This window comes from Xenopus laevis, chromosome 8L (assembly GCF_017654675.1).
Source record: "Xenopus laevis strain J_2021 chromosome 8L, Xenopus_laevis_v10.1, whole genome shotgun sequence".
Taxonomy (NCBI): Eukaryota; Metazoa; Chordata; class Amphibia; order Anura; family Pipidae; genus Xenopus; species Xenopus laevis.
In genome coordinates, this window is record NC_054385.1 from 48,035,092 (window position 1) to 48,179,270 (window position 144,179).

General features: G+C 36.9%; 1 protein-coding gene and 1 long non-coding RNA gene across 2 annotated transcripts; one reads left to right on the forward strand and one right to left on the reverse strand.

Moving 5' to 3' along the window:
• Nucleotides 1-43,246: 43,246 nt before the first annotated feature.
• LOC121397028 lies at nucleotides 43,247-96,533 on the reverse strand. Its single transcript, XR_005963363.1, has 3 exons — nucleotides 96,460-96,533; nucleotides 47,649-47,753; nucleotides 43,247-43,948 (listed from the first exon to the last, which is right to left on the reverse strand). It is a non-coding gene; the product is annotated as an uncharacterized LOC121397028 (long non-coding RNA).
• Nucleotides 96,534-96,812: 279 nt separating this feature from the next.
• Nucleotides 96,813-100,218, forward strand: slitrk2.L (SLIT and NTRK like family member 2 L homeolog). The gene is made up of 2 exons (XM_018229896.2): nucleotides 96,813-96,954; nucleotides 97,168-100,218. The coding sequence occupies exon 2, from the start codon at nucleotides 97,211-97,213 to the stop codon at nucleotides 99,758-99,760; it is 2,550 nt and encodes an 849-aa protein (XP_018085385.1). The 5' UTR covers nucleotides 96,813-96,954; nucleotides 97,168-97,210; the 3' UTR covers nucleotides 99,761-100,218.
• Nucleotides 100,219-144,179: the final 43,961 nt, after the last annotated feature.

Below are 144,179 nucleotides of genomic sequence, written 5' to 3' on the forward strand. Positions count from 1 at the left end.
TTTTGAATTTTTCTGTGAAGCAAAATGGCACAGATTCGCCCATCACTGCTTGTAATCATAATATGTACTATAAATGATGAATTTTTGCAATATCCCCCCCTCCTCGCATTGTGTTTCTCAGAGTGGGATATCCCTTCCCATCTTTATTCTGAGAGATCCAGCCTCTCTGTGATGCTCTTTTTTATGCCATTTGTGTTACTAAACTGTTGCCAATTGGTGAGATGATCCACCATATTTTTTAGCTTTATAGAACTTTTTCATCTTTTGCTGCCCCTGTCCCAACTTTTCCATAACATTTTGCTGGCTAGTAATGAGCAAAACTTTTCACCAGGCAACAATTTGTGCCAAGGACACAAGGACATGGACATAAACATTTCTGCTGAGAAAAAAACAACAGCAAAAGTCACTAAATAACAGCCATGGACTTCAGTGCATTTTGCATGAAAAAATGCGCCAAAAATGCCCATTGACCTCAAAGCACTTCAAACTTTTTTGCTGTTTCAGTTTTACTGTGAAGCAAAATGGGACAGATTTGCAAATCACAGATTATTGGCTTCAAATTCTAAATGAGCATATATTTTGCAGAAAACAATAACATTTCTCAGATTCTACATATTATATGTTGCCTTTATACTATTTGCAATTAAAAATAGGGTTTTTTTATTTCAATTTTACACAGTGTCACAACAGTTTTGGAAATTGAGTTATACAAAGAGTTAGTAAACCCTGATTACCAATACTAAATGAGCCATCTTCCTGTACTAGGATTTCTATCTAATTTATCAACAAGATTACTATGCAATTCTTGGCTCGCCAGTACTGTGTACTGGAAGATTTTCATGCATTTAGGTGATCATAGACCCTAAAGTGAGGGGAAAAGTTTTAGTAAGGAAAAGAGTACTTGTTTAAGAATCCTTCAATGATGTTTCTAGACTATAGCTCTTAGCATATTTTACCCATGACAGCACAGTATGTTGGAGTATTCAAGGAGTTGTTGCCTATAAACATCTGAATAATCACTGGTTGGCCAACACTGTTATGGAAGTTTTTTTTCCCCTTTATAAAAGGATTCTCACATTGACAATTGCATATTCCAAGGGAAAAAAGACATTATTAAAATGTTGCCATTGCAATTCTCAGCTTTCCAGAATAGTTGGCCAACTTAATTACACATATAAAAGGAATTCTCCAGTGACAATATTACCTTGATATTGATCTTGCTGTTATGAGAGCTAGAAAGATAGCTATAATTTTAACTTTGATGCTATTAAACTGCAATCAAATATTATAATAATAATAATATTGTTTAAGTATTTAGTGCTAGAAATATGTGTTTAATATCTCCAAAAATAACAAAAATGAAGAAAGTCCAAAAAGGTGATTGTACTTCACCCTAAAGCTGGTCAGTCTAGCTAAATGGCTCTTTACAAAGCTAAAAAAAAAGCTATAAGGTATTTTTAGTAGTTTTTACTGATGGGTGAATTTGTTGATTAAATAAAAATAAAATCATGACTGCTAGAAATAGCTGCATAAAAAGTTATCTATAGTAATTATCCAGAATGGGACATGGGGCTTCTTGGATAAGGGGCTATTACCTAATTTGGATCACCATACCTTAAATCTAAATAATTTGAAACTTAAATACACCTAAAAGGATTGTTTTGCTTCCAATATGGATTCATGCAGCGTAGTTACCATCAAGTACAAGCCAACATTTTATTATTATAGGGGAAAAAAAGAAATCATTTTTGTAGAATCTGTTGCCTTGGATTTAAAAATAATAATGTCTTTACTATAAAATTATTAACAGAAAATGGAACTTTGCAGACCAGTGTTCACAAAAATAAACCTTCTGGATAATTTATGAAAGATACTTGCCAAAGCTTAACCATATTTTTATCATTCTAAAGGGTGCTAGCAACTTGTTTTGCATATTAAAATAAAGAACTGACAGTCCTATTTAATTCCAAAATAGAGAGAAATTATATTTCTTCTTTCTCAGAAACAAGTTACATTTGGAAAAGACATTAACTGTGCCTAATATAAACAAACAGTATAACTGGAAATATAAAAAGTTTTCTGCATTGGAAAAAGCTGTGTGATTTTGGTTGATCTAGGGATCGGTGAATTTTTTTTGCCTTGTTTCGCCGCGGAAATTACGCCCATATACTTGTATGGCATTGTGCTACAAAAAAAAAAGACGCGCGTCATAGACTTTAATGGGCGTCGGCATCATTTCACCGGCGGCGAATTTTTGGCGAAACGAAACCGGTCAAATTCGCCCATCCCTATTGATCTGCAGTAGTTTTAGACAGGAAACCATGTAAAGGGTAGTCCAGGGTTATATAAAATGTAGGGTGTTTATTTGTCTGTTAGCTGCTTTTCCTTTTTTCAGAGTGATACCCTGCAAAAGTCCTTACATTTTTTTGGGGGGTAACCGGTTTCCCCCGTACATTTTTTAACATATGAAACATTAACTATACAGTAGGCTCATGTGTAGGGCATTATAACAACGCTATTGTCTTTAATACGGTTCCCTGGACATGTGTAATTAACAGTGGAAATGTAATGTATTTGCTGCAACATATAACATAAAGATGTCCATTCAACTTTAAATTTCCTGCCGTATGCAAATTAACCTGAGCCCAAGACCTCTAGCAAATTTGCACTAGGCAGAAATGAACAGTAGCGCATTTGAATTGCTTGCATTGGCGAAGTAATGCTAGTGAAAAGTCCCCAGCGTTCGGCGCCCATGATGAAACTCTGCATTTTAGTGAATTAGCGTTGTCTGAGCGAATTTTCGCCTGTCGAAGTGTGTTGATGGGTGCAAAGTGGTCTCTGGTGACTGTTAATGAATCTGTCCCGATATTGTAAGAGAACCTCCTCTTCACTATGCTACAACTGCTTTTTCGAAAAAAAAAACTTCTATATTGTCAATTTTGTAGAAATTTACATTACTTCTGGTTGACTGATAATAGTTTCTACTACTACACTAAAACTAACAACTAATAATAAATCAACCATCAACAGATAATATCTGGGTGCTTTGCATCCCACATTAATATGAATAAAACATATATTTATGTACTGTATATGTCCTTATATAAACAGTGGAACTGCTTTGATCCCTTTGGTTGATGTGGAAGGAGAGTGGACTAAAAATGGTGGACTAAAAATTTTGGCAAGTACATTGCTGGTAAATTTCAATAGCAGACCAGGCTTTGGCTGGTGTTTTACTGGATAGGCCTTTGATGACCAGATAGGTGGCTGTTGTATCTGTGTAGGTCTGGCTCCATGCTTTTTGATTCTGAAATTTAATCTGAAAGCATTTAATGCAGTTGTAACCCTTTTTTGGTCACCCCCTTGTGCTAAAGGTTATACATCATACCATTTCTTACCAATTACAGGTCCCGAGTCCCCTTTGCTAGGTGAAAGGGTACTGGGAAAACTCTCTTCTGGCAGTGCCTCCACCTAATGGGATCCGGGAATACACCTGCGGGTGGCCCCATTAGGAAAACATACAATATACACACTTGATATCAACTTTATACAAGAAAGTGAAGATTAAAGGGGAAATAAACTGTAAAAGTACACATATGCATTTAAAAGCATGACCTACTACCCTGGTGACCCTGTGCCAGTCCTATCCTGGTATTTCCCTACCAGGCAAAGTCCTGCACTACTCCTTTGGTGCAAAGAGTCTCTGTCCCTTTTCCCAACAAGAGCATAAATTGTCCAGGAAGCGCTACTTTCCCAAGTACCTTTCCCAATGGACAAGGTACTGGCTCCCATGTGGCAGGCACACAAACAGCCGGTGACACAATAGAAACCCCGCTGGATCCTTTCCCTTTCCTCTACTCTCCCCAGGCAGACTCACCCGAGGGTTCACACACAGAGCTGGCAGGCTCACATAGAGCAGAAACAGGCATCCACAATGATGAGATTCTTTATCCAAGAAATGCAGCTTTGATGAATCCATAGCTGAATTGTAACTCCCAGCACCGTCTATAGCACGAGCATTTCCACATCCAGTTTTGGAACTCAGGAGCTTCAGACCCTCCTGATCGAGCTCCCAGGCATGGGGTCTCCTACCCCAGCCTCAGAGGCCTCCTGCCGCTACGTCTTGGCTGCTGAATTCACTCTCTCCTCCAAAAAGTAACATCCAGCAGTAAGACAGCAGAAATCTGTAATGGCTGTCTGAGCACATGGCTCTCCCTTTCATAGTAAAGTGGTGCAGCAGCAACACCTTGTGATATCCTCCGATATCTGCCATGCTGCACCCACATTGCTCTGGTCCCAGCCCCTGGAAAACCCCATAGCTCAGCCACGTGGCTCTCTGTAGGGAATTAACCCTTCGGGTCCCTACACAGTTTTTCTGGTACTAATCCCATATGTAATAAAAGGCACAAAATTTGCCCATTAGCAGTAATATGGTTGCTTTTAAAGTGGCCAATTAATTCTGCCTGCCATCTGGTTGCTATGGGTTGCTGCTCCTGGACAAACTTGCAAAGTGCCATTAATTGCATAACCCCTTAAAAGTTTAACGGGCAATATGTCCTTTATTCTCAGGATTATAATATTGGGAAGCCAAAATGTGTAGTTATCTCTATATGTTATAAACAAGAAGATTATAGAAGACATTATAGCATAACTGGGACAAAAGATGAGATGTTAGTAATAACTGTGTTGCCTATATTTAGGTGTGTATGGGACCACATATGGATAGACGGTGGCTACTGGACAAGTAGTGAGTGTAATAATCTCTCAAAATTGCCCACAGTCTATTTCCCTCTAAAACCATAATGGGATTGCTCTCAAATTACTGTTTGTAAAATCCCTAGGATTCACTTGACAATAGCTAATGTCAAAGAAAGTTTTGCAATGTGTACAATTAAATGTTGCACCCTAACCCTTGTTTGACTCTGGAGAAATCATTTCCAGCATGAACGCAAACACTAATAAGGCTTTTCTATATATTCAATTATATTAATTGGGGAGGGGTGTTTATTGCTGTAATTTCTGTAATCTACTATTTAAATATTGAAGGTTCTGTTCCATTCTTAATAAGTTCCCAAGAGGCTTCTTTTTCCTGAATAAAGTATACAAACAACGGTTCTGATTCATTTGATGACAATTTCTTTCCATGCAGAGAAACTATTTCTTTTCTATATGTCCCTTCTTTCAGCTTACAGAAATGTTCTATTGATGGATGAAAGGAACACATTCTGTCATTCATTCTAATTGCTTTGGGCAATAAAGACACAAAGGTTATTTTCTATGTTAACTGAAAGTATTGTATAATGAATTTGATAACTTGTCCCTCGTTTATGCATTTCAATTATTTTTTTGCCTGATAAAACGCAAGCAGAAAAGTTATCATGCAATTATTAAATTACTCCCATAGTCACCGTTTATCTTGTACATATGCTGTGCTTAATTCAATTTTCTGATATGTTTATTTGTAAAGATGTGTTAAAAAGATGAATTTATATTTCATATTCTATGATTAACGAAAGTGTTTATCTAAAGGCATATTTGAAACTCATTTAATATCTACAGTGTTTAATTTTGGTGCTTAGCTGATTTCAGCTAAGAATAGAAAATATTTTGCAGATTAATATTGCAAGTTCTTCGGCTGTGGCTCTTTGCCAAGAGCTCAACGTTAAGAACAGGCTGATGTTAAAGTTAAAGAAAGCAATGTTGTTGAGCTATTATTATTACATCCTAGTGAACCTGAAACAGAACAGGCCTGATAAATATAAGTAGAAGTGCATGTTTGTTGTGGGAGGCATGGCTGCATGGTGAGGGAGTAGAATGTGACTGACCAAAGCTCCAACTCACTCTAAGGTTTATTGTACAATCTGTCCAACATGGAACCAATAAAACACGTGCACCCACAAGCTTTTCTAAGAATAAGGATCCTGGATTTCACAGTGGCATAAAGTAGTTTTTTTTTTCTGAAAGTGCCAATCTGATGAGTTTCTCCCAACAACACAAAGCTTCCTCCACCCTTTCTTAAGATAACAAACCAAACTGCACAAGATATTTTGGCTGAAAAGGGTGCTGCTTGATTTTAACACATTTACATAAATAACAACCAATATATCTCAACATCATTTAATTTTAGGGCAATGTAAACAATTACATTTACTGTATATAACATCTGATAGCTGCTAAAGACTGCAAACAACTGTACCTGAGAATGAGGGGTCTGCCTGTTGTCCCTCCTAGGAGCTGCTTTCCTCCATAACTCATGCTCCTTCCACCAGTCCCCTTAAATCACTTTCCATCACCTAACCCCTGTTATGCCCTACACTTGATAATACTATCACAGGCTTCCCCCTCCCACTAAGCTAATACTTACCCCCTACACCACTAAGCCCTTGCTCTGGGGAGGGCAGACAGCAGCTCTTCAATGTAAAAGAGAACCCCCCTTCACTTCCTTTCTCCTTTAACCCCTTGTGTTTCCACCCATCCCCACAGCAACCCAGGAAAATTACAACACACATAATCCCTAACACACCCTTCAGTTTTCTACTTCCTCAGTCACTCCTCACTCACATGCCCATATTTGTGGCAAGGCCACAAAGGCCCGAGCCTAGGGCGGCAAAATTTTAGGGGTGGCATGCCGCCCAGCTGCATCTTAATGTGTATTGAGAATGAATAGTTCCCCAGCTCTATGGTGCATGTGCATGCGGTGGTGGGCCTTGGGCCTTGGGATGTCTCTGAGGGGAAATCCAGTTCTGGTCACTCACCACGGCCATTATTAGAAATCCAATATGGTGGAAGCACCTCCTGAAAGCTCCAATCTAAAACCAAATCTGCAGCCAATATGGATTTAACCAAAGTGATTCTCAACACATCACAGGCTATATCGGGCCCTGCCCTTGTCCTCAATGGCTGGCAGTAAGGAAAGTGCTAAGGTTTGTCAAAGCAGTTTAACCCAAAGGGTTAAAAACTTTTTTATGCCTGAAGCCCAGATAGACCGTTAGGTGTTTAAAGTCAAACAAATATTTGAGCATATGAGCATATTGATATTTTGGTCCCACACTGAAGTGGATGAGTTAGCCAGTCACTGAGTTGGCAGGCAGTGGGGTATGGGGTAGTTTAAGGGGCACATTTACAAAGCTCGAGTGAAGGATTCGAATTAAAAAAACTTCGTATTTCGAAGTGTTTTTTGGGCTACTTCGACCATCGAATGGGCTACTTCGACCTTCGACTACTACTTAGACTTCGAATCGAACGATTCGAACTAAAAATCGTTCGACTATTCGACCATTCGATAATCGAAGTACTGTGTCTTTAAGAAAAACTTCGACCCCCTACTTCGGCAGCTAAAAGCTACCGAAGTCAATGTTAGCCTATGGGGAAGGTCCCCATAGGCTTGCCTGCATTTTTTTGATCGAAGGATATTCCTTCGATCGTTGTATTAAAATCCTTCGAATCATTCGATTCGAAGGATTTAATCGTTCGATCGAACGAATAATCCTTCGATCGTTCGATCGTAGGATTAGCGCTAAATCGTTCGACTTCGATATTCGAAGTCGAACGATTTTAGTTCCTAGTCGAATATCGAGGGTTAATTAACCCTCGATATTCGACCCTTAGTAAATCTGCCCCTAACTGTTTATTGAGTTGCCATGTTGTGTTAAATTAACAAATGTGTGGGGAAAATAGGATCCTATTTATGGCATTTAAAATACATCACATATTAACACTATCTGTACTTTAGGAAATTTTAGGATGGGACAAAACCAGATTAATGTGTCCATTTGTCAGAATTATTCGCAAATTTACTGTGAAATTCATGAAAAGGGAAAAAATTTGTGAAACGCATTAAAGTCATTGGGTGCCCAAATAATTTTGACACAAGGCAATTTTTATGCGCAAGACTATTCTGACATGCACCCAAATTTGTTTTTGCATGCCAGCATTTTTATTGCCAAATTATCATTGCAGTTTTTGTGAATTTATTTGCTGGTGGCAAAACGCAGAAATTTGCAGTGTATTCGCGCCTGACAAATTTATTCGCCCATCAATAGTGATGAGTCAATCTGACCCATTTTGCAGAAAATTCATCAAATGCCAAAAAATTTGTCAAACACATTGTCAATGGGTGTTTTTTCTCATGACAATTTTCAAACTGCACAACATTTTTTTTTCTATTCATTAAAGTCAATGGGTGTTTTTCAAATATTTTGCATATCCCTAGTCATAATGTCTATGTTTGCATTGAGCAGTCTAACATCAGGGTCAAGCCAACTGTAGCGCAGTATAAAATCAGGATCTGAGAGAATGGTCAGAAACAGGCATTGGTCAGGACAGGCTTTTATATTAAATCATCTGGATTTGGTTGTTTTTAAATGTCAATATGTATTTATTATATTTATAATGGGGTGTATCTATCAAGTTGGTTGTATTTATTATATTTATAGGTATCATGTTTTTAATAATGGAGCAAACCCCTTAACTGAGCAGGCAGGAAGGGTGAAGTGTTACCTAGACAAGGTCAGGTTAGTCTCTGGGTAGTGTATGTTTGATCTTTGGATTTGATTACATGGTAGGGTTGTGGAATGACTGCTCAAAGCAAACTTAGACATTATGACTAGGGTTATGCAAAATATTTCACTGTGGAAAACACCCATAGACTTTATCAAGCTTTATCAAGCTTGATAAAGGGCCATTGTTTGGCTTGAAACATTGTAACTGTCCTGATCACAAAGCCTAAGAAAAGCAAAATAAAGGCTGTTTAAACAAATATTCCTGTTGGTGCTGTCTGCTACAGTGTGTGTTGATATTCAGAGTCGGTTGGAGTGGACACCGAATGATGTGCACATGATTACTAAATGAGAGATTGGAGTTCCTGGTGAGTGCTGGCTGAATTGTATTTTACAATCTGGTTTTGTCCCATCCTCAAATTTCCTAAAGAGTAAAGATAGTAATTTGAGAGCGATTGATTGTATTATATATATATATATATATATATATATATATATAAATATATATAAAAATATAGAAATATATATATATATATATATATATATATATATATATATATATATATATATATATATATATATATATATATATATACACAGTGTTATTATAGTTATGTTCTGTTTCCAGAATTATCATTTTTTACCATAAAGAGAGTATACACTATTTTATCTAAATGATCATTTATTTTAGATACAAATTCCAAATAGTGAGATAGCAAGAACATTACTTTTATAAATGAGGAATAATTGTTCTGTTTGTTGTAAAATTAAATGTTCCCTCTGATTCACCTGCCCTACACAAACCTGGGCAGATGGTGGCAGTCAGGGTTGCTTTTTTCAGTAAGCAAATTCATTTCTGTGTAGTTGTTCAGTGTTAAAATCTGCTTGCCTTGCTGCAGAATAATATTAAAAAAAACACCAGGGGTTTGCTAGGAATTGTATAGCAGTGCAATTACTACATTGAGATCCAACGCAGAAGCCTGGGCTAAGGTATAAAAGCCTGCAGAAGGATTCTGGAAACAAAGAATGAAACCTTCCCGAGTTTGGTTTTGTAATAGGTTTCTTTAATACCAGATTTCACATGTAAATATACTGTAGGTTCACATATCTTGTTAATTAAGACATTTAAAACTACTAAAAAGAAGTGATGCATAGGGATGGGCCGATGCTTCTATCAGGAGAAAACTGCACTGGTCTTGGGGTTCTTCCAGCGAGCACCATGGAGCGATCTCATTCCTTCTTCTTTCTTCTATTTTCCCAGAGCAGACGCATGCGCAGTAGAACAAAATTACTGGCTTCTTCGTTAAAGTTTAGCTTTTCACACTACTGTGCATGCATACTTGTGTGAGGAAAGAAGAAGTCAGAAGCCATCTCTCCATGGGGCTCACTGGAAGAACCCCAGGCCTTCCCTACTATTTTAAAGTAATACCTCCTGAAAGTCTCCCTTGCATCTGTAGGCCCTTTACTTTGGATTTTGCAATTATATGTACTTGACTGAAGCAGGCAGAACCATGAGGCATATGTGAAATGAGCATGTATGGGCACAAGTACCTTACTTAAGTGCATACAGATGCATGAAATCTTGTTCATAATGTGCTTTGTAAGGGCAGGGCAATTACTAATTTTCTAGAATGATTTTGCTTAAAACACAGTCAAATCAGAAAGCTTAATTGAGCATATTTCTGGGGAAAATAAACCCTGAATCAGAATCTCAATTATGTTAAGTCGTGGAAAAATAACATTGAATTCAACAAAACTTGCATGGTTCCATTTATATTCAATGTCTATAAAAAATTTGGGGGAAAAAATTACTGAGCATGTTGAAAATACACCTGTCATTGTCTTCCACAGAAGCTCATATTATTCATTTGAATTTTCTAGACCTTGCATTTTTTTTCAAAAGCTTGAATTTCATTTGATATGCCCCTTTTTGTCACATATAAATATTGGGTAAAAAGTTGCGGGTAATAGAGTTAAGTGCATGCGAGTGACCGGATATGGCTGCTCGCACCGGGAGCTCCCTTCCAGTTCAGTAGCCTAGCATTGGCTGGGAGTATTTTATTTTAGCCCGCATCTTTGGCTGGGGATAACATTTTTACCCAACAGGTTTCCTTTAAGTGGGTAAGTAGCATTAGGATGGAGTGAACTTATTTTTTTTTTGTTAATTAACATTGCTGGCCAGTAATCTATGTAAATAGCTATCTGTATAATCTATGTATATAGATTGTATAGTTATGTGTTAAAAGTATGGTAGACACAGGAAGTACCATCAAAAGTTGACTGACAGTCAAATGTATTTTAGCCATCACAGGGACATGCCATTGGCCCAATATTATCTAGAGTCACCAAAACAGCCCGGGCACGAGCCGACTGGATTGGTTTTGGTCTGATAAATGCATACATCCCTGGGGGTCGGCGCTCGTCTGCATGTATTAGCTCTAGAATTACCTGTTTAATCCTGCCAGTAAAATATGCTTGTCTCAAAGATGAAGCCATGCACATGTTAAATGCACATGTAAATACGCACGGCCGGTACAGTGAAACTGCGAATGGCTCATTAAATCAGTTATGGTTCCTTTGATCGCTCCATCTGTTACTTGGATAACTGTGGTAATTCTAGAGCTAATACATGCCGACAAGTGCACAAGCCCAGGGATGCGTGTATTTATCTGACCAAAACCAATCTGGCGCCCTGGCCGATTTGGTGACTAGATAACCTCGGGCCAATCGCATGTCCACATGAAGGCAAAGACTCATTCGGAATGTCTGCCTTATCTACTTTCGATGGTACTTTCTGCGCTTACCATACTTTAAACACATAAATATACTGCACAAGCTATATACATACAGTAGATTACTGGCCAGCAAAGTTAATTAACAAAGAAAAACTAAGTTCACTCCATCACAAGGATATTCCTAGAAAGTAATTGCAGATGATATGTTTGATATGGCTTTGGCACAGATGTAAAATTTACAATCAAGATTCTCTGGAAGGAAAAGTAAGCATCACAGTAAGAAACAACTAGTTTTGGTTATTAAGAAATTCCAGACCAGCAGTTTTTACAGTCAATTGTTTCTTTTTAATGTCTGCAAAATTTCTTCAAACACTCATTTACTAATAGCTTCCCTGTTTTTTTTTCTTTTTTCTTTCCCTGTAGACAACAAATTATTTTCAGAATACAATTTATGCAAGAGGAAGTGAGCCTTGTTTTAAAACAGATAAGGAATAAATACTATCAAATTCCCTAACCGGAAGAAAGATTTTTGCTGATTTAAAAGACAAGTCAACCCTAAAATAAAATTTTGCCTAATAAAAGAAAACATATTTCTAAGCAACTTTCCAATATACATTCCCGATTTTCAGTGCTTTTAAAGTTATTTGTAAAAATAATTGATACTGAAAGCAGCATTTGCTTAACTCCGAGTTGTTACTTTTTAAACAATGTTGCAACAGTCTATGGGGCAGATTTACTAACTGGCGAAAATAAGTGACAGAAGATCGAGGAAGATCTATGCACTCCATTGCACTTTGACTGGTCAAAGGTGGCAAAGGCAAGAAAGAGGTAATGTTCAGTAAAATCCACATTTTAGTGAATTTGCAGAGCAAATTGTCACCTGGCGATAGAGTGCAAATGACCGCTAGCGCCTGTCTCTTTCGCTAGCGAATTGGCGCCTGCTAGTGAATTGGCGATGTCCCTGCGGGCTCTAACACTAACGAATTGACGATAGCGTCAGCCACTTTGCCCTTTAGTAAATCTGCCCCTTGGTTCCCCAGCAAAGACAGATCAGCTGACTTGTCTTACATTGTATCAACAGTCTGATCCATCAGGGCAGGGAATAGAAAGGGACAGACAAACACTGCTTTCAATAGCAATACATATACAAATAACTTAAAAACCATAGAAAACTTGTAATGAATGTATTTTGCAAACTTGCTTATAAATTTTTTTTGCCCTTTAAGAAGCATGACCTTCATTTATCATGCTATTCTCCACACATTGATGAGCAATGTAGGAACTGTACAAGACAACTATATGCTTTATGACCATAGAAAGGCACAGAGAGCATGTTAAACAGCTAAATGAGGGTTCTGGAATTCACCCAGGAACTGTGCCTATAAGTTAGTACTGTCACATCAAGCTGAACAGTTCATAGAATCTCTAGATCATAGGCCTAGTAGAGCTCCATCAGTTAATACTAAAGTGCCCAGTAAGGATCTATGGAGTACATGGCATTTAATGATGTGAATCTATGTACCCATGTATCTATTTCAACCCTAAATCTGAATCATTTACCCAATATGAAACATTTAGAATTTCACTTTTTGTTGCTCCCTGACATTTTTAAAAATGCAGTTCCATGTTGTAGCTCCCACCATTTCCAGCTCTAGTCAGGTGATCCCAGTCGTGGCCAATAAAAGGACAGCCATTTTTGGGATTGTTAACCTTGAAAGCAAGTAAATTGCAGGTAAAAGTGTTTAAAATGTGTAGTAGAATTGTTAATGAATCAGATGAAAGTCAGAGTAGGACTGGCCAGACCAGGGATGACTTTGATGTAGTTGGACATCTTAAATATATTACAATATATGGACAAACAATCCATGTTTTGTTTAAATTGTAAGCCATTTTTAAGTAGCTTAAGACACAATGGTCTTGATACAATCCAATGTGATATGATACAGTTCATATGATAAGTTTGCCTTTTCGTATCTCCACAATTAAATTCTAACACAGCATGTTAACCAATATATCTATGCGTGACCTATGTTTTTGCTACCTAACCGGCCATTGAAAGTACCGGGAATGCTTACTTTTGCAATTCAATTCAACCCGAAACTGCTTACCAAGTGAAGTGTTTGTTTAGGGCAGAACTCCACGGCGAGATGAGGACCAATTCGTCGCCAGGCGGTGTGTCAGACTTGCAGAATATAATGGGACTGATCGAGAAAAATCGCAGGAACAAACTACATGCATCCAACTGTTGGATGAAGACGCAGCGTGCGGTGTTCACATCCAACAGTCGGATACATGTAAGTGTGTACCTGCGATTTTTCTAAATCAGTCCCATTATATTCTTATATATATTCTATATTATAGTCCTACACATCTCATTGTGTCATTGCCTGGCGACGAATCGGTCCTCAACATGCAGTGGAGTTCTACCCTTTCAGGCATTTACAGTTATGCTGCTGTTTATTTCATTAACAAAGTACTTTCACATGTTCTAATGTTTAAAAAAAATAGATTGATTCAAAATATATGACATATTTGCCTTATTTTTATTTATTTCATTTTCATTCATGTCTTTTTTTTTTTTAAATAATTGTGTGTATATTTAAACTAGTAAAATATCACTATTTATTTTGGACCCTAGCAACCATCCCGTGTTTGAAACTGCAGAGTTGACTTGGAAAGAGCTTGACATAAAATCCAATTTGTATACAGCTGACAGTAACACTATAATGTTCAACCTCACAATATATTTTGTCTTCTGGGTTACTGGTCACATTCTAAAGCTATCAACACAAACCTTTAAAAAGATATCGATGTGATTAAAATATTAATATCTTATATGTTAACTAAAACATATCCACACAAATCCTAAATTGGCCTTTCAACAATTGTCATCATAAATCATTCTTAATCATTTCCCTTTCAATGGATCAAACTAATCCACCGTGTAAACCATTTCATCATCTCCAATTGTTTGCACATGACTGTTAACCCTTCATCTTTTCAAATGAAAGTGCTAAGTTCATTTTCAATATTGATTTTAAGACCCAAATCTAAAAGAGTTAATGCTAAATTTGGCCAAGGCAAACAGGACTATAAAAACCCTTCTCTCCTTGGTTTCTTGCCTGTATATGATGGGGAATGTTGGTGCCTCTATATGACTAGGATGTGTTTGGAATACTGAGAAGAGAAAACAACATAGAAGAGCAAGGAGACTTCGCTTATGATTGCAGGTTAAAAGGTCAGTTGCTTCCCCTACTGCATTACACCGCTCAGCAGAGGATCTACTAGTAGTTGCTGCAGCACCCCTGCCTGTTGTCCCTAAATGCCCCAAGGCCAGGGGCGTAACTATAGAGGAAGCAGACCCTGCGGTTGCAGGGGGGCCCAGGAGTGTAGAGGGCCCAGTGAGACCCTAATTAATTAGCAATTTTAATATAGCTTGGTAAAATAGGCCAACTTATAAATATTTTGGGGCCCTAAATTGAATTTGCTATGGGGCCCAGTAACAACTAGTTACGCCACTGCCCAAGGCTATATAAAGTCAGGGTCTTGCTTGCTGGCTATGGGGAGGCTGGACTCTTTGATAGATATTGACTTGATAGCCAATGTTTAGTGGATCTCTATGAGATATCTCTATGATATTGCCACAATGGACCATGTTAGGATTCATTATATTCAAAAAATGTTTGACAAAAGGGGAAAAAATGTGTTTACGCCTTTGAGGCACACTTATAGACACAGTGGGGCTCATTTATAAACAGTGGGGAAATTTGCACCTGGGCAGTAACCCATAGCAACCAGTGATTAGCTTTTTTCAAACAGCTGCAGGTTGAGCACTTTAAATCATCTGATTGCCATGGTTTACTGCCCAGGTGCAAATTTCCCCACTGTTTATAAATGAGCCCCACTCAATAACAACATTGACTACACAGAGAAAAAAATCAATGTAATTGAAGCTTTCAAAACAAACATAGCATAGCATAAATGCTTAGCTTAATTTTTTGTTAATTGACCATATTTTTGTGTTGCATCATAGCTACTGCTGTTTTTCCTTACAACTCCTATCTAGCAAGTAGCCCGGGTTTGGAATGGCAGACTAGAATAGTATTAGAAATGGATACAAACATAAACTATTTAGAAACATGAAAAAATAAAGCCTGACACCACAAAAATGTGTGATGGTAGGATCCACGTGGTTCTTAGGTGCCATCTTGTTTCCTAGGGCGCTCGTGTCGCACCTGCGCACCTCTTAAAGGTACAGGCGCGCTGGCGTGATTGCGCCAGCGTGCATTGACGCACAATTTGGCGCAAAATCTGACGGTATTTAAGGCCCATTCTGACCCCCCGTGATAGAACTCTGTTTCTAGTGGTTTCTGAGCCTACTGCGTCTGATCCTGTTATTCTGTTTATCTTGATTATCCGTGTTTGACCCTGCCTGTATCTTGACTACTCTGAACCGTGTATCCTGACCCAGCCTGAACTTTGACCACTCTCTTGCCTGATCCCATCTGTTTGATTACCCGGTTTTGACCCTTGCCTGCCTGATGATTCTTGATATCTGCCTGCCTCGACCCAGCCTATTTGACGATTCTCTTGCCTGCTCCATTTGTACCGTGACCTTCGGCCCAAAAGACTCTGCTAACAGCCGTGCCCCTTTGCCAGCCAGAACATCTCGCCTTGCACCCCTCGTTAAGTCCAAGTGGCACCCAGGTGGCACCCAAGTAAGCTGAGGGGTCTTTCCGAAGCCCAACGGTGGTCACACTACTGGTGAAGCCGAGCCGAGACCAGGGTGCTTGGCACTTGTTCTGTTCAAATGGTTCAAGGGGCGTCTGTCATTGACTTCTACATGACCTCGGTCTTAGTTGGAGTATTTTTAGATTCAAACATGTTGCAGCTTTGGAGCATAATAAATCTTGTAAAAATTGAGTTTTTTTATCACAAAAATTCAAGTTTTTACTGAAACTACCCTCAAAATAATTTTTTGGAAAAACAAAACTCGACTTAACCCTGTAAACCTCATTTTGAAATACAAAACACACATAGGAGTAAGAATTTTGCGTGTTAAATTGTGTTGTGATTTGCAGAAAAAAAGGTTGATAACTATTTCGGCAAACTGGTAGTAAAAAACGCAAACAGCAACAATGCTGTTCCACAAAGTTTACCATTTCTCGCGCTGACTTAATTACATATCACAATGAATTCGATTGGAATAATTTTTCAGAGGTAAACACATCTTTACTTTATTGGACATTTAACACATGGAATTAAATTGAGCCAATTATGTTTCAATGTCCTTAATATGTTGACAATGGGTTGAGTGCAGAGGACCTCTTGTATTTGTCCAATGTACTGAAAAAATGTACTCTATCACCATCTAGAGGCAGGATTAAGCACTAAAAAATGTTGTCTGGAAATGGTGTCTAGGTTTGGCCAATGTTTTTAATAGGACAATTTTATGGAGCGTTTGCAGACCTCTGGAAACCTTACTTCTGTAAAGCTGCCATGTCAATCATATCTTAAGCCTTCTTGGAGTCACTTTTTAAAGTTTTTCAAATGTCACTCAGTAGCATTACACAAACCTAATTAGGTATTTTATTCTTTACTTATTTTTCTGTAGTTGTCCATTCAATGTTTCTTCACAATTTAAACCTTCATGGTAGCAATCTCCTTCTGACTGCATCTTGAACTTTTAACCTTGGTATATACTGTATTATTTTAGCTACAGCGTTCATAGCGATTTCTTTTACTACTATAATGCAGAGAGCAGAACGGTGACAATGGAGCTGGGTGTAGTCAATGCTGAGATCTACTGGTTACCACTTCAAGATATACTTGTAGATACCAAACTACATTTTGGGCACCCTGTTTAATAATACATAAAGTTAGTTAGATGCCCATATTGATCAATTAATATGTTGTACTAAAACACTAGCAACTCTTTAGAGAAATTCCTTGTAGTGTAACTTGTGCTCTTTGGGAGGGGTCGGATCAGGGTTGTAATGATATTCCCTATTCTGAACAAGGGAAGAGCTCCCATAGTTGTTTCTTTTAAAAGTTTACTCTGTGGAGTGACGGATACTGCTAAAATGTCTGAGACAAGAGACCTCAATAAAGAGAATCATGGCCACTAAGGAAGGCCAGACACCTTAGCACAGGTAGCAGAAATGAACTCTCAAACCAAGAGCTTATAGTAGGTAAGACAAGAGCTGTGTATCACATGAAGTAATAGTAGGAGCACACTGGGTAGTTCACAAGAAGACACCAGAGAGTTTATAGGGACCACAAATGGGTAGTGTTAAATCTCTTGCCGGCAAAATGGAGATCCTGATATGATGGAAGAATTACACCTGAGCCAAAGCAGTTAAAATACCTAATTTCCAAAGTGCTACATACCCATTCCTTTATCATCAATATTGAAAATTAAAATGTAAACAAATGCAATATTTCTAGCTTAGCCCATTTGTTTTTTTCTGAAAGGCAACACATTTTACCCATAGTAATCCGAATGAAAATTGCTATGGGTATTGCTAGGTACTAATCAAGATGTCTGATTCAGAATGCAATATATCCCAGTGCAATCTGTTTTGAATTACTGCTGCCCTGCACAATCCAAAAAAATTTATTCAGAGTTAATAACTTCATAATGCACATTTTTTTGCATGCCAAATGGCAGTTTGGGAATATTAAAAGGCAGACGTGCTGTATGTAGAGAACAGATACTCAAATAAAAACAAAAAGAAAACATTTTGGAGGATTATCAAGGAACTGTAAAATAGCTTTGCTAGAACTTTTACAATGTCACAGATCTACAATATTTTAACTATTTCTTAGACAAAAATACGGTTATTTATAGACAAATTTTCACTTCCACTTCCATTTATGATGTTTTATCTCTGTTCCATAGAATGCAAGTCAGATAATGGGCAGATGGCAACTGTAAAGTATAAGCTTTGAAATAATTTTCAGAAATGTTATTTAAATAAATCCCTAACTTTAGCATTGATTTGAAAGTTTAGAGTAAAAAAATATCTGTCACCTATTTTTTTTGTCAGGCTGTAAACTTTTCAAAGCAATATTTTTTTCCGGGGTCAACTTACTGTTAAGGATTGTTTTTTTTGAAATTCACATTAAATTTAGAAAGTTTGTTGTGTTTGCAGAAGCCAAAGTTTCATATAATCTGTAACATCTGTCAATGTTGCAAATATTTTTTGACACTTTTACTATTGTCTACGTTTTGTCGGTAGAAAAACGTACTTTAACAATTTTTAATTTGTCAGAATGTGTCTGATTCTGCAAACATATATAGTTTTCGTTGGTCATTTTAAGATGACCATACATTGGGTGGATCAGTTTGACTATTCTCTACTATACTATACTATACACCATGTCTGGGTTTTCTACTGACTGACCATCCTGCAATCCTGTCAGTTCAAAGATGATTGGCCCTGTTTGACAACATAATCCATGGACACACCATGATTAAGAAGTGAAGAGGCGCTGCAGCAGTTACAAAATCTGCTAGCAAATAATGCAAATTAAAGGGCACCTATCACCCATAGGTGTGGGCTAATAGAGACTGCTCACTGGTTAGGGGAAACAGCTGTTCCCCTCAAAAAAATGTCCTCCCTGAGTGCTAAGCCATCTGCAACGGGAGGAAGCGCCTGCTGTGGGTGGCCATGTTGGGGCACTGAGACTTGCTCATGTGAATCACTAGACAAGGCCATATAGACTCATGTGAATCACTAGACAAGGCCATATAGACTGGGAGCTCCAGTGCAGGTGGAGAAGTGGCTGCAGGGGTGGAAATAAAATAGCTTCTCCGTAAGTGGAGGGTGGATCTATACCTCTGGTGGGGGGAAACATTTTTTGGGTTATAGGTACCCTTTAAGTGAGAAATATGCCTGGCAGTGAAAGGGTTAATAGTTGAGTTGATGGACATTTCTTCTCCACGCTTTTTCTTGCTACAAATACACCAGCTTCAATGGGAGTTTTTCTTAGAATTTTTCCGCCTAAGCCGATTCTTTTTTTTTTTTTTTGGCAAAACACAAAGAGAAATTATAGCACAGATTCACAGAAATGTTCGCCACTTGCAAAGATGCACATTTTTCCATATATCTGTATCAGACAAAAAAAAAAGTGCTTGTCCCTTTTAATTGTTAATGTTTTTAAAATCCAGGGGCTTGCTTGTTAAAATCATGGCACACAACTGCAATTATCCTCCGAAATGATTTAAATATTTGCTTTAATTTAACCAAAATATCTTTTCTGAAAATTATAGGGTCTTACAACAAGTGGAAAGTAATAAGGAACGCTATTTTACTTGTTCACTTGAGGGTAATTGAAGTGTTAATATTGATTTGCGATGACTTTCTTTACATTCAAGTTAAAGTTTCCGCATGTATATACAGCATGTTCCACTGGGCTTGAAAGCACAGTTAATGGTAACATTAAATAACTAAGCAATTGTGTTTACATTTGAAAGTATTCTTGAGAAGGAACAGTTTTCTTCCATTAAAATAAAATTAGTGGGTCCCCTTGACTGGCTGTGTGAATAAATGTAAAGCGTGTGTATGCATTTACATAATTTTCATGGATTTGTTCTCAAAGCAGTGTAATTTGGCTCTTGCAAAGTGAAGAAAAAATGTGTCTTTTATGTAGGGTAAATAACAGTACGAGTTTTACACTTCAGTAAAATAAGAAAACATCAAGCTAACATCTAAAACCTTCACTAGCAGTCGGTGCTACAAGACTTATACCATTCACTGCAGCACAGGGGAAATGGACTGAATCATCTAAAATACATTTCTAAATACAGTATTCTTACACCTGCTTTTGCCATCTCTCATCGTGGGCATAGTTAATTATACTGTCCATTTTATACTATAGGAATTAATACATAAAAAACACTGCATAAAATAAAACCAAATATGTATAGTATGATTTGTCTTCGCAAATCAGTACAGTGAGCAGATGTTATTGTACCTTTCACTAGTTTTTTATACCCATGAAGATATTTATAAAGATGTGTTTATCGCCTTGCTTCTGTTTTTTTTTACATTGTCCATCACCATTTATTTCTATCATCTTTCTATTTGAATTATAATATATATATTATATACAGGACCTGTTATCCAGAATGCTCGGGACCTGGGGATTTCCGGATAATGGATCTTTCCGTAATTTGGGTCTTCATGCCTTAAGTCTTCTAGAAATTCATTTAAACATTAAATAAACCCAATAGGCTGGTTTTTCTTCCAATAAGGATTAATATATCTTAGTTGGGATCAAGTACAAGCTACTGTTTTATTATTACAGAGAAAAAGGAAATCATTTTTAAAAATTTGGATTATTTGGATAAAATGGAGTCTATGGGAGACAGCCATTCCGTAATTCTGAGCTTTCTGGATAATGGGCTTCCGGATAAGGGATCCTATACCTGTATTATATATCATAATATAACTCAGCACACAAGTACTTTGGTGACCTTTATATAAGCAAGCACAAGCACTTTATAAGTTCCTAATTATTTATTGGCAGCAGTGTAAACCTTTTTAAGTGATTCCAGACAGGGTTTTACTTTTCTTTCTTCTTTCTAAACTAATAAAATTCTATTTGAAACCTCTCACATTCATATTCCAATCTCTCCTTCAAATCATTTTCCAGGGTAGAAATTCCAAACTGCAGAGCTTCTGAACAAAATGCTGCAAATGATCTATTTGTCTCATACATCATACTAAAAGTTGATTTTAAGATGAACAACCCCAGCAAAGACATCCCATTAACCTTTACAAATTTCTGGAGTTTAGGAGGAAATCAGAGAACACAGGGACAGCCCAAACACAACCTAGAATAAAATTCCTAGGTAATTATCATAAAATCCAAACAGTGCAATGCTAACTACTGAGCAACTATGTTGCCATTTATCAGTATGTGTTACCTCACTCACTTAAATGGGACCTGTCACCTTAAGAAATAATGCCATACACTATAAAAACAATTTTAATCTTTGTTTAGTCTTGGATTTCAAGGAGGCAGACACCATGTTGTTATCCAAACGATCCAGCCCAATCAATTCCATCCAGGATGCAGAATCCTTACAGCAGGATATTGACAAACTGGCAAACTGGGCAGTTAAGTGGCAAATGAGATTCAATGTTGATAAATGTAAAGTCATACACCTGGGATGTAAAAATATACAAACCACTAATGGGACTGCACTAGGCAAATCCATAATGGAAAAGGACCTTGGAGTCCTTGTAGATAAACATGGCTGTAGCAAACAATGCCAGTCAGCAGCATCAAGGGCAAATACGGTCTTGAGCTGTATTAAAAGGGACATTCATTCACGGCAGAAAGGGGTCATTCTTCCACTGTATAGAGCACTGGTAAGGCCTCCAGAATATGCCGTACAGTTTTGGTCTCCAGTGCTCAAACAGGACATTATTGAATTAGAGAGGGTATAGAGAAGGGGAACTAAGCTGGTAAAAAGTATGGAAAATCTTAGCTATGAGGAAAGACTTGACAAGATTGGGTTGTTCACGCTGGAGAAGAGGCATTTAAGGGGGAATATGATAACTACAGTATGTATAATTATATAAGGGGATTGGAGTCACAGGGCAATAACCTCTCTAATGCTTTATTTACCAGTAAGTCCTTCAAGCTGACACGAGAACACCAATTCCAATTGGAAGAAAGAGGTTATGGAAGATAGCTCATAGTACAAGTTGATCCAGGGACTTGTCCAATTGCCATCTTGGAGTCAGGAAGGACATTTTTCCCCATCTGAGGCAAATTGGTGAGGCTTCAATTGGGTTTTCTTTGCCTTCCTCTGGATCAAGCAGTAGTTAGGCAGGTTTTATACAGTCTTAATTTTGAACTTGGAGACAAAAAGGAACACCAAGAGCCCCAATAGTGTAATATGTTTTTACAGGGAGTAATGGTAGAGTAAACAAGTTAATACTCACAAACCAGGGTTACCGATAGGCAACCACTGTATAGGCAGGTGGGGAGATTATCCTGACACCACTCAGGAATAAAACGTCGCTCTCTGTAGAAGAAGAAAAAGGGGATGATACCCCTCCACTCAGGGTGGACTCGATATAGTAGTAAGACAAAACAGAGGCGCCAAAAGGATAAAAAAATAGCTAAAAGCACTTAAAAAACCCAATGGGTAATTCAGAGGAGGTAGTAATAAACTTACCTCCTCCAAGCAGACACCAACGAAAGTGGTAATTTTCAATAATAGTTTATTCACAAAACAGTATTGTTCTGAATTACCCATTGGGTTTTTAAGTGTTTTTAGCTATTTTTTATCCTTTTGGCGCCTCTGTTTTGTCTTACTATTAATTTTGAACTTGATGCAAAAAAAAAAAATGCATGTCTTTTTTCAAGCTAACCTACTATGTTACTTTGTTATTAAGGCAAGCCTAGCATGATTCCAAAATCTTGTTTAGGCACCGGAATATGGGAACTGATGCCCCATGCACTGGCTACAGAATTAGATCAAGAGGGAGGGGGGATGTGGAGAGAGCAGTGATATTTAGGAAGCTCAGAAGGCAAAGTCAAATAACTTGCCTACCCATCTCTACTCCTAAGGCATAGAGGAATATATGATTGACATCTGAGACTTTTAAATGAGTTTACAGACAGATATGGATGTTTTAATTAAAAAAAAAATAATTATGTTCTATTTACCCTCAACACAAGTTTACTTCTGTGTGATTTAATATTTTTTTCACTGGCTTCAGTAGATTTGAAATTCACTTCCTGTAAAAAAATAAACTGTTGAGTTGTTGCTCTGCTTAGAAAATTAAGTTAGTGAGTATATAAGGGTCAATTGTTGTTCCTCTGGTCAGAACAATGTCCCAAGATTTCCTTAATTACTCAGGAAATTCATTTTACACTGACTGTAGGCGGTTAGCTGGAATGAAGTGACACAATTATTGTGGAATAAAATGTGATGAACTATCTCCTTTGTAGAGCCCATGTAATCCGTGTTCTGTGAGATGTTAGGGACCAAAATAGTGTTGCAAGCATAGATATGTGCATAGATTGCCTCTGTTCATATATAACATTATCACCAGTCTAGGTTTGGAATTAATTTACAGTTCAGAGGAAAATCAGGGAATGTTTCTGGTAGCCTGGAAGCTTCACTTGATACTTGTAAGAGTAGCTGACACACAGCTTTTGCTTTCATTTTCCGCTGGTTAGGCAAATAAGAAACGGTAGCTTGCCTTTACAGATTTAATGGTACAGACTAAAGTGATGTGAGAGAAGATGCATGAGGACGATTGGGAAATGTTATCCTTGCATTGCTATCTGTCTGCAGTTAGTTTTCAGATTCAGACATTTTATCCAGTGCAGACTATGCATTGTGAAATCGGTTTCTAATACATCCCTAATTACTTTCAACTAAATAATTATAGCTAAATAATTACACTTGTTGCTATCAAGGCAACTAAACTGAAATTCATTTTCAAGTTCTTGTGACACAGAAGAGGCAAGTCTGATACAGTACACTTTTAAATGGTAATATAAAAAGTAGCTATAAATCAAGTGTGTTCTGTGTTTTACTTTATATTTCTTTAGTATAATGATACCAAATTGATCCCTTTGATGTCAGGAAAAAAATGGATGCCTTTGATGTCAACTAGTTTGCCTGTGGGGGAAAAATATGCATCTCCAGGCAAGGAAAGTTAACTTGTTTTAGAGTCTTTCCCCTTCCAAAAGAATTATAATGAGCTTATTCTAAGTCCTTGGGATCACAAGTTTACCTCTTGCTCCGAAAATAAATGCACATTCGGCAAACGACATCATGCTGAAACGATCAATTTTTGTGTATTAATGATCAACAAAACCTTGACTTGTGGTCATTAATTCTTCAGAGATTAGAAAGGCAATTAAAACCATCCCCATTCAGATAAAATCCCAGTAGAATTGTGTTAAACAGTCTAGAACTCAGCAAATTACTTATTTTATCTCAGAGAATGTTCTCATACAGAACCATTGAAAGGAGAAGGTAAGCTCTATGTGAAGCAAGGCATTTTAATTCTGTTAGGTGTTAGTTCCTTTTTTGTAGATAACAAAGTGTAAATGATTCTTGACAAAGTGAAAATAAATGCAGTTTGACCTAATCCACAGAGCACAGTAGGCATGATGTTTGCATTTTACATCATAAGTTCTCATGCTGCACCTTCAGCCTAACAATTTTTCCATAAAAATGATGTGATTATATATTAGCTATGGTAGGCATGTAAACATAGGATCAGGAGCACAAAGACAGGGACACCTTGTCTTCAGGCAAAACAAAGGTATATTTTGGCAAACTCTTCCCAACATAAATGTTACAAGGACACAGTTCAATAGTGTTTTAACAACACTCATCCAGGATTTCTCCCCACTATGGAGTTCTCACCATACAGGGTGTTTTCCACACACTGAAATATTTGGGCTTGTCCATGCCTTTCCCCTCCAGGAATAACAATTCACCAGCCTATGGCCTGGCTCACCTTCTGGCTTTCCTCAATCACTATAGACTCTCAGACACCAGGCCAAGTCTCCTTCTGCTCCTGCCCCTCTGGGAGTACCTAACACAGACAGGTAACCTGCTCAGAGAGACCTTCCTCATACTCTCACTAAAATAAATCTTACACCTTCTCCGTCTGCACACACTCAAGGGGAACGAATCCAAAAAAATGGTGCTACAAGTATAAGCTGATGTTGAACCAAAGTAAAAATCTCCCATACCCACTACTAGTGTTTATCTAGAAAACAACTAAACCTACAGTATAAATTAAGGCCCTTTGGTGAAAGTGTGACTGGGGTTTTAATCCAAAAAGTCTAAAATTGCAGAAGCAAACGTGATTGTGCTCCTCCCCTTCTGGGACATGAAAGGTAAGTAAACTATGCCCAACTCTAAAAAATGTTTGGCTACAGATTCAGTTGTCCTATGACCTCTAAAAGCATTGTTGATAGCAGATCTATGGACATTGATTCGAAGCCTCAAAATTAAATCTGTCTTGCCCACATAAGACAGTCCATAAGGACATGTTCTGAGATAGACTACATGTGTCGTGGTACAAGTAACGTGATGATAGATCTTATATCGATGACCTGTCTGTGGATGTACAAACTGGTACCTGGGGTCATATGCCTACAAGACAGACATGATGGACATTTATAACATCCCCATTTGTTAGTTAGCAACCACGATGCTGTCGGACTTTTATCCCTATAACAACTTACTGGGTCACTTACTACTAAAATGTCCCGAAGATTTTGACCCCTCAGAAAAATGAATCATAGGTGGTTTAGGAAATATTCTCCCCAATCAGTCATCAGCTTTTAAATCAAGATGACAAAATCAGAGGGCTTTTGTTATGTTTTCTCATTTGCTGCCCCACCACTCTAGCCCAGGCCTTAGCCAGTGCCAGATCTAACTGGTGTTCTCCATATCCACATTGTAAAAACCTCTCTTTCATCTGCACTAATTGAGACTCACAAATCTCCTTGTTTCAATTATTTCTCAGTACACTACAAAATTGTGACTTTGGAAGGGACCTTTTTAAAGCTGGTTCGTGGCAACTAACTAGGGGCATGTAACAAGTAGTGATGGGCAAATTTGGGGCGTTTCGCTTCGCCAAAAAATTCGCAAATTTCCAGTGATATTTGCGAAGCATTGAAAAATTTGCGAAATGGCGTTGGTATCTCGTTTTTGATGCCGGCATCCATTTTTTGCAAATTTATTCACCGGCCGCAAATCAGGGGAATTTTCAGTGAATTCGCCCATCACTAGATTTAAGTTAAAGTGGACCTGTCACCCAGACACAAAAGTCTGTATAATAAAAGTCCTTTTCAAATTAAACATGAAATCCAATGTCTATTTTTTATTAAAGCATCTGTAGCTGTTGTAAGCTCATTTAAAGATCTCAGCTGTCAATCAAATATTGTCTGCCACTTCTCTATGCCATGGGCAAAGGGGCGGGGCAGACAATTACTTTCACTTTCCATTCAGCACTTCCTACATGTCACTGCTCTCCACACATTCCCCCGTTCTCTTTACCATTTAATTGTGTAGCCAGGGCATGGAGATGGACATCAGGTCCCCCATTCTGGTGCACAAACAAGATTCTGAGATGATGCAAGGCTTGCCTTAATATCAGTGTGCACAAAATGGCTGCTGCCTGCTTGTTATAATTTTGAAATCCCAGACTGAAGGAAACAAGATTCAAATAATTTATATAATGTAATTAAAGTTCATTTTGCTTGACTAATGTGATAAAATAGGATTTTGAATAATTTTTTTGGGTGACGGGTCTCCTTTAATGAGTGGGCCACAAAGACCAATACTTTCTACTAAGGATCTTTCTACAACATTGATCAACCTTGACTCTCTCTATATAAGACCGAATGGCTTCCGGGTAGCAGAGGGCTCCTGCCAAAGCAAAAGGCAGCTGCTAGAGGCAGAAGGGTGAGCCATGACTGGAGTCTTGAACCTTATTCCAGGTTTTGAGAGTCCAGGTGTGACAGTAGGATAGGCAGCAGGCATGCCTGGTGTGCTGGCAACCCAGGTTTTTTTTAATGATGATAACTGTAGGATTTGTAGATAATAATTATTGGTGAAGCTATACTGTAACTGTGAATTATGTTGTCCTGTGCATTGTCGGACTGGCCCACAGGGATACCAGGAAAAGTCTCGGTGGGCCCAGATGTCAGTGGGCCCTCATGCTGCAAAACATTTGGACTATTTCATGGTCATTCCTTATTTCCATGAGAAAAAAAGGCTTAATAGATGGAATAATAGATCATAGTATGTAAAGAAAAGAGACTAGGAGAATAGAGGTTGAGTGAGGAGAGGATGAAAACAGTGAGAGTGGACCCTTAGTCTGAAGCTTTTTGGTGGGCCCCTTGTCTAAGGTTTTTTGGTGGGCCCCTGGTGTCCCAGTCCGACACTGTTCCTGTGTTTATATGCAAGCAAGCATATTCTCCTCTAAGTGTGCAACTGCAAGTCCCCTCTGTATGTGGCAGTGCTGTGTAGCGTAAGGGTTTAGTTCGGCCAGTGGTTACTACTGTAAAAATTATTGGGTACATTGTTACATGTGCCATATTTGCCTTTAATCAAACATGAGTTTTTCTAGGCTTCAATAATTGTGTACTTGAAACCAGATGAACACAGATCATGTGCAATTCTCATTAATAATGATGAGCGAATTTGTCCCGTTTTTTTCACGAATTTCCAGCGAAATTCATGAAACGGGTGAAAAATTTGTGATGTGTGAATTTTTAAACATTGAAACGTCCAAATTGTCACCTAATTTGATGCGAATTTGCGCCGGGCAAATAAGTTCCCCCATCACTACTCACTAAAGGATCTCATTAAATATCCCTCAAGGAAAAATAAAAACCGATAGTCAACCGCTAAAGTTCCTAACAAGTTCTAACTTAATTTGAAGGGGCATCTAAAACTTCCTAAAAAAAAAATCAATGTAAAATGTCTGTTTTCTGCTTATGTCTTACCAGGTGGCACTGGATTCTTCTCTGGAATAAACACTATTACACCTGGGACATTTTGAGGACCACTGCTTTTTTTGTAGTTACTTTCTACTGATCCCTTCCCATCTCAAAGTTGTGTCAAAGCACCCACTATTGGTCTGAATAGATAGTTATATAGATTCTAAACATGAATCTAAATAACTATCTGCATGATTCAAAACCTGAAAGTGAATCATAATAGCTGATAGGAATTACCACTTTAATGACTGATTAATAAAAGGTTGTATACTTTTATGTTATTTTAAACTTAAAATGGTCCAAGGCAAAGAGCCATCGGAGGGAACGAGTGGTCCTTGTGATGTGATCATCATAAGGGCCCCCGACAACAGTTGACACATGAAAATCATATGTTTACTGCTGTTTCTTCTTTCTGATCCCCCCACCACCCCTGTACCTTGGTAGGGATGTAGCGAACGTCGGAAAAAATGTTCGCGAACATGTTCGCGAACGTCCGGACAAAAATGCGAACGGTTCGCGAACGTTGCGAACCCCATAGACTTCAATGGGAAGGCGAATTTTAAAAGCTAGAAAATACATTTCTGGCCAGAAAAATGATTTTAAAGTTGTTTAAAGGGTGCAACGACCTGGACAGTGGCATGCCAGAGGGGGATCAAGGGCAAAAATGTTTCTGAAAAATACATTGTTGACACAGCGCTGCGTTTTGTGCTGTAAAGGGCAGAAATCACACTACGTCACTCAGGTGGTGTTTCTGGACACGGAATGTGAAAAAGCTCACACAGCTAGGTGGCACTTGGTTAAAGACTGGGCAAACAATGCCTGCAAGGTCAACGTATACAGTAGTGGATACGGAATATATTATTGCTGCTTGAAAAACGTCACTCAGGTGGTGTTTACGGACACGGAATTATTATTGTTATTATTTAGACAGAATGTGAACAAGCTCACACAGCTAGGTGGCATTACTAGCCAGCAAAGCTACCTAACCTAAAATGTCCCTCAAATCCCTGCAGACTTCTGTCCCTACAATACAGAGCAGTATCAAGTAGATTACTAGCCAGTAGGGATGGGCGAATTTTTTCGCCTAGTTTCGCCGAAAAAATGACGCCCATAGACTCGTATGGCAGCGTACGTCAAAATAAAAAGACGCGCGTCAAAACAGTTTCGCCGCGCGACAAAATTTTTTTGACGCCCATAGACTTTAATGGGCGTCTGCGACAATTCGCCGGTGGCGAATTTTTGGCGAAGCGAAACGGGTCAAATTCGCCCATCCCTACGCCAGCAAAGTTACTATCAACTGTCCCTCAAATCACTAACAGCTCTCTCCCTACACTAGCTCTTCCAAGCACACACAGGCAGAATGAAAAAACGCTGCAGGGCTTCAGTTTATATATGGAAGGGGAGTGGTCCAGGGGGTGTGGGGGTGGTCCAGGAGGGAGAGCTTCCTGATTGGCTGCCATGTATCTGCTGGTCTGCGGGAGAAATGGCAAAAAAAAGCGCCAGCTAAGGCGAACCCAAATTGGCGAACGTTGCGCAACGTTCGCGAACATTCGGCGGACGCGAACGGTCGATGTTCGCGCGAATTAGTTCGCGGGCGAACAGTCCGCGACATCCCTATACCTTGGTCTGCTGCACCATGGCAGCCCTCCAGCAACTCCAGCCCCATTGTCTGTCTACATACCTTTACCCAGGTTAGTAATGGATTTAGATTTAGACATAAAATAAGAACTATTAATAACATTTAGGATAAATCCTTGATTAAGGTCACATCTTCTGAACAAGTATTTGAGCTTTGGGTGCAATGAATCCCATGATCAGTTCAGTACCAAGTTGCTAGGATTTAGCTGAAAATGTTTTTCTGATTTTTTCAGTAAAAATGTCAGACCAAACTATAATCCATGATTTGACCTTATTTATTATTGAAAACACTCAATAAAATCATTCGGGAAAACCTCAAAAATTTCATTAAATCGCTCAAAATCCCTAATGTTTTCGGATTTTTTGCCAAAACTCAGCTCGGACCATGATATCTTCAAATTTGAAATGGGACCTTTGCCATTGACTTCTACAGGACCCGACTGCTTGGATATGGAGTATTTTCAGATTCTGACTTTTAGCAGCCTTGGTTTATAACAAATCACTAAAAATGTGAGGGTTTTTTCCTCAAAAAATTCGGATTTTATAGTAAACATTTATTTTTCAAGTTTTTGGCATTCATACTTTAATAAATAACCCCCCTAAACAGAACCAAATATAGTCCCACAGGGTGTAATTAATTATGAATTTTCAAGTTTGCATTATTTTAAAATCAAATGTGCCAAACGCCTGCAATATCACCACTTGCTTGAACATAAACTTGCTTTATAGACTTTTATAGAATATTAATAGTAAAGTTTGTTTTTATGTTTGATAAATTGCATAGAATTTACTTTAGAAAAGCTCTTACTAATATATTTGCTATCCCATTTTTTGGCCACTATTTTTTGTATTCAATTGATGGATTTTTTTCCCTAATTTAATATTCAAGTTAGAGTTTAGATTCAGTTCAAATGTTTTATGAAGGATTTGACATATTCTTATGGTTTCCATCATTACCATATGATCAGTTATAATTGTGGAACATGGTGCATTAAATGCTTAACTCTTTGTGCCCACACATGTCAGTGCTGTATAATATATATTATGGACTGGGGCATCCCCAGAACCTTTTGGATCTTTCAGGATTTACAAAACAGGAGCACCAGAGGATGGATGCCAGAAGCAAAGACGTCATGTACTTCAAGCTTTACTTGTAGTCAATTTGAAAGCCAAAATCATAGTCCCTTCACTCTTACTATCAAAAGGGTTAATTGCAATGAAAGCAATCATTGGAACAAAAGCAGGATGATTGAACAGCAGGACTTCATTCCTTGCAAGAGTGCATTTAATGTGCTATTCTACACAACATGTTTTTGGGATGACCCCCTTTTGACATGTTCTAACATGATTTTTGGGCTTAAATGCTTATGGACCTACCCCATAATTACATCATCAATCAGGGTCCCCATGTAGGCATCCACTCCTTGCTTACATCACCAAAATGTGAAAACTACATAACCCATCAGTCCCAGTGGAAAAAGCAAAATATAAACAATACATTAGAGTCCAGTGCAACTTCATAGTATATAGTCCATATTGTTATACCTGTTCTATTGGTAAAGAGGCCTGACCTTATTTAAAACCAGAGATGGTAAAGGATTCCCCATTGAGACTCATCCCTATCAAGACTATTTAAATTATCCTGGAAAATACTTAGAGTTGTAATCTAGCAACATACAGTATGTGTGAAACAATACTGCCTTAAATGACAAGTAAACCTTTTCCACTGGCTGAGCTATTTATGTTTTAATGAACTGTTGATATAATGAAATAATGCTGGTCAGTTCCAAGAACTGTACAGTCAGCAGGCTATAATTTCAGAAGAAAAACAGGGAAGCGTTCTGATATTATCCTGCTCAGGAAGGAGATCAGAAAACTCAGATTCCCTTTCTTACAATATCTCCTTTTGAGCAGAGCAACATCAGAACATTTCTCTGTTTTTCTTCTAACAGATAAAGAAACAATAAAATAGCTCTAAAAATTGAAAACAAATAATTTTTAAAGGCTACACATCCTTTAAAGGGGACATTTAATTTCCATTAGCAGTACTGAAAAACAGCCCTTGATGTCTTAGTTTTAAAGGGTATAATTGATGTAGGATTATCTCACAATAATAATCTTACTTTTTGGTTTTATATTGGCTGTCAAAGGTATTAAATAATGTTTTGTTTTTGTAGGTTAGTGCAGTGTAGAACAGTGGCAAGCAAAAGTTGCATAGTAATTCCAGTATCTCAGATAACAAAAAAATATCTCAAAATTCTCAACTGACAAATCTCTTGCATCTGTAATTGAACTTGATACCTACTAGGGGGAGCAAAAGAGTCAGTTCTAGGGAGGTTAAATGTCCAACATCAAGAATTATTGGCTACATCTGCTGTGTGCGAAGTTTCATGGTCCAACAAGCACCTAATGTGTCAATATCCATTGACATGCTGTGGCCAAACGCCAATGCTGCTTCAAAATAGCATTTGAAAGACAGTGAACTTTGTCTTTTCCGCCCAATCACATAAAACGTCTGTCCTGTAATTATGTCAGGAGATATTGGAATGTATCAAGCCACAGGAAATGAATTGTGTTTTACTACTAGCATTGTATAGCTTTCCAATTTTAAATTGAAAGTCTAGGTTGATACATCTGTCCAGAAAAGCTAATACTCCAATTTGCAGATTTTATTTTCATTGCATTTGAATTTTACTTATTTGTAATGTGATAAGAGCTTTTTTATTCTTAATAAATCATTTCATAAGAACAGACAAAATTTAAAACAATTTATCTTTTATTTTTTGTCTGTTTATTTTCAATGTTTAGATGCGTTCTGTATTTTCATTGTCACTGTTTTCAAAACAGTGTTCTGCTTTTATCTCTAAATGCTTTTTCTTTTGCATCCATTATGGCAAGCACATTGCTATATATAATGTTGATCACCTTCTGGGAGCAAGATGTATAAAAAATATCATTTTTAATCTGGTCCTAGCCCCCTGTTTCACAAGAGATCACACAGAGATTAAAATACTAAGAGGTACAACGTTTGGACCAAAAATTTTGACTTTTCAAAGGATCAGTAACACTAAAATGTGAAAATATTTTATTTACATCTAAAGTGTACATATTAAAAAAGCTTTATTTTTTTGTACTCCTGTACCTTTAAATTAACCATTTGATCTGCTGTTTACTTTTCAACTTCAGCATCTTTCCACACATATCCCAACTAAACTCATTGGAGCAGATCCACTAATGGGTGTATTTTCGCCAGCGTCAGCTTCGCAACACTTTGCCAGGTGCAAATGCGCTAAGTCGCTAAAATGCAAAGTTATGGCGCTGGCGACTTTTTGTTGCATTCATTCATCTGTGAGATCATTTCATACGGAAGATGGTGTAGTGCTTATTTGTGCCTACCGAAAATTCGTTAGTGATCTTGCGCTTAGGTCAATTTGCATACGGTGGGAAATTTAAAGTTGTATGGAGGTCTTTATTATAAATGTTGGTGCAAATGCTTGAAGTTACCACTTTTTAGTACACATGTCCAGGGAACCTTAATAAAGACAAGAGAGTTAATATAATGCCCTACACATGAGCCCAATGTAAAATGAATGTTCCATGTTATAAAATGTGTGGAGAAAACCAGTTACCCAAAAAAAAGTCTAAGTTAGGACTTTTGAAGCCAATCCCACTTTAAAACGAAGAAAAAGTCGCCAGTGTTTTTGAACTTTAATGCATTTTCGGCACACAGAATATGATGTAAGTGACAGAAGATTGAGGAAGATCTAGCTTCTTTTTAACACTTGCCTGGTCTGAGATGGTGAAGTCAACTCTGGTGAAAGAGGTAACATTCAGTAAAATACGCACTTTAGTGAATTTGCGGTGTAACGATTGTTCACCACAGCGAAAAGTCATCTTGCGATAGAGCGTGAATGAACGCTAGCGATGGTCTCGCTCACTAGTGATTTGGCGCCTGCGCCTGTTAGTGGATTGGCGATGTCCCTGCGGGTGGCAACGCTGGTGAAATGCTAGCGTTAGCCACTCCACCCTTTAGTGAATCTGCCCCTAAACTCCATTACTATATGCACTCTTGCTGCAAGAAAGCAGGGCTGATCCTCTAGGAAAACTTTGCAGTAAATGGGAATTGCCAATAAAGATCATCCTATAACTAGACTACGGGACAATGGCTGGATTTTACCCCCTCAATTTGCTATAACTAAGGATAATCTTGTATCTCGACTTTCCACAGCGCATTACTGTATATTGAGTTTGTCTTGTGCCATGCATCATGATTTTACCTTACTAAAATCGGTGAATTTGTGAATTATTTCTAATGTTGTATAATGTACTTGTACGTTGTTTTGAACATTGAACATTTCTGCTATATAAAACTACCTTTATTTAAAAAAAAAATTCCAGCTACAGATGTAGGAACCAAGAACACAGATCCAGATTTAACCAGTTTCTTATTGGAGCATTCCTTTGCTTTTCTTAGAGCTTCCCTGGAGAATGTGCAGTTGAAGTCAGGACCAGATAGGCTTTCACTTCACACACACTGGTTAGTGTCTAGGAGCCAGGAACTGCGTCTGACACAACCAAAGCTGGCAGCTGTCAAACCTGTTCCTCAACTTTGCAGTTCTAACACCAGGGCCTTTTAAGGACAAGCACAGATGCCATGAAGGTAGGGGTGCATCTGTGAGGATGCATCAATTTAGGTAGGGGGTCCCATTCTCTATTAAATAGTTCAGCAGAGTACTTTTACATGCTTTTAATATGGAAACAAACGGCATTTCTGAACAATTCAATGTGGTAGGAGTTTTCCTCATGGTTAGTAACAACACTGCAAATAAAATGCATATGGCAACAATAATAATAATATTATAGACTCATCTAAAATAATTCATCCTGGTATTTCTTCCCATTATTAATATATACCAGCCTGAAAATACTGAGTTTCACTATGCAGAAAATTCTTCATATTAAACACAGCATTCTGTAACCAGTCTGACAGCTGAGATGTGTCAGGTGGTGCCGGAGATTTCATTTATAATTTACCGAATAATATAAATCTGTTGTCAGTTGGCTGTTCATGACACTTTTTGATGCTTGTTAGTAGGCTGGAGCCCCTTATGATGCATGCAGAAGTTCACAAATCCTGCTGTCCACCGGAGACAAATCATTTATTAGTTCACAGTGTCACTTTTGTTTTCTTTACTTTAACCCCGACCACTGAATAATGCATGTTTTGCTTTTGTAAACAAATAAGTACGTCTAGGAGTTCCATGCATGTCACCCAATATGAAAAGTTTGCTCTATCTGCGTTTTGAAAAGAAAATCTTGTATCTGTCAGACTTTTTAATTAATTTGCATTTATTTATTGAAAAATAGATTTTTATTTGAAAATAGATTTTGACTAAGCTTCATGTATACTGTAGGTTCCATCTTTCATTTCAGCTTTTATCCATTCCTAAAACACTTGTCATTCTTATCCTTTGCAAATAGGTTTCGCATTAAAGTAAACTGTAACCTCACACATTTTTTCCTTTTTATGTGTTTCTGCACAACCCTATTTCACCAACATAATATTTAGGATGCATCAATTTATTAATCAACCAGAAAAAAGTCTCCTGTTCTTTAAAAAAAAAATCTAAACTGTGTAAAATGGGTTCTGCGATGTTCAGGTCTGGTAAGTAGGATGTATCACTGGATGGTTAATATGGGGAGTATTGGAATACAGGAAATGAAAACAATATGTGCACTTTTTCACTTACTTAGATGCATTTATAAAAGTGCAATCTTGAGTGTAATTGTCATGATTTTTCCCACAGTGCAGCATTTTTATCCCAGCTATGTGTCGTAACTGTGCTGAACACACTACAATTGGCAAAATGGAAACAACTTCATGTTTGCTTTGTCACAAATTGAGCACAATAGAGCAAATATTTGGCATAATTTCTGGTGTTCAACGTAAGAGAGACATCTGCGTCTGAATCTTTATGCACAAGTGCACTGTGCCTCTGATTCAGGGCATGAAGGGAACCCAGGAGCTATTGGTGCTGAAAATTCCTCTGCAGCAATAGGTACAGCAGCACCCGATTCAGAAAAGAAGGCAGGAAGGACTGAGCACATTTTAACATACGTAAGTACTTTTAATGAAATTGGTTTTACATGCAAAACACTTTCAGGAAAAGCACTAGCTTCAGACTGTGCTTGTGGACCTAAATTAGCCCTCTTGTCTATCTTTTTTACCATGCAGAGTAGCAACAGATAATGTGGGTACCCAAAATGAAAACACATCAACATATGTTTAAAGGATCAGTAACACCAAAAAAATTAAAGTGTTTTAAAGTAATAGGGGCAGTTTTATCAAGGATCAAATTGAAATTGGAATTTTTGAATTTGAATTTCAAGTTTATTTTAGTGTAATTCGACTATGGAATAGTCCAAATTCGATTTGAGTTTAAAAAAAATTTGAAATACAAATTTCAAAATGTATCATGTACTGTCCTTTTAAGAATTCAAATCTGAAATTTGATCTTAATTACTGATTGCAGGTTGATGCTATTCACCCGAATTTAAAATATTCATTTTTTTTTTCTTTCGAATTTCGAGTTTATGGGAGTTTTTGAGAGTTTTTAGAAACTCCCATAAACTCGAAATTCGACCCTTGAAAAATCTGCCCCATAGCATACTGTTAGCATGCACTGGTAAAAAAAAACTGTGTTTTGCTTCAGAAAGACTACTATAGTTTATAGAAACAAGCTGCTGTGTAGCCATGGGGGCAGCCATCCAAGCTGGAAAAAAAGAAGAAAAGGCACAATTGACATAGCACATAACAGAAAAGCCCTGATCAATACAGTGTTGTTTTATCCTTTATCTGCTATGTAACCTGTGTATTGTCTCCTTTTTTTCCCAGGTTGAATGGCTGCCCCCATGGCTACACAGCGGCTTATTTATATAAACTAAAATAGTCTTTCTGAAGCAAGCACACAGCTTTTACAAATGTTGAGCAACACTACATTATATTTGAATTACTTTGTTACAGTTTCAGTTTTTGGTGTTCCTATTCCTTTAAAGCATAAAAGGATATTATTCATCAGACCATATTACTCTTTTCCTCCTTGTGCAAGTTTGAGGGTTTTTTGTTCTGCTGCATAATTTTTTTTATTTTTTTTTTACCTTGGTATCAAGCACTTCAGCAATGGCATTATAACAATAATGAACCTGAATCTGAATGCCAAGGGTTAAAGGAAAGGGAACCTTGACAACACTAGGAAGGAAGGGGGACAAAGGATTAGACTGGGGGTCATAGATGGGAAGGTGTTGGTGTACCATAGGAGCTTACAGCCATAAAGTTGATCCAGATCTGGTCTTGCAGCATGGAGAGTAGCATCACTTCCTTCCACCCAAAAATAGTTTTGTGGTGTGTTGGATGTTATGATCTTTTTCTTGGGTTTAGCCACAGCTAATCACAGGGTGATTGGGGGAATGCTTCTCAGAGTGGGAAGGGGGCTAGTATTATAATCAGGTGATCCCACTGGTGTCTAATAAAAGGGCAGCCAAGTTTGGGAGTTTTACTTTGAAAGCAGCAAGTAAGTTGCATGTAAAACTTTGTCCCTTTTTAAAATGTCTAATGAAGCCATAGAATTCTTAATGAATCAGATGAAAGTTTGACATATTTGGCCAGCTTGAATATATTGCAATATATGGACAAACAATCCCTATTTTGTTTTTAGGGGAAGGCATTTTTAGTAGCTTGAGGCACAAAATGTTTCAATGTCCTTATTATTAATATTTTGATAATGGTTTGAGTGCAGAGGACTCTTGTATTTGTCTATGTGAATTTTGTGGTCACAACCTCATTGCACCCCCGCTTATGTTTTTAAAAATTTGTGGTGAGCAGAACTTTCCCTTGTTTGTTAAGGAGGCTAGTATCCCCTTGAATAATTCAGTAATTAAGTTTAACCCCTTTAATAATTCAGTAATTTTAAGTTCAGTACAACCTCCTTGAGTGAGTGTCCCTGTAGGTAGGGGGTTGGTGTGAGGCCTGCCATGTGTTCACTAGCAACCTGAAGTGCCATTACCTTATTGCAGCTTGGTGGTTGGCATGGCAGGTGGCTCGGTGGTAGATAGCCGTTCACTCAAGTTAGCAACCATTCCTGGTGTGCTAGATATCAATATTATAATATTATTTGTTAGTTTATACTTACATAGTTAAGTTGGGTTGAAAAAGGTCCATCAAGTTCAACCCCTTCAGAGGAATCCCAGCGCACATACCTACACACACCCACTGAAACTTTATATACCAATATCTACAATAATTGTGCATTTTAGTATCACAATAGCCTATGATATTATGCTTGTCCAAGAAATAATCCAAGCCCCTCTTAAAGTTGTTAATAGAATCAGCCATCACAACATCACCCGGCAGTACATTCCACAACCTCACTGACCTCACTGTGAAGAGCCCCTATGTTGCTTCAAATGAAAGTTCTTTTCCTCTAGTCTAAAGGGGAGGCCTCTGGTCTGATGATCCTTTTTATGGTAAAACGAATCTCCCGCTAGCCCTTTAATATACTTAATCCTCTTTTCTTTATCCAGTAAATTGCTAACTTAATAAAGCTCATTCATCAATGATTGTTGGTACGCGTTTTCAACTGTTATTAAAATGGGAGGTGGTTGGTTCGATTTACAGAGATCTAATTGACCGGGTAACTGGTCAATATATGCGTGTAAAATTAAAAAAGGTACACATTTAGTTTAAACTGTGTTGTATACTCAGTTATAGAGTTATTGCTTGTATCCATATTTGTATGGTTGTACCAACTAACTTGTGTGTGTATTTATATTTTGCCTTCCTACCCTTTGTGTTGTAGATAAAGAGCAATTCTGAGAATTTTAAAGATATGTTATTGTTATTTCAATGCATTTAGATACACAGAGCGTATTCCATTCTTTTAGTATAATCTAAGAGCAATTTGTTGTGCAGATGCATGCAATTTCTCTACAGTAATTGCCTCATCCTATGGTAATTTGATTTGAGATACCAATAAGAACCCTTGAAATAACATCAGTCGTTCTGTGATCAAAAAATTGTTTTGACGATATGAGCCTCTATTTTTTTTTTTTCTTGCTTTAGAAAAGATAAGAAATTAAATTAACTTTTAGGTTTATCTACCCTAGGGGAATTAAACATATCTTTCTTGATTTTCTACTTATCAGATTGGGAAGTTAGTACATGCTGTTTTAACTAGTGTATGTGCCTGCTTTCCTAATCTTACATACTTTTTTGCTGCTTTTTTGAACAGCTGTGTAAAATGTTCAACTTTCACCATATAAATGTAGTTATTGTGCACTTTGTTAGGGATCCGTGAACTGTGTTGATACAGCAGTGTCTTCTGTTTGTGCATTGTTCTTATAAATAGTAGGCCATGTAGTTATCCACTATTATTATAAACATATTATTTTGAGCAATCAAAATGAACTATTTTGTATATTATGTGCATTTATTGACCAGAAACACTAACTGAAAAGAAAAAGAGAAGCATAGCAACCATTGATTGCCACAATTAATTATGTATATAAGTGAAACAAAAGTAGAGCAGTATAAGTAACCATGTAGCCGTAGATCCTTTGTTTCTGTATTTTACCATGTCCCTCTAAATAATTCTGTCCCAATAAATATTACTTTCCCTAACTAGGCTATATAATAAAGAGGTAGTGTGCATTATAGTCTGCATATAGTCCAGGCCTCACTAACTACCTCTACGTATTTTCCCTTTATAGTTACACTACTGCTACTAATACACCTATATTATAATATTAAATGATGGAAAATAATAATAAAAAAATTGCTGTTTTAATAGCTTAAAACGGTGTTATTCAATCTGTTGGACATTTGCCCTTTCTGTTCATTCTCAAACTGGTGAAGCAGTAGTTCACAATCAGAGGGGTTGGAAAGCAACCAGATTGCAGCACTTTTCTTCCATTTCTTTTGTTAGGGGAGCTACTGTAGACTGCATTTGAATGTAACACCATCTAAGACTGACCCTGCTGGTATTTTGGTTTTGTTTTTGATGCCTCTTTGACAATTTTTTAGCATCGTATATCTATTTATACAATGGCCAGGTTCTTGTTCTAGCAACCTTTGCCCAGATGTTACAGAATGATGTAACATTATGGATGGATGTAAGTACTAATGCAAGATTAACCAGGAAATTCTTCTTCTTCTTTGCTTGGGGATTAGATGGTGATTAGTAGTGTCCTGTCAGATTCTAAATACAGTCAAGACCAATCAATATACTGAACTCTTAGGGGGTCATTTATAAAGTTTGCGCAGCACCTATTTATTCGCAAATGGTTGTTCTGCACAGGCTTTTTCCTGAACGCTAATATATTGCACTGCTCTGCCCGTCATTTTTTGTGAATTCACATTGTGAACAAATTTTCACAAATGGCTCACAAATGAAATGGGTGTTTGTGTGAGTGCACCCACTTTGCGAGGTGGTTGTGAGCAAAAATAGCGATGACAGTAACTTAAATTCCCCATTTTTTGAAACTGTTTTGCAAATATTTTTACCAAAGTACCAAACTACCAAATACATTAATTCAAACACCATTTGCAATTTTTGACATATTTAAAAAGCACAATTGTGCAATTCTGTATTCAGCTTTATAAATGCACAGGGCAAATATATTTACTGTGTGAACCAATCTGCCCTATGAGAAGTTTATAAATGGGTCCCTTAGTCTTTTTAAGTAAATTCTGCCTGGAAAGACAACATACTGACATGTTTGAGAAAGGGGCCACTAGTAAAACTACAAGATTTTTTCAAGAAAATGATTGTGCTGCTTCCAATCATGATCAATGGTAGTGCACTCACCTGTTAATTTTCAGAATAACAGGAAATGTTGTGACTAAAATTCGTGAATATAAAGCCAAACTAACGTAGCTCCTATGCATAATGAACTGCAATGCATATATTAGATATTCAATAGCTGGTGTTATTTATGCAATAGTAAGAGCTAATATCAGCATGCATTTTAGCTCCCATTTAGGTCAAATGTATGTTCTGGTAGAAATATTGCAAGGGTTTATCCTTTTTAAAGTGGTCACAGATCACAGAAGTCATTATCTTTATAGCACTTTTTAACAGATACCATAACAAATATCTTTGTCTTAATGAAAACATTTTGAATGTATATTTGTGATGGTTAAAATGTACCTTAAGTGTACATTGTCCTTGAGCCACATAAGATATAATTAATGCCTATTGCAGGCTAAATATTCCTGCTTGGTTTTTTAGGGGGTTATTTACTAAACCTCAAATTTTTCTGATCAAGCTTTTTTTTACCAAAAATCTTTTTTTACCAGTCTGCGTTGGTTTTAGCCTGAAAATCCAGCAAAAACTCAAAAAAGTGAGCAATTGGGGAAAATAAACATGAAAAACTCGTAGGATTCGAGATTTTGCTAGATTTTACTGAGTTTTTTCACAATCCGATTAAATCAAGTTTTTTTTATTAATAAATAAGCTAAAATCAGGCATTGGAGTTTGCTCAGTTTTTTTTATTGGGACAATGAGATTAATTCAGATTTTAATAAACAACCTCTGTAATGTTAAAATAATTTTTTAGCAGACTTAAGGCATCCAAATTACCTAAAGATCCCTAATTTGAAAACCTCCAGGTCCCGAGCACTTTGGATAACAGGTCCTATACCTTTATATATAGATATATCTACACACACACATGCATGCATATATATTGACAGAGGACTGGAGGTATTTGAATAACCTCATGTATGCTACCAGACACAGTAGAGGTGGACAGGCTACTCCTTCAGTAGGCCCAGACTTAGGCAATACCAACACAGATATGTGGGCAGTGACAGAGGACACACCTGTTATCAGTCCCAATTACCTACCCTCTGACACCGCACACACCATAAGCTGCCCTTGTGGGGGTCTGCTTCTCCCTGGTGCTGACAATACCTTAAGCTGAGCTAAAATTGGCGGATTGAAAGCCTAACAGGTGGTCCTATCGGTGGTATGCTCTAACGGAGGACTCTTTGTTTATGCTGGGTATTACTCCCTTGTGATTTTTGAGAAAATGAGTGTGATCTTTCCTAAGTCCGGGCCTACTGATGGAGTAACCTGTCCAACTCTACTGTGTCTGGTAGCATACATGAGGTTATTTAAATACCTCCTGTGTCAATATCCAGGCCTTACATTACCTTTGTTTGCTGCAATATGATTATTAAGTGGGCCTCTGAGGGCGTGCCTACACTTGGGTACCCGGTGCTATGACCACTAGGAATCTCTTTTTTCTCTTTTTTCCCCTACTATGATTTCATCAATGTGCCCTTGGGTTGACAGACAACAGTTCTGGTGCCTTCTGTGTGGATATATATATCACTTGGACTTCCACTGAGAAAGGCTCCTGTGAGGGACACGAAACGTTGGATAAATAAACCACTTTTTTTGCTTCACCATCATCTGTTTTTTTGTGAAATTCCTGTGAGTGCCATCACTCTGGATCCTCTAAATTTATTGCATGACTACCCTTTTGAGGTGTGCAACATTTCTACAGCTCTCTCCCACACATACATTGAAAAAATATAAAAACTCCTTGTGGATAGCCTGTAAGCTGGAATTAAACTGAGGACCCTAGCTCTGCAAGGCAGAAGTGCCACCCACTGAGCTGCCAAGCTGCCCACAATTCTATTATTCTACTATTTTCCCATATTTCCTATAAAAGTTCTATTATTTCTGTTATTATTTTGTTCACATATTTTGTACTGTATCTTTAGTTCTTATTAGTAATGTTGAAACATGTCTCTGCTATGTAAATGATAATGAACATAGAAAAAAAAAATAAACATTTTAAAATAGTGTATGCTTTTTTTGGTGTATACACCATGCATTATTAAACAAACACATTAATCTATCTAAACAGAAATAAAATAAATAAAATAATGGATATATTAATGAGGCGGTTTATTATAATATAAAAATACAATAACAAAACAATTATAAACTAATTATCTAACATTAATATTTCATTTAACAAATTTCTGTTTTATTTTAGTAGCCACAGTGAGAAAAATAATAATGCCTCATGAAATTGCTCTTATAAATTAAATTTTTTTAATTGTCAACTTTGAATTGCTTTCATGCACAGTAGCCTCCATACAGATGTATCAACTGGAAAAATAAGTAACAGCTTTTACTGTATGAAAGCAAAACTACTAAAACTTTGAGTCTTTTGATTTCCAACAAACATGACATTTATCCTTGTATTCTGCAGCTTGCTCTACCAATCCTACAGACATAAGTGTTCTGTGAAACAGCCCTAAGGGGTACAATTCTGACTATGAAAAAAAAATTACGAATATTAGTTAAAGCATCGCATCATTTAAAAGTGACCACAAGTTAAAGATTTTACTACAGAGCAGCTGAATGTTATACATAGGGGCACATTTACTATTAGTCGAATATCAAGGGTTAATTAACCCTTGATATTCGACCCTCGAAGTAAAATCCTTCGACTTCGAATATCGTCAAAGGATACCGCAAATGCTTCGATCTAACGATTCGAAGGATTTTAATCCATCGATCGAAGGATTTTCCTTCGATCAAAAAAAGCTTAGAAAGCTTATGGGGACCTTCCCCATAGGCTAACATTGGTGGTCGGTAGGTTTAAGGTGGCGAAGTAGGTGGTCAAAGTTTTTTTTAAAGAGACAGTACTTCGACTATCGAATGGTCAAATAGTCGAACGATTTTTAGTTTGAATCGTTCGATTTGAAGTCGAAGTCGTAGTCGAAGGTCGAAGTAGCCAATTCGATGGTCGAAGTAGCCCAAAAAAACTTCGAAATTCTAAGTATTTTTCATACAGTTTACATTCGGCAGTCGTATATCGAGTGTTAATTAACCCTCGATATTCGACCCTATGTAAATCTGCCCTTTACTCTTTACTATCAAAAATTATCTGGGGTTGGTCTGGGAAATCTAGAATTGAATGAAATCCATTTGCTTGATTTGTGAAATTAATTTATATTTGCAATGTATGGCTTTGTAGAAATTATAGTTGTTTAAAAGCACAAGGCATTATAATGTATTTGATTCTAAATTGATGGGCTCAAGAATGAAGTCTTTCATGTTTTACCAAGCGTGGAATTTACCTATTTGAATTAAAGGTTTGCCAGATGTAACCTCACTTTCTATTCATGTATTTTGATGATATTTTGATTTATTAACTGATTGACAGCAACCTGAGCAGAAACGAAAGGTGAAAATCTCCTGTTTTATGTTTTTGAAGATCGAAAGCTTTGGGGTGCTGAAAATCTGGGCAGTAACACTTACCTCAAAACATAAGGTAGATAATTCTTAGTCTAGCTCTTTGTCAGGATTCATTTTGACTTTAATTAAAAGATAAATGTCAATTGTTCCTTCCTACTTTTCCCTTTGTTTTTTTGTATGGAAATATAGAAAACTTGGGCTGGAAAAAAATTGTTTGCATTTTGCATTAGCTGGTTTCCTGGGGGTTGAATAGAATATTTTAATACTGGATGTGTTTGATTGGAGACAATTGGTTCTGCAGATAGAATAGAAAGAGAAAAGGGGAAACATTGTTTATATTATAGATAAATTATAGCATTTTCAGGCTTAGATTAAATACTCTCAACAATATTTTTTGTGTGAAAAGAGCTCTAAAGTTGTATTCCAGCAAAATAAATGATAGAGGGTCAGACCTTGGCTTTTTTATGACACAGATTATTTTTCATTTACAGCAAATTGCTGTTAATTTACAGAATTTACATGCAAATTATGTCAGTGCATCATAGTTATATGTATACAGAGGGGATTTTTTTTACTTGAAGGATGGCGTCTTTCTTATTAAGTCCTAAACATTGAGTCTGTCATTTAAATATTCACTTGTTTTCTATACCTTTTGTCAGAGTTTGAAACATTCTAAAGAATTCCAGTCTCCAATGCTATTCAACGGAACAGCATGGCACTTTATATATGTTTAAATACAAAGTAAACATTCTGAATTCAGAACACAAAGATCTCTGCTTGAAAATATGCACTGAAAAGATTTAAATCAAAAGAGACCATTGCACATAAAATAAGAGAAATTCAACATTATTTCAAAAATTACATTTAACAATATCGGTATATATTGCATATGAGTGGACATTAAGGATGTGCCTGGGGCTGAAGTGTTGGAATTAGCTTTTATTACTGTGGAAATATAGAAACCACCCCAATGCCTTTGTTCCTACTTTCAAAATCCAAATTTCACCAATTCTCAAATTTTTCAGAGGTTTTGTAATTTTTTCTGCAAAGTAAAAAAGGAGATTGTCATTCATCTCTAGTGGACATTATATTATATACTAATAGTTTAAATATCTGTTTGTATACTCTCCCCCATGTTTGTATGAGTTTGTTTCAGGTACGCCATTTTCCTCCCACACTCTAAAAACATCCAGGCAGGTTAATTGGCTCCTGATAGCATTGCCCATATTGTGTGTGAATGTAATAGGGGTCTTAGATTGTAAACTCCACTCGAGAAGGGACTGGTCTCTGCAAAGCTCTGTATACAGTAAATAAACAAAAATATCTAACTGTGTAAAGTTTTTTTTAGAAAGATCTCCTATCTCCCTACATTTAAGTCAGCACTCCCTATTTGTAATTCAGGCAATGCTATTTCAAATGAAAAAGCCAAAAGTAGTGACTATGATAAGCTATGATAAGGTATTAGTGAAAAATTTCAGAGGGAAAAATTGTGGTTTAGGTAAATAAACCTACTTTATGTGATTCTTTTGAGTCCACTTTTTTGCAATTTTAATGACAAAAAACAGCATCCCTTCGGAATGTATCCGATCAGTTTGTGTGCATTCATATCTATAATTACATAATTTCCGTTGTTATATTTAATTGCATTATTAATTTGATTTGTTCCCAATTGGACCTGCAATGGAAGCAAGTTAGAATTAAACTGGCTTTAGTTTGCTTTAGTTGTGGTGGTTCTCTGTATGCAGTATAAGCAGGTGGTTGGCGGGACAAGTTACAATAGACATTAGTACAGGGCTGTCTTGGGGCAACAGCTCAGCACCTTGTGCCGTATTTTAATCCAATGAAAGGTGCAGAGCCAAGTGCTCTGTTTATGGGCACCAACAGGCACTGATTTGTTTCCCCTCCGTTTTCATTCACTTGTGTCCTAGCAATAATAAATAAACATATTATCCATGCATCAGCATGTACACACAATTGCTTAGAAGGCTGAAAGTAATTTCAAAAATATATTTTGTTATACTATTTCACAATAATTATTTAAGGACACAGAATTTGCTTCTCCTGTAACAGAATGCTTTTGTTTTTGTTGCCTAGGAAACCCCGTTTTACGAAGCTTATTTCTAAGGTAAATTTTTTATCCTAGCTTGGTACTGTATCTTGAGCACAGATGCTTGCATTTGTCACTTCTAGCCTAGATTACAAAATAATTACTCTTGATTGTCTCACAGTTGTTTGAAATAATACAAAATAACACAATGGGGCTCATTTATTAACGCAGCGCAGCGCTAAAAAGAGCGCAGTGGCCAGACATTTGCCCAGCGCATGCGAGTATTTAATAATGTAGTGCACGATACCTTAACAGTGCGATTTGTGCGCTAATGTAGACACAAGACAGGTGCGACGTGTGAAACTGCATATCAGCTGTCGCAGTGCTTATAATAAATTGTGCGCACAGGAAGATACCGCAAAGGTAAGGATTAGTTGTGCTCATGTATGAATGCGCTGCTTTAATTAGTTGCGTCACATATTGCGCATATTGCGTTCACTTAGACGCATCTGCATTTGTTTCTGTGCTAATATTTGTTTGGTTGCAAAGGTGTTTAGCCTACCTGATACCCTTAAAGGAACCTTGGTCAATATAAACATGTTGGGTGGAAGGCGTGGTTAATATGCACTTTACAAGGGTTGTTCATCTTGAATATACTAGCGCAGCTGGGCAGGAATGCGCATTTTGAAGAGCGTTACTATTACGCCACGAAGAGGCAGGCGTAAAAATTGTGGTGCTGTTGCCCGGGTGCAGTTTTGCACATATACAGACGCAAATCTGCGACGGCCGCAGTGCAAGCGCATTGTAGCCACGCCCACAGCCACGCCCCTAACAACCACGGCATCGTTTGCGACATAAATGCCCAATCTTTTGCGCAATGCGCATAAACAAAACCATCGCAAAAGCTCTGTGTTATGCGCAATATCACGCAAATATATTAGCGATCACGCTTGTGATGGCGCAGACAACCTTTTGCGTCCACTTATGCGCTGCGCTGCTTTAATAAATGAGCCCCAATGACTTATTTTCTTCTCCTTTTTAACTTGCAAATTCATTTATTGAATTAGCACATTACCAATAATAAGGGGCACATTTACTTAGGGTCGAATATCGAGGGTTAATTAAGTAAGTAAAATCATTTGATCGAACGATTAAATCCTTTGAATCGAACGATTCGAAGGATTTTAATCCATCGATTGAACGATTTTCCTTCGATGAGAAAATTGTTAGGAAGCCTATTGGGACCTTTCCCAACAACATTGATGTTCGGTAGGTTTTAGGTTTTTAGGTGGCAAAGTACTTGGTCGAAGTTTTTTTTAAAGAGACAGTACTTCGGCTATCGAATGGTCAAATAGTTGAACGAGTTTTAGTTCGAATCGTTCGATTCGAAGTTGAAGTCGTAGTCGAAGGTCGAAGTAGCCAATTCGATGGTCAAAGTAGCCAAAAAAAAACATTCAAAATTCAAAGTATTTTTTCTTCTATTCCTTCACTCAAACTAAGTAAATGTGCCTCTAAGACATGCCTGGTGCACAGCACTGTATCTTAGAGATCAAAATGTTGACACAAATAACAATATTGCTTTAATAACACATCCCTGATGTTGCTTGACTACTTTCCCAGTATAAAGTCTAAAAAAGTCCCAAGGTTTGGATAAGTTCCCCCTCCTTGTCCGGCTTACACTTGCATCTCTTCAAGTAGTTTCCCATTATGTTTTAACCCTTGATAATAATATACAATTTGGAAGGATTTTTAGTTCAGCAACAACTAACTAAAATATGGTTGCTAAATAGTGTATTAACAGAACTGAATACAGTGCATACTATATTTTCTTAAATATAGCAACATATACAGATGCATTTCTTTTCTAGCCTGGGCTCTCCCCTGCAACACTCTTGGAAAAATTCTATCACCAAGTGAGATTTTTGATAAAGAGGAAAAAAATACCCACCTGGCTTTGCTATTGAGGCACCTTCAGATGTGGTGCCACACACTACAAGCTCTGACCCTTCATATACCATAGTGGTTGTTTTGTTTCTTCTGTTACAAAAAAATCCTATGAAATAGAACAACATATCAATTGCAGAACAAAAAATATTATATATCTAATCACATGTAAGGAATATGGTATGCAATACATGGAACAGACTTCATGCAGCTTGAGGGAATGTATCTGTGAACATACAGTATCTCTGATATCCGGAACAAAAAGATCACGAATGTGTATAAACACTTTTTACTTTCAGATATAAATAATATTTTTTTCCAGATTTAAGTAATATAAAGGGTCATGACCCCCTTATAGAGGTGGTGATTTAATGCAAAAAAACACTTGGGTGAGGTATTCTGGATATTCACTCTTGACACCAGGTTACCTAAAGGAATAAATGATGCTATTACTTATGCTATTACTATTAAGATTAGTTCTATTGTATAAAAATGGAAAACAATTTCTCTTCTATTTATCTATTGATTGTTTTTTGAATTTTATATACATTTATATACCATGAGAATTATTAGATACTCCTCTTACATGTCTGACATCATATATGCATGGGACTGCTTCTTTTCTACACATGATTGAATATACATACGATATCTGTTTTTTGAATAGTTAAACAATCTCTTTCATATTTAAACATCTCAACTGTTTTCTGAACTTGACAGTTGGATTTGTTTTATTGTGATTTTTATATTTACCATTTTTATTGGGTACATGGTTCCTTTAAATCCATCATTGGAATTGTCTGTTTTCCCTCCCACTTTTTCCTATTGGTATTTGGTTCATTAAATACTGGTATTGTGTTGCACATGCTTAAGCCTATGATTAAGTGTCAAACAGACACATATGTGTAAGGCTTGAGCTGATTGTTTAATAAAGATCTTTCTATTTTTTAAGAAATCATTTTCAATCTGCTCTGCATATGGTTTACAGAGTGCCGTAAAACTTCCATTTCTTTCTGCTGGGCCCTCCCCTGCCAATAAAAATTCTGGGAATTCTAATGTTTTTGAGGTTGGAAAAAAACCCTCAAACACTCAAATCAAACGTGTGTTTATTTATCAAACGTTATTGCATTGCAATGCAGCACTATTGCGTTGTACTCATCATTGTCAATGACTCTTTCAAGAATTGAAAAAAATGCTTGAATTTTTCCAAGACTGTGAGGCTCATTTATCAACACTGGGCAAATTTGCCCATGGGCAGTTACCTATAGCAACCTATCGGTGATTAGCTTTTTAAAGCCAGCTGCAAGTAAAACAATGAATGCAGCAATTTGATTGGTTGCCATGGGTTACTGCCCAAGGGCAAATTTGCCCTCGATATTCGACCGTCAAAGTAAAATCCTTCGACTTCGAATATCGAAGTCGAAGGATTTACCTCTATTCCTACGATTGAACGATCGAAGGAATAATCATTCGATCGAACAATTAAATCCTTTGAATCGAACGATTCGAAGGATTTTAATCCATCGATCAAAGGATATTCCTTCGATCAGAAAATTGTTAAGAAGCCTATGGGGACCTTCCCCATAGGCTAACATTGCCCTTGGTAGGTTTTAGGTGGCGAACTAGGGGGTCGAAGAATTTTTTAAAGAGTCAGTACTTCGACTATCGAATAGTCGAACGATTTTTAGTTCGAAACGTTTGATTCGAAGTCGAAGGTCGTAGTTGAAGGTCGAAGTAGCCCATTCCATGGTCGAATTCCTTCGCTCGAGCTAAGTAAATGGGCCCCTCAATCAAATTCATGATTTTCAGCACAAAAAACTCAGATTGTGGCAAATACTTGAATTTGAATGTTAACAATGCAGCCCCTTACTGTATTTAAAAGGTATTGAATAATGTGCATGTGAGTTTTTATGGCAGACAGTTTGACACCTGCAAACAAAGAGATCATCTCAGATATCATCTATCATAAAAGTCCCTAGAAGTACACACTCAAAAATGGGTTAAATGTCCATTCTGTAGATCCTTGATAAAGTTAGTGTTCTTCACAAAATTTCCAAAAAGTGACTCAAATTTCTTTTTTAATAGCATTTTATCTCCCATATGTTCATGAGTACAAAACCAAACATTAAACATTTTAAAGGAATAGTTCAGTATAAAAAAAATGGTAAATCAATAGGCTGTGCAAAATAAAAATGTTTTCAATATATAGGTATGGGATGCATTATCAGGAAACCCGTTATCCATAAATTCTGAATTACGACTTGGCTGTCTCCCATAGACTCCATTATAATGAAATAATTCACATTTTTAAAAGTGATTCCCCTTTTCTCTGTAATAATAAAACAGTATATTGTACTTCATCCCAACTAAGATATCATTAATCCTTATTGAAGGGAAATTAAGCCTATTGGGTTTATTTAGGGGCAGATTTATCAAGGGTCGAATTTTGAAGTAATGGGTGTTTTTTTGAATGTTTTTAACATACAGTAGGGTGAATAGGCTGTATCTGAATCATTCGAATCGAAGTTTTAACATATTCAATCAAATTTGAATCTAAGGATTTGCCCCAAAAAACTTTGATTTTTCAAAGTCCATAAAATGACTCCAAACAGGTTCTAGGCAGTCACCCATAGGCTAAAATAGCAATTTGACAGATTTTAGATGGTTAATGGTCAAAGTCGAAGTTTTAAAGAGACAGTACATGATAATTTTCATATTCAAATAGTCAAATTTTTTTCAAATTTGAATCAAATTTTGGCCTATTCAATAGTCAAAATAGCTTGAACTTCAAATTTGCACTTCAGCCCTTGATAAATCTGCCCCTTAAAGTTTAAATGATTTTTTTTGTAGATTTAAGGCACAGAGATCTAAATTACAGAAAGATCCCTAATCTGGAAAACCCCGGGTCACGAGCATTCTAGATAATGGGTCCCATACCTGTAGTCTCCACTGGTTGGTTATCAGGCCAAAGAAGGGCAACCATGTTTGAAAGTTTCAACATTGAAAGCAAGTAAGTTGCAGGTAAAATGTGTAATATGTATAATGAAGCAGTAGAATTCTTAATAAATCAGATGAAAGTTAAGCGTAGGACTGACCAGAACAGTAATGACTTTGACATAGTTGACCAGCTGAAATATATTGCAATATATGGACAAACACTCACTGGTTTGTTTACAGGAGAGGGCATTTATGGTACCTTAAGGCACATAATGTCTCAATATCATGGACAGGCATGGATTTGTGGGGAATTTCTGTGTTTCACCGAAGCAAATAATTTCTATAAATTGCTGCAAAAATTTGCCAACCAAAAATCTGCCGCTTCTTTTTAGTACTGTTGTTTAGCTTTGGAAGCTTTTTACATTTCCCTCAATTTTAATTCATTTTCTGCTCAGTTAAATAGAAGTATAGGTTTTCCTTTAATCATACTTAATCCTTCTAAGTTCAATGCGGATACTTTTATGGCAAGGACCAGCATTCCCTATAAAATGATTAATGTGACTTATTGAGTATCACTCTGATACTCAATAAATCACATTGATCACTTTATAATGTATGCTGGTCAGTCCTTGCTATAAATTCTTATGACAATGCACCCACCTTTTTGATGGTCTGTGGGCTGAAACTGCACAGTATTTACACATACACACACCCACATATATATGTGTACTGTAAAATATAGCGATCATTATGTACAGTGATAATAAAAGCTTGCTTTTCCTCCTTACTCTTGTTTATGTGAAAACATAAATTATCTCCTATATGTTTCAATTTAAAAGAATAAAGGGGAAAAGAAAACTATTTACACATGTAATCAATTAGCCAGCCACAGTAATTTGTTCTAAATCTATCATTTATACAGATGCCGATGAGCACAAAATAAGAACGATGAGCTAGTATCTTTTGCTGATGTTCTAAAGTTAGTCTGTGCAGAGTGAGCTATATCTTGATAGAACGAAATCACCCTATTGACAGATATGTCTTTTTAATGACGTGATTCACTAAAAGAGAGAGTTGGGAGAATAGTATGTAAGATGAAGAAGCTCTTAAATGTGAACTGTATTACCTTATTGATTTTAAATTAGTTCAAATTAGCATATATTGTTCATTAATTTGACTGACAATTATGTGCTGAAGTAAAGCATTTGCCATATGCAATGTATAGCATAGTGCTTTAATGTCCCTTTGAAAATTCAAATTTAAATAAATTCCAGTGTTATCACAGTTAAATTAGCATTAATGTCAAACGTATTGCGTTACAGCTCTGTACTGTAGACCAAATAAGACAAATTGCAGTGATGGGGAGAAACAAATACCTAAATACAATAACAATGGCACTCATTAAGGAGTGGGTGGGGGTTACAGAAACTGTTACAAGCAGCATATTTATTCAGTGACACTATAACTGCATACATTCTGTGGGCTGGAGTAGGGGGAGTAGTTGGGTTGGAACACATTTATTTTAGGGCACAATAATAAAAAAACCCTCACTGGTATGGAGGAAGACAAGAGACTTGTAAAACCCATTATTTTGTGATTTTATATATATATATATATATATATATATATATATATATATATATATATATATATATATATATACAGTATATGAAGTGGTCAACAGTACAGAAAACAAAGAGAAATAGTGAGTGCTTGGACTATCCCACACTGTACAGTTGACCAGCTTCTGGGGCCTTAACATGGCATGTGAGCTTACATATTTTGCCCAAAATGTGATACTAACGCTTCAAATGTTTGTAAAGTGTATTTAAAGGGATTCACTGTGGCTTGATCCAAACTATAGATTTATAATAAATTACTGTAGATGAATGGAGATGTGTCCACCTGAAACATTATTTGTTTTTCAACTTTCCTGCCAAATAAATGGTAAAGCACCAATATAATGCAACATGTGTGTACAGCTTCTATCTTGCTTTCTACTCAAGCCTCTGTGTACATCAGTGTTCTAAGATGTTTTATTTTTGGAGGGAGAGGTTTCTAGCAGGTTGGTCATCTAAAAGTAGAGGAGATTAGGTGGCAGATTTATCAAGGGTCGAATTTCGAAGTGAAAAAAACTTCGAAATTCGACCATCGTATAGGATCGTCCGACATTCGAAGTGAGAGGGTTTTTAAGATCGTACTAGGATCGTACAATCGAACTTCGATCATACTTCGAATCAAACGATTTAATCGTCCGATTTTACAAAAAAATCCTTAAACTTCTCAAAACTTAGCCAAATACTGGCTATAGGTTCTAAGAGGTCCCCATAGGCTAACATAGCAATTCGGCAGGTTTAAGGTGGCGAAGTGTCGAAGTAAAAGTTTTTTTAAAGAGACAGTACTTCGATTATCGAATGGTCGAATAGTCTAAGCATTTTCACTTCGAATCGAAGTCGAATTTGGTCTATTCGATGGTCGAAGTACCCAAAAATTACTTTGAAATTCAAAGTTTTTGAATTCGAATATTCACTTCGAATTCACTTCGACCCTTAGTAAATGTGCCAATAAAGGTATATGAATGAAAGGTCATAATGAGGCCCTGCACTGGGAATTTAAAAAATATGTTGGCAAGGCCTATGGATAGAATGTAAAAAGGTTCAAGAACACTTATGGGTGATAAAAGTAAGTTTTGCAAGCAATGCTAACTTGAAATGGTGAGGGTCATATTGTTCTCCATTACATGGATTAAATATTTATGTGCTCTTTCTGGTTTTGGTTAAGAATGTTGAACTGGACATAAAGGAAAAAAGGACTGATAGAACTGCCACGCTCCATCGATAAGTACCTCTTCTCACTTATTCTAACTTGATACAAACCTCATTTTCATTGCTATTGCCTCTTTTCTTCTTTTTATCTGCTTCTTCTCTTTTTCTTCTACTTCATCTTCTTATCACATCCAAATACTCCAAAAAAATTTAACAAAAATAATAGACCTGTTGTTTTGGTAAAACCAGAAACAGGGCCTACCAATTCCAGCTGCAGAAAGGAAGGTGACGTTTTTGGTTTTTGGGATAAACATTTTAATCACTTGTGTTAACTAGTTCTCCATAGTTTTTAGAAACATAAAAATAAGGGGATATAAAAATAAATATATTGTCTGGTGCATGTTTACAGTGTTCCAATCTACTGACTTCTTTCATTAAAAGTAGCCAGCTGCATCTTTGCAAGTTAATCTTTGGCTGTGTTTATGTAATGGAAATAGGTACAAATGAAGTTGTAATGCTTTTGTTACCAGGAAGCAACTTAGATGGAAGATGAGCAGTTGAATTGATATGTTTGCAATTGTGTTAAACCCATGAAATTGATTGGTCTTGCTGTGATGGCTATTTAGTAGCATACAGCACTTGCAAAGAAAGAGACAAAATAATAAATGATTGGGATAGTACTGAGCAATTATATATACAAGTATGGGAGCTGTTATCCAGAAAGCCCATTACCTGGGGTTTTACAATCTTTCTGTAATTTGGATCACCATACCTTATGTTTACTAAAGAAAGATATAAAAAAATAAATGAAACCCAATGGGAATGTTGCCTGCAAAAAGAACAATACCATAGTTGGAATCAAGTACAAGGTACTGTTATATTATTTTAAATAAAAAGTTAAATTATGTCTATGTCTATGGGAGATGGATAATAGGTTTCCAGATAGATAGATAGATAGATAGATAGATAGATAGATAGATAGATAGATAGATAGATAGATAGATAGATAGATAGATAGATAGATAGATAGATAGATAGATTTATATAATCATTTTTTTAAATTGATTCTTTTGAATTAATCTTAAATTAATCTTAAATAATGCAATAAGAGAATGCAAATGGACAACATTTACATTTAGATACATTTTGCAATGTTTCACCATGAAATATGTGACTCAAGGGACAAACATGGGTTAAACGACCATTATATCATTCTCTTTACATTTCTGTTTTGCTGAGTGGCCTGCAACACTTTATATTGGATTCCAAGGATGTGTTGTTGTGCTCTTCCTTTGTTTTGAGCTTTGAATTGAAAAGAATGCAGAAAGGCGTGAATTGGAGATGTGGTATAGTATTCCAAAACCAATTGTTTATGGTTCAGTGACTCCCACTTATCTACTTCAAGATGTACCATGGTAAACAGAGATTCAGTGTATACTTCAGTGTGTTTTCTCCTTTGTAAATAAACACATGAATATAGAGTGTGAGTGTGTACCTGTGTCAGATAAAGAGAGAAAGAAAGAAAGTAGAAAAGAGAAATATGCATGAGAAAAAAGTAATTGTACACAAATGTTGTGATAGAGTACTGTACAAATGCCTTCTAAAGTTAGTAATGAGAATAATCAAATAAGGAATTTTATTACACAGTTGGACAGGCTCATACAACTTATGAGAAATAGGAGAAAGATAGAAACAATGTTATGCGGGGGTGGGAGGCAATTTGCCAAGTCAGGAGTGTGTTGTGGCAGAGAAGCAGTAGTGAAATGCTTTAGAAAGGGATTCCTAAGGAGGTCTGAGAACACAGTTAATGTGGAATGTGTCCGGATGCAAAGTGGGGGATTGTTCCAGAAGCCAGGCACAATGAGGGAAATGGTTTGATATGTAACTCAGTTCAAGTGGTAAATGGTAAGGACAATGAATCCTCCCACTAAGTACAATTACCAAGAGGGAGTATACCAGGAGAAAAGAAGAAGTATTCAGAGCTTTGAATAATTTGAAAGATGGGAATGTTATGATGAGAAGTTTATATTTTTTGTACTGGCCTGGGAGTCAGGAGAGAGTCTTAATAGAAAAAGGGAGAAAAGGGGTTTAGTGGGTGGCAAGTAGTGATGTGCAAAAGTTTTCGCCAAGTTTCACTGCGACCCATAGACTCCAATACGTGAAAAATGTTGGTGCCCATAGACTTCAGCATTTCACAAATTTTCAGCAAAGTGAAATAGGTCAGATTTGCCCACCCTAGTGGCGAGATAATGTAGTTAGAATTAAATGTGGATGGCTGAGTATCTGACTTATGGCCTAATAGATTTATAAATTACAAGGGGTCATACCTTTTATACTCACCTTCTTTTGTTCTGTTTCGGTAGTAAAAATTGTTGTGGATGTGCACTATAATTTCGCCATGTGTTCTGTATTTGCTGGAAAAAAATGCAGCCTATTGTGCCTGAAAGAAATGCAGACATCCTTATATGTGCTCCTTGCCTTCCACATCAATCAGTGGAACCAGAGCCCACCCCAACAGAGCCCCCCCAACACTCCCTCTCTCCCTCTCGTCTAAACAGCTGGTTAAGAACCATGTTTAGAAGGCATTGTTATTGTGGGAGCCATTTCTTCCTATGAAGAACAGTTGTAGCATAGTGGTAAGGAACTTCGCTAATAAGTTAGGGTGACATATATGCAATTGCAGAAATGAAAACACCTTAAAATTGATACACAGCTTGATAAATACACATATTTATTAAGAAATGTATTAGATACTGATATGTAGAGTATTTAATCACCTTTTTTACACAGATTGATAAATAGATCCCCTGGTGTCTGAGTACTACTCATAGGGTGGCTTTAGATTATTTGGCCTGTGTAATTGGCCAGTATTATTGTCATTTTAATGAATTAATGAAGTGTGTGTCAAGGATTTGGTAGGGGCTGCTGTGGCGGTAGAGGAGGAAGGTGAGTCCTTTAGGCAGCGACTGGCTGTGCCCACGGAACACAAAGGGAAAGGCAGGAACAGGGTGACAAAGCATAGTCATGTCAGAGTGGAACAGGTGCAGAACAGGACGGAGAGGGCGAAGATCAGGACTGGACAGCAAGAAGAGGGCGATGAGTTGGGATAGGAGCAGACTGGGTAGGAACAGGATGGAACACACTAGGTGAGACAGAACTGTGCGGGCATAGAATCAGAACAGGACGGTGCAGGCGTAGAACCAGAACAGGATGATGGGGGCATAGAATCAGAAAAGGACGGTTCGGGCATAGAATCAGATTAGACTCAGGATACGGGAGCAGAAGGAATGGAGCAGAAGGACTGGAGGAGAATGACTGGAGCAGAAGGACTGGAACGGATAGCAGGAGAGGACTGGAGAGAGAGGCAAAGGCAGAGCAAGATACAGAGCCAGATGAGGGAAGAAATAAGACAGGATACGGGTACAAGTCGGAACAGGACAGAAAGCAGGAACAGTCAAGACAAGGTCAGGTCAAGGTCAAGGCAGAATAAGGTTAAGGTAAGGGTGAAAGCAGGACTGAAGCAGAACCAGGAGGGGAAGGCTGACAGGATCAGAATAGGCAAGGTAAGGAGGAAAGGTTTGTGGGATTCGAACGATATAACATCTTACGATTTTTTGGCCAACATCTTTGTCGGTCCCAGTGCAATCTATCTATGTTTGCAGGGCCAAGCAGGCAGCTCCCCTTTGTTTACCTGGCAAATTGGTCTTTTTAGTTGATGGTCAATTCGTATGATCGTTCCGAGAAAATTGTGGTCTCACGATGAGGATCAGATCTTTTAAAAATCTCAACATCTATGGCCAGCTAAAAAACCTGCATTCAGCCCCTGTAACTAAGTTTGACCAAGGCTGACTATGGGAAATCAGAAAAATCATAAACAAACATAAACAAAGTTGTGCTGCAACTAGACTCCTTCTTCAGCAAACAGTGACCATTCACTGCAGAAATTGTAAAAAAGAACCAGTATCTAACTCCAATACAGCACATAAAGAGAGGGTAAGGAGACTTTGGGTTATATTTATCAAATTGTGAAGTTAGAGATCACCGCAGTCTCATCTCAATTCATTCTATAGTATTTCTGAAGGCATATTTATGAAAGGTGAACTTTCATTTTCACCCATTGATAAATACTCCTTGAATGGAGAGTAACAGAATTTCATGCTAGTGGACTGTGGTGATGGTACTCAGGTTCCCTAGCCAAAATTCCCAAGACCAACAGGCTGTTCTTGCATGGTAGAGGACAAATATATTTCTTTCAGAAGAAGTGGAGATGTATGGGGCAGCACAGAACATGGCCCAAAGATGTGCACATCACATACTACAAAACAATATAGGCAACAGACCTAGGCACTGAGACATCCTATACAAAAAATAAACAGCAATGCTACTTTTTCAGTTGCCAAATTTATTCTAAATTGTTCTCTCTGTTCACTAGATGGTTCAAAGTGCATCAGTGCATTGCCTTTTAATATGCTTGGTTGTGTGCTGTAAATACATTCCTTGGTCATATCGCCTTGCACATACTGTATGGTCTATTTCTTATACTATGGTGCAAAGCCCAATATTTGCCCCCTGTAACCCTTACTACAATTCATGGAATTACTGCTTACTGTAAAGAGCAGAGGGTAGCTACAGAACTCGGGCTGTAGTTGTACAAACCTCTGGTCAAGTCAGCCTCAGATTTATTAATGAATCACTGGTAACAAAAGGACTGCATATGGGTTGTACCTGAAATAAAACTCAAGTAGAATTTGTAATCAGTCCTACAACAATCTATTAATATAATGGTGTATTTATGTGGATCCAAGCTAAGCCTGGGTATTTGGAGACCAATTAGAGAAATCTTTGTTTTGAATGCTGGTTGCCCTCATATATGCATCTGAAAGTCAACAGTGACAAAAGCCCTGAAAATCAGCAAATGTCATGGTGAACTGAATCCAGTCGATGCAAGAAGCACAAAAAGATGAGAAAAAAAATTAACACATACTGATTGAACATGCTTCCATAAAGAACTTCAATTTGTGCAAAGACAGCAGTTGAAGCCTGTGTAAGAATTAAGAATATCTATATTACTGTTGTACTTACATTACACAATGTTGTCATTAGGTAGAGTTCATTTTAAGGTATACATTATTGTATCAATCAATTTGTGAATATTTGTAAAAAAACATTAAAGGTAATAAAAGTTAAGAAATTATATTTTATCCTCTACTACTCGCCCTTTAAATCGAATAAAATTTTTAAATGAAAATATCAATCTCTAAAGAACTGCTGCAAGGAAAAGGCTGAAAACTATATTTGTGAATAAAAGCAGAACTATAGCAAATATCCAAAGACTGCAGTCCCTGAAGACTGAACAATAGAAAGCTACATTCCATCAGTATTCAACAGAGATTGCAAAACGTAATATAAAGGATCCAGCATTTCAAAATATTTTGTAGTATAGCAGTGCCCTGAGAGTTTAATATGAAAAAAATAACTAATAGTTTTACTCCAGGGAAACGAAAATAAAGTGCAGAAAAACTTGCCTGGAAAGCTGTATTGGAAATACATTTAAAATGAAAAAAGACTCCACTTTTTGACTTGAGCTCATCAAGGTTGGGCTTATGTACATTAACACTATTGAAAGTTTCAGAAATCAATAAATATATTGATTCACACAAACAGTATCTGACTTATATAAACAACACTCATGTAACCCCCTCTATCACCTTGTTTTTTTCATGAGTTGATGGATTCTGGACTTCACGAGGTAAGGGAGCGGTTTGGACCACTCTATTTGGAAACTGCTCCAGTTCTCCCCCTTCTTAAATTTTCAGTCTCTTCAAGTGAGCTCAGTGTGATTGAGATCTAGACTCACTGCTGGTTAATTAAGAGACCCAGCTTTCTGACACTGGATTCCAGGGACAGCAAAATAACCCCCAAACAAAAGCAAACGTCCTCAATTTTTGAGTGTAGTGCTGGTGTTATTTTCTTTGAAAGTTCTTTCCTCTAAATAAAGATGTAATGATGTACCAAAAACCTCTAATTTTGTTTCCTATGGCCAGAGGACATTATGATTTTAGCTTTTTCAGGTGTTTTTTCACAGTTTCTTTTATGTTGCTTTCTCAGCAGTGAGTTGACCACTGACAAACATGTCTGAAACCTTGTGTCTGAAGGGCAGCTTAAAGCTTTTTGAGAATATTGTGAACAGTGAGTACATGAACATTAATGTCTTTGAAGATTGTAGCCTTGTCTACTAACCTTGTCTGTTATGATACTCAGGAACTGTGCATAGAGAAAAATTGCATTTAGGATGTATTTACAATGGAATGCTATATTCTTCATTGCTTATTTTGCAACCTTTGGCTTACTGTCCTAGATTTAACATTTTCACTCAGTCTACATTAAATTTAACTTGATAACTCTAAATTCGAATAAATGCATCATATGTACTGTACAGTTTGCAACATTTGTAAGCCTGTTACCATGTGTTCTTTCCAATTCTCTAGAAATTTAATTTGAATGCGTTTCTTTAATCACAGTTGGAATTCTTTTTCTACAGTATGTTTTGCCATGCCAATTTCTGACCTATTGATAGCTTTATAAATACACCACAAATGTTGAATATTCTTTCACGTATCACATATTTGTGCAATTAGAAAAACAACCTTGCAGCTAGCCACATAAAATAAAGCGCCTTGAAAATAGTTCAGATTTATTGTACAATGCCAAAGTCACATGAAAAGGTATTTTTGGAAAATAAAAGATTGAATTGACAATTGAAATCAAATTTATAGTTGACAAAAAAAGCTGCTGTAAAGCTTTAACGCTTATAAATTAAGTAAAAATCAATTTGTTATATCAGAAATTGGATGTGTTTTCAAATCATGCACTTGCATAAAATTAAGCTTCAGCCGCAGCATAAGAGAACAATAAAATATGCTGCAGATTTGTTTCTTCTACTTCCTGACAGGAGAACTAAAGGTAATGTGTAAATCATTGTAAATTAGAAATAGGGTCTTGTATTAAGCTGATGAGTTCACATTGTACTTTTCACAGTAAATTTGATTTCTCTACAATGTTCTTTTTATGTTGTATATTTTAGTTGGTTTGCATTAAAAGCATAAATACATGTGCATTGAGGGTCATTTGGTGGGAAAGAACTTGATGGGCCTTTGTCTTTTTTAAAATTAAATATGCAAATATGCAGTTATGTAGTAGTGGAAGTAGTTGAAGTTGACAGTGTCCTCTATCTTCTTGAATAAACAGCTGCAGATCACTGGAAGAAAAGGTCAGTGACCTCCAGTAGCAGATACTGTACATTGAGTAAGTGCTGATTGAAAGAATTTACAGGTACTGTATGGGATCGGTTATCCGAAAAACAATTATGCAGAATGATCCAATGAATGGGAAGGCCATCTTCCCTAGACTCCATTTTAATCAAATAACTGAAATTTCTTTAACTGATTTCTTTTTTCTCTGTAATAATAAAATACTAAGAAAAAAAAATGAATCATTACTGGAGGCAAAACAATTCTATTGGGTTTATATTTAAATATAATTAAATATAATAATTAGTGATGAGTAAAATCTTTTCAAAAATGATTCCCATAGTCTCCAATGGGTGAAAAAAATTTGCAAACATCAAAAAAAAATTGTCACGGGTAAAAAAAAAACGAGCCGTTTCACAAATTTTCAGATGGGTCAGATTTGCTCATCACTAATACCAATAAATATGGATTCAGTGGTAATAGCAGTGTTTCTTATTACAAGGTTATTTGTATGCACTATAATATATTGGAATATGTTATATGTAATATCACATGTCAGAGCAGGGAAAATAGCCGTTAAAACACACATGTATCAGTTTCAGTGCAGTTTTATCTAATGTAGATACATTAATTAATGCCTTAAATATAGGATCAATTGCATTTCACAAAAATGTATCAATATAATTTCTGGTCAATCTTTCTTTCTCTCTGTCTCTCTCTCTCTCTCTCTGCCCGCATTTACATTCTTTATTGTAACATTGTTTCTTTTTAGAGAAAACAGCAGGAGCAGTAATTTGAGGCAGGTTGTTTACCTTTCCAAAATGGTATACCAATAACAGCAATTCACTTTTTTGGCTTTTGCTCCAATTGAGGGCAATGCTAATAACCAAGTTGACATTCTACAGTTTCATGCTGTTTCAAACAATGATACAGATGTGCCTTATTTGAAAACAGAGGAAGAGCACCACAAGGAAGAGTGGGAGGCTATACTTGTTGATTAGGATGATTATGATGAATCACTGCAGCCTGCTGACAGAATTTCCAATACTACAAGTGCCATGGTAACGGAAAAAGTCAACAGTCTGGTTCTGTTATTTTTGGTTCTGTTGTGAGTGCAAGGGTGTTAGAAAACAAGGAATTAATATAGGGGTATTGCGCCTTCGGTGTTTCAGTTGTGTCATGGATATTGGCAGTTACATTTTTCTTTACCTTAAATTAAAGATACGATCTTAAAGAAAATCAGTTATACAGAAGACTCCCCATAACATCGTTTCCTCAAATACTTTATATTAGGGATCACTGAATCATTTATACAGTGTATTTCAATAATTCAATAGTTATTTAAAAATATTTGTTCTACAATTTTACCTTTTTATAAAAGTCTGTAATAGGGTACCCGGGAAGATGCACAGAACCTCATTCTATTTATTTCTTTTACTAGATGGGTCCACTCTTCACACTGACACTCTTTACATGTGCAAACATGGAGCAGCAGGAAAAATATTGTATATATAAAAAAATCACCTTTAATTGTCCATATTAAGATCCATACAGCACAACAGCGATCACTTCTGAATTTGCAAGATGCCACGAAATGCGTCAAGAGTGTTGTTCAATACATTATATGCTGTTGTGTAGGGATGGGCGAATTTGACCCGTTTCATCAAAAATTTGCCGCCGGTGAAATGTCGCCGACATCCATTAATCAAAAAATGTGGTCGCGCAGCGAAATTTTTTTGACGCGCGACTTTTTATTTTGACGCACATCGCCATATAAGTCTATTGGCGTTATTTTTTTTCCGAAACAAGGCGAAAAAATTCGCCCATCCCTACTGTTGTGCTGTATGAAGTAAGTTTCAAAAAAACTTGTATAAAATCCTATCCTATTGGTACAGAACACCAACACAGTACTTTTTAATGCATTTAACACGCAAGGATTTCTGCTGGAGATGCAATGCGTCAATAGGGTCAATATCTCATATTTGGTTTATCTGCCAGAATTAAGTCCTTTTTGGAATAATGTAACATTAATATGTCAGGAAATTGTGGGATGCCAGATAACCCTCAATCCGTCATTAATATTATTATATCATACTAATACACCATAAAAAATATTTAGACACAGCCTCCTCTTAAAACTTTTGTTAGCTGCAAAAATTCTAATTCCAAGGAGGTGAAACTAAAGCCCCAACCATAGAGGAATGGATAACATCCATAAACTAAATCTATCTAATGAAAGAAATTACTTCCTTCCACACAGAATCCTATCAGAGGTCAGTTGGAATATGGCAACCCTGGGTCTCCTACTTTCAATCGCATAACTGATCTTGACCAACAACCTGACCAATAACTGAGTGCTGACTTTTGCTCCCCCTATTTTTTTTTAACTTATTTCTTAGGTGTTGATTTTCCAAAAGCTTGCAGTATAGAATGAAAGCTACCCAGAAGTCACCGCGCTGCTCTCAAGACCAAGACTCTTAACGTTCTGATGCTTGTCCACTGTGTAAAAAAACAAGTGTGCAACTCTTACAAGCATAATACGGTGGGGAAAATTTCGTACATGTGAAACAGAATGGGAAAGATGTTCATGGTGACATGATCCGATCAATGATGGCGGAAACTAATCGAGTTGAAACATACAAGGAATGATTATTCACTGTACACTGTTCACTGTTTTGTTTTGTTTTTTTAAAGTAGGGGAATTTGACTATTGAAATGAGCCACTTTGTAAAAACAGGCTTTCCTTCTCCTTTAAGATGGGCCAAAAGTCAAAGGTGGATGGCAGACAATAAAAATCCAGAAAACAGGCCAAAGGTAGGGTTAGGCAGAAACCATGCAGAGTCATAACAGGCCAAGGTAAAACCAGAAGGTCAGATAATGGGGAACAAAGACAGGGCAGGAAGAGAACTCAGGATCAGGACAAGGAACAGGAACATCAGATGTCTTGGAAAGGCAAATGCGGCAATGTGTGTATGTATTCTATCAAAGGTCTTACCAAGGAGAAATATGAAGATATGAAGTATTTGGTTACTGGCTAGGCTAAAAGCAGACTAAGAAGTTTGGCTATGTAATCCTAAGGTACCATGCATTCTGTACTTTCTCAATCATGTTGGTTTATGGTTGCAAAAAAGTATACATATTAGTCTGTCAGGTGTTTAGCACCAAAACACTCGCATTTTATAAATATGTTTTCTCCAACTGATACATGTTGTCATTATTTTAGTGCTTTCCTAAATTTGGTTCCGTTCTCTGCGGGAGTCAGGAACACTTTTTCCCATTTGTTTATATAAGGACGAGCTGTCTAGAGGGGGTTCTGTTATTTTATTGTCTGGTAATTGTCTCTTTTGTGGAAGGCCCTGTTTGGCTAAAGGTGGCCATACATTCCTTTGGACCGATGCGGCATCTTATCTGCCCATGTGTGGGCTCCGGATGGGTCCTCCCGATCGATATCAGGCCAAAAATCAGCCAGATATTGATCGGTCATGTTTGATTTTTTTTTCGTATGATCCAGGACCGCATTGGCTAGTTGATGCTGTACTGCGACCCTTCGGAGCCCATTCTTAGCATTGTAATCTGATTGTTCGGCCCCAGGGCCAAACGTTCGGAATCATCCGATATCACCCAGCCATTAGTGGGCATATCGGGTTAAGATCAGCTCCTTTGGTGACCTTGCCAAACGAGCGGATCTTATAGTGTATGTCCACCTTAAGGTTTTAATGAATGTAAGAGGAGTGGCTGTTATAGAAGCTACATAGGAACCCTAAGGCAGACTCCTGTTATACACTGCAATATACCAATGTACTCAATTTTTATCATACAAAGTTGCAAAAATGATTATAAGACCTTTTTTCATTAGCATTTGAAAAAGTTATCTAAAATCAATGTCTGAAAGATCACGCAGTTTGTTGGTATTCCTTTCCAGAACTGCCATTTAACACCAGGAAAGCAATGCACTAAAACTGAACTCTACTTCTACAGCAAACTGATTGCCCTTAATTCATTAACATTGCACAGAGATCAATTGGATATTGCCTTTTGTTAAACATGAAATGAAAAGTTGACTCCATAATTACTCCAGTTTAACTTAATTGTTAAGGTCCCACAATAATTTCTTTTCCAATTTGCATGTCCATTAAGATCATAAATTTAATTTAGTGTTGCTCTAAATGACACTTGTATAAACAGCATACTGATACATTTACATAATAAAACTGGTTTTATACATTGTATATTTTGCTAAATTCTACAGAAATGTGAAGAAATAAGCAGCCCTGTAACATAATCCCTGGGGTCTTTCTCAGTCAAGAGTTCACACATAACCATTTATTATCACACTGCAGTGCTGTAATTATACCTTTCAAGATTCACATATTCTTGGACTAAATTTAGAAAAGCTATGTTTTACAAATAGAATTGGTTCTTAGCATAACAGGATATATTATTGCTTAAAACAAAGGTTTTATCAGTTTAAAGAGAAAATTAAACCGACACCCTGTCACCAATATTTTATTACAAGGAAAACGTAAGAATTATATTTCCTTAAGTGACAATAAAATAATGGTGTAGTAGAGTGTTACTATGCAGACACGCATTTTGCTTTCGGTTTTTGAATCCTCTACATGTTGATACATAAATCTTTACCTGAAAAAGTTGCTTTGCTTTGTATTAACCACAGCCAGTGTTCAAAAGTGCTGTATACTCGATGAGTGGGTGACTAGATAGGTGGGTGTCCCCTGGACTGCCCCTACAGGAGGAGTGCTAGAGGGACACTAGGTGCTAAGAAGTCCTGTATGCAATCCCTGCAGCAATATCAGTGACTTGTCTAATATGACTTGTACCATCCATAAAAGGCTATAAACGTCCATCCATAAAGTATCTTCAAGTATCCATAAAGTATTTCCACACATAAAGTATCTTATTTATATAATACACATTCACTCAGTACTTTACATACATTATACATCATTCCCTACCCCAGTAAAACTTAAAATCCAAGGTTCATATCACATCATGTCATGTTCATAGTCTGTGGCCTTTTTCTCCCTCCACCTCCTCAGGGGCCTGTAACCTTATCACTAGGCCTTATGTGTCTCCGTTGGAAAGGTATAAAATTTCTATTTTATCCAACTTTTTCTATCTATTTATCTATTTTATCTTACATTGTAGGCACTTGTTAGTTGAGATCAGACTCCATGGTACATACAGTATGACTAGGCATCAGTGATGGGTGAATCTGACCTTTTTTGCTTCACTAAAAAAATCACAAAACTCGTGAAACACATTGAAGGCAATTAGCAAAATATTTGCTCATCCCTACCTTACCTTTTGCACAATAATTTCAAATAGATCCAAAGCAAAACCTCACTTGTCTGCATCCATTGTGACTTATACAGAAATGAGTCTTCTGCAGTAAATAAAACATATGTATAATCATCACAGGACTCTTGTGCAATGGCTCTTTTGGCGAAAAAATTAGGGTTAATATTCTCAATTTGCATATATAATATAAACAAAATGTATTAAATTTTTCTAAAAATACACACTAAAACGATGTTCTTGAATGTAGGTATCTGCATTGTCATAACATAATCAATGTGCAGTATATAGCTAGCAATTCACTAAGCAAATGTCTATGGCATCATAAAACATGATCAGATCTGAATTTAAATACAACATATAAATGCAAAATGTTTCACATAAATATCAGCAATATGTTTGCATTAGAGAAGAATGGAAACGACCCCAGAGGAGTTACAGTTTTATGAAAAGCAATAAAAATTAAAGGCAGCAGTGAATCAATACAATATAGACCTATTAAATTTAAAGAGAAACTCAATACAAAATATGCTCTGTGCAGATTAAATATTTGCCTTGAAAGAATAAAGATAATATAAACAGACAAGGAAAGAAGTCCATGCACTGCTAAAATATTGGATTATAGATTTAAAAAAAAATAATTGTCAGTGACCGGATGCCGCAAACGTAGACATACATACAGCATGGTGTATTTGTCCTTTAGACTTGCTATTGCGATTAAGGTTTTTTGAATGACTACTACCATTTAATGGTTCCTGGTTCTCTATGTAGGAAGCCTAATTTAATAACAGATGTAAGAATATTGACCAATTTCATTATGTTCATCCACAATTTTATTTTAATTGTTATTAATTTTAATGGAACGTTCATTTATAGAAAGCACAAGCATCCAGTTGTTTTATAGAAACTGTGTTAGTGAAGTAACGTGGTAAATAGGGGATACTTTTCTCTCTTCTTTTAGAATATTGACCAATGAGAAACCTGCTTATCAGTGAAGCACCTTTTTGGCAGAACATTTGATCAAAGCCTCTCATAGTTCATAACATGGTTACAGGTACATGAAATTATTCTGATAATCATAACATCATATATGGTACTAGGACTATCGAGGAGCACCAATTAGCCTTCACCCTACATCTGGTTTAAGGCTAAGCTTTTTTATAGAACAGCAAATATGTATAATTCTCAAATTTCACAGTAAGAATCACTGGAGGAACTCAGTAATTGACCAACCCCATTCCTCTCTGTGGGGACTGTATCCATATTAATACATCTACATACCACAGATATAACTGCATGTTGGGTTCCCCTGAATTATTTTTTAGTGTATTCCCTTGGTTACAGTCCCCAAACTGGAAAATGGGGTCAGTTAACTCCATTTTCCCACTTGGTGTACCACACATAAACTCATAGAAACCGCATAGAATTTCATTTAAAAAGGCCTGTGTGAAATAGCAAACCTAGCCCAGCCAACTGAGCTGCCTTGTGGGTGCTCTATAAACTTCATGTAGTAACAACTGGTAGTTAGTAATGGGCGAATAAATTCGCAGACACACATGTGCACCAAATTTCTACGCTTCGCTGCAAGCTAATTAATTCACAAAACTGCTGCGACAATTTGGCGGCTGAAACTCCACTGCCTCAAAAAAAAAATCTAAATTTACGCTCTTGTCAAAATTGAAGCGTGTTACAATTATTTTGATGCCCATTGACTTCAATGTGTTTTGCAAATTTTTCGCTGTTTCACAATATTTCACAATATTTCACACACAGAATTTTGCCACAGATTCACCCTTCACTACTGGTAGTAATTGAAAATCTGAGGGCCCTTCTTTTAAGCACTTTTAAGTGCCCAATGGTTATGGGTTACCCAGTGACAGTATCTTGATATAAAGTACAGAGGTATTACAGTAGTATTTATTGATAGACAATGAGACAATGAGATGAAAACCGTGTTTAAAACTTTCAACTTAAAGCTATCTAATGTATCAGCCTCTACGACTCTTGCCACTCTTGTGGCTACTTTTGCAAATGACCCCCAATAGCCTTCAGTCCTGTGGAGATACTGATACTCTAAGTTAACATTGTAATTTAATACTGGAATTTGGACATGGCATACTGTAAATTAATCTGTTAACATCTCCCTTGGGTTTACCATTGCATCCCTAATTTCCACATAGGAGTAGAGCAAAATTAATAAGAGGATGGGTAATTCCAATAGATCTCTGAGCTGCTAATTAATCCACCTCTGCTATTATGCTATTATAGGACTATCCTTTAAATAAATAACGTGGACACCACATTTAAAATTGAATTAACTTTATTGTGCTTAAATTATAAATAAACATCTGATGTGCAGTTTTGTTCTTTCATTTGACATACGCTCCATTTGAATCACATGTGCGGCACTTTCTTTAACACATGCTTGACAGCCACAACAATTAAAAATAGCCTGTTAATTTATGCACCCTTTTCTCTTACATGGTATCAGGACTGCTAAGAATAACATTTAATTTATTCATCATTATGAGATAAGCATATGTTTAGCAATGGAATGTTAGAATTCGCTACAAGATGATACCAAGAAGAGTAGAACAAATAGAGTTAGGAGTTGCCAAATAGACGACTGTTTCATGAAGCCATGCAGTGAATATTGTGATTTTTATTATTAAACCAATATTTTTTTTAAATATTTTTTAGCAAAATGAGCAAAGTAATACCCATTTTGCTTTTGCTATATAAAGCACTGAAAAAGAAATGCATGCTCACAAAAGTAGATAGATAAATAAAACTTATTTATTGCTTAAAAAAAAATGACATATTATATTTTTTAATTTAGTCCCAAACATGCCACTCTAGTGGATATAGCACTGGTGATTTTTGCAGACTTGAACCTGTCATTTGATTATTGCGAAACTTTAGTGAATCTGAGGTATTTTCATGTATCTTTCAAGCACCCCATTTCTATATACATCAGATCAGTGATCCCCAACCAGTAGCTCGTGAGTAAAATGTTGCTCTCCAACCCCTTGGATGTTGCTCTCAGTGTTCTCAAAGCAGGTGATTATTTTTGAATTCCTGGCTTGGAGGGAAGTTTTAATTAAAAAAAACTAAGTATATTGCCAAGTAGAGCCTCTTGTAGGCTGCCAGTCCACATAGGGGCTACCAAATAGCCAATCATAGCCCTTATTTGACACCCCAAGGGACTTTTACATGTTTGTGTTGCTCCCCAACTCTTTTTACATTTGAATGTGGCTCACGGGTAAAAAAGGTTGGGGACCCCTGCATTAGAGAGTTAATGCTGCAACTGGATATATAAAGGAGCACACTTTGGATCTGTACAGGTTTTCATTGGCACCTTTACTTATTCTTTAAATCAATAATATTAATGGACGAAGAATGCAGGCATGACAAAGACTAGAGTCATTTAAGCAAACCAATATGCTGCCCATGTATACATTTACAATGAAACAGCTGTGCCACCTCAAAGTTGACTTTTCTCTTCTTTATATGCTCAATTGTAGTGATTCTGTCATGTTTGCCTTCTGTTTTTTCCTTCAAAGTTAATAAACTGAGCAGCAGATAACGGCAAAAACAGTGTTCTCCTCAGGAAATAGTTAGAGAACAGGACATGCAAGGTTATTTGGTGGATTCATTTGTACATTATAGGCATGATAGGGAGTGGTAGTTACTTTATTTATCTTATAGGTTGGATGAATGAAAGATCTACTGTATATGAATCTTAAAGCCAGACAACAAAAGCTTAAAAAGAAAGTAGTTTAGAAATACCATAACATTTTAGATTCTGTACCAGCACAAGGTGACCACAGCCCTTTACGGGTGAAGATTTGTGAAATTAAAGATGCCCCAGTAGCTCCCAATCTTCTTTTCTGCTGATTCACTGCACATGCAACTGTCAGTTACCTGAACATAGGGACCAACAATATACTGTATATACAGTATAGAATATAAAAATCACATTATAAGGCTGATTAGTAGTTAATTCAGATTCACATGGCAGACCAGAAACCAGAATACAATTTGCACCATAATGTAATAATCATCCCTGTAGCATTAGATTCTATGACAGGTAAACCTCATTTTGCAACAACCCTCTGGTGCCTAAAGTTCATTATATAAAATTACTTTTTTACCCATATTTTTTTTGTTTAGTTCTGCTTTAATAAATACATTAGTTGTTGCTAAAATATCTGCAAGTGTGACAGTTACTGACTTGAGGATGAAGAGGGTATGAAAACTGTTTGTTTTGAAGAGTACAGACTCCAGAGTAATACAAGGCAGTGAAACATTAATTAAACAAAGGCAGAGAGAGAAAAGTAATTTTAATTTTATGTCATTGAATGAAATTACTTAAGCAAAGGGTACTTTTATAGCACCATTAAAATAAATATACAAAATTGAGAAGGATACCAAGAGTATTCTAATGAGAGGAGCTATAAGCTGATTCTCTAACTGAGCTCATATCTGGGGAATACATCTGGGCTAGATTTGTGTCAAAGTCGAACACTGTTTAACAACTACCTTAATATGTTACAACAAAAGTATATTGTAGGCAGGATATGATTAGCAGATACTTCTAGCTCAGCTTCTAAAACCACATAAAAATGGAAATATTTGCAGAAAAAAAATGCCCCTTTTTACCCTAGTAGGGTAACAAATATATTGGGGGTGTGTGTACTCACAACTATTTATTATTTATTCACAAACCTTATACTAGATGAACCACATGTACTCTTGTCAACATAGTGAATTAGGGAAACTGTAGTTGTTTCTGCTCTACAAAATATTTTATGCATGTAAATGTACTTAAACAATACTCTACTTCTATGATAAGTAAAGTTGCCTATTGCAGTGGTTGGTACAAGGCAGTGTTGTAAGTTAGTGGTTGGAAACTGGAAAAGTAAATTCTGACATCTGTCAGAAATATGTGAGCAAAAATGAGAGTTTAGTCCTCCATCTGGTTCAACAAGGGTTGCATACATCGTTCATTATGACTGGATGAAAGCATAAAATAGCATGTAAGAAAGAGTTTCATACAGAGCAAAACAATATGCTAAAAGACCAACTGACAAATACTGGTTGCAGACTCATCTTCTGTTGACAGATATTGGCCTGGGTATGTCCCTAGGCAATACCCTCCATACAATATGGTCATCTGCCAAATAATGAAAACAAATTAATGGTTCTTTCAGTATGAGGCCATTTGTAGCTTTATTGTTGCATGTCATATTTACCCTTGCAAACCTTTCTCAAGACAAGGTATAAGGGTCAAAAAAGAAAGTTCAAAAACATTTTTTTAATACAGCAAAACAAACAAGTAATATAGTAGGTCGGTCAGAAGTCTTAAGTAGAACTAGAGAGGTACATTTCCTGAAGAAAATGTGAGTGGTGCTTGCCGTGGCAAAACTCAGGCCCAAATCTGATTGGCTGTTGTTGCCCCGCCCCTTTTTTTCCTAATTGTGAACCACAGTCACTCAGTGACTAACATACCAAAGTTTGGGAATGCTGTCATTTAATGTGTAAAAATGGCAGCATTTCTATTTTTTTCTATTGAAAATCAATGAATGAAATTTGATTGGTTGTTGGTGGCTCCGCCCACTTTTTCTAAACTTGAAGTGGAAACCCCCAGCGACCACATTTGTGATATTCAAGGTCCCTGACATCAATACTGAGAGAATGGCAGCCTTCTTAATTTTTCCCATTAAAACCAATCAAAGAAATCTGATTGGTTGGTTTTGGCTCCACCCACTTTTCTTAATTTTAATCCCAGTCCCCCAGTGACCAACTGTGCCAACTTTGAGGAGGCTGCCATTAACCGTCTAAGAGCGGCAGCAGTTTAAAATTTTCCTATTTAATTGAATGGCTGAAATTTGATTGGCTGTTATAGACTCCGCCCACTTTTTGTAAATTTTGGCTGCAGTCACCCAGTGACCCACGGTGCCAAGTTTGGGAGCTTTGGCTTTATTACTGTGAGAATTACAGCTGTTTACATTTTCTCATTGAAGTCAATAGGGAAAATCTGATTGGTTGTTTGCGGCTCCGCTCACTTTTTTGGGTCCCCAAAATAGGACAGAAAAGTCACAACACCCCATTCCCGAATAAGCTGAACGGTTTGACACCTCATTCATGGGTCTGCGACAAACTAATTATTCGATAAATTCCCCATTATAAGTCAATGGGGCAAATTTGGGGACCTCTCCTGCCCCGGGGGTAAAACTTATACCCTCATGTGGGGTATCATCTGACACAGGTCGCAAACCTCTTCAAATGTGGTAAATTTAACGTTTCTACAAGATTCCCTCTCTGCGCTAGAATCCATCAAAAGTTGGCCTCAATGTTAATCTATGGGACTTTTCGGGGTGGTTAATTGCCCCCGCAAGGGGCAATTAACCACCCACCCCTTAGAAAAGTCATACCATCCCATTCCCGATTAAGCCGCACGATTTGACACCTCATTCATGGGTCTAGGACAAACGGTGCGGGACTAGTTACGCGCCAAACTTTCATACTTCGCAAGCACCACTAATAAGTTTGCAAGATAACAGTAGTGATGCTTTGCTTCGCAAGCACCACTAATTAATTGATTGTTGTGACATTGGATAAACATTGCAATATCATTGGAATTTGGGTCTAAACTGTAGCTGTGTGAAACAGGGATCTGGGAAGAATCTATTTATTTCTGTGTAATGTGCAAGATTAGCTTAACATAGACACCTCATTAAATCACAGGAGATGCTACACTATAATGATGCAATAGCAGATATAATATATGAATGCAGCAACCAGTTCAAAGACAGAGCAAATGATCTTGTGTATTTTATTCACTCCTACAATCTCCAGTAGAAGGAAAATATATAGAACAGTTACTGTATTACATGAGATTCTGATTCACCTGTTTGACCTTGCTATGAAGCTCTGAAATAATTCTAGTAGAGGTATGAGATACGGATTCAGACATTCACATAACATAATACCTTCAAAGACACTAAGTTTAAATCTGTCGTAATACTGGTTACAACTGTAATAATATATTGCTTTGTGTTTATTTTTATTTTACTTAACACATTTAACACACAAAGTAATTATTTTATTTTACAATATCTCTATGTCAGACACGTCTGTAGGTTTTCTACAGAACAGTATGCTTTGTATTTCCTGTTCTTCCAGCTTATTATGAGTTATCTTCCTCTTGATCCAACCCCACATCAGAAACCATGGGCTGGAGAACTCTCTATTAAGCCCAACTTACAAAAATATCTATTCCAACTGCAGCCTTGTATATTATGCTTGTTCAAGCATATTATCTGCCCTCACAACAATACCTCTTACGGGATTCCACAACCTCACTGCCCTCATTGTGAAGAACCACCTTCTCTCTTTTAAATAAAAGTGCAAATTCCTAACATGGGATTTTATATGCACAAGCAAATACTTCCTTGAGAATTCTACAGATATCAACATCTTAATTATGTTACCACACAATCTAGGGCAAGCTTATCAAGACACATGCATATTTGAATATCTTACAGACTCCTTCTGAAAAGGAAAAATCAGCACCCTATATGCAGACCTTCTGCAAGTAGAATCCTCTTCTAAATAAAGGAAATGCATACAAAGTATATTACAAGTGGTACTTCACTCCCAACAACTACACAAATAATTTCATACAGATCAATGCCCCAAAAAATGTGGAGTATATGCTGATGAACTTAATGTGTGGTGGAACTGTCTAATAACCAAGCAGCTATGGGATGATATATTGTCACTCAAGGAGAAGACTCTGACTGCTATTATTTTATTTGACCCCTGGCTAGGCCTCCTACTGCTTAAGCTTAATCAACTCACAAACAGTCAATAGCACTTATTTGTCCTTCTTTGATTGACCACAGGGTTCCTTATAGCCAAAAGATAGATAAGTATGCCCTTACACTACAAGAAGTAATAAAAACAGATTGTGGTGGACAGTTGAAATGGAAAAGCTCAAAACTTTATTGAAAAACAAAATGAAAAAGTTTGAAATGGTTTGGAATATCGCGTATTGGGTCGTAGACAGGGCATGTTACAATTGTTTAAGGTACTATGACAAAGAGAAATACACTCAGCCATCCTCCCCTCCTTCCTTTCCTACACCTTTCCTCTCCAGTTTCCCCCTACCTGGTTATGAAGACAAGAATTGAAAACATTGTTGCAGCATATACCAATATTAACCTTCCACAGACGAATTTAGAAAAAAAAATCCTTAGTATATCACATCGGAATATAGCCTTACTGTGATTTTGTCAAGGCTTAGCAGCTCTTGTGAGGTTAGAATTGGGACCAGGGAGGAAGCTGTTGTACAGAATAGCAGATGAAAGTCCAGTTTGCAGTTCACAAGGGGTTAAACCGATCAAGGTCCAAATCAGGTAAGAAGTCGAGGACAGAGAACAATCAGTGTAGTCGGGAATCAAAGCAAGAAGGTCAGGATCCAGGAATCTGTCAATAAAGAATTATAGCGCACCCAGGAACACTCAGGAGTAGAGCTATATGTTTGCCATTGAATCAGAGTCTCTGGAGTCTTTTAATTTCCTCACCAAAACACTGTGCAATGACATCACATTGCAATCCATTGATGTCACTAAGTGGTCATGGGTGTCTCATGTTATGAGACCATGTTATGATCACTATTCCCTAAATGCTCACCCATGCAAATGCTAGAGATGAATTAGGTATTATTAGTTATTATAAGATACAAAAAAGAGTTTTCTAGTAGGTACCTGAACTACCTGCGATTTAGTATATTTACAAACCTGATCGCTTTTTTCTTACTCCTGTCAATGTCTGGATAGGGCTGTTATGCAATCCTCTAAAAAAGGCAAATTGCTCACATCCACAACAGAGTTTAGCACTTTTGAACTCTTGTTCACAATCTGCACATATATGTTATAATATAAACAGACCTTCCACCTTGCTGTCTATCATTTCCCAGTTACAGAAAATGGTTACACAGAAGCAGCAAAAAATGTTTTTGTTTATGTTTACAACTCCTGTATTTTAACCACTCTTTAAGATCCATTAAAGAGAATTTACTTAAAGAGCAGCTGTTCACCAGAGCAAGTTCCACAGGAGTCCCATGTGTTCTATTTATACTGTCTGATCAAGTGCAAGTAATCAAACCCTACCCACCTCAAAGTGCCTGTTACATATGCTCAATGATATATGCTGGCAGTATTCATTTTGAGGGTCATTTGGGTTCCTGCAGACCACTTCTGGACTGGAAGCATTTTATTCACCACCTTCTCTACATTGGCTCATCTATGCATTTTTCTACCATTTTTTCCATTCAGTTTGACTAATTTTCAGTAAAGTTTTATGATCTAAGTGTTATTGTCTGACCTGGAAATGCAGTGGCCTCACAATCCTGTATTTCCCCAGCTCTCTGTCCAATACTATTGCAATGTTAGTCTGCAGCATAACCAGTCAACTCAGTATTTAGCCCACGTGTGGACATATTTTAGCTGTTTAGCCAGACTCCTTGCTCTGGAACCTAGAGCAAAAGGGTTCCTTTTATTGGACTAACTTTCATGAAACAACCATATTCAAGTTGAGAACATTGTGCATTTCATTGAAATATGTAGTCATAATCTAAAGGGTTCTTTTCTTGTACATATTACATAATTGATTTCACTTTTATAATATATATTTTTGCAGTTAAGTCCCTAAATTTTGTATAATAGGAACAGCAACAGAAAATGTTCAATTGCAACAATGAATACAAGTTCAGACCAAGTCTGGTTTACTTGAATACATATTATTTTAAAGGTTAAACATTATGCAAATCATAAATGGAAAACAACAAGTTTGTAATCATAACGTTTGGATTTTTATAATGAAATCGATCCTTCAAGTATCCATTGAAGAAAACCCTAGGATACTGCTTAAAAGAAAGGAAATTACTTTGAACATGATTTCATTACATCCATCATTATTGTTGTTTTGATTCAAATAGTGTTCATAGGGTGGCGTTAAACTGTTCTTTGACTTTCATTAGATTCATATTTTCCTGATCTGAATAGTTGTGCATTAAAAGCTTCTCTAACATAATGGATGTTTAGAGCATCTAAAGTAGCCAATAATATGTCTCATTTAACAAAAGCACAATTGGAAAGTATACAAATGCATGAAGAACACAATGCAAAGATATCCTTGTATCAGTGCATGTACCTGTATACTTGTGTCAGAATGTCATTTTATTGTACTTTGGTAAATAAGGTGCAATATGCAAGGTACCTGGCATATGGACACAAAGATGTCCTTAAATGAACACTTACCTTCAGGATGGGTTACTTCTAGGGCACTCTTTGCATATTGCACCTGCAAACAAAACATTTGCCTAATGAATTGCATGCTTATGCCATGTTTAACAATGCTTGCACACAAAGTATGCCAGAAAAATGCTAATGCTTCTTAAGCACATTTTAGCAAGGTGGATGCTTATATGCTTCTGCATTGGTATAGTGTTCAATTCAAAGTGTATACTATTATTCTGGAATTCTAGGGCAAATGCTCCATTATGGTTAAAAATATTTTTGCATATTGCACTTGAGTTTGTAAATGAGCCCTAACGTCAGCTATGTCTGATCCCAAAAATGTCAAAGGTGCAGCAGTTTATATCAATTTTGGGATTTTGGGGATTTTTATTCATTAACATATATAGCTATAAGTAATCATAATTCAACTTGTGTCACAACCCCTTATCCTTTTAGATTGCAAGTTTTTTTGTGCATGACCTTCGGTTACCTTGGTTATTGTCCTGTATGTTTAATGTATTCAACCATTTATTGTACACAGTTGTGGAATATGTTATCGTTTTATAAATACATGCTAATAATTAGTGATGGGCGAATTTATTTGCCTGGCGCGAATTCGCAGCGAATTTGCCCGATTCGCCACCAGCGAATAAATTCACGAAACGCCTGCGAAAATTCGCCCAAAAAAATTCGCCAGCGTCAAAATAAATTTTCGCCAAAACAGACGCCGGCTTCAAAAACGAGACGCTGGAACCGTTTTGTGAATTTTTCACCGTTTTGCAAATTTCGTGGGAAATTCGCGAATTTTCCGGCGAATCAAAACGGCGCAAATTCGCCCATCACTACTAATAATAATTATAAGACAAAACATTGTATTATATCCTGGTCAGACTGAAAGTGGATCAGTGGAAAATTAGAGTTAGGAAAGGCCTCATCTGGAGTATGCAGTGCAGTTTTGGGCTCCAGTATTTAAGAGGGATTTAAATGAGCTGGAGAGAGTGCAGAGACGTGCAAATAAACTGGTTAGGGGGATGGAAGACTTAAATTATGAGGGTAAACTGTCAAGATTGGGGTTATTCTGTCTGGCAAAAAAGATGTTTGTGAGTGGACATGATTACACTTTACAAGTACATTTGAGGATATTATAGACACATAGTGGGGGACCTTTTTTCTCATTAAGAGGATCATGGTACCAGAGGCCACCAGTTTAGACTAGAGCAGGGATCCCCAACCTTTTGAACCCATGAGCAACATTCAGAAGTAAAAGGAGTTGGGGAGCAACACAAGCATGAAAAATGTTCTTGGGGTGCCAAATAAGGGCTCTGATTGGCTATTTATAGCCCCTATGTGGATTGTCAACCTACATTGAGGCTCTGTTTGGCAGTACATCTGGTTTTTATACAACCAAAACTTGCCTCGAAGTCTGGAATTCAAAAATAAGCTCCTGCTTTGAGGCCTCTGGGAGCAACATCCAAGGGATTGGAGAGCAACATGTTGCTCACGAGCTACTGGTTGGGGATCACTGGACTAGAGGAACAGAACTTTCATTTGAAGCTGCATAAGTGGTTCTTCATGGTGTGAACAGTCCTGCCAGATGATGAGTGTATAGATACTGTAGGTTGATATTTGGTGTGAGTGTGTGTAAGTATTTGCACTGGGGATAATTTGGAGAGGTTGGACTTTCATCTTTTTTTCAACCCAACTTAACTATATCATATTTAACAACATCCACAGGCTGTAAAGTTAAGCCTGAATTTACTTACTAAGCAGTATCTTTTATCTCGTGTATGGGAGTACTTATTATCTTCAGAAGATATACAACTTTCATAAGTTTCATAAGAGGCAAACAAATGATTAGCCCTAATTGGTGAGAATAATACTCTCTTAAAATGCCTTCTAGCATTATTCACTTCATGACCACAGACATACCCACATTTTAAATCTCAGAGACAAGGAAAGAAATGAAAGCTCAAGACCTACATAATACAACTACATTTTTCTTTACCGAGGTTCCTTAATTTTGGGATATTATATTACATAGACTTTTTTGTAATAGTTTTAGTTGTCAACTAAAAGCACATTTTAGCCAATGCCATAACATTGTTTGTTTCATGGGTTTTTCTGTTTTCAGTATTTCTTCTCATATTAAGGTACACATGTATTCTGTGACATGGGACTTATTACAGGTCAATGATTTAATGAATGCATAGTTTGTTGCTCCAACGGGTGCATCTAATAAAGGTGCTTGGCTAGTTTAATTTGGCTGTACCAAATTATTTTTCAACTAGACATTAAGCCCGTTAAATTAACGGGCGCTACAACATATGTAGTCAAACATTTATAAAAACAGAATTGTTCTAGTCTAAAAAAAATTCGCCAGAGACGGTCCGTGGGGCACATGCGCAGTAGCGCAATCCCACAGACACAGGGACTGGACGCAGAGACACTTCAACTTTATTATATAGGATTGCCAACATTACTTACAAGCAATGCATTCCCTTCCATTATAGTATTGATGATCCAACTACATTGGATATATATTTACCAATCAAAGTAAATTAATGAATAAAAATAAAAACAAATTCTTTCTCGACTAGCATTACTTAAAGAGGTCAAATGACATGTAAAAAAAATCAATAAAATAATGTTTACTATGCTCAACACCACGTACAAGTACAAAGCAGGTGTCTTCAGACCCCACATCCATTTAGACTTCTATCACAGCTTTACATATCTATTAAGCCGCTGGTGCCCAGGGCAGGAATTCACTACTAATCCCCTGAGGCAGATTTAAAGACAACCATGAATATGTATCATATTTTCCTATTGTAACTATTTCAGGGGTCATTTAAGGAAAGTCTAACAAAACATCAGTTGTAAATGGAAGTATGAGTAACCATATGGTCTATTCTATTGCTTTATAAATCAGCCATAATTGAATATAAAGCGTAATAATGATAAGTATGAAAGTAAATATGTAAATGTAATAATAATTATGAATGTAAATAAGTATAAATGAAAATATCTAGAGCCGTAGAGAAAATTCTGAAATTCTATTTACATATAACGGACTATGTTATGACAAAAAAAGTTGAAACTTATGAACGTTGTATATGGCTTTTCTTGGCAAGAAGGCAGAGGGTGCTCCAAGATATAAATTATTTGTCTTTCAGTAGCTACTCCTTACTAAGCAATATTTTTAATGATCATCTTAACACTTAGAGCATAACAACCTATGGAGAATAATATATTTACCTTGTCAAGGGAAACAATACGATTATCCTCATGCATGCTAATACAAATATATAAACACAGTTTTCTATATAACCTATGCTTTAAAGGAGCAGTATACCGCCGTTGTGCAACATGAGTTCAATGAATTGGGTTTGTGCAGAACATAATTTTTGCTAATTGGTTTAATCGCAAAAAATATTTGTTTTTTGTTCCTTGAGCTAAACAGAGCAACAGGGAATTTGAAGCTTATGTTTGATACTTGTGAGGCAGATAATAAAAAACAAACATGGTTTAAGAAAAATCATGATGAAAAATGCTTATTGACTCCAATACAAAAAAATACAAATTTTAGCGAAATTTTTCACATTTTGCAAATTTTTCGCAGTTTTGCTCATCACTATTAACTGAAATAGTTGATACTAAGAAAGGAACCCCCTGCTGTTTTGGCTAATAGTTAACTTTTAGTATGTTATAGTATAGCCTATTCTAAGCATCATTTACATTGGTCTCACTTTTTAAATACTGCTCTGTGAGGATTCCCAGCAGTTCTTCCAGTTTTTGTTGTTTAATCCCCCCCCCCTTGAAAGCTGGAAAGAGTCAGACGAAGGCAAATATTTCAAAAACTATAAAAAAATAAATAATAAAGACCAATTGAAAAAGTGCTTAGAATTAGCCATTTTATATCATAAAAAAATTACTAAATAGTGATACCACCCCCCTTTAAGTAATTCAGTTTGAAATGTCATTATTTTCTATAAAATTATTGAAATATTAAATCAGCCATAAAGGCTTTCATTAGTTCTATACAATTTGAATGCTATAAAATCACATTGCTTAAAGTCAATATACAGATGTAAAACTGTTTAATGGAGCATCACCTTGGAGCATCCACATGACATCCATCCAAATGTAGGTCTCTGCTTATGCAGTGTTCCTAGGTGCCATTTTTGTCTGATTGGTTACTGACCTTGGTGTATTCTAAGCCTCAGTAGAACATTTCTATTCACTGCCTGCCTTGATATTTGCCTGTTATCAAGTGATGATGTTTGCTGCCTGCCCTTGACCCTGGATCTGATCCTAACTACCTGCATGGTAAAATCATTCTTTACTCTTTGAACACAACTCTTAACAAAGGTTTTCCAATTCCTCTTAGCCCTTGGGTGTAGCAAGGGATATTGCTAGATGGCCTAGGCAGTTGGCAACAAGATACAGTATATCATTCCAGATACTGGATTATTCTAATTTGTTTCCTAATTATATATATATATATATATATATATATATATATATATATATATATATATATATATATATATATATATATATATATATATATATAGGGTACATTAAAGAATATTTATTTTATGTTAAAATCTAATGGTTTTCAGACGATTTAAAATATATTTATAAAATAATGCTTTAGCCTGTGGTTGTTTTAGTTTGATTTAAACCATAATTGTTGCCTTTACAGTTATGTGTGATAACTGTAATTGACACATGAATAGGTTGCTAAAGAGATCTTTAAAACTAAACGGGACAGGAAGATCTGTGGATTCAAATGAATGGAGTTATTTAACACATTAAGACAGGGCCTTAATTTAGGGTCAGGTTTCATGTCACAATATGTGACCTGACTGACTCCAGACCACTGGACTATTTACAACCCACCCTAATTACTTTTATTATCTTTACACATTATCTCTACCTGTAACTTCCTAATTTATTGCCCATGCATCATTTTCTATGATCTAACAGTATATATGTTGTGCATTACCAGCTTTATTTGTATTTTGCCTGATGAAGGGGCCTTGGTGCTCCGAAAGCTTGCAATGTATTTTTATTGTTAGCCAATATAGGTATCACTTCTACAATACTTTATGTATTTAATTTTGTATTTGTTATTTTTGCTACTGGTTAACACGGTACCACAGTTTTTGTTTTGTGCAAAACAGAAATATAATTCACTGTAAGGACAATGGTAGCATAATTAACAGCTATGCTCCATTGGCCACAGCAGCAATTCTACCGATAAGATGAGAGGCATGTGTCATGTGACAGAAATGACATCACTAAGCTCCTGTTATAACCAATGACATCACTAAGCACTGTTTATAAGGATATCATTTACAGGATATTCATGGCTCTTGTGTATTATAAAAAAAAAGAGAGAAAATGAAAGAGCTGGCCCTCACAATTGCACGTTCCCATACATAAACTCCGAATTAATTAGAAGTATTAAAATTAAAACATAACCTTTAATGAGCATTTAAAATGGATGTCCAAAAAAAATGTTTTAAAAAAGACAGCTGGAAACAGGACGCTGATTGACCGGGTAAAGGGAGAGTTATTACGAGTGGTGCTGAGCAACAGTTTAACCAAGTGATTGGTTAATCCTAGTAGGTGTACTATGAGGGTGAAGGCGTTGGAATTGGAGGAATGAACCGTGGGTTCGAATCTTTAACAAGCCATAGAACTGGTATTTACCAGTACGGCAAGGTAGCCATTTGCTAATTTGGTTCACAATCAATACCTAACACCCACCATCTTAGCCAAGGGACAATGCTGCAGAAATTGCTCCTAGGTCTCCTCCACACCACACCCCCAGGGGCAGTTTCAGTCGACCACCGACAAATGCTTGACATTTCCCGTAACAAAGAGCTTTCCCTGAAGGCAGAGCCAGGATAGGTCAAATAGCTTAAGAGGCAGCCTTTTGCTATTGAGGATGTGCAAGCTCCTGGCTCCTGACCAGAGTGTCCCCAATACAGTCCTTCAAGTAAAGTAGACCTCTAGCACCCTCATATAAATAGCATGCCTGGAAGTTGTACCAAGATCATCTACTCTGATATCCCATCTCCTCAAATGTTTCTCAGCGCAAGGACAAAGTATGATGGAAGATGACTATGTCGCACCCGCACCTGCTTCACCCTGTGGCCCTGTAACCAGTCACCTATAAATTAGAATACACAGGCCCTGACACGGCTTTCCCATGGAACATCAGTTCTTTGACCCATTTGCCCAAAGTGAACCTTTAGGAAAATGGTGGGCACAAAATGGGCACTAAATGTCGAACCCTCCCTCAGGTCCACAGGTAAGTAATCCATCTTTTTACAGGGTTCAGCCTGGTCCCCCAGAGCATCTGGAAAAACAGGCTGTGTCAGCCAACATAGGTCTTCTGCAGTAGCATCAGTTGGGCAAGTAAGAAGGGCCTGTGTGCCCAAAGAAACCTCACAGCATCAGCCCCCTGTGCTTTTTCCTAGGCGATATGTCCCCCGTCCTCCTGGCAAACATTCCTACCAATAAGCTGTGACAATATCGTTGCAATTGATTATTTTCCAGGTGCAAATTTGCCTAGTATCAAATAAATAACCCTGTACAATGTAGGCTGGTGCCAGGACTTTGTATCACAATCTGACAAGAGCTGGGATACAATTTAGGGTTTTTGGTCTGCCTTGAATACAGTACATATATTTTCATGTCCTAAAAATATTACTTTTAAATGAATAACTGTGCAGCTATCAAATATAATCTTCAATTTACTTTTGTAGGTTACATACAGTTGTTAATCTTTAATATAAACCTTGCAAACAAAACAAAAAGCTTATATTCACCATCACTCAAATGACCTGCAAATGTGGGTAGTATCCATGAAGCATAATTATTAAATCATAGCACAATATTCCTGCCAAAGCTATGAGAAGCATTGTGACTTATAAACGGCTTACACCTGCTTTAGTGAATTACCATTAGCATACCATTTATTTCTTACATTGTGGCTTCCAACTTAGCAATATAGAAAGTTGGACAAGAACTTTTCCCCCCAAGATTGTTAAATTAATGAACTATAGTATCAACAGTAGAACAAACAAGTATACTCCAGCCATTTGTGCTGGTAACAGATGTCATATTGCACTGTGGAAATAAGACAGAGCACTTAACAGATTCTTGCAGACTGAAATGCCATGTTTTTCTGGCGGAACATTCAAGTACATTAGGAGGGTGGCAATATGATGCATTCTGTTTCTGCATAAAACTGATAGGCTGTATCAAGTTATGTAGCTGTGTAGTTATGCATCATCAAATGTGCTGATATAATGATACCACTAAAAGAGTTTAAATGATATTGTTTTATCTTTGAAAAATACAGAAAATTATATAGGAGTTAAAAACACTGGCCAGTAGGGTTTATAAGACAGCTTTAGACTTACGTCATCTGAACACCCTGACCAGCAATTTTAGTGGAATTCTTAATTCTTTTAGAGGTAGTACAACAGTACAATTTGAAGAAATTATTATTAAATAATTAAACTCAAAAAGAGTTCAGTTGATTTTTTTGCTATTGGAAAAGTTAAAGTTATCATGGAAGCAGATATTTGCTTCTGGAAATTTAGGTTATATTAAAAATATTACACCATAGGTAATAAAAGGCATAACATTTGCCCAGGTGCATTAACCAATAGCAACATGCTCTTAAACAGGTGGGTGATCAGTCAATGCTACCCACTGATGGGAATGGTCTACCACATGTTCTTCCCCAATGGTGACCTATTTGTTATTTAAACCCTTTATGTAGACATACAGTATGGACAGATAGATGATAGATAAATAGAGACAATTAGATAGATAATAGATAGATAGATAGATAGATAGATAATAGACAGACAGACAGATAGATAGATAATAGACAGACAGACAGATAGATAGATAGATAGATAGATAGATAGATAGATAGATAGATAGATAGATAATAGACAGACAGACAGACAGACAGATAGATAGATAGATAGATACAGTAGATAGATATAGATAGACGATGATACATGATAGATAGATTCCACGCGAAGTTTGAGAAATGGCGAAAAATTCTCAAAACATCGAAGGCATCTTGTTTTTGACGCCGGTGTCCATTTTTAATGCCGGCGTCCGTTTTTTGTTGCACTGGCGAAAATGCAATTTGGGAATTTTTTGGGAATTGCCACGAATTTACGCCTGGCGAATAAATTCGCCCATCACTAATAGTAAACTCCACTGGGGTATGGACTGTTGTGAATGATGTATAATCTCTAAAAAATGCTATGGAATATGTTGGCATTATATAAAAAAGTAATTACACTATCAAGGAAGGATGAGCCCTCTCCAAGCCATACTGACTATGCAGATTGTATTTAACTCCTCGCACTTCATTAAACAATGCCATTCCTAGTGACTTAGTACAGGTATGGGACCTGTTATCCAAAATGCTTAGGACCTAGGGTTTTCTGGATAATGGAAATTTCTATAATTTGCATCTTCATACCGTAAATCGACCTAGAAAATCATGCAACCATTAAATAAACCCAAAAGGCTGGTTTTTAGTTTTATCTTAGTTTGGGACAATACATGATATGGTTTTATTATTACAAAGAAAAAGGAAATACTTTTTACAATTTTGGATTATCTGGATAAAATGGAGCCTATGGGAGACAGCCTTTCCATAATTCGGGGCTTTCTGGATAACAGGTTTTCTGATAACAGATCTCTATGTAGTATTTTTACTTGGGACTTTGAGGTTTTCAAAGAGATTAAATGTATAGCCTTTGATAAACCAACCTTGATCTCTGTGCTGTTATTTGTAGGAAGACCTATTAGGGTTAATCCCCACATACCCCAGGATGTTTTTAGTTTTCCACTGTACAATTCCACACTTTGAGCAATGAGAGTTCATTGATCAAAACGACACTAGATATAAATTTCCAAACTATTCACAGTGTCCCAGTGGGTAAAATGACTTTCTTTAGTCCTTACTATAGGTAGTCATTGGAACTCCATAACACTGGCCTTCTGGTGTACTAAATATAATGCTATGACCTATTTATACAGCAATATATATAGTTGCAAACTGTATTTGCATTGTCTCAACAAAATTGCCTTCTATCTAATTATATGAATGTTAAGACAAAACCACTAAGTTTAATTAAAATCTCATTTGGTTATATTTGAAAACAAATATTGCTCAGTAGGCATGTTAAATGTGCTTTCATATTCATTGCACTCCAGTTTTATAACACAGCAAAACATTAAAGTGAATAAGTCTTTTTGTGTAACTCTAATGAGTGAACCCTACTCAGAATGGACACCAGCAACCTCAAACAAGGTCACTGTAAACTTTCCTTAAAGGGATACTGTCATGGGAAAACATGTTTTTTTCAAACTACATTGGTTAAAAGTGCTGCTCCAGCAGAATTCTGCACTGAAATCATAAAAATCATGACATAATCCCTTTAATGCAGGCCCAGGTCACAATTGCAGAGTTGGAGTTACCTGATAGGTCACCTATGTAGCTCTCCTAGAGCTCTAAGGGGCACGAGAAGCAAATTGCAGCATCATTCTTCAATAATACCACACTGTGTGCAAAGAGCAAAAACATGGCAATTTTTTGCACTTGCACTCAGGGCCATTCCTGCCATGAGGCAAGGTGAGCAGGGAATGGCCAGTTACAAGGGGCGGCAAAAAGCCACCTCCTGTAACTTTAAGAGCCGAATTTCCAGTTTTTAACCGGAAATTTGGCTCTGCTAGTGCAGAAAGCGCAGTTACCTGGATTCTCCTTCTCATCTATGGTTTTAAATTTGGTTTCTTTTTTTTTCTCTGACCCCATCAGAGTCCTAAACTAACGCTATCCTATAGTTATTACATGGGGTTTCTTCATGTACGATACCTTGTGTAAAATAAAACATTTCTTTTTGAAGAAACATGGTGTAAAATCAGAGAACTCCCTGAGAATTTCACAGTTTTAATTTTGGAAGAAACATAGGAATACTGCTAGGAATAAATGAAAGCATAGGGAGCACCTGAAACAGATAATAAAGGGGCCAGAACCCTAGCAGGCCAGTTGGACCCTGCTGTTAAGGTTGTTTTTACAAACTCCAGTTGGACTTTCTGTCAGCAGTGGGTTCTTCCTACCAACCTCTCCAACCATAGAGCTGCCTTTCAATGAGTAGGCAACAGATAGTTATGGAGTTATAACTGATATACCTTGTTTCAGCCTTATTGTCGTGCTGGACCACAGGTGAGTGGCTGGCAGGTGGCAGCCTAAGAGCCTAGTAACATAGTGACGTCATGTTTAGTGTTAGAAGAACCAGAATACAGAAATATGCTCAGAACGTGGTTTAATAGGAAGCAGACACTGAAGAAGCAGAAGACAAATGAGAATAGAAAATACAATTTGAAGATAATTGTGTATAACAAACCAGAGGTTGGGGGGCAGGCTGCAAGCTGAAGGAAGTCTGTGTAAAAAGGCGAGAGGTCTTGGGCGGGCAGCAGGCAATATAAGTCTGTGGAACAGACCAAGGGTCAAAACCAGGAAGTCAGATAAAGGACGGGTAGCTGGAACAAGGGACTAACAGGACTGAAGAACAAGCAGGCACAAGATAAACCAGTAACACAGACATAAGGGGCTAGAACAAGGACATGAAGCAATGATCCAGCAATAGCTGTCAGGAAGGCTCTGGCTTATGTAGGGCCTTGATGACAAGATTACATGCAAAGTTGCATCCAGGGCGCTGAACGATGGCAAAGTTTCGCTAGCGTTAATTCGACAAGCAAAGTGAAGTTGCTCTAGCATTGGCTAATTTGCATACAGCGGGAAGTTAAATTCCAATGGACGTATATGTTGCAGCTCATACATTACACTACACAAGCCCAGGGAACCTTAATAAAAGAAATATAGTTGTTATATATGTTATATTGCCCTACACATATGCCCAGTGTATAGTTTATGTGCCATATATAAGGAAATGTAGGGGGAAGCCGGGTACCCTAAAAAAAGTTGACGATTTTTTTGCAGCCTATCACCCTGAAATAGCTTTGTTTGTTTCCCAGTAAAGCAGCCGGCAACCGTGTAGAGATTTGCATCTGCAAACCCAGTGCAGATATTATTTGACTTGTGCTGTTTTGATAATTAATGATGATCCCTAAGCTTAACCTCCCAACTGAAGCCCAGACCACACTGAGCATGTGCACAGTCTTGGTGTTGCAAAGAAGTTAAACAAAGTTACAAGATTACAGCCCCCTGTTGCCAACTTTGAAAGCATAAATCATTTATTTCATTAGGCTTCTGGTGAAGTAAGTTCATTTTTATATTTAGTATACAAAATACAGCATTTCTAGCATTATTCTATTTTAGACTGTAGTTCCCCTTTAATGATATTAGAGGTGTAGACAAAGAGAATAGCAGAGGCAGCAGCAATCTATATGAACAGTCAGGGACTGTGAACTCTAAATGCCTCCTTAGCTCAGCAGAAAATACATAAATTGAATTGACCACCACACAGGCCAGGGTTCAAATCCCTGAGAGTTCTAACACTTATTCTGTCTTGCAGTCTCACCTCCCCAGACAGTTCTCTGGTTTTATTTATTTCTTTTTTCTGTACTTGTGGTGTGTTATGCACATAGACAATTCATATTGCTTGAATGTGTTTTTTATATTCTAAGTACATGCAGCTCCCCACAGAGAGAAAGTTATCCTTTCAAATAAAAGAAGAATCAACAGATTTTGTTGTATTGCTGCAAACAGAAAAACAAAGAATAGAAAACAGAAAGCTTCATATCATAAACCCAATGTACAGCTCTGAATAAGTGGCCACTTTAATTTGTCATATTTGTACACTTAGGGGGTTATTTACTAAAATCTCAATTCATCTCATTGTTTCAATAAAAAAAGCTTGATCAAACTCTCATCCCCAATTTTCAGACTTTCCTCCTGCATTGCGAAATTCTTTCGCGCTTTTGCCCAAAAACCCAGAATTTATCAGATTAGCGGACTAAACCTAGTGCAGACCAATATACTTCCTATTGGGATAGGGACATCTCCCACTGACCTATACAGTATATGACCTCAGCAGCTTTGAGATGTCGGATTTTCTGATTCAGGCTTTTTGCAACAACGGGGTAAAATAAATCTTGAAAAATCATGAAAAATTTGAGGTACTCACTCTTGCTACTCACTCAAGCAAACACCCTGTGTACTAGTGTAACAGTATGGGGCCCATTTACTAACAATTGAATTTCAATTTTTTTCCACAAATCTCTAAAAATGTGTGGTTTTGCTATTTTTTTTAAAAAAAATGCTCTAAAATTGATTTTTATTTTGATTTATGTCTAAAAGAGGTTTTAGAGATATTATTTTAAGTTTTTTGTTTAGCTCTTTTTATAAATGTCATGGCATTAGTAGATTTAGAGTTTGTGAGTTTAGTCTTGGCTTAAAAAAAAACTCTAAAACTTTTCAAAATCCGCTCTTTGATAAATAGGCCTCCACTAGTATAACTCTATTCACTCTGAGGCATACCCCTATTTATATATAGGCACCAGAGGGCATGAACCTAGGGCAACAGCTTTTGGTACTTTTTCGGTTGCCTATATGCTTGGGAAGAAATTTAAAATACATTTTTTTAAAATCCACCGCAGGTTAAAAAACTTTAAATCCAGCGGCAGAGCTGCGGGGTATAGGGCCCATTGTAGTTAAATCCAGAAGTGACGTTATTGTGCACATTGTCCATGTTGGGGGGGCACTGTAAGTTCTGGTGCCTATGGTGGCAATGGACCTAAATATAACCCTGTCCTAAGGCAGAAGCTCCTAAACAATAGACTATATGCAGGAGGCCCAAGAGGATATTTCATTTAAAATAAGAGGTGAACTGAAAATGTATATGTTGTGTTACAGATTTATAGAAATAGAACAAATTATGAATGGTTAATTTGTATCTTAGTAAAGCCATGTTTTTCATGTTTTAACTACTTACCAAATAATGGGTCGAAAGTCTAAAGTCCGGAAACCACTGTTCAAACACAATGATAAGTGTGTGTATGTGTGGAATGATCTGCCAATACACAGGGCATGAAAACATTTATTTTAAAATGTATGGGTCTGTTCCTAGGTGACATTAAATGGAGGAGTACATCATCCTGCTTCCCTTTGTACCATGGTTAGTCACCTCTATAGTAAGCCTCTATTTCTGCTGTGTTACTAGCAAACAACACTTTGATACAAAACGACTTTGGATTATTAGGTTTTATAAGAGCTACTAGAAGTAAACCATGGTCATATTTTGTTTTATTATTCACAACTACTATGTTTTATGTCTCACTACAGTGCTGCACAGAGGAGCACTTACAAAGCACGTAACTTAATATTTTTTCATGAGTTCTACTTATTTCCCTCCTACTCATCTAGCTACCTTAGAAGGAATGTATGTTTGTCTATTCCCTGAGCGTGTATGTTACATAATGCACGTAATGTGTGGGTGTAAATTATCTGCAGTGTAAGCTTTGCTCCTCTAGTCAGCTCTCCTCTAAGACATATAAACCTGTTTATGTCTCACAGGAGCCAATGCAGCAAGCAGGAATGAAAGCATTTACCACTTTTGCTATAGAGGGGATGGAGGGAGGTAAGGTGGTGGGGCAAGGGGGACAATAAGGACTGGAGGTAATTATTAATTCAACAAGGAATGCTATCATTTTGTAAGATTACAAATACAGGCATGGGACCTGTTATCCAGAATGCTGGGGACCTGGGATGTTCCGGATAACGGATCTTTCTGTAATTTAGATTTTCATACCTTAAGTCTACGAGAAAATCATGTAAACATGAAATAAATCCAATAGGCTGGGTTTGCTTCCAATAAGGATTAATTATATCTTAGTTTGGATCAAGGACAAGCTACTGTTTTATTATTACAGAGAAAAAGGAAATCATTTTTGAATAAAATGGAGTCTATGGGAGAAAACCTCTCGGTAATTCTGAGCTTTCTGGATAACAGGTTTCCGGATGATAGGTCCCATGCCTGTATTCCATAGTTGATTCAAACAGTAGAACAATGTTTTTAGTGAATGACGTTAATAATGTGAATACAGTACTTCAGTAAACCTTCTACATTTACATCCCCTTATACCCAAACACCAACAAAACCTATTAGATTGAGTACTTAACATACTAGCACATCTGTGTGTACCACACAGATTAAGGGGCAGATTTATCAAGGGTTGAATTTTAAGTAAAAGATACTTCGAAATTCGACCATCGAATTGAAATACTTGAATATCGAATTCGAACGTTTTTGATCGAATTTGGGTATTCTGCGGTCGAAGTAAAATCGTTCGATTGAAGGATTCGAACGATTTTATCGTACGATCGAACGATTTTACTTCGACTTCAAAAAACTTAGAAAAATAGAAGGTCCCCATAGGCTAACAAAGCACTTCGGCAGGTTTAATATGGCGAAGTATTGAAGTCGAGGTTTTTTAAAGAGACAGTACTTCGATTATCGAATGGTCGAATATTCAAACTATTTTACTTCTAATCGAATTCGTATGAGTAAGTGCCCCAATAGGCACGAAACGCGTTAGGTCTCATGTCCTAATACATTTTTCTACTTTTTACATTTGTTTTCTTATTTTTGGAGACCCTCAAGTTCCTTTTGGACACAGTATTTTTGATTTTGCACCTTGGGACTGAGGTTAACTGTGAGTGTTTTCTCCTTTATTCTTTACTTTATTTTGTATTTTTGATCTAATATTCATTCATTGAGTGGTACCATAGTTATTTGCTATGATGTGGCAGTAGCACAAACCCTGTTTCTATAACCTTTGCAGCAATGACATATTCCAAGGAATTTAGCAGAGAGCTGTTCTTGTTATTCATTTTCACTGCATGCTCCACCTAGAGGCAGTATGTAGAATAACTGCTAATATTTATATTTTTTCTCTAGTAGTAAGATTGAATCACAAGTTTTAAAATGCTCATTGAAATTAAGTAGTGTTGATAATGTTTACAGCCAGGGGTGCGGCGCCAATGAGGCGAGCTGAGACGCTCGCCTCAGGTGCAACGCCGGAGCGGTTTCCAGGGGCGGCAAAAAGCCGCTCCTGCACCTTTAAGAGCCGAATTTCCGGTTTTTAAACCGGAAATTCGGCTTTACGAATACGAGAGAGCGCAATTGTGCTCTCCGCATTAGTGTTCCTGCCTCCCCTCCCGACAGGTAAGTCGGCGAGGGGGGGCGGCATTGCAGGAGCTGCCTCAGGCGGCCCTAAGGTACGAATCGGCGCTGTTTACAGCAGAGTCTCAATGTCAGAAAAGTAACAATAATAAAATGAAAAGTGTTCATCATATTACTATTTTTTCAATCATCAAGGCCATCAATAAAAAAAAGACCTTTGCAATGTAGTATACCTGGACCCTTCCCTAATATGACCCTGAAAATCCCAGCATCTTCCTGCCAGTTAAAAAAAAACAGAGGGTTGCTACATTCTAAATATGTTTTTGTTATAAATGATGACATGTCAAAAGATTATATATATATATATTATATATATATATATATATATATATATATTGTTCCAGCCAAAGGTAATATAAAGGAAGTCTATGACTCAAGTTCAAATTTACTTTTGTGAAAGAATATTTTAATTTATATACAATATATATTTAGAGAGATATACATGCCTTGTTTTCCCTAATTAACACATGTGGATAGTTTTCTTTTGCACTATAAATATTAAAATATGTAAGTAATAACCTGCTGCTCTTTAAAGTAATAGCCTTAATGTAGGAGGACAGTAGCAGCTTTCTGTAATGAAGGAAACTGAATTCACAAGAACATTATCTAGAGTGAACAGCTGGATATACACTGCATGAATGAACAGATTTATTTAACCTATTATAATGTAGATTTATATGAATTGCTCCCCATACCTAGATGCGTTTTTGAACTCATTGATTTAATTTTATCTTCTGTCATATTTACAGAAAAGAAATTGAGTTAGGATGAATAATCGCATCCTAGTTAAGAAAAAAAAATCAATAATTACAATTACTTTTAGGTAATTAATCAAAACCTTCAAAAAATTAAACATGATTTGCTTGGTACTTTTGCAGTTAAAGCACCTTATGAAACATGGATAATGTGAACTACCTTTATTTAGATATATAGATACGGTTATAAACAGACAAAACTTTATATATATATATAAAGACTGACAAAACTGAAGAAAGGCCAGCCCAGCTATAGGAATAAAAAGAGCATAAAGAGAAAGAAAGGATCACACAAAGCCAAGCTGAATGGCCAAGAACACAATAAACTGTTCCAAAGCACAGGCAGAAAAGGAATGGCTATTCAGTCAGTGAAAAGGGGGACAAAACATTCTTTGGGTAAACGTAGTAAATGGGGGAAAGAGGAAATAATGAGGCTGAATGCTGAAAGGAAAATATAGTAGACATATATTAAGTTTAATTCTATAAGAAATGATTATGAAGATTATTATTATTATTATTATTATTATTATTATTATGATGATGATTATTATTATTACTAATAACAACAACATGTAATAATTAGTTTGAGTCTCTACTGTTTAGAAAAGTACAATTAGTCTAGCACAGTTGTGGTCTGGTGATTGAAACCAGCACCAAGACCCACAGTCAGAAGCTCTTTATTTAAGCTGATGAGATGGATTGAAATTCAGCTGTGTTTCCTATGTCATGCTTATTTCTTTCCTAGCATGCCATCACCAGACATAAATAATAATAATAAATACATTTAAATGCTGGTGTGAAATGTAAGAGATCCAGTTTTCATTAAGCGTGTTATTTAACAAAGGTCAAATTTTTTTATACCTTGAATGAACTCACAATTCGAATGATTTCTTATTTAAGAAAAACCTTGAATAGAAAAAACTCGATTCTATGAAATCCCGAAAACTTGAATCAATCAAGTTTGCGCCGAAAAAACTTAAATTGCTTACATTGATCAAGTTTTAGGGGAAAACCCTTATGAAAAACTTGAACATCATGCAGGCTATTAACATCTTCAAATGGTTCAAGGGTCCTCTGCCATTGACTTCTACGTGACTCGACAGGTTTTATATGGTGTATTTTCAGATTCAAGAGATGTCCAGGGAGTCAGGGTATAATACAATTTAACCTCAAAATGTGGGTTTTGTCCAAAAAATAACCTAGAAAACTCAAAGAAAAACAGCTCAAACTTTAATAAATAAATAAATAAAGACATTTCATAATTAAAATGTGTCATAGCTACGTTTGCCGTTCTTAAATTACTCCTTCATATTACCGTATTGTTTTACTTTCTTGTTGGCCTACCATAAAGTGAGCACACTTATATATAGATGCAATTGGCCCTACTGGGGAACCCTAGAACTAACACCACCTTACTGGTGGTGGTAGAACCAAGGTTCCCACAATAGATCATATTTGGGCCTTAAGAAAGTTACACAGACCTAAGATTGCCACCAAGCAACTTAAGTGATGCAATCCCAACTCTTTTAAGCACAATTGGAAAGAAATCACAAGAATTATACTCTCCACTCTAGTCTATACTCTAGTCCTTAAATTTAGTAAATGCCATAAATCTGTAATGTGCAGTAAATATTGTACCTCTTGTAGCTGTTGTGATATGAGAATTCAAATGCAGTTTACTAAAATGCATCCGGGTTTAATAATCTATATGAGATAGACGTACCACCTTGCTGTTGGAGAACTACTCTTTCCCTCTCACAGAGGGCAACACACTCAGCCTTCCCCAAGTGTTTATAAAGAAGACAAGGTTAAGTATAAGCAGCAAATGCAAAGTAGAATTCACTTCTTTATTAAGGCCCTTGCTAAACGTATTTTCAGATGGATTATTATAAACTGATGATTTTATCCAAAAACCTGCATGGCACCTGTGGTCAGACTGGGGTTCATAAGAACAGCAGTCCAGTTGTCCGTGTGTGGCTGATCTGGCATCATTTGGTGTGTTTATTTTAGAGAGTTCAATACTACCAAGACAATCTCATGATACAGAATGCGGTTTGGTTTGATGAATATCAAACTGGAGAATGTTGTTTATTTGTACAAAGGAGTATTTTATGAGAATGTCAGTGTTAACAACAGCTCATCACACATTACACGAGGGACAGGCAACCTTCGCTGCTACAGATGTTCAAGAATTGCGATCCCCAGTAGCAATCTGAGCTAGTTGAGGGATTCTGAGAGTTGCAGTTCCCCACCATCTGAGGTGCTGAGGGATGCAGATTCCCGCGTGCAACTAACTTGAACTTAAGCAAAGTGATCAACCTTTCCAGCAAGTAAATATTTAGTATATCGTGGATGGTCACTTGTATTCACTTGATTGTACATTTAATCAATTACACAATTCCTAGCCTAGGTCATAACAGTGCTATTCCTCCCTGCTGGGTAAGGCTTCAAGCTATATTCCCTGCAATTCCCTGTGTGAGGTTTACTCAATCTGTTCAAATCCTCCAATAAAGAAGTCACAAACACATCAACTGAGATTAGTGGAAGGGGGGGGTGATCATTTATTTGTCCCTGCCACCCCCAGTCCATCCGGTCAGAAAACAATCGTTTCACTGATCTCCAGTCTGTGTAGCTGAGGCAGGGGAAGAGCTTTGAGTTCACTTCTAAGCAGCATTCCAGTATTTCAGACAGCCTCGGTCCTAGGCACTGGCGCCAATCACCACAAACCTGCATTTCGTTGCCTTTGTATTAACAAATGAAGCTTTTCTTTCAGAAGCCAGTGGTACTGCAGAGCAATGCGAGGGGAAAACCTGCGTTGTCTGCATTTATTCTTCATGCCTTTTGCCTGCTTGCTCTTTTTACTGTTAATTAGGCCTGCACGTAATTCTTTATTGGTATTTGTCCGTTCCAGTTGAATTTCTGCCTTAACCCCTCTGGTACCCTCACTGCAAATGCACCTTCACCAGTCATAATGTTTCCTCTCTCCCTCCAAGAGAAAAAGCGTCCCTTGGCATGCACAGGGTAGATGCTGCTGCCACAAAGGTCACATTAAGCCTCCAGCAATAGCACTTTTAATTGTGAAAGTATTAGCACTTTAGCAGCAGAGATAATGTGTCGGAACTGCAGCACAGTCCTATACCTCCAGAGATTCTATCCATAATTACACGCCGTCTCTCTGAAACAACTCTTTTCTGCCCGGAGTCCTAGTAAATGACAAAATTGTGTCCAAGGATACAATGCTGTCTATCAAACCAACGTCTCTCCCTGCCCCTCATCATTATCAATTGCTAAAAGTCGCTCAGGCAACCGCCATACAATGCATGGCTGTGGGAATGTGCAAGTGCTTTAACCCCACACAGGAACGCTGCACTCTGCTTGGGTGGAGGGTAAACTTCAGAAACAAAATTCAATTGAACGATCGAACAAAAAAAAAAAAAAAGAGAGACCTGCACATTTAATAATATAAAGAGCACTTTTACTCTTGTAGCCCAGTTTGAGTGGAGACATCCACACAGTGTCAGAATTAACGTGCAAGCAGTAAATAGTATCAGCTGTTATTGCCTGAGGTTTTAATTGCCGTAGGTCAAACCCTGCAACCTTATTTAATATAGATGCGTTTGCTGCCACTCCGTTGTGAGCCCATTCGCCTACAGAGGGGCCACGACAAATATATTTTTAATGCTTAGCTCTCACAAAAGCACTGGCAGTTAAGGTTGGAACATTAATTTAAATCATTTTTCAATGGGAATTGGAATAGCAAACCTACAGCTCTCCAGCTGTTGTGAAACTACAACTTCTACCCCCCTTACAGCAGCGTTCGGTTGTCTGAGCATGCTGGGAGTTGAAGGGGAAGGCTGCTGTTTGCACAGCCCTGGATTAAATGCAGTTAATTTACATTCAGCGTAGCTCTCCTTATTGTATCCTATCTATTAAGTGCCTGCTTCATATTAACCCGACGATTTTCTTTGCAATAGGAATAGTTCTTCTATGGCCGACAGCCTGCGTTAATGCTAAAATACAAATGCAGCAGAAATACAGATATGTGTTTAAAGGGCTCATCACAACAAATGCATTATATATATATAGGTTAAGAGTGCCTGCTAAGAACATTTCTAACAAGTGTCACCCAATAGTCAACAGCTTCTAAGCTCATACACAACATGCATAACAGGTGACACAGTGAAGCAAGCATCATCTGCAACTCTGCCCCAGCATGCATTAAACTTACTGTAGTTTCTCCCAAATGGAGTGCAGCTTGGGAGAGAAGATCGAGGGTGTTGGGAAAAGGAGGGGGAAGAGAAGGAGGGGGGAGGTTGTGCAGCTAAGGTCTTCTTCAGCTACACAGGATCCAGGGATCACAATGAGTTTCACACTCCTTTTGCCACAATGAAAGGGACGGATGAGATTTGGGCTTTCCAAGGGGAGTGCAGCAGGAAAGGCACAACGTGTGTTCAGTGCTCCCCCAGCATCAAATTTCCAGGGCGTGACGTCAGTCCCTCTCAGTCTGAGGGAGTCTGCAGAGTACAAGGCACTATAGAAACCCCCACTCACAGGGAAGGCAGACACAGCAGCAACTACTCCCAGCTCCAAGCCGACTTCTGCACAGCTTTTCCCTCACCGAAGCCCTCGGAGGAGAATGATTAACATAATCTGGGATGCTGAGCTCTGATATGCAAAGCTGCATATGCCCTGCATAGGAGAAAATCCTCATGCTGCCTGATGTGTAAGTACAGAGTGCCTGTCAGTTTAACACTGCTGCTGATGCATGCCTAGGGATGGCTTCACAGGGGGGGTTACTTTGAATAATGACTGAATTTAGAAATGTATTCCCAGATCATTCCGTTTAATGATGATGCAGGATGTGCAACTGCACAGCTAACTCTCCTTGTTCTATTTACATATCTATTGCTTTTGTTTCTCCCTCTTCTCTCCGAAGGTTTTAACGTAGGTACCAGATCTGGGATCTGTGGAGTATAAAGATGCTGAGCAGCATTTTGTTGCTAAGTGTTATATCACTGACTGGGATCTTAAAGACTGAGAGCCGGAAAACTGCCAAAGACATATGCAAGGTCCGCTGCATGTGCGAGGAGAAGGAGAACGTGTTAAATATAAATTGTGAGAACAAGGGGTTCACAAGCGTCAGTTTGCTCCTGCCACCCCAGTCTAGAATCTATCAGCTATTCCTTAATGGTAACTTACTGAGCAGACTGTATCCCAATGAGTTTGTCAATTATTCCAACGCTGTGACTCTCCATCTAGGCAACAATGAACTGCAGGAAATCAAGACTGGTGCTTTCAATGGGCTAAAGACCCTGAAGCGGTTGCATCTCAATAATAACAAACTGGAAGTGCTCAGGGAGGAAACTTTTCAGGGCCTTGAAAGTCTAGAATATTTGCAAGCAGATTACAATTTTATCAGTGTTATTGAAGCTGGGGCATTCAGCAAGTTGAATAAATTAAAAGTCCTGATTCTCAATGACAATCTCCTCTTGTCTCTCCCCAACAATGTCTTTCGTTTTGTGCTTTTGACCCATTTGGATCTTAGAGGGAATAGGCTGAAAATGTTACCCTTTGCGGGTGTCCTTGAACACATAGGAGGTATAATGGAGATCCAGTTGGAGGAAAATCCTTGGAATTGTACATGTGATCTGATTCCACTCAAGGCATGGCTGGATACCATCACAGTTTTTGTGGGAGAGATTGTCTGTGAGACCCCCTTTAGACTGCATGGGAAAGATGTCACCCAACTTACCAGACAAGATCTATGTCCTAGGAAAAGTGCCAGTGATACAAATCAAAGAGGAGGGCATCCAGGATTTTCAGATCCCCGTATCCAGAGAATTCCCCCTACATTTAACCCTGCAGTCATCCCTACCAGAGCCCCCAAGGCTAGCAGGCCCCCCAAAACTAGAAACAGGCCCACCCCTAGAGTCACAGTGTCTAAAGACAGGCAGATCTTTGGGCCTATCATGGTGTATCAGACCAAGTCTCCAGTGCCCCTGACCTGCCCTGAAAGTTGTGTGTGCACTTCCCAGAATGCTGACAGTGGACTAAATGTCAATTGCCAAGAAAGGAAAATCAGTAACATTTCTGATCTCCAGCCTAAGCCAACCAACCCAAGGAAACTGTATCTGACAGGTAACTATTTACAGACTGTTTTTAAAACTGATCTTGTTGAATTTGGTTCTCTGGATTTGTTACACTTAGGAAATAACAGAATTGCAACGATACAGGAAGGTGCCTTTTCAAACCTCACAAGTTTGCGTAGACTTTATCTTAATGGCAACTACCTTGAAATACTGTATCCTTCCATATTTGATGGCCTCTACAGTTTGCAGTATCTCTACTTAGAATATAACGTGATTAAGGACATTTTGCCACGTACATTTCATGCTCTGAGCAACCTTCAACTTCTGTTTCTCAACAATAATCTGCTGAGGTCACTGCCAGAAAATGTATTTAAAGGCACTGCACTTACTAGACTCAATCTGAGAAACAATCATTTTTCTTCTCTGCCCGCAAAGGGGGTTCTGGATCAGCTTACAGTGTTTATACAAATAGATCTTCAAGAGAACCCGTGGGATTGCAACTGTGATATTTTAGGTCTAAAGAACTGGATAGAACAGTCTAGTTCCACTGTAGTTGTGCAGGAAGTAACATGTGACTCACCACTTAAGCATGCTGGTGAACATTTAAGGCTTCTGTCCAAGGAGGTAATTTGTCCAGATTACCCCAATATGTCTGACTCTACCCTCTTATCATACAATCATAAATCCTTCACGCCACACCCTTCTCGTATATACCCAAGCCCATACCCAGAGCTGCATACCGAGGTTCCCCTCTCAGTGCTGATTTTGGGATTACTGGTTGTATTTATTCTCTCTGTTTGCTTTGGGGCAGGCTTGTTTGTTTTTGTTCTGAAAAGGAGAAAAGGTGTACAAAGTGTGCCAAGCAGTAGTGCTAACAACCTAGACATTAGTTCTTTTCAGCTACAATATGGATCATATAATGCAAACAGCACTGATAAAACAGAGGCTCATGTGTACAACTATATCCCTCCACCTGTTGGGCAAATGTGCCAAAACCCTATCTACATGCAAAAAGAAGGTGATCCAGTTGCCTACTACAGAAACCTTCAAGAATTCAGTTACAGTAAACTGGATCATAAAAAGGAGGACCCACCGACCATAGCTTATACAATAAGCACAACTGAGCTGATGGAAAAGCAGCAGCCCCCAGACGAGCCTGAGCTTCTCTATCAGAACATTGCAGAGAGGGTAAAGGAATTACCTAGTGGAGGGGTAGTTCATTATAACTTTTGTACCTTGCCGAAGAGGCAGCTTATGCCAGCATATGAAGCAAGGCGTCAAAACCAGGACAAGTTAAATAAAACTGTATTATATGGCACTCCCAGAAAGTACTTTGCAGAACAATCAAAGCAGGAGCACCTTTTGCTTCAAGGAAAAATGCAATCAGAGCCAGATTATCTTGAGGTTCTGGAGAAACAAACTGCAATAAGTCAGCTGTAGGCAAGCTCCCGGAAGACATTGCTTAAAGCCTGCTGTTTAACTGGAGCGTTACAAGCATAATGTGCATACCCTGTATTTTTTATCGTTACACAGGTACATATGCATTGCAATACCTTTGACTGCAAAGCAAAGTATTTGTTTTCTTATAAAACACAACAATTTTAAATTATTTCTACATTTTATTTCTAGAAACAGTCTAATACTGCTGATTTTTTTTTTCCCTTTCCTTTCCTTTTCTTTTTTTTTTTTGCCTAATCGATTAAGGGTAAATATGTTATCTAATGTTAAGTAGAAGATCTCCAAAGATCTCAGCGAACTGAAACTTTTTTTTTTTTTTTAATGTAAATATAATACTTTATGGTTTCCATTCCATTACCAACTGTAGCCACTGGGCGTCACTTTTTTTTTGTGTTGAAGTGCCTTTGCACTTTAAATAAATGATCTAATTGTTTCCTTTATCTTTGATAGCATATTTTTTATGTGCAGCATTTCACTGAAAAAGAAACTCCAGAGGAAAATAAATTGGTACGATTGTTTTAACTGCTTAGAGGAAAAAAAGTCTATTTTACAGTATATTACAATGACGCATTATTAAAAATAAATAAATGAATAAAATGTATTCCCCTTCTTCTAGGTTTTCTCCAAGGATTGTCCAATTCTCTTGCAGCAAATTAGAAATATAATTGCTAATTTTCTGCAGGAAATTAGAGATTACTTTTCTATTCCCTGCTTCTATTATGTGATATATATTTATATAATCTTTTTAAGCATTTTATTTCAGGTCTGCTGGCATCAAAGATCTTCAGTTCATTTAAACCCCTGAATATATTTTGTGTATTGCATTGATATATCTTTTCTAACAGGCACTTCTTAAAGTACACTAAAGCAACTGGCTGATAAATTGTACTCGGATTCTGATTCTATGACCAGTGGATGTAGAACTGACTGTAATGGAAATAGGAAGTGTCAGATTAAGGATGTAGATGTCACAATAGTGCTAAATCAACTACATATTTTGGGGGGAAATTACAAAACAATTCAAATGATCAAAGTCCAATATCTGCATCTTATTAGGGGCGAAACATTTTTGCCATTCACATAATTGCCCAAGTAAAACAAACAGCCCTTATTTACAGCAAAAACAGTTTTGTTTTTGTCTATTGTAAATCCTTATGCAACTGGGATGGTGATCTGCATATAAAGTAGGCCAAGCTTTTCAAATCTTTACTGAAGCAATTGATAGAGCCTGAAAGAAGCACACTGTTTCCTTTTTCATAAATAGGTTACTGCACATAATAATCCCTTTTTTTTTTGTTATCATGGAGTGGACATTGCTGACTGCTTTAAGCATTTCTATAAATTATACCATATTATTTGCTATTGCCATATGTTATTTTTAGACATGTTTAATTGCACTTCAGTGAAGTCAAGACTACAGCAACACCATGGTTTGATAGGCATCAATTATTTTCTGGTTATCTATAATTTGCATCTTAGTCAGTGAATGAGGCAACAAATTGCATTTTATTTTGCTTTTTCGCATTAGGTTTCTGTAACAGTACTCTCTGTGGGAGAAATATGGGTATAGCATCTGCAACATATTGAACCAGAGGAGATTAAAGTCTGATTGCATAGCTGGAACATGGCTGCTATCATGATACATTCACTGAGCCTTAGCAGGAAATAACTCGTTTTAGCAGCTTCATCCAACTCTGTATTAGGGTTTTGAACACAACTATTTGATCTAATCTAACATTTTATTCCAACTATATTACATCACCTGCCCCAGCCCAGTGACTATGCTGGTTTTGCTATGGGAACTAAAGATTGGTTCAAAATGCATGTACGGGATCAGTTATCTGAAAACCTGCTATACAGAAATCTCCAAAATATAGGGCTACCAATTCCTATTTAAGCAAATAGTTCTACATTTCTGAATGAATTGTTTATTTGTATCCAAAATAAGTAGCCCCTATCATAAATGGTAGCCCTAAGGCATGGTGCTCTGCAACCCAGGTCCCAAGGATTCTAGATATCAGATCCCATACTTGTACTATTGGTACATGTGCATGCCTGATTACTATGCGTTCTTAATACAATTGAGTTTTGTCAGTAGCAATGATTAAATACAGGTATGGGATCTGTTAACCAGAAACTCATCATCCTGAAAGCTCTGAATAACGAGAAGGCCGTCTCCCACAGACTACATTTTATCCTAATAATCCAAATTTGAAAAAAACAATTTCCTTTGCTCTGTTATAATAAAACAGTACCTTGTACTTGATCCAAATTAAGAGAAAAATACAATTAAATGCTGCAATTTAGAGGGCCTGTCGAAAGGGCCATGGTAACTGGTATATAGTCTCCAGTTCCAAGGGCATATATATATAAAAAACAAAAAGATATCCCAAAAATCAAAAAGTTTCATTAAAAAGCTAGCTTTTATTTAACGTTATATTAAAAGAATAGACATACAGACCTCTGGTACTTAATCATGATCATGTTGGTCTTTATGCCTATTCTTTTAGACTAATGTTAAATAAAAACTAGCTTTTTAATTAAATCTTCATTTTTGTTTTTAAGATATAATTAAGCCTTAAAATGATTTTCTAGTACACTTACGGTATGAAGATCCAAATTACGGAAAGATCTGTTATCTGGAAAACCCAGCTCCTGAGCATTCTCGATAAAAGGTCCCATACCTGCAATATATCCACTTTTTTTTATTTCATCTTGCTCTTTGTTTTTTAATATTCAGCTAGAACTAAATCGGATTTCAGTACGATTTGATTACACTTTCTTTTTAAACTTTGAAGCCTCTATACATTAAATATGTGGATAAATAAAAACACATTTTAGTATATACAGTAAAGTTATTAATGTTGCCCTGTTCTCTGTATGAATAGTAAGGCATTGTAACCAGTAACTTTGCAAATTACATTGATCAGCATCATCTTTGTTTTCCCAGATGCAGGAGAACATTCTGTCCACTTCCATTCATTTACTAATAGGCAAACGTCTGTGCAAGTGCACATTTCAGTTGTGCACAGTAGGCATCACCTGACAAGCAAGCAGTGATGAAGTAGGGAGGAAAATAGTGATGGAGTGCGTTAGGCATTTTAATTTTCTTGCCAAAGGTCATATCTGGGTATTAATAGAAGGTCAATACACATTACCTAAAAGTGAGAAAATAAGATTTATTTGTAGATGAGGAACTTTATGGCAGTATGGATCAGAATCAAGAGGCGTGCAGTTCCAGCACACACACAGATATAGAACACAAACCTAGATCAGTATTTCAGGCATGACAACCAATAATGAACAGAGTGTGGAACATGCAGAGAAGGCCAAACTGCATTAAAGCGGACACAGCTACACTGGATGCACTTTGATTTGTGGCATTCACTTCATGCTTGTCCAAAGCCTTTCAGTAAATATAATTTATTTTATATAGTAAATAAGAAGTGAACTATTTACTTTCTGTCAATTTGTAACATAAGTATCGGAAACATCTAATACAATACCTCATTGTGTTTGAAACCGAAATTAGGAAGTGGCAATATGAATATCTATTTTTTTTTTGTCACAAATCCCATCCTCCTCACACAATAAGTAGCTGGGTGAGAATGTGTGGGCATAAGTCCATTTACTTAATGCTGAATTAATGTAAAGTATTCTGATGCTGGATGAAAAGGAATATTCTACTGATCGCTTACTGGCTTTGAAAACAATAAATACTTTATAAAGTTTTGTATGGCTTTTCTCAAAAATAAAAAAAATGATGTCTTTACAGTTTGTGGGTAGTGATGGGCGAATTTATTCGCCAGGCGCAAATTCACAGCGAATTTGCGTGATTTGCCGCCAGCGAATAAATTTGCGAAACGCGTCAAAAACCGCAGTTTCGTAAATTTTTCCCCATTTCGCGAATTCACGCGGAATTCGCAAATTTTTCGGCGAAGCGAAACGGCGCAAATTCGCCCATCACTATTTGTGGGGCGTTCCCATTTTGAAACCATGCATACTATGTCTGGACACTGGCCTGGAAGTCAGGATCATATTTATATATAGGCACCCGAACCCCTGTGCCTAGGGAGGAAGCTTTAAAGGGATGGCCCTTGGGTGCCTATATAACAATTTTTATAAATAATAAAATATTTCCCAGCTGCCAGAAACTTGTGAGGAAATCTGGCAGCTAAGCTGGGGGAGAGGGGCTAGGATTGCATTTTTGCACATCGGCAATGGAAATTACATCATATGTCATGGGTGTGATGTGACTTCTGTAACTGGGTTGGGCTAAGGTCCAATGCCTAGATTTGCACTGGACCTAAATATAGTGCTGCTGGTAGCCAGTTCAGATGATAAGCTTCAGCTTCATTCTAAACTTAATAGGGCTCATTACTAAATCTGGGCAAATGTGCCTCAATCATCAATCAGTATTTAGCTTCAGTTGGACTAGTCTAGATGGGGTCAGACTCCCTTGTAGAAATAAGATCAGTTGGACAGCCCACTGACTATGTGAACCAGCTTCTTGTTTGGCAAGGTGGCTAAATGAGAGAATCTTTACCAAATTATACCACCGACATACTGGGCAAAATCTGATTGTCTGGCCCCTGTTCTGAAGATTGGATTATTATGGTAGTATATGAAGACCCATTGGGAGAGGTAGCGATGAGGTTGAGGTCCTCTCCCCACAAGATTTTCCAACTTGCCTGATAGATATCTGTTTTTCTGATGCATATTGGTATTGCAGGCTTAAAAAGGGCCCCATACACAATGCCAATAAGTAGTGATGGGTGAATTTGGGGCATTTCGCCGAAAAATTCCTGCAAAATTCACGAAACGGTGAAAAATATGTGAAATTGCGCCAGCGTCTCGTTTTTGATGCGGTGTCCATTTTTTGGACTGTGGCGAATTGCGGGAATTCGCTGCAAATTTGCACCTGGCAAATAAATTCGCCCATCACTACTAATAAGCTGCTGACAGTCTGGAGTTCAGACAACAGCTTTTATCTCTGTGCATGCTTAACATTTTATATTGACACAGTTACATATTTAGTTACAGTATATAGTTAAGCTGGGTTGGGAAAGAAAGGGCCATCAAGTTCAAACCATCCACAAAAACACCCCAGTGCACATTGACACATACTCACATACTGTATATAACTATGTATACCACTATCTATACTAACTTACTGTACTTCTTAAGGTCAGAATAACCTTGGATATCATGCTTGTTCAAGAAGACAGCCAAGCCATTGTTAAAGGCATTTATAGAATCTGCCATCACAACAGCACCCAGCAGGGCATTCCACATCCTCATTGTCCTCTAATGTACTTGTAAAGAGTAATCATTTATCTCCCACAAGAACCTTTTCTCCAGAGAAAACAACCCCTATTTTTATGTCTTTCCTCTAGTTTAAATCTAGTCCTTCATCTAGTTGCACGTCTCTGCACTCTATTCAGGTTTTTAATTTCTTTCTCAAGGCCTGCACTCCATACTCAAGAGAATTTTTTTTGCACAAAAAAAATGATCTGGAGTTGAAGAGCTCTAAAATAGCACCAGAGGGTATCCCAAGAGAAGAGGGACTAATGGGTCTTAGACAAATCCAGTGAGCTAGATATATATTTTCTCCATAGGATAAAACAAAATCAAAATCAAATAGCAATTTATTGATAATTGTTTAAACAAACAATTATCAATAAATTGCTATTTGATTTTTCAACTATTATTCATAAACCCTTTATATTAAAGGAGAACTAAAGCCTAACTATAAAAAAGGTTGTACATTATGTTTTGGGCTTCTATGCCAGCCCAAGGCAACCACAGCCCTTTAACAGGGAAGATCTGTGCCTCCAAAGATGCCCCAGTAGCTCCCCATCTTCTTTTCTGCTGATTCACTGCACATGCTCTGTGCTGCTGTCACTTACTGAGATTAGGGCCCCAATCACAATATACAGTACACATAGAATATAAATGTCACAATATAGAGCTGTTTAGTAATCAATACAGATAATTACTACATGGTAGCACAGAAACCAGTGCATCAGAATTTAATAATCAGCCTTGTAGCATCAGCTTACAGTATATTACAAGCCAACCTCATTTTCTGCTTGATGATTTGTGACGACCCCTATGCTTAGCTTCTCAACAGCCGCTCAGAGCCCACTGAGCATGTGAGTGTCACAGACACTTTCCAAGATGGTGACCCCCTGTGACAAGTTTGAAGTCCTGGATCATTGCTGCTATTGAGATGGTGAAACTTTAGGCTGGTGCAATAAGTTCAGTATATAAAATATGGCGTTTTTAGCTACATTCATTTTAGAGTTTAGTTTTCCTATAAGGGACAAGGCTTGCATATTGGCTCTGGTGGCCTGCAATATGCAGATCAAACTGCTTGTGTGTTTTTATGTATATGAAGTGTATTCCATGTAAATTGCCCAACAATATATTTGAAGGACGTTTTGGGATGAAACCCAAACTCTCTGGTCAAAATTAATTCGCAATGCAAGAATATTCACCAATGAGAATCCTGCCCAACAGTCATCTTGCTATATCTAACATACAAATATTGTCTTTCCAATATTACACATAAAGGAGTCAGACATACTTCTTAGTTGTTTTATTATAGGCAAACTTTAGTGATTTTTGCTCCAATTCAGCAACAAAGAACATGGAGTCAGATCAGGTGCAATTCTTATAGGTTTCTCTTGCATTTATTGAGTTATTGCTGTGTGAGAGCTGGAGAAAGGTTTGTTGACAGATGCTATTTTAAGAACAGAAGAACTAAAATTGCTAAACAGCTCTTAGCATGCTTTAACCTTTGACAATATGTTGGAGTATGCTGGAACTTATAATTCAGAAAAATGTGAGGATAATACAGCTGAGGAACAGTGTTTCGATCACCTTTAACATCACCAATAATTGTTGCTCTGCTTTAAATATTTCTTGACAGGTTCCCATTTCTATATTTTTCTCCATATTTATGGAGAATGCAATAGAAGTTCTTTATGGGGAAAATAAATGCAATTTTTATGCTTTTTGTGCACGCAATTTCTTCCTTTTTAGCATTTAATAAAAGTTCTGCAAATCTTTAGCAACTCGTCTGGTATATTTTATAGCTTGCAAACGTGCAAGCTAAAAGTGTCCGCAAAAGTTATTGTCTAATATACAATATTATGCTGCAAAATGAATTTATTTAATTCATAATCATCTGACCTAATTACTAATACCACAAAATAAATTTGTCGTCGTGCCTTGCAGCTTGTACTGCTGCAAGTAGCTTCTCAGTTCCTCAGTTGTAGAGGAAAAGGAGATCTGGCTTTAGAAATGAAAGGATTTGAACTACAGAAAGAATTTTATCACTGCAAAACTGTTAAACTGCACCTCCTATGTATTAATAGTTTTCCCTTGTGAACTTCAACCTACTTTCTGTTTTTTATTGTCTTGTTAATGGACATTAATCAAATATTCCATATATTGGAAAACAAGTGGGTGTGGGATGCCAGGTTTTCCCAATATAGAGTGTTCTTTATTACAATCTGCCCCACTTTATACAGTTTCCTCCAGGGAACACAAACCATTCTATGAATCAATGTATAAGCCACTTTAAATAGCTTGTCCCCAATATAGTGGTCAATATCAGGTTAAACAGCCTTCCCTATGGTCTCCATACACAATGCTTCCCCCAGGTTTCTCAAACATCAGTGTCTGTACCACATTCATAGGCATAAACATCCCTCTAGCTGTTGGTACTATAGTAAAGGGTTTCATCCAGGGTCCCCAAGCACATAGATCAGTATCTGTTCCACAGTATTAAATGGTTTCCCCCTGGATTCCCATACACAGTACTATGTGTCAGTGCCTGTGCCACAACGCAAAGCTTCTCTTCCATATTAAACAGTGCATGTGCCACATTAAACAGCTTCTCTCATTACATCAGTACTTGTTGTTTTGTACAGCTTCATCCAGGACCTTTATTTGTAATCCTCTACAAAACTTCTGAGCATATTTATAAAGGTTAGCAAGATAAATTATTTATCATATTTACAAAACCTGCATATGTATATTCTTTTTGCCACAATAGGATTGTAATTGATGCCATTATTTTATACCACCCGAGACCCGGCATAACATTTCAGTCATAGGGACAAATTCAGGTGTCCAAAAAATCATGCATAGAAAATACACCAGCATTTTACTGCTCCATATGCCAAATTTACTGCACAACTTTATAAACACACATGGTTTCTACATGGCATAAATTAAGTGGTAAATCTTAATCAAGCAATGATAAGTTGTAAAAAAAAAAAAAAAGGCTGATGGCCGATTGACACTAGTGTAGTAATCTTTGGTCTCCAATCAAAATGTTCACTTTCATTGTTCTTCCATGTAGCTAAACATAGCTGTTCAATGGTTGGTTGCTATCTGTTACTGCATGGTTTCTCTGTTTTGCTCTGGAAGGAACAGGCAATCCATTCCAGTGGTCCAGTTCACATGTTGGAGCTCACTTTCCAAGTGTCCTGTGGAAAGGTATTTCATTGTAGTGAGAGTTAGGAAGTTCTCTCTGAGCAGGGCACAGAACAGAAAGGTTACCTGTCTGTGTTAGGAACTCCCAGAGGGGCTGGGGGAGCTATCTGTAAGGAGCAGAAGGAGATGTAACCAGGTGACTGAGAGTCTAAAGTAATTGAGGAAAGACAGAAGGTGAGACAGACCAGAGGCTGTGAGTTAATATCCTAAATAGGGTTGCCAGCTTTTCTGGAAAAAAATTCCAGCCTTCCTATATACAGTATTTATATTTTTTCCCTATTAATGACATTGGGATCAGCCATAATTTTTACCGGTCAGGCCGGTAAAAAACAGGCCAGGTGGCAACCCTAATCCCAGGAGGGAAGAGTCAGCAAGGTTTAGTCAGAAGCCAAGAAAATTCTATAGTGTGGAAACCACCTTGTATCGTGAGAACTCCAGAATGGGGAAACGTTTTGAATGTGTGCTGTTGAAATGCTAATGAATTATGCTCCTGTTTAGTGATGGGCGAATTTATTCGGCTGGCGCAAATTCGCGGCGAATTTGCGCGATTCGCCGCCAGCGAATAAATTCGCAAAACGCCCGCGAAAATTTCGCTGGCATCGGAAAAAAACGGGCGACGGCGTAAAAACGGGCGACGGCGTAAAAAACGGGCGCCGGCGTCAAAAACGAGACGCCGGTGCCGTAAATTCGCCCATCACTACTCCTGTTACCTTTATGTTGGAAAAAGTTTGATGAAATAAACCAATGTTTTTGCCTGAAGATGTGGAGTCCCTTTCTTTATGTGTCTGATCCTACTCTTTAATGCCTACCGTAGCTAATTTCGTCAAAGCAACCGAATCCACTGCACTCAACTAGTGATGGGCAAATTGTGAGCGTTTCGCTGAAAAATTTGCAAAACGGCGAAAAATTTGTGAAATGGCGCAGCCATCCTTTTTTGACGCCGGCGTCCATTTTTTTGGTAAATTGCCGCTGATTCACGCCTGACGAATAAATTCGCCCATCACTACACTCAACAGGTTCTGTTAAAGTTACTGATTTTAATAAACAAACAAAGGAAATTCCAATTTCAGTCACAGCTTTGTGATCTTCCTCAGGGGTGAAAAAAAAACTTTTTTGTTGCTTTGTACACTTTTTATCTGTACCCAGGCATGCTGTATTTTTGTTTGATGAGTAGTGATGGGCGAATCTGTGCCAAAAATTAGCAAATTTACAGCGAAATTCTCAAAATGGTGAAAAATTTGCGCAATGCATTGAAGTCAATGGGCATCAAAATAATTTTGGCACGCGCCAATTTTGACGCTAGCCGCATAATTTTTATGCATGTGCCAATGTTGACGTGCATCAATACATTTTGGCGCAGTGGATTTTTTCCTAGCGAATAGTTGCCGCAGTTTCACGAATCAATTTGCTTGCAGCAAAACATGGAAATTTGCCGCAAAGTCAGGTCTGGCAAATTTATTCGCCCATAACTATTGATGAGTGCTCCTTTATCTGTCTGTCTGTCTGTCTGTCTGTCTGTCTGTCTGTCTGTCTGTCTATTTATCTATATGCAGCCTCTAATGTCTGGTTGCCAGTAAGTAATATTAGCGCAAAGTACTAAAGTACTGCACTCATACAGCTTTAAAAAGTCTATATTTTATTTAATTAGTTCAACATTTTTCACAGTAGCAGTGACCTTCCTTAGGGACAAACAGAGAGACAAAATGTGTGTAATACAATTTATTTATTTGCTTGTTTGTCCCTGGGGAAGGTCAATGCTGCTGTCAGAAATATTGACCTTATTTAAATAATATATACATGTTTAAAATAAAATATATTTTTTAAGTCTTGTGAATACAGTACTTTGTTCAAAACACACACACACACACACGCCACACCACACCACACAACACACAGTATATATATTTGTTTTCTTTCTTTTTTTAAACATCATCCTCAACTCACTTCAACACATCATGAATTGTCTGTTATGTATAGTGTTAGCTGGATTCCCTGAATGTGCTATAAAAGCACTCCCTACAATGTATAAATTTCACCCACAATAAAAACAAACACTTTTAAGCCACTACACTTTGGTTGATCTGTAAACAGCAAGCTAGATGTCACACTCCATCTTTAGTGCTCTTTTTTCACTTCTAACCATTGAATTGTCTTCGACAGAAGAAAAAAAACCCTGCCTTTTCCAGTATAAAAATATTGTCCTGCAGTAAACAAGGGGTAATCCCACTGGAAAGTAATATCACTTGACCCTCCAAGAAAGTATTCATATATTTTTTGAGAGGGCCGATTAATACCGCTGTCAGTTGTAAAATGTGATCTCTTGGTTTGGCCAGGAAATCTTGAGTCATTTCACAGGGTATATATATATAATTCATAGGTCTATGTGGATGCATTTAACAGAGCAGAAAGGCTCCCACTACAATTCCCAACCAAAATCCCCTGCGACACAGTCATATTTTAACCTTTACCTGTCAAATGGCTACATTTTTTTCTTTATCCTTTAATATAAGTTGTGTTTTATCAGTATATATGTATAAAATATGTTTAGCAGATCTACAGCTTTAATCAGATCAGTGCAGACATTTTTATACTTAAATGCTATAATATATATCAATTATATTATCTTAATAATTATTTTTAACTACATATCTTAAAAGGAAAAGTCTCTAGAATTGTAAAACATAGTTTTATATATCAGTAATAACCATCATAAAATCCACTTTCTGGTTCTATACTGGCTGACAAAATAAGGCAATAGGGTGACAGTTCTCCTAAAGAGATCTATGTGCACGTCCCCCTGCTCGTCAACTCCCAGTAAATCTAGCTTATTATGCAGTGTTGTGATGTGAATGCACATGTTTGGCCTGAAGGGGTTTCATCAGAAAAGAAATATGGTGTAGAATTCATTGAATACCAGTGAATAAAGAAGCAGTGAATTCTCTTCTCATCCTCCCACCAGTGGTAGTGATTACCCAGCACCTTCTATTGAATGTGGATATATATTTTTACTTTATGGGGAAAACATGTTACTGGTCCTTTAAGTACTACAGTTAATCCCTATGGCTTGTATCACACCCAAAACAAGTTCAAACACATAGGGGCAGATTTATCAAGGGTTGAATTTCAAATAAAAAAAAAACTTTGAAATTAGATAAAAAAAAAAAAAAACAACCAAAATGTATTAAAAAAAAAATCTACGTTTTTTTTCCTGGTGAATAGGCTGTTTTTGTTCAAATTCAAGTAACAACTTCAATTCAAAGTTTTTTTCTAAAAAAAACCTTAGATTTTTCAAAGTCCACTAATTAACTCCAAATGGGTTCTAGGAGGTCCCCCGTAGGCTAAAACAGCAATTCGGCAGCTTTTAGATGGCAAATGGTCGAAGTTGAATTTTAAAGAGACCGTACATGACAAATTTCGTTATTCAAATTTTCAAATTTTTTTCAAATACGAATCAAATTTGGACTTTTCCCTAGTCGAAGTACACAAAAAATACCTTGAAATTCGATTTTTTTTTTTATTCACATTTTCACTTCGACCCTTAATAAAAATCTGCCTCATACTGTATGCTAGATTACGTCAGTCAGTGAGTGGACAGAGCTACGTCTTTTAGTCCCACTCTTTTTCCTATTCCAGTAAGAACCTGCATTATTTCCTTTCAGGTGATCGATGAGTCATTAACAGAACACCACAAAATGGTGGTTATTAAAGGGAAACTATCACGAAAAAGGACATTTTAATATAAGATTTATCATACTGAAATAAGAAACTTTCTCAATTTAATCAATTAAAAATGTTGTACCATTTCTGAAACAATCAAGTTTGTCTTCTGTCCCTCATTCAGCATCTGTTTCTCTTTATTTTGTCTTCCTGCAGGAGTACGGTGTCAGATTTTCAATGACAGAGCCAATATATTTTTTTAGGGGGGACTTCCTTTTCTAGTAAATGTATTAGAACTAACTCAAGTAACCAACTCCAGCACAAACAAAATGTAACAAAATAACGGACTTTGGCACAAACCCTGTATGTAGGGAAACAAGATTTCTGGTCATGTAAAAGGAGTGAGCTCTAAGACATCTTCTAGGCAAAATGAGCCACCCAAAGGCTGTATTAGACTTAAATGTCATTCAATGTCAGGCTGCCAACTCCTGCATGAAGACAGAATGAAGAAAATCAGATACTGAGAGGAACAGCAACTAAAAGTAGAACTAAAGCCTAAAAATTAATATGGCTAAAATGCCATATTTTATATACTGAACTTATTGCACCAGCCTTAAAGGGATACCGTCATGGGAAAAAAACATTTTTCAAAATGAATCAGTTAATAGTGCTGCTCCAGCAGAATTCTGTACTGAAATCCATTTCTCAAAGGAGCAAACATATTTTTTTATATTCAATTTTGAAATCTAACATGGGGCTAGACAAATTGTCAATTTCCCAGCTGCCCCAAGTCATGTGACTTGTGCTCTGATAAACTTCAATCACTCTTTACTGCTGTACTGCAAGTTAGAGTGATATCACTCCTCCCCCCCAGCAGCCAAACAAAAGAACAATGGGAAGGTAACCAGATAACAGCTCCCTAACACAAGATAACAGCTGCCTGGTAGATCTAAGAACAACACTCAATAGTAAAAACTCATGTCACACTGAGACACATTAAGTTACATTGAGAAGGAAAAACAGCAGCCTGCCAGAAAGCATTTCTCTTCTAAAGTGCAGGCACAAGTCACATGACTGGGGCAGCTGGGAAATTCAGATGTCATGTCAGATTTCAAAATTGAATATAAAAAAATCTGTTTGCTCTTTCTATTAACTGATTCATTTTGAAAAAAACATGTTTTCCGATGACAGGATCCCTTTAAGTTTCAGCTTCTCAATAGCAGCAATGATCCAGGACTTCAAACTTGTCACAGGGGGTCTCCATCTTGCAAAGTGTCTGCGACACTCACATGCTCAGTGGGCTCTTAGCTGCTGTTGAGAAGCTAAGCATAGGGGACATTTACAAGCAGAAAAATTAGGTTGGCCTGTAATATAAGCAGATGCTACAAGGCTGATTATTAAATTCTGATGCTAGTTGCACTGGTTCCTGTGCTGCCATGTAGTAATTATCTGTATTAATTACTTATCAGCCTTATATTGTGAAATTTCTATTCTATGTGTACTGTATATTGGGAGTGGCTCCCTAAGCTCAGTAAGTAACAGCAGCACAGAGCATGTGCAGTGAATCAGCAGAAAAGAAGATTGGGAGCTACTGGGTCATCTTTGGAGGCATAAATCTTTACTGCTAAAGGGCTGTGGTTGCCTGTACAGCTTTTCTAGCCTACTTCTTTAGTTTTCCTTTAATTACTTCACAAACGGGCCATACGTTTTAATTGTGATTATATTAAGACAAGCATTGATGGTACATGTGATACACTTTACCGAGGATCCAATCTCATGCTCACAATATAACACCCAGGGGCTCTATACAAAATTCTAACTCTTCATGGGGACTACCTACCCTAACTACCTCTTCTAGAGGAGCTAATAATAATCATCCACCTCTCTATCTAATCCCAGCAAGGGACAGGTACCCAACTAGCCTGATTTAGTATGCTTGTCTTGTTGATGCTGTTGATGTTAGGTCAAAAAAGAAATGCCTAGCTTGTGCACTTCCTTATATAGGCTCCTGATAAGGAAGGACCCTTCAGGCCAACCATACTGTCTTGTGCCCCCTGGTGGCTGCACTAAATATGGCTGAAGAATTTAAACTTTGAAAAGATATAGTCACAGTAATAGTACAATTGCAAAGCTAGTTAGCTATTACTTATCTTTATATTCAAACCCTCTCTTATTTATCTACCAGTCAGTCATTCAAGCTATGCCTGGATGCTAGTGATAAACTCAGTTCAATATTCATAAAGAATTTATAAGTGTATGTAGAGCCTTATGTTAGAAGTTAGCAATGTATTGCTGCCAGAACAGAAGACAATCGGCAAGAGATTTTACAAAAGCAAATTATCAAGAATTTCTGATGTGCAGAATACATCGTTAAGTACAAGCTATCCATTACATGTTAATTCTATGGGGTCACATTTTCAATGTGCCAAGAAGTACATTTTATGCAAAAATAACCCATACATGATATATGGATCAGATATGAATCAGCAATGATTTTTGCTTTTAAATAAGTGAACTGTAAATGTTTCCTGTTGATTGGTTGCTATAGATAATTAGACCAGTAGCACACTTTGCACCTTCTATTACATTTCCCAATATTAAAAACTTAAAAAAAATAAATATACAGGCAAAACGTCTCTCAAGAGAGAGGCACGCACTCGCAGGACTTATGATGAGAAAAAGTGTATTTTATTCAGTGAAGAAACTGCTAAAGTTTCAGCTAGCCTTTGTCAAAGGACTTCTATATATATATTTCTTCCTGCTCCTATCTTTGTTTCAGCAAAGGTTTTTTTTTTATATCAAATGCACTGGAGAAAGCAAATGGAGAACCGTGTTGTGCATTATTTTTGTCCATTGCCAGCAAATTCTATAGATGTAAAGAACTGTGATGTTCAGGATGATGTGCAAGTTATAAAGACTGGTTAAAAATAAAACAAGGTGTCCGCTGATGTAACATTTAGAAGCTTGATGCATGACTCTTGTGGTTAACTGTATGATCAGTAGATTGTCCTGAGCTGAGCACACAAATTGAGGTGGAGAATATGAGGAAAATAAGAGCAGATATATAGAGAGGAGCAGAGGGATGCAAGGCTGTGAAGAACAGGGTAAGACTTTTGCATTTTACGAGTCACTTGACCAGGAGCCAGGAGAGAATCTTTAGTAGTAAAGCATTAGAGAGAGATTTAGATGCAGGTGACATTATGCAGACAGAAACAGTAAGCTGTATTGCAGTGTGTGTAGATGAGACTCTGGGAGACCATCTAGTAATATATTGCAGTTGTATGTCTATCCTGAAGAGGTCTGGTTGGGATAAGAACCATGATTCCAAGAGTTTGGAGTTTTTTAAGAGAATGCTCAGCTGTATCAAATGATTCAGAAAGATCAAGGTAAATGAGTATGAAATAGTGTCTGGTCCTTTGCATCATGGATAACATTGACTCCTTTTGTCAGTTTCACAAGAGGAACTGGGAGAGGAGAGTCAAATACAGAGTGTGGATGTCAATGAAGGCAGTATGATGGGGTGAAGCTTTTCTTCAATACTTTTTAGTTAATGGAGGTGTTCTCAAGTTGTATATGAGTGAGAATAAGATGTAACGGTGATCAGAAAGTAAGAGATAATGTAAACTGTAGGGGGTTGCAATATTTGGAGAATACTAAGACCTCTAGATGTTGACAATAACAGTGCTAGGAGCAAGTAGCATGGCCATGCAGTCGCATTCCATACATTTATATAAAGGGCACTTTTTGGTAATAGAACATGGCATTTATAAGGATATAGTTTACCAAATGATAAAATAAACAGATAAAACACAGATATAACACTGAGCAGTCTACAGTTAACTTTTCAACTTGCTTTATAGAGTTTCATTAAAACAGAGGTTATCTAAAACAGTGTATGAATGTCACTATTAATTCACGGGTCATGCCTTCAGTCACTCTTTTGACAGCAGGGGACCGATAGATTTAATGTGACTCTTTTTGCTAAGCGCCCATTTGCCTCATGCTGTGAAAGGCTACAGTCAGAACATTAAATCATATGTGCTTTCTACTTTATTAGACATTTTTGTTTCTTGCTTGAAATATTTCACTTAGACAACATTCCCAGGTTTTATTATAAAGGTATCTCACTTGAAGGGTCCGTCTGCATTAAAAAGATAACATCTGTATGTACGTGTAGCTATTTCATTTCTAAAGCAAGCAACATTTTGCAATTAAAATGTATTTCAACTGTTAAAGATTAAAACTGCCATTATACTTAAGCAATATTCACTGTAATTATGTCATGTTATTGTTTTTTTCAACATTTGATTCCCTTGTTTTGCATTTAATATGGAAGAGGCTGAAACTTACCTTCAGGATGGGTACTTACTGCGGTAAAGACAATGAAAGAACTTCCCCAAACCCGAATGGTCTTGAAAAAACCTTCATTGAAAATAGTTCCCGTAAAGCTGCACTCCAGACCCTGAATAATATTTCAACCCTCTCCATAGAGTAATTAATTATGCAATTATTAAATATGGGGACCAGGATCAGGTGCAGTTACTGTATCTATTGAAAATAAAAAGACTTGATTAAATTATGTTTAATCTAGTAATCCTTAATTTATTATTTTGCTGTTTTGAAGTTAAATATGTGGTGACTGCACCTGCCACAAACATTGCACCTGTTTTTTTACATTATTATTATTATTATTATTATTATTATTATTATTATAGAGGTCCAGAAGGCAATTCATTTGGAAAAGAGGTGGTGTACTAGCTGGTATGTTCAATATTTTGTTAGCTGTCAATAAGAACATGAGTTTTGTGATCAATCTTGTAAAAAATCAGGCCTTAAATTGTATTTCAGTGATGCATTTTACTCTATTGTTATAAATATTGACCCTGCCAACCAATATAATAATATTATATATTATAATATGAAGCAAACATATAGTTCACATTGTTTAATCGTTTTGTGACCGACCACATCACAAGTTACCAGACAACACAGTGTAAATAGATCAATGCAGAAAGTGGAAACTGGAAAACATAAAGATTCTGCAAATCTGGCAGTCAGGTACTTGACAAGCAAAGTCATACTGTTTGACATCAATGGCAGGTAAGAATTTAATTAGATCAGAAAATGATACCTACTTATTAGTTGGTATGACTTGGTATATCAGAGACAATTATTTTCTGTCTTATGTGTGGATTACATGTTGGTTACATGTTGAAATGTTGGTTTGGAACTGAAAGGCAGCTATATTATTGTATTGTTTTCCATCCCTCTCATATAATTATATTAGATTTTAACCCTTTGGAAAAAACATTTAATTCCACCATCCATTTCATTGACTTTGTCATTGGCATTGACATTGTCAAACCTACTACCACCAACCCCCATAACAGTAAAGTCAGTCATGTGTGTAGAAAGTGACAATAATGTCAATAACAATTGCTTTAAGGGCTACAAATTCACTTATCTCACATAAAGAGAGATTAAAAACAAAAGACCAACAAGCACATTTTGGAAAGTACAGTAGCACATTGGATATTGATGTGCTTATGCCAATCCAAAATTTTAGTGAATTCTTTCCTACAAGCTCATCTGTAAAAATGCATTTATTTTGAATGCCTTGGGATCCATTACTATTATTCTGAGGCAAAATTTAATCACATTTTGTTTGATTCCCCCCAAAATGATCATGGATTCAAAATGGGAAAAAAATGCCATTTCACCTGACACTGCTGTTTCATCATCCATAGTAGCATAGTAACAACTGAGGTTGCAATTCTCTGAAGTTATTGGCTACCATTCACGGATCAACGAAAGGGTCTCTGAACAATTTTTCCATTTGTTTTGGTGAGAGCTGAATGTATAATTATCTCAATCTTCCAAGCTTCTGACTGGCAGTGTTTATGTACAGTAGTTAAAAATTTAGCCTGCAGAGTGTTTTTCCTAGATGGCCAAATGGTTTCGAAGACTTGCTGTCAGTATTACACTGAAGCAGAAGTTTTTGAAGTGCTGGCAGTATTTGAATGTAAAGTCTAATGACAGTTTGAAAAACACAGCTGGTGTGACAAAAGGAAACATAATAATGCCCCAAAGGAGAAAATAATTCATAACAAATGCTATGCATCAAAACTGGTTTCTTTTACAAATATGAGCACAAGTTAGCCCTAATTCAGAAGCCCATAACAAATCAGGAGTCAGCAATGATTGATCTGTTCCAGGGAAAATAAGACAAATATTTGATTATGTTAACAATAACTTACAAGCCCCAACAAGGATGTAAGGGTCAGCCCTGCATGGGTAAGTTATCCTCAGGCTCTGTTTTCCCTGGAGAAGCTGGAGAATATGTGTGAAAGGCCTGGGGAACAACTGATGTAAAAAGACGGAAGTTCAGAAGCACACCTGGCATGGAAAAGCTTTCCCCTCTAGTGGTGCAATTCCCAAACGTATGGCCATGTCAAAATTGCAAGCTTAATGAAAAAAAGATGTTCTGCTATACACCAATATTCAATGCTGCATTAGCTTTTATTGTGCCATACCAGAAGAAAACAACATTCCAAGGATATACACAGCCCTTCTTTAGCAGTGAATATTGGGTGCTAGAAACTCCCCATCCTTTCATTAAGATATAGTACAACATGGACAAATTAACATTAAGGAATGGGTAAGAATTATTCTCAGGCTCTGTTTTCTCTGGAAAAGTTGAAGAATACATGTGGAAGGCCTGGAGTATAGTGATGAGTAAATCTGCCCTGGTTTGCTTTGCCAAAAAAATGGCAAAAAATTTGCAGAACACATTGAAGTCAATGGGCTTCACAATTTTTTTTAATGCGCGTCAATTTTTTACACACACAATAAAAATGGTGGTCTTGTGGTAACTTTTTTTGTCCAAATGCAAATGGGCGTTTTTTGAATGGTGACTTTTTTGTCTTGGCGACTTTTTTGTTGTGGCAAATTTTTGCCACAGTTTTGCAAAGAAATTTGCACATGGTGAAATGCAGAAATTTACCACAAACCTATCGCTGGTGAAAATATTCGCACATCATTACTGGAGTACAATAGGACTGAAATGGTCTAACTGAGAAGGGGATCTAAAGTGTTCCTTCACCCAAGTATTTGTACATAGTAAAAGACTATCATTCTAAACAACTTTCCAATGTGCATTTATTGGACAAATCAGCAGTCTGTTGCACATGCAGAAAAGCTGTGAATGTAATTATTATCACCCCTTTCCTTCCGTATCAACTAATGGGATTGGAGCCCTCCCCAGCCACCACTCCTAAGAAGCTGTACAGGCTTTGGGGCAAATTCACTAAGATTCGTAGTTGCGCCAGGCGCAACTTTGCCGCACTTCGCCACACTTCACCAGGCGTAGTTTCGCCAGCGCTCCACAAATTCACTAAAATCCGAAGCTGCGCACAGGGGTAGCGTAAGGTTGCGAAGTTGCGCTAGCGTTGATTCGCTAAGCGAAGCGAAGTTACGCTAGCGATGGTTAATTTGCATACGGTGCCAAATTCAAATTTCAGTGGAGGAATACGTAGAATCACTACAAATGCCTGGGAAACCTTCAAAACATCAAATAATTTTTTTTTTTTGCCCTACACATGTGCCCACTGTATAGTTAAGTTGCCATTAGTTAGGAAATGTAGGGGGGAAGGAGGGGAGCCCCAAAAAATTTTTCGATCTTTTTCAGCCTATCACCCATGATATAGAAAAAATGCCAGCGTTTTTTGGGACTTAGAAAAAATTTGAACTTTTTTTGAAGCAATCCCTATCTACTCTATTGCGCTTCGCCTGGTCTGAGGTGGCGAAGGAAGTCTAGCGTAAAAGGTATCGTTCAGTACACTACGCGCGTTAGTGAATTTGCGTAGTTACATCCGTAGCGAAAATTCGCCTGGTGTTAGGGTGCGAAGTAACACTAGCGAATTTACGCCAGTGTTCGTTAGTGAATTTGCGAAGTAACGAAAATGCCCAACGCTAGCGAATTGACGCTAGCGTTCGGCGTTTCGGCGCTTTTGCCCCTTTGTGTTTCGAAGAAATTGCCAAGATGGGAGCCTTTTATAAAGAACAGTTGTAGCATAGCGGTAGCTTCTCTAACATGGTAGGGCAAAGTATATATTATTGAGCGTTAAAACACAATGTATGTAATTTTGCTTTTCTACTGACTCCAATACATTTTGGCAAAATTTTGTCATTTCACAGATTGTACAAAGCGCCAGTTTTGCTCACTGTTTTTTTTTTTAATGGTTTTAAAGAAATCTGTACCTGTAATTGCCACCTGTCTGTCGTCTTACATTATCTGTTCTCACAGCTCTAACAGCTTATTTAAAAAGTAATTTCCATTTTCTCTGTAATAATGAAACAGTACCTCAAACTTGATGGTAACTAAGAAACAGGAATCTATATTGGTTTAAAAATGCAAAAAAAATAAAGACCCAAAGATCAGCACAAATCAAAGTCATATAGTCCAAAGTAAAAAAACAACTGATAGTTGGAACTTGCTGAAAGCTTTCCACAAAACCCCAACACACAAACAAAACACAAAAAGGCAACGTCTCTAAAAAGCCTCCCCCATCAGTTGACTGGTAGTAAGCTTCAGGTAGTTTTAACCCCTCTTCTTGCTAGAGCGCCACTCGCATTGGGAGACACACAGCTGTGGCATATTAACATTTAAGTCTATGACAGGATGACGGATAAAGCTCCACACATAAGCTCCCATTGTCATGGTGCCTTGCAAATATACCAGATATATTTGATCACTAACCTTTCCTCTTTGTGTAATCTCTACCAGTAGCAGGACAAAATCAGAAGCATTAGAAGAACCAACTAGGGCAAGTGTACTATGAGGATCTGCTGAACCAGAAGTAGAAAAAGAAAAGCATTATTGGAAAAAATGTCATCTTTGGTAGGCACTGCTTTTGAGTCACACAACATTAACAGTTACAGAAAAATATATAATTCACTTGAATCCACAAAACAGATGACAGAAGTGAATCATGTGCAGCCCTTATTGCACGTATAACAGGCACTAGTGTTTGGGGTCTTTCTGAGCAAGGACCTGCAGTCAAAGGCACTAATGAAGGGGCAGGAAGTAAAGTCGAGATTCTGGGGTTTGGTTATTTTGTATGCATACTGTACATAGTGAATTAGCAAAGACTAGAATGAGTAAACAGACATATAATGATTTTTTTTTTTAAAAAAAAAAAATGAAACAAACGAACACTGATAATGCATTAGGGAGGTACGTAGACTCATTTTCATACATTTTTCTTTTGATTGTTGGTATTTGTTACTTTTATCTCCATATTGCAGAATTCCCATTTTGATTCTAGGTAAGCTTGGTTTTCATTTTGTGGCATATTAAGGAAATATGCCCTAAAGTGATCATTGTTTTACCCATGTCTGTCATTATCATTGTATAAATGTCACCCAAATGTTTTAAAGGAATTCGACTTTTGTATTTCTCTTCAGAGAACTCGATTTTGTAATAATTTTCCATTGAGACACACACACACTGCACAGCTAAATATAATATTCTTTCTCTGATCTTTTTCAGTTTATCACCATACCAAGTTTCTCTGTATTTAGCTAACATTTATTACATTTTCCAAATATGCTGCAGAGAACCATAACAATTATGTGTATCAACTGGTTTAGGAGCTCCTTAAAGGGATACTGTCATGGGAAAACATTTTTTTTTCTAAATGAACCAATTAATAGTGCTGCTCCAGCAGAACTCTGCAATGAAATCCATTTCTCAAAAGAGCAAACAGATTTTTTTTATATTCAATTTTGAAATCTGACATGGGGCTAGACATATTGTCAATTTCCCAGCTGCCCCAAGTCATGTGACTTGTGCTCTGATAAACTTCAATCACTCTTTACTGCTGTACTGCAAGTTGGAATGATATCACCCCCTCTCTCCCCCCCCCAGTTGCCAAACAAAAGAACAATGGGAAAGTAACCAGATAGCAGCTCCCTAACACAAGATAACAGCTCCCTGGTAGATCTAAGAACAACATTCAATAGTAAAAACCCATGTCTCACTGAGACTCCTTCAATTATATTGAGAAGGAAAAACAGCAGCCTGCCAGAAAGCATTTCTCTCCTAAAGTGCAGGCACAAGTCACATGACCAGGAGCAGCTGGGAAATTGACAATATGTCTAGCCCCATGTCAGATTTCAAAATTGGATATAAAAAAATCTGTTGCTCTTTTGAGAAATGGTTTTCAGTGCAGAATTCTGCTGGAGTAGCACTATTAACTGATGTGTTTTGAAAAAAAAACATGTTTTCCCATGACAGTATCCCTTTAACATATTCTCAGTTCTATACAAATGTATCAAGAATGGTTATGGACCTCATTAAAGGCTTCATTCACAATGATCCACACAATGTGCAAAGTGCAAAAAACTGTTGTAATCAGCCTACTGTGTGGAGCATTGTGCAAATAGCAGCAGGCCTCTACACTACACTGGACTACATATTGAACTGAATGCTGCCTGACTTAGGCAGAGCTCCATTCACAAAGGACAGGAAGGAGATTCACGTAGGCATCCTTCCCTCCCTCCCACTGCCTAAATGGCTCATCATTCTACAGTGCAGTGTGCATGGAGACGCAAGGGTTTAGGAAATGAGCACTAAGGGGTGAATTCTTGCACTTACTCCCCCAGGGGTTCATAATTAACCCCTAAGGTGTCAATATAATTTACTTTCTGAAAATGTGAAAATGGCTAACTGAATAAGAGTATGGCACAACCACATCTGGTCTGAGTTGAATGAAAGATAAAGGGGACATATATCTTCCATAATAGTTTTATTCCACCTAAATGTTTTGATTATATTATTATAATATTAATAAGGGTTGGGGGCTGTAGTCCAGGAACAATAGAGAAAAATTCCAAGTCCTCCCATTGATTCAAGAGTATCTTCAAATCGACCGAAAATCGACCTGCTCTCCTTACACATAACTCTCCTACCTCCTTTCAATCTCTGAACATCTTAACAGCACTTTACCAGCTTTCTAAATTTTTATTACAGTATAATATTGGCAAGCACAGTTCGAAAACGGATTCCATTATGTTGTATAACAAGATTACTGATTAAGTACATTCAAGGATGATTCTAACTTCAAAATTCCATACTCACAATGACTCATTTACTAATCATTTACTCATTTACTAATAACAAGTTGAAAATTTTAAACAAAAAATCACAATAGGAGATCTGAAAGCATCTCCTTTAAAGTCCAGTTTCTTGCCAGATTCCTTCAGCATCTATACTAACAAGTGTATATTTAGGGACCAATTTATTATGCCAAACTATACCACACATCACCAGGCATAACGGTGTAAAAAATGAAGTATTTTTCAAGCTGTATATTCATTTTCAGCAATTGCGAACCGATGTTACAATCTGGTGTAAGCAGCCATTATACAGGTATATTGTATAGGAAAATATGGCGTTCATCCATCTTAGTTGTTTCCACTTTTTTGTCGGAACCTATTTTCTTGAATTTTTCCATTGAATTTAATGGATTACATAATGTTTGAAGTGGTTTAATATATGTTATCAAAGCCAGCATTGGGGGAGAGATAAAGCACATACCATACATTTATAATTTATTTTACACAGCTCTTAGAGTCCCTTAAAGTCAGTTGCCTAGTTTCTATAGCCAGGGCTATTTTAGGTCTGGTGCTGCATTATACACTGGACCTCAGCCCACCTTCTTGTCCAGGCAATTGGTGTATGGAAAAGACTATTGGACCATATGCACATGCACCAGTTTCCAGGAGAAGGGGTCAATCACAGCAGAGGCAAGTTGCTAATTCAACTCTGTTGCCAGATTTAGCAGGAAGACTGTAGTGGGGGTTGCTATTTTTGTTTTACTTTTTTTTTTTTAATTTACCAGAGGCATGGGCCCATGGATGACTCTATGGTAAATAAACCCCCCTCTTTAGCGTCTATTGAACTATACTATAGGCACTATGTCAGCTGTTTCTCAGACCCCAAGAGCAAATACATTTTTACTTTTTAGTGTTTACTTTAGTTTTTTTCTAAAACCAAGTCCTGTCTTTAAAGGAGAACTGAAGCTTAACTAAAGAATTAGGATAAAAATGTTGTACATTATGTATGCACAAGGCAACCACAGCCTTTTAGCAGGGAAGATCTGTGCCTCCAAAGATGCCCCAGTAGCTCCCCATCTTCTTTACTGCTGATTCACTGCACTTGATCTGTGCTGCTGTCACTAACTTTCAAAAATACAGTACACATAAAATATAAATGCCACAATATAAGGCTGATTAGTAATAAATACAGATACTTACTACGTCAGCTCAGAAACCAATGCAACTAACATCAGAATACAATAATCAGCCCTGTAGCATCAGCTTATATTTCAGGCCAACCTCATTTTCTACTTGATGACCCCTAAGCTTAGCTTCTTAACAACTTCCCAAAGCCCACTGAGCATGTGAGTGTCGCGGACACTTTCCAAGATGGTGACCCCTTGTGACAAGTTTGAAGTTCTGGATCATTGCTGCTATTGAGAAGCTGAAACTTTAGGATGGTGCAATAAGTTCAGTATTTAAAATTTGGCATTCTAGCCATATTCATTTTTAGGGGTTAGTTCTCCTTTAAAGTTAACTTTAAGTATGCTGTGGTTTCTTAGACAGCTGGGGGCACATTTACTTAGCTCGAGTGAAGGAATAGAATAAAAAAAACTTTGAATTTTGAATGTTTTTTTTGGCTACTTCGAGCATCGAATAGGCTACTTCGACCTTCGACTACGACTTCGAATCGAATGATTCAAACTAAAAATCGTTCGAATATTCGACCATTCGACAGTCGAAGTACTGTCTCTTTAAAAAAAACTTTGACCCCCTACTTCGCCACTTAAAACCTACCGAGGTGCAATGTTAGCCTATGGGGAAGGTCCCCATAGGCTTCCTACCAATTTTTTGGTCGAAGAAATCTATGGATTAAAACCCTTCGAATCAAACAATTCGAAGAATTTAATCATTCGATAATCGAAGTCGAAGGATTTAACTTCGACAGTCGAATATCGAGGGTTAATTAACCCTCTGCCCCTAAGATTATTTTCTTTTTGGTATTATTCTTGTTTTAGTATTATTAGCAAACAAGGGAAAGTTGTGCTCACCACTAGTTTTTAAAATCATTAGGCGGGGGTGCAATGAGGGTGTGACCACGAAATACATATAGACACATACAAGATTCCTCTGCACTCAACCCATTATCAATATATTTAAGACAGAGACATTTTGTGCATACTGCTACTGAAAAATGCCTTACCCTTTAAACAAAACAGGGATTGTTTGTCCATATATTGCAATATATTTAAGCTGGCCAACTACGTCAAAGTCATCCCATATCTGGCCAGTCCTATGCTCAATTTTCATCTGATTCATTAAGAATTCTATGGTTTAATTATACATTTTATAAAAGGGACGAATATGTTTTACCTGCAACTTACTAGCTGCTTTCAAAGTAAAACTCCCAAACTTGGCTGCCCTTTTATTAGACACCAGTGGGATCACCTGACTATAGTTGGAGGGGGTGGGAGCTACAACATAGAGCTGGTCACTGCTCTTGTAGAACTATAACAAACAAGGGAAAGTTGTGCTCACCACTAGTTTTTAAAATCATTAGGCGGGGGTGCAATGAGGGTGTGACCACGAAATACATATAGACACATACAAGATTCCTCTGCACTCAACCCATTATCAATATATTTAAGACAGAGACATTTTGTGCATACTGCTACTGAAAAATGCCTTACCCTTTAAACAAAACAGGGATTGTTTGTCCATATATTGCAATATATTTAAGCTGGCCAACTACGTCAAAGTCATCCCATATCTGGCCAGTCCTATGCTCAATTTTCATCTGATTCATTAAGAATTCTATGGTTTAATTATACATTTTATAAAAGGGACGAATATGTTTTACCTGCAACTTACTAGCTGCTTTCAAAGTAAAACTCCCAAACTTGGCTGCCCTTTTATTAGACACCAGTGGGATCACCTGACTATAGTTGGAGGGGGTGGGAGCTACAACATAGAGCTGGTCACTGCTCTTGTAGAACTATAACAAACAAGGGAAAGTTGTGCTCAAGTTTGGGAGTTTTACTTTGAAAGCAGCTAGTAAGTTGCAGGTAAAACATATTCGTCCCTTTTATAAAATGTATAATTAAACCATAGAATTCTTAATGAATCAGATGAAAATTGAGCATAGGACTGGCCAGATATGGGATGACTTTGACGTAGTTGGCCAGCTTAAATATATTGCAATATATGGACAAACAATCCCTGTTTTGTTTAAAGGGTAAGGCATTTTTCAGTAGCAGTATGCACAAAATGTCTCTGTCTTAAATATATTGATAATGGGTTGAGTGCAGAGGAATCTTGTATGTGTCTATATGTATTTCGTGGTCACACCCTCATTGCACCCCCGCCTAATGATTTTTAAAAACTAGTGGTGAGCACAACTTTCCCTTGTTTGTTATAGTTCTACAAGAGCAGTGACCAGCTCTATGTTGTAGCTCCCACCCCCTCCAACTATAGTCAGGTGATCCCACTGGTGTCTAATAAAAGGGCAGCCAAGTTTGGGAGTTTTACTTTGAAAGCAGCTAGTAAGTTGCAGGTAAAACATATTCGTCCCTTTTATAAAATGTATAATTAAACCATAGAATTCTTAATGAATCAGATGAAAATTGAGCATAGGACTGGCCAGATATGGGATGACTTTGACGTAGTTGGCCAGCTTAAATATATTGCAATATATGGACAAACAATCCCTGTTTTGTTTAAAGGGTAAGGCATTTTTCAGTAGCAGTATGCACAAAATGTCTCTGTCTTAAATATATTGATAATGGGTTGAGTGCAGAGGAATCTTGTATGTGTCTATTAGTATTATTAGCACCCAAACACTTTGATAAAGAGAGTTAAATCATAGAGGCACGTTAGAAGAAGAAAAACTGTTGATCTCACAACAAAACAAATCTGACAGTTGCTGCCTTCCAAAAAAGTTTCTGTTACAGGTCAGGAAACTGGCACCTTGCCCTAGGTTTATTTTTCTTGCAGCACTTTAGCCTGGTACTGTTTACAAAACTCTGTGGGGATATAGCAAGGTACTGACACAAGAGTAATCTCAATGCTTCAATTCACGCTTGAATTTTCATTCACTGCCCATTTATTGATTATAATGTTGTTTCAGGTAAAAAGATGGAAAGAAATACCTATATTGGAGCTCACCACTGCCGTTGCCAAATAAAAACACACTTTATTGTTAAAGGCTACCTCTCTGACTCATTAAGCATTCTAATGTTACCTGCTAGTAAGCTCAGTATATAAAATACAGCATTTCTAGCTGTATTTGTTTTAGAGTTTAGTTCTCCTTTAAAGGTACCTTTAAAGGATATGCTCACCATAAGATTTAATGTAGTGCAGAATTCTATGTATATTACCCCAGCAACCATAATGCAAGCTTGAAATAAAAATGACATGAATAGTAGAGGGACAGAAATGAAAAATGAACGCTAACAATAAAAATGACAATGAACAGTAAAACTGTTGTTTGGCTGCTGGGGTCATTTGATCCAACAAACAGAATTTTCAGCCCAATACTGGAAAGAGTCAGAATAGGAGGCATAATAATTAAAAAAAAAACATCTAAAATAAATCACAAAACATATTGAAAAGTTGATTGGAATAAGTTTATCTATAACACGCTAAAAGTTAATGTAAAAGGTAAACTTTCCATTTTAAAAAACAAACCATAAAGAGAATTACAATTTGGAATGAATGTATTGTACTTTGTATTATCATTAAATAGTGAGGAAAATGGTGCATTGTTTTTATGAACTTTGGGTGAGGCCAGCCATGTATCGTGGGGTGGCAGTAATAAGCTTTGGGAATATGGCCTGCATTTAAAGAACCAATTAGAAATAGTGGTGAAGTGTTTGAAAGTTAACTCTTATCTTTTTCCAATATAATCCCCTTTACTTATCACAATGTCATCAGTCCCGCAGAGAACTAATTATTTGCTGTTAGGAGGGATACCATAATACTGATTCACCCTTCAAACACGCATAATTGCCTTAGTGTTTTCCCCTTTAGCTGACCAGTAACTGATCTTAAATACAGTTTGACATTATTCATTACTTCACCCTCTATATCACTGACTCACTGTAAATGTGCTTTGTGTTGTAGACTGAAGAGCCCTAAATAGTTTTTTTTACAAGAAACAGAAAAGGCACATTTTCTTGACAGTGATTCTGTGCAAGTACATATATTTTCAAAGGCAAGGGCCTTTACATAAAATGTTATGCCCAGTCAGGCTATGCTAGGTGATAGATTTGATTTGATCTCTGTTCATGGCTCTTGATGTTACATCTCTGGCATACATATCTCCCCTTCCCCCCCTTTTTTTTTTTTCTTTTCTTTTATTTCTCTCTCCTTCTCTTTTTACATTCTTCTTTTTTCTTTTTTCATGGTTGCTAAGATAGTTTTATAGTTCTTTATTTTTCTGTATTATAACTGACTTTGGATATTGTACTACTTCACACCTTGTATGACTACTGATTTCAATGTCTACACTTTGTACATCTCTTTCGTTGCTGTATTGGATATGTATCACTTCCTACTGCATTTGCGAACCTCATTTGTCCATCGTCAATAAAAAAGTGTTGGAAATTAAAATGTTATGCCCATAAAGTTGCTAATCCACCATGTCACATGACAAGAGGACTTTGTCCTCAGTCGTCCCACTGAGCCCCATTGTTGCATACCTTAATGAAACACCAGGAGCCAGAAATGGGGTAAAATGGCCACAGCATTTATGCACATTTTATCAAATAAGTAGAACCTTGCCAGTCTAACCCAAGGCAATATTCAAAGCCAGAATTCCATAAGAGATCACAACTATGCTCTGCTATTCCTCACTTAAGATACACACTATACCATTATATCCACCACGGAGTATTAGGCTACCTCTACCTACAGAGGCTGCTACGAGCAGGAGCTGCATCTCCAACCATGAGAGAAGTTCAGCAGCCCTGCTGTTGGTCGTGAATCTGTAGTGTGTCCATGATAGGAAATCAAAGCAGCCTCTCACCTAGCACAAGCAGTAGTAGCATCTGTATCAATCAACCCATCTTGCAGTCACGGGAGGGAACCTCCTTTTTCCCCTCTTCCTAAATTTCCTGTGCAGTACTCTGGCAAGGTCCTACCATTGCTGTGATAAATAAAACTTAAAATGCATTATCATTTAGCCACTGTTTTGATCCAGAGGAAGGCAAAAACCCAGCCTGAAGCCAGCGACAATTATGCCTCGAGAGGGGAAAACAATCCTTCCTGATCCCAATAGCGATAGGAAACATTCCCTGGATCAAGCATTCAGCATAAACATTATACTGTATGAAGATACAGAAACCACAATATAACAGTGCCTTTAGGAAAACATCCACATCCAGTAATTAATAAATAATATGAGAACATAGAAGAAGGTGTTTCTGCCTGCTCAGAAGATAACTAGTGATGGGCGAATTTATTCGAAAATGGACGCCGGCGTCAAAAACGGACGCCGGCATCAAAAACGAGCGCCAGCGTCAAAAAACGGGTGCCGGCGTCAAAAACGAGACGCCGGCGCTGTTTCGCAAATTTTTCGGCGAACGGCGCAAATTCGCCCATCACTAAAGATAACATCACATCCCTCTTTTTCTCCACCCCCAGCCCACCTTTCCCAGGCACATTATATTTATGAATAAGGGCATTACAGGTTTTTAAGCAGTTTGAACTTCCATCAAGTGTATTTACTTGTAACAATGACTTCTAGTAAAAATGGCAGAAGCAGCCTTAACCAAATAAATTGCACTTCTATTATAGATGTATTTATTTAGCACTGAAATACTCCCACAACACCCATTCTATCATTTTCATTTCTATGATAGACAAGATAAACTGTTGATAACTGGATTTTTAAACTTGTTTATGTCTTCAGTAACTGTGGTTTGAAAATGATTTTCTTCCTTCACTGTTTGATTTCTGTGATAGACAAAGCAACCTATCTGTTGGTAACTGGATCTTTACACTTGGGTGCAGATTTATTAAAGGTCGAGTTGTTTTTCCATAAAAAAAACAACAACAGGTTTTCGAGTGTATTTTTCAGTCAAAATTAAAAATTTCAAGATTTATTATACCCTGACCATTAAAATAGCTTGAATCCGAAAATACCTGTCAAGGTCATGCAGAATTCAATGGCAGAGGTCCCTTGAACCATTTGAAAATGTTAATAGCCTTTATGATGTTTGAGTTTTTTTCAGTGGGTTTCGCTTGAAAACTCTATCAATTCGAGTGATTTGAGTTTTTCCCAAATTAAAATTTGTTCAAATCGAGTTTTCAGGGTGTTAACCCCAAATTAACTGATTCAAGTTTTTATACATTCAAGTTTTTTCTTAAATTAGAAACCATTCAAGTTGTGAGTTCATTTAAGTTCCATTCCATATCTAAAAAAGCTCACACAGCTATAAAGTTTGACCTTTGATAAATAACTCCCTTGATTAATTCAGTGATGATCATATAAAACCAAGAACATACAATAAACAAGTGTCAGGAATGTTAGATGCTGGGGGATCCTTTTGCATTAATTTGGCTGCTGATCCAGGAGGACCTGAAAAAAGTTATTGTCCAGAGTTACTTTAAGAATTCATGTCTTTGGTTGTACTACACCCCCCCCCCCCATAATTCCTTCACACAATATGCTGAACATTTTTAAGTTGTAGTTTATAAGGGGTCATTTATTCAAGTTCAAGTTTTACCTCAATTGAACGTGAATTAACTCACAACTCAAATGGTTTCTAATTTAAGAAAAAACTTGAAGGGAAAAAACTTGAATCAGCGATTTCAGTGATAGCAACCCAAAAACACGAATGAATGAGAGAGAGAGAGAGAGAGAGAGAGAGAGAGAGAGAGAATTGTGCCTGATGTGTAATCTACAACAACATATATGTTGGCTAGCAAGATGGCTGTACTAGTAAGGAAATGCCAACTCTGCCTTAAGGAAGCATTTGCCGAGAGTGTCTTTAGCAATAGGGCTAGTCAATTCATTATTTTATAATTACCATGTATTTATAAAACACTCACATATTCCACATTGATACATAAAGGATGTACAGTATATCTAACATACAATTGACATATAATTTCTGACTAATACAGGAAGTAAAAAGGCCCTTCTCGTTATAACGTACAATCTAAAAGTTGTGCTTCCAGTACATAAATAAATTAGCATCATCAAGTGTTATTTGTAGGTGCATTTAATTAGTGATATTTTTATTGCGCAATTTAAAAAAGGATCAACTCGTATTTAAATTAATTTAGATTTAGACGCTTTTGTTTGGAAAATGTTAAAAAGCAATGAAAGCTATCAAAGCAAGACCACACTCAGCAGCCTTGTTCTTTCATACGTTTTACAAAACTGAATTAATTTGTTAATGAAATTAACATACATTAATTTCACAAAATTGTAAAAAGAATAGAAAGAATATTGAACTCTATATAGAACTCTAATTAACCACTTGAGACTGTGCTGTATTATTCTTTTTATTATTTATTTGTACAAATACGCTACATATATGTAAATGAGAATAAGGGTGGATCCATGCTTTCATCACTGTTGGATATACAATGTGAAGTCACTTCCTGTGTATCATGTTAAAAGCGTATGACCATGTAAGTTATTGTATACCTTTTCTATTTTGGCTTGACAAAGGGCACATTGCCTGCCCGAAATGTAGCCAGTCATTTTAACTTTTCACTGAATACACTCTTTTGCAAAGAGTGAGTGCTGCCTCAGTGTGTTTTTATATATATATATATATATATATATATATATATATATATATATATATATATATATATATATATATATATATATATATATATATATATATATATATATATGGTCTTATAACCACAAAGTTAACTCAGAATCCAGCACAACTAAGAAACTATAGAGCATAAAGATAGGACACATCAATTCTCATAACCTCAAGCATATGGAAATGGTGGCATTACATAAATTAGTCATGGTTCTAAGCCACAGCAAAATTTCATGACATGACCTTTTAAATTTGTCTACTTTTTTATTCTGTGGACATGCCTCCCCAATGTATTGTATAGAAAAGAAATGGGTCAAATAAGGCCCTAGGGTCACATGAGCAGCCCTTCTACCAGCAGCTGAGTAAAACTGTATATGATATATTATAAACCTTCATATGCAATGTACTTTACGGGCAAAAGAAAATAAACACTTTGTAGATTAATGAATGGCCAGGGATTTTTTGTTAATTATATAGAAATGCGAGGCTTCAGAAAAATATCAAACTTTGTTAGAGTGTGCTAAGGTCAATGAAAAGCTTTATGTTTCTTGTAGTTCATTGCAAGGAAAATACAGTAAATAGAAGAGCATTTACAAAATCAGAGGTGGCACTATACAGCATTGCATTCTGTTCATGGGATTAAGCTGCATTGCCTAATATATATTAATATATACTGTAGTATCACATTATGGATGCCAAGGGCCCAAACCCAAATCCCCTCTGAATAACTTATAAAAACATTGAAAACAAACAAAAATGCTGTCACAAACAATACCTCTGCCACATATACTATACATAAATTGAAAATTATGAGTCAAATAAGTAATGTAGCATTGGAATAGAAGGGATGTTGAAGAAGCTAGCAAAGTAATAAAAGTTTAATCCAAGTTATAAAATGGTCCTGAAAATCTATTATTTCTACTTTGACAGAATTATTTATGGGTGTTTTTTATCGTTTTTTTCCCCCCATTGGAGATAACAGGATGTTTCCAAACACATGTTGGTGATCATCATGAATGACGATTGGTGACTTGAAAAACATGGCCAAAGATACAATTGTATCAAAGTTGTATTGGCATGAAAATTCTGCAGTCTTTTCAAGTTATTCAATGCAGTAGAAGGCACTTGAAGAACAGAATAGACATCAAGGGATCTGCTTGAAAAACAGATAAAAGATGTTTTTAACCAGTAGACTAATAATAAACCCAGGGCTGGAAAACTTGCTTTATGATGCTGTGGCTAGCATTTAATGGACTACTGTCCATTAAAATGGAATTTCATTGTCTGCTATGGGTTACTAGATCTTTGCATCGTTTACTTCATAACCTTTATTTTTGCTGTTATTTCCTAGCTATGAAAGTTCTTTATCCTCAGGAAAAAAAAATATGAATAATTCCGTTTGTACTGCAAATCTAAAGCAATTGTTTGAGTTATTGATTTTAGTGAGATGATCAATCAGTTCTTTCTGTAAAAATCAAAGAACTAAGGATTGCAACAAAAACTCCATAGCTAGAATAAATATGTATGAAAAAAAGACTCTTGCACTGATTATAATATCACAGTCATTTACTGTGTAAACATTTGCACAGAGGCTAACTTTTGTTGCAGTGCTAGTAATTATGTTTGTATAGTACTTTACCTTTCGCCATCTTATTTTGGTTGCGGACACTAAATCTAATAAAGTTCTGCACTGAAATTCAAGTTGTCTACAAAGGGGGTTTCATTTACAAAAAAGGGCCCAAAAGATTAAGTGCAAAACAAACATTTTATATGGATTTTGCCAAGAATTGCAGTAAATTTTTGTCTTGTTTCCCCTGTTTTTCTTTTTTTTTGTAACTTATTTTTAATTGGCATTTTTCAAGATTTTACAGACAATGCTCGAACATTGCTTCATTTATAACATCCATTTCAATAATGACCCCATATTTGTGATGGCATAGGCATGCTGCCATTACAATATTGATTCTAACCATTATTATTACAGCTGCATGGTGCAAATATTTTCTGCATGATATTTTTATAAAAAAAGTTTTGCACCCATTTCTGTACTTTCTGCCTTTATAATTGAAGGCATGTACATTTTCTAACAGCTTTCTAAATATGTTAAAAAAGAACAAAATAACATGTAGGGATGATTTTCATTGGAAACCACCTTCATATTTGTATTTAAAATGTAAATAGATTGGGCACAAAAAAGTATGTACCTGTATTATATGTCCCTTAAATTCCCAGGGCAATGCTTTTATACAGGGAAAGATGGGGTGTTTGCATTCAGTGGATCATACAGAGGATACATCAGTTTGTTAACCTTATTTGACAACAATAGTGTATCTTCTGAGACCCTTGTTCCTTGAGAAACAGGCTCATTGGTTTATTCTAGAGAATTGGTATTATCCAATCACTGCCCACACACTGAATTTACAGAGCAGACACTTAGCATCAGATGGACATAACAGCCCTCAGGCAAATTAATGACCCAGAACACTACTTGAATGAGTCTAAATAAGTAATTGGAATAGGGTACATAAGTTTGGGGCATACTTGGCTCTGTTATTTGATGTTCATACAGCTGTCATTAGAGGGATTATACAAATGGTTTTAACGCTATATACTCAGTTAGATCTATTTTACCTTCTGATGTTTGTTACAATTAAATTTTGCTAAAAATAAAATAATTATAGTCAAGGATATTTGTATTTAAAGTATGAATGTATGAATTTTGGTATTTCATTTATTTATATTTACTATTACATGCTAAAACTGGAAATATATATATATATATATTATAAATATAAATTTTTTTTTCTTAAAATATATGTAATTCTAATTTTAAAAAGTTTTGTTCTAAATCTGCTGGTATGATGTGTTGACAACTGTAATCAAGAGATGTAGTTACCATGGTGACTAAATCCAAGTGATAGACAAAAAGGTCATTCATCATTAGCCTGTACATGCCAGTAATAGCTATTTACATTATAGTCGACCTATTTGAATGAAATATTGAACGCAAAAAAAATATATAATTTCATATACAAAGAAAGAATTATTAATGAAAATGTCTGAAATTAGTATACAAGCTGTCAACATATCATTGCTAATGTTGTTTTAGAGGGTTGTGGTAATTACAAAAAAAAAAAGTCAATTCCCATTTGTATTCACTGCAAGTACATTCGATTTTTGGTTGTAATAGAAAAAAAAATAAAACAAAGTGATATTAGAGAAGGAATGAATAGATTCAGACTAGCTAAATAATCAGAATGTTAGAATAAACTAAAAATGATTTATTAGGTCTATATTAGTGGGGTTATAACTATCCATAGCAGAGATGCTCCACCCAGAATCAGACTGGGGGTCCGGGGGCCACTTGCGCTGCTGGCTCAGGGGCCTGCACACTCCCCCTCGCCCCCCCCTACTGAAGCTGCAACATGTAATCCTCTTCCACCCTGGACCCCTGCCAAAGCTTAATTTTTAATTTAGGGGGCAGCTAAATGTGCATCCCCTGGATTTCCAGCACTGTCTGGCTCCACCCAATATTTTTACAATAGACTTCATCTCATTCTCAAGGGTTGAATCATGACTGAAAGCTGAAGTCAGGCAACATCAGGGTTGCATTTTAAAGTATTTTATTTTCAGTATTGTGCTATGTTAGGGCTTTAGAAGTTTGCAATATTTGGCATATGTAATTGCATGGTAATCTCAGCATGTTAGATAACATTAGGACTGGTAGGGATCATTCTCAATGAAGAATACTGTTGCAGAGCTTGGCAGAGCAAGGGGACACAAACTAGACCGTTTCAGGAATGTTTTATGGCCCCTTAAAGCAATATTTTATTCTGAACTATTTACATTTGACTAGCAGTGATGAATGTATCCCGATTAGCTTTGCCACAAATTTCGAAAACTGCAAAAAAATTCGCAAAATGGTTAAAAATGTGTGAAAAGCATTGAAGTCAATGGGCATCAACATTTTTTTTACGTGTGACAATTTATCTCCCTTCAAATGCATTAAAGTCAATTGGAGTTTTTGCTTGTGGCAATTGTTTTGTCTCTGTGACTTTTTTGTCCAAATGCATTAAAGCCAATGGGCGTTTTTTGTTACAGCGACTTTTTCGTCTAAGCGACATTTTTGTCTTGGCAACTTTTTTTGTCACTGTGAATTTTTCCATGCAGCAGTTTCGCAAAAAGTTCGGATGGCGAAATGCAAAATTTTGCTGTGAATCCATGGCTTGCAAAAAAATTTGCTCATCCTCATTGACTAGCTATTCTTAGTTTAATAATGTTGCAATACACAACTATCTTCCGACTCTGGACACCTAGCAATACTATGGGGGGTTATTTATCAAAGTCCGAATTTATCTCAACATGTTCTGCCAAAAACTCTTTTATTACATGCACACAAGTTTTTTCAGCTTATATATTATTATATTTTCCTGAAAATGTGGTTTGCAGGAAAAAAATCAGAATTTAACGACTTTTTTGGATTTTCCACCCGAAAACTCCGATTTTGTATGCTTTTTTCCTGAAAACTCCAAAATCTTTGCTGTATTGCACAAAACACATTGCACATCAAAAAAATCATTGGGACTTCTCCCATTGACTTATATACAACCTCTACAGATCTGAGATACCAGGTTTTCTGATTCTGAGTTTTGCCATCCTTGGGGTATAATAAATTCCAAAAAAATTGTGATTTTTTTAAAAGTCCGATTTTATACTCAAATTCACAAATTTTTGCATTCGGAGTTTAATAAATAATCCCTATACGTGTATATGTAGCACTGATGCAACACTTGTATGAATGATGCCCATTAGAGAGTTCTTTTGCTTTTGGAACACATTTTGGGATGCTCACCTTGTAGAGCTAGAGGGTGCAAATGAGTCAGTGTTAGTGAAGGTTTACATCCTCTTTAAATTCCATTGATGCCTGAGTTATACTTGATGTACAAATGCCGAACAATTACATTAGTGAATTATACATTATCCTTTATGAAAAAGAAAAATGCAGGCTTGAAAACAAGCCTGTGTGTGCAAAGCTCATTTTCCTGTGCCCTTGAATAAGTAGTAGTAAGTTGAATTCTCCATGCCTTTGGCAAAAGAAAACAGACTGAAAGCTTGTCATGACAAGGACTGTGCTTGTATTGTTCTATGTTATGTGCCGGGGTACTGTGAATTGCAATTGTGCTCTCATTGGCAAAAAATGCTTATTGTAATAAAACTGGCATTTCTGCATACTTAAAAGGAAATTACAGCCAAAAGCTGCAGTGGTGATAGAACTAATGGAAAGGGTAACTTGTTTTTATGTAAAATAGAGTTTTGGGGGGCCCAATTGAAGCAATTATATCTGAATAGAAACTTTTCAGCACTTTGACTGACTTGGTATTTTCTGCAAGACTTTAATGTGATAATACAATAATTACACCAGCCCCTGTCCCAAAGTCCCTGCCATATTTACACATACACTATGGTCAGTTTTATCAGGAGCCAATTAACCTGTCTGTGGAGTGTGGGAGGAAACAAAAGTAGTTCACAGCAGGTCCGGACTGAGAATTAAATTAGGCCCTGGCATTTCAGGTACACAGAGGCCCACTCAGCCCACACAGAGGCCCAAACAGACCCACAGCCCACTAAATACTAACTTTCAATGGGAGCTTATAGCAGCCCCTCTGGCATTTGCCAGAACCCACAGATTGCCAGTCCGGGCTTGGTTCACAGACATAGGAAAAATACACAAACTCCTTACAGATAGTGTCCTAGCTGAAATGTGCCATTCTGACAAAGCAGCAATGCTAATCATTGCACCAAAATACTAGTAAGAGTCATTATTCTTTCATCTAATTTCATCAGAAAACTAGGGCTATCTGTTTATCTATATACCGTATACATTGTAAATTATTATTTGTCCCCTGAAAATGAATCTAGTAAAACTGCACTGATTTTTTTTATAGTGCTTTGTAACTTGTAGCCCAAACATAGTACAGGTATGGGACCTGTTATCCAGAATGCTCGGGACCTGGGGTTTTCCGGATAATGGATCTTTCCGTAATTTGTGTCTTCATGCCTTAAGTCTACTAGAAATTCATTTAAACATTAAACCCAATAGGCTGGTTTTGCCTCCAATAAGGATTCATTATATCTTAGTTGGGATCAAGTACAAGCTACTGTTTTATTATTACAAAGAAAAAGGAAATCATTTTTAAAAATTTGGATTATTTGGATAAAACAGAGTCTATGGGAGACAGCCATTCCGTAATTGGGAGCTTTCTGGATATCGGGTTTCCGAATAAGGGATCCTATACCTGTATATACAATTATATCATTAAAATATCACCATAAGTTATTCTTAGTCCTTTAAAACTGGAGAATAATTTGCTTTCGCAGAAAAACATAACTGTACCCATCTGCAGGGAATTGTCTGTAGTGCAATAGCTGTAATCACCAGCTTGTTTATGCACAGAGCATTCCTTTGAGAATGATAATTTGATCCTAGTTAAATGTAAATTCTACTGTATTCAGCAGTCCAAATAAAACTGGTTATTAACAGTTATTTATTACCTTTCTTATAATGGATTACAAATATTAATTTGTGTTACAAGGAATTAATTTAATTTTTTTATTTTCAGCAAACATTGTGCCTGAAATATTACAAAAAATGTTTTTATACTAATTAGTTTCCTCATCTCCAATAACATGTATATAATGTAACTTTTAAGGCACCATTTGACCAATAAGCAAGATTTTAAGAAAGACATTTCCTGGATGCAGAAATTGACAAGGAAACTCACACTTTGGGGTGCAGCTTTCTACCCACCCTAACAAATTGTACTATAGGATAAGTATACCTTAAAAATGTTATGTAAAATTGCATATTGTGCATATCTAAGCATTTTTAAAATTTACATTCTTTATTTTTTCTGGTTCAGAGCTATTTAAGTTTTTATTAACTGCCAATTTATTACATTTTGTAGTTTTTATTTCTAAATTGTACTGCAAATAATTCACACTACCATGTAAAATTTCATTCCTAACCGAACAAGTGTATTTTTTCAAAATGTATAATATTGGTGTGTAGGCCGCCATCTCGGGTAATTTTGCCTGGTAATGTGCTTTTACAAAGAGCCATGGCTGCAGTATGGATCTGCTTTCTGACAGGTTTTTCCTACTCAATGTAACTAAAGGAGTCGCAGTGGGACATGGATTTTTACTATTGAGAGCTGTGCTTATAGCTACCAGTGAGCTGTTATCTTGTGTCAGGGAGCTGCTATCTGGATACCTTACCATTGTTCTGCTGATGGACTGCTGGGGGGAAGGAGGGGGGTGATATCACTCCAACTTGCAGTGCAGCAGTAAAGAGTGACTGAAGTTTATCAGAGCACAAGTCACATGACTGGGGACAAATGGGAATGTGGCAATATGTCTAGCCCCATGTCAGATTTGCTCTTTTGAAAAAGGGATTCAGTGCAGAATTCTGCTGGAGCTGCTCTATTAACTGATGTGTTTTGAAAAAAACATGTTTTCCCATTACATTATCCCTTTAAAGTATCTATCGCTATCTATCTCTCAGACTGTACCGTTAAAGAAACTAAGTAGCAGGTGCTATTATTTAAAAGTCATTATATTGGTGGTTAATAAAATGTAAATAGCTCTGAAACAGAAGAAAATAATAATGAATGTAAATTGCAAAGGTGCCCTGATCAATTTAAAAATTTTTTAAAATGTTTACTTATGTTTTAATTAATGTGTTTTGTTTTCTGTATCACCTGTTATGGTCAGCGCTGTCTCTGTTTGGTGAGGTTCTTGCAGATAGCATAAAAGGGAATGGAATTGCTTTTAGAGAGTTAAGCTGGGGCAGAGTTCATCACCTTCAATGGGAGACTCCTGTGGACTAGGGACAGTTGAGCCAACTGTCACTTGCAGCTTTTGGTATGATGTTCTCAATGTTTAGGTTATACAGTATGTTTTATTAACAAAGCTCTAGCTATTTTTACACTGATACAAAATTGTAATATATAGAATCTTTTTTTTAACTGAGGAATAATGGGTCTTGTAATTTCCCACATTAGCATCTGTCTGGACATTTTAAATATAATCTAAATACTTTTGCTCAACCAAACTTTACTCCCTTTGTTGCTGGACTCCAAATTTCAGCACACTTTATCATATTATCAATTGTTAAAATATGTTGGGATCTGTAGTCCTGCAACATCAGGGTTGTATTATTAAGCAATAAAATCCCCAGTTCAGTCAGTCAGCCTCAGTCAGAATGAAAAACAAAGCTCTTCTTCATTCCTGTGCCTGGAGCTAGGAGTTTTAAACACCAGTTTTCTATTACAGAACAACTAAACATTGTTTTTGATATACAGTATTACACTGTAATATCATAAAGTCTATTTAACTCTGTATGTATGATAGCAGTAACATGTCTGACATAGTATGGTCAGTACCAAGTTTTATGGAGTGCAGTGTTGCTTTAAAGGCTAGTCCACACGGGGAGATAGCCACGCGTTTGCGGTTGCGGCGACAAAGCGCCGCGCCAGTCGCCGCGACCGGCGCAGGCGACAGTTTTGTATGGGCGCCTATGTAAAAACGCCTGTGCTAACCACACGAGGCGATGCGCTTTTCAACAGTCGCCTGAAAATGCCTCGCCAGGCTTTTTCAGGCGACTGTTGAAAAGCGCATCGCCTCGTGTGGTTAGCACAGGCGTTTTTACATAGGCGCCCATACAAAACTGTCGCCTGCGCCGGTCGCGGCGACTGGCGCGGCGCTTTGTCGCCGCGACCGCAAACGCGTGGCTATCTCCCCATGTGGAATAGCCCTAAGAATCCATCTCTATGATGCAGCACCCATCATACTTTAACCCTTAATATGCTAGAAAATCATGGCAATTGTAAGTCAGGTTAATACATCCTTAATAACATTGTCTTATACTGTATTCTATCCATGAGCAATATACAGTAGGCTTCTGTGCACATAAACAAATGGATCAGAAGCTATTTAAAGGGCTACTGTCATGGGAAAACATGTTTTTTACAAAATACATCAGTTAATAGCGCTCCTCCAGCAGAATCCTATTAAATCAATCCTGTCAAAACTGTAGATTTTTTTATATTTAATGTTGAAATCTGACATGGGGCTAAACATGCTATCAGTTTCCCAGGTGCCCTCAGCCATGTGACTGTGCTCTGAAAAACTTTAGTCACTTTTTACTGTTGTACAGCAAGTTGGAGTGATATCACCGTCTCCCTACTTCTCTTCCCCAGCAGCCTATCAACATAATAATGGGAACGTAACCTGATAGCAGCTCCCTGACATCTGCATTGCTAAAAATGCTCCCATGTCCTACCTAGTGGTAGATACTGTATGATAATAGCACTCAATAATAAAAATGTAGATCCAGCTAATCTGAAAAGCAGTTCCATAGTGAAGTGCTGGCTCTTTCTGAAAGCACATGACCAGACACAATGACCTGCCTACACAGCAATATTGCAACTACTAAAATACATTTAGTGGTTCAAGAATAACAATTTAAACAATTTAAATAACAATTTCAATGGCAGAATTAATCACGTGCAATTTACACAGTGTAATTCAGTAATAAAATTATACCTTAATAATCATGACTAGTGATGGGCGAATTTATTCACCAGGCGCGAATTCGCTGCAAATTTGGGCGATTCGCCGCCAGCGAATAAATTCAAAAATTCGCGGCAAAAACGGGCGCCGGCGTCGAAAAAACGGGCGCCGGCGTCAAAAACGAGACGCCGGCGCCGTTTCGCGAATTTTTCGCCGTTTGCGAAATTCGCAAATTTTTCGGCGAAGCGAAACGGCGCAAATTCGCCCATCACTAATCATGACAGGTGTCCTATAAGTTAACCAAGGATGTTATGTAATCCCGCCACATACTGTATTCTTTTAACAAAGAGAAGTGACAAAATAGTAATTGTCTGCCCTATTATATCACAAGTTGATCATTCTGGCTCCCTCTGCAAACGTATAAAATTCAAAGGAGCCCTTTCACCCTAAGATATAATTCTTCACTGACATTATATACATTAATTCAATCTGGTTTCTTTTCATCTCGGAATTCACAATCACATCAAACAGGTGCCATTTTGTGGACACTTTTATTAAGGCTAGTTTTGCATCATTTCAAAATCTAGGCGGTGAACGCTGATAATTTTTTGCTAGCGTTATTTCTGCAATGCATGCAAATCAAAGCGAAGATTCGCTAGCATTCAATTCTGTCTAGTGCAACTTCGATAGAGGGCTTCGCTCAGGCTAATTTTAAATTTGAATTTGAATTTTGAATGTTACAGCAAATACATTACATTACACAAGTCCAGGGAACCTTAATAAAGACAATAGAGTTGTTATAATGCAGTGTATAGTTTATGTTCCATATGTTAGAAAATGTATGGGGGAACCCGGTTACCAAAAAAAAAAAAAAATTAAGGATTTTTTGCAGGCTATCACTCTGAAAAAAGGAAAAGACGCCAGCGTTTTTGAAACTTTTTCCACTGAAAAATATGATGTAAGAAGAATGAGGAAGATCTATGCAATCCAGTGCACTTTGTCTGGTCTGAGCTGGCAAGGCAAGTCTGGCGAAAGAGTTCAGTAAAATCTGCATGTTAGTGAATTTGCAGAGTAACGTCCAATCGCCAGAGTGAAAATTTGCCTGGCGATAGAGTGTGAAACACCGCTAGTGTCTATTTCATTCGCTAGCGAAGTGATGCCTGTGCCCGTTAGTAAATCTGTGACGTCCCTGAAAGTGGTAATGCTAACGAATCTTCGCCAGTGTTAGTCACTTCGCCCTTTGGTAAATCTGCCCCTATGTCTCTAAGGCATAGAGAATGGGCAGACAATATATTATTGACAGCTGCGATTTCTAAGCTTATAATGGGTATGGATTTACTATAAAAAAAAAATTGTTTTTCATATTTAATTTGAAAAGGACTTTATTTATTATACAGCTGTTTATGTCTGGGTGACATTAACCCTTTACTGTTCACTACAAGGATGCATCACAAATATACTGAACAATTTTATTTTCTGTATTTTACAGACTTAAGACAAACCATATTAATTTAAATCACAATTGTGCTGCTTCCAATGCCGCTGCAAAACTAACACTGTTGCTCAACCTCACACCACTAGGTCATTCAGTTGCTGAATAGTGGCAATGATGAATTTGAAACTTTAGGGGTCACCTTTCAAAGCTAAAAAGGAGCTTATGATGGAACTTAAAATGGATTTTTATGTTATACAAACACTCACTGCTCTATAAAGGATATAACTTGAAGTCTTAATGTAATTAACAATGATGAACCTTTGAGAAACACTTTTTCTATTAGACAATTCCCTGGCCCACGTTTCTCAGAAGTCAGATCCATATGAAATGCTAATCATACCATGCTTGTGGTCTGCAAACAGTCTGTGTCCTGTCTTCTGTAGTCTATAAACTATAAAAGTCTTCTGTCACTTCTATAAACCACAATGTTTGCAATTTAAACCAACAAAGCTGTTAAAACACATAAATGATTTATTTTGTTTAATGCATGTCAACTAATTATCTTATTTGCCTTTCTATAATGATTTCTCTGTCTGTATATTTGCTGAAATGTTAATAATTTTACTGCAAAATGTCAATGCAATATCTATTTGTTAAAAATGTGTGAAGCACAATTTCATCATTAATTATGCTGCCAGATTGGCTTTAGATGTAGATTTATTGACCCTCTAAAATTAATGACTTGTTTCTCATCTTTATAAATCATTTCAACAATTTCAGTTCTTGAAATATGCATGGGTCTAAGATGCTCTTGCTTTCCTATTCCTTTTATTAGTCAATGTTAATATTCGATCATTTTGTGGTACATCAGTGTCCACTTTGAAAAGAACTCCCAGGAACTGATTCTAAATTTAAAATGATCTAGGGGCAAATTCACTTAAGGTCGAATATCGAGGGTTAATTAACCCTCGACATTCGACTGCCGAATTGAAATCCTTCGACTTCGATTATCGAAGTCAAAGGAGTTACCGCAATTTGTTCGATAGAACGATAGAACGATTAAACCCTTGAAATCGTTTGATTCGAAGGATTTTAATCCATCAATCGAACGATTTTAATCCATCAATTGAACCTTCCCCATAGGCTAACATTGACTTCGGTAGGTTTTAGGTGGCAAACTAGGGGGTCGAAGTTTTTTTTTAAAGAGACAGTACTTCGACTATCGAATGGTCGAATAGTCGAACGATTTTTAATTCGAATCGTCCGATTCGAAGTCGTAGTCGAAGGTCGAAGTAGCCCATTCGATGGTCGAAGTAGCCAAAAAAAACCATTCCAAATTCGT

Excerpts from the sequence above, each read along its gene's own strand:
- slitrk2.L (XM_018229896.2), top strand. The coding sequence starts at position 97,211 with ATGCTGAGCAGCATTTTGTTGCTAAGTGTTATATCACTGACTGGGATC.